At 43.2% G+C, this 127,347-nt stretch overlaps 1 protein-coding gene across 5 annotated transcripts; it reads left to right on the top strand.

Moving 5' to 3' along the window:
* Positions 1 to 16,584: 16,584 nt before the first annotated feature.
* Positions 16,585 to 100,280, top strand: OPA1 (OPA1 mitochondrial dynamin like GTPase). Of its 5 annotated transcripts, XM_074963326.1 has the most exons (30): positions 16,585 to 16,896; positions 17,245 to 17,341; positions 18,152 to 18,259; positions 19,762 to 19,815; positions 20,466 to 20,533; positions 31,712 to 31,822; positions 38,904 to 38,957; positions 40,966 to 41,070; positions 42,230 to 42,316; positions 43,115 to 43,228; positions 45,397 to 45,477; positions 46,189 to 46,263; positions 46,497 to 46,568; positions 46,670 to 46,769; positions 47,483 to 47,613; positions 48,310 to 48,382; positions 48,475 to 48,547; positions 49,034 to 49,149; positions 56,264 to 56,328; positions 57,051 to 57,127; positions 59,678 to 59,843; positions 60,690 to 60,842; positions 63,588 to 63,696; positions 64,064 to 64,143; positions 65,800 to 65,940; positions 67,530 to 67,646; positions 69,492 to 69,585; positions 70,803 to 70,913; positions 95,424 to 95,501; positions 98,073 to 100,280. In XM_074963326.1, the coding sequence occupies exons 2-29, from the start codon at positions 17,266 to 17,268 to the stop codon at positions 95,486 to 95,488; spliced, it is 2,676 nt and encodes an 891-aa protein (XP_074819427.1). In that variant the 5' UTR covers positions 16,585 to 16,896; positions 17,245 to 17,265; the 3' UTR covers positions 95,489 to 95,501; positions 98,073 to 100,280. The 5 variants fall into 5 exon arrangements, with proteins under 5 accessions (XP_074819427.1, XP_074819429.1, XP_074819428.1 ...); XM_074963328.1 differs by lacking the exons at positions 95,424 to 95,501; positions 98,073 to 100,280 and adding an exon at positions 85,873 to 85,895; XM_074963327.1 differs by lacking the exon at positions 19,762 to 19,815 and having other exon boundaries at positions 16,586 to 16,896.
* The last annotated feature ends 27,067 nt before the right edge of the window (positions 100,281 to 127,347 follow it).

The raw sequence follows: 127,347 nt of genomic DNA, 5'->3' as shown, positions 1-127,347 counted from the left end.
TCCTGCCACTGGGGACCCTGGAGTCCAGAGGGGCCCCACTGACTTCAGTGCTGCTCATGGGTGGATCTGACTGCAGCACTGGGGCCAAGCCGACAAAGCAGGCACGGGGGCAACACAGCAATTTGCCCCCTCCTTTCCCTTTGTCTCTTGGATGGTTTTAATTGCCAGACTTGCCTCTTCTTGCCCTTCCTTTGCCTTTTGACTTGTCCAACATTTCTTCTCAGTCATCGCAGTAACTCTCGCTCATTTTAATTATTTGTCCTGCCCAGTGGTTTTTGGGTTTTTTTATTCTTTCCCTCTTCCTTGTTTTTATGTTTGTTTTAACAAGCAAAGGATCAGACACTGTGGTGATGACTACAGCATGGAAATAGAAGGAAATAGAGATAGGAACTGAGCCACAGAAAAACAAGCAAACACAACTCCTCTATTTATTGTAATACGGCTGAAACACTATGTAAGAATCAAGAGTTTCCCAAGATATTTTATACTCACTAGTGTTTTATTCTCATTTGAGATGGGCCCAAGAGAACCCCAAATCCAAATATCCCCACCACTGGGCAAGTTCTGGTCCAATGTCACGCTTCCTGAAGTGACCATGACCAGAAGATTCAGAGGAAGAAAAAGAGGAGAGGTGAAGAGACGGAGGCCAGTCCACACGGAAAATTATCTGATGCTACCTGTGACAGATGGCAATTTCCTGCAATATGCTTGAAAAAAAACTTACTGAATTAAGTTTGTGTCTCTAGTGTCTTTTTGTATTAAATGCAAAGGTTATTTATTATTGGGAGCCAGGATTGTATGCAACTGCTCTAAGGGAGAGATGGGATGTGAACCCTGGGAAGTGTTATGATGTTCAAAGGACTGCATTGACCAATGAGTCAGAAGAGTGGACTTTTGGGACAAACACTATCAAGTGGTTTTCTTGGAAATCTCTAGAGGGAGGCGAATGCAAATTTCCATCTCCAGTTATGCAAAAACTCAGCTTTTTGAAGTTATGCCCTGAGGAGCGAACCACTGTGTGCTGATTACCTGTTCCTGGCATCTGAAGATCAAAGGCGCAACTGTATAAAGGAAAGATGGAACTATTCATGGATGTGCTGTTCTGAGCATAGGATGTTATGAACTTGTAAAGATAGAAAAATCCCCTGTGTGGGTTTGAAGGACTGACACCTACTGAGCCTTTGTTGGATGATCTCTGGTAAGCTTATCAGCATGCATCTAGGTTCTTGTATGGTTTCTAACGTTTTCTCTGTAATGCTTTTGTCTTGAGAACAAATGTACTTCCTTAAAAATTGCTGCATGGTAACATATGAGTGCAGCTTGTTAAGCTGTTCATAGCCTCTGGTGGGAATGCAATGCACGGATGCTAGCGTTTTAGGCAGTATGTCTTGTCATGGATATCCCAGTGTAGACTGTTCAGCCTGGAAATACCCCAGTCAGGAGGGAGAGAGAGATCCATGTCTCTGCCCAAGAAAGGTGATGTTTGGGGAGCTGGAAGCCTGAGAGTGGGTACCCTTGGCAGCTCACAGAATGGGAATACAGATGCAGTCCCCCTGAACTGTGACACTGCCACCAATGTCTGTCAGGGTCAGATGCAGCGAACGGGCACAGGATGCAATGTAAATGCAAATGGAGGCTCTGGCAAAGCTGCATAGTATTCAAACCCTTGTCAGAAACAATGGTTAAAATCTGCGTGTAGTGGGGCCATGCTACCAGGGCTTCACCGGGCAAGGCTACCCGAGAGGGAATGGGACTTTGGAAAAGATTTTACAGCTCCAAACTGTTATCTTTTCTGACTGATTTCCATGGGCTGGAGAGGGAACCACAGGCACCTCCAACACACCACATTCCATCCCACCTATGGTGTTGCCAGCTGTCATGATATGTGGTGTTTCTCTTTACCCCAGAAGTCAAGTTATTACCTGAGAATCTCAACTTTCATTTTCTATTCCTCATGTCTGCAGAGGAAATTGAACAGGTGTCTTCTAATGACTCTAAAACCAGGAGACAAATATATGAACCTCCAGTGCATCATTTTAAAGTCTCAAGATTTTTAAAGACAATCTCGTGACTTGTGAGACCTGACTTGTGATTTTTTTTAAAGGTTGGGATTGGCAAAATGATCACCCATCCTTCCCCTGCCTGCCCAGTCTCTGCTGCTATTCCCAGCACAGACCCTGGACTCCAGGGTCAGGGGAAAGGGCAAGGGTGAAGCAGAGGTGGCTGAGTCACCCTTCTGTGTGGCAAGGGGAGTGTAATGCATGCAGAGGGTCCTCACCATGCAGGGCTTTAAGGGACAATTATGGGTCCATGTAGCTATTCCACTTTCTCGGCCCAATTCAACTCTGATTAAAGTCAATGGAAAGACTCTTGTTCCAGTGAACGGTTCCAGAGTAGCAGCCGTGTTAGTCTGTATCCGCAAAAAGAACAGGAGGACCTGTGGCACCTTAGAGACTGACCAATTTATTTGAGCATAAGCTTTCGTGAGCTACAGCTCACTTCATAAGAGTCTGTGGTATGGAGGGTTCTTTCTCTGCACTGAAAATAATGGAAAAGCAGTTTAAAAGAAACTAAACATTTATGCTTTATTATATTTTTGGCAACTTGATATCCTTGTATTAATAGCCCACCCAACATGTAACTCAAAAGGCCCCTGAAGTTGATGGAATTTTTCCATTGACTTCAGTGGGCTTCAGATCAGGTTCATCAGGAGCAAACTTTTTTCTGGGTTTGCTGGATTGTCTTTTAGTTTGACGCCCTCTACTGTTAAATGTCACTATTACATCTGATGAAGTGAGCTGTAGCTCACGAAAGCTTATGCTCAAATAAATTGGTTAGTCTCTAAGGTGCCACAAGTCCTCCTGTTCTTTTTGCGGATACAGACTAACACGGCTGCTACTCTGATACCTATTACATGTTGGTGGTCAATCTGCACATTTAAAAGTCCCTCCATGATAATGTTTCCACAGTATGCATCTGATGAAGTTACTGTTACTCTGAAACTTGTCATGATAATGTTGTGTTTTCTCATCCATTTCTTTATTGAAAAGAGCATACAAAACCAACATGCACAAATATCAAAAGGTAAGGGTTAAATCAAAACATCTATAAAGCAAAGGTAAAACTAAACAATTACAAGGCCAGATTTAATAGAAACAAATCTAAAACAGAAGACAGCAAGGGTGAAATAAAAAAGAAACCATTATGCTCTGTCACAGTTCAGGACTACCGCACTTGTATTTCTCCTCCGTGGTCCAGCAAGGGAATGCACTCTAGACATTTCAGGCCTGAGTTCTTTTGAGTGGAGTTATGTGTGTCTCTCTCTTCTGACCAGGGTATTTCCAGGCTGAACAGTTCCCTGCCTACACAGTGTTAGTCCACAGTAAGGTATAAAGCAGTATAGAGAAAACATATTAAAACCAATAAAAGAACCTACATGCATGCTAGTAAGCTTACCAGAGATCATCCCCCAGCCCCCAAGGGCTCTGGTTGGTGATTAATCCTTCAAACACCACACAGGGACTTTTGCTCTGGTGACAAGTTCATAACACCTTCCGCTCAGAACTAGCACACAATCCGATGGGCTCCAGTACTTCCAGCTCTTCTCTGCTAAGCATTGTTGGGACCCTCCATGAAACAGTGATCCTGTCCATTTGGTGGATCAGAAAGACTGCCCTGAATTCATTTTAATGCAGTCTTTTTTCTATCAAGTCCTTTCTTTGTCTGTTGGTCCCTGGAGAATCCAGTTTGAACCAGTATATGTGAGCCTCCCTCCAGCTGATGGTAACTCTTTGGAGGTGTTACAGCCTGTGTGAATTTGCCCACCTGCTCCCCATTGTTCTTAGTTCAGTGGTTTCCCTCTCCCATGGAATTACATACAATCCCTGGCCTACAGTGATACATAAACTTAATTCAATAAGGTTTGTCCAAGATTTTGTCATGTGTTCTTCCAATCACTCTGGTAACTTAAGCTCTGATCCTTCAAAGATTTTACACATCTATTCAACTTTATACACTATATGTCATCCCACTGACTTCAATAGTATGTCTCATAGTGTGTAGAGTTAATGTGTGTTAATACTGCAAAGCTTTATAATCTTGTTGGTCTTTGCTTGTATCTAGTCCTCCTTTCCTCTACCTAAACTTTTTGGGGCTTTAAATGTGTTTCAATTAAGCATGTGCATAATTCAATATGGTCATTAAAGATTCCAGAGGACTTTTTGCAAGGTATGGCATAGTACTGGTTGAAAACTTTCAAAGAAAAGTTGATTTTTGTGAAAAAATGGGACTTAATTGGAAAAAAGGGGTTTTTTTTCAGCAAAACTTATCTGAAAAAGTTTGAAACAAAATATTTAACCCCCCCGATATGTCTAAAATTTACATACCCACTATTTCCAAATGAAAATGTATTTTCCCCACTTTCTCTCATTTCTTTACTTTACTTTTTAACACTGAAAACACAGGGGAAAAGAAAGTTAGGGAACAGAAGGAAAACACATCTTTTCTCTTATTTAATATTTTCCAAAGGAAAAGTAAGAAAGAAGAAAAAAAGGAGGGGAATATAATCTTATACTTTTAAACTTTTTCCTCCTGAAAAAGTGTGAAAATAGTTTCAAAAACGAGAGAGAGCTTTACTTTTCCCCACTTTTTTAAAAAAAAATTCCCTGCCCCCTACTCCACGCTTCCAGTAGAAAAAAGGAGGGGAAAGTAAAAAATGTGAGGGAATTGGAAAAAAAAATCCCACATTCAAAATGTAATTTTTCAAAATGAATTTTTTTTTCATTAAATGATTTCCCCCCCCTGTTTTTTGACAAAAACAGGAAAAAATGAAAACCATTTTTTTTGCAAAAAGCCTCTAAAAATCACAACCAAGCTAAGTGGCGTTGTAGACACATTCTCAATTCTGCAGACAACGTAGATGGGGTAACATCTTTTACTGGATCAGTTTCTGTTGGTGAAGTTAGTCCAATAAAAGCTATTGCATCACCCACTTTGTCTCGCTAATACTCTGGGACTGACCTGGCTACACGTACACTGCTTGCAAAATTCTCCATTAGGTAATTACATTGTTCGGCCTTCCATTCTCCAGCTGATGCAGTAACCATGCAATTTTCAGCTTCACTTCTTGTCCTAAGCCCTGATCCACTAAAAAGTTGTGCACAAGCTTTTGAAGCATGGTGTGACTAAACTCACTGACTGATAGGCTTTGGCACTTGGCATCTCAGTGTGAGGGCTGCCACTTCACTTCACGTTTGTGGGCCAGACAAGCCAGCTTCCCCCTGTCACCCCCTCGGGAGGCTGATGGGTTCCAAAACCTGCTTAGGGGCCTGTGGAATGTTGGCACGTGATAACGCAGCTGCTGTGCATTGCCACGGAGCAAGCCTGTTGCATCAGCCTGTCACAACCCAATGGCCTCAGCACAGCATCATGTCACCGCAGCATGATGCAAAAACTACCCACCCCAAGTGTTCAAGAATCAGGCATTTACGAGCCTGGCTTCAAAATCAGGAGCTCTTTTTATTTGCTGTTTATTTATTGTGAGACGTCAGAGTGTGCGAGAGACCCACTGTCCTGCTTTTCTCCTCCCCCACAGGGCTGAAAACGGCCCCCTCTGTACACAGCGAGAGCCACCTGTGGCACACTGTACCTCAAAGCAGCACCTTGGAACCCCCATATTTGCCAATGTCCCGTAATTATGATATATTTCGTACAAAGCATGCCATGTGAGATAGCATATGAAAGGTCATGATCTGATGAAACCCATTGTTCTGTCAAAATATGTGTATCAATAGTGTGTATCAAGTTTTGACATTTTCCTGTATGGTTGTTTCTGAAATATGCTGTAAATTTACTAGTGACATACACAGCAGGGGGATCGCTCAACCCTGTGACTCAGCAAAGCCCACCAGGCCATGTCTGACCTTGTATTTTCCAGACACGTGGACTGAGGGTATAAAATAGGGGACAGTGGCATCCTCCCTGGGCCTTTCTCCTCCCCTTACCTATGCTGCAAACAACAAGCACTCTGGGAAGCCAAGGAGGTGAAGTGAGCAGATCAGTCCCAGGCTCAAGGGGAAAGGCCTTTTGGCTAACATCAAACCCACTGAACATTAAATCCCACCAAATCAGGGTAGACCCATCCCCACCATCGTATCCACTCACTATACTCCGCACCTGAACATAGCCGTTGTGTGGATAACTTACCCCATATCTCAATGTCTGTACTCTGACCGGTTAAACTTTTACCCCCAGTCGGGGAGATTGCAGATTATTATGTAATCCTTACTCCACCAGCTCCTAAATCGAATTTCGCACCCCTTGATAATCTGTACCTTATCCCCTGACAACCAGAAACTTCTATGCTTGAACTCTGTACCGTTTTTTATTTCAACATTATCTTAATAAAATTATTAAATCTGTTCTTATCAGTTTAATCTCTTTTTATGAACACTTGCAACACCTGCGCTGAAGATGGATTCTCCGGCTGCTATTTTTGAAAAAATCGATGCTGCTTTGAAGGTGTATTCTGCCGCTGCTACCTTGGCAGGAAATCCTCTCTCTGCTCCTGAGACATCCCCAGCTGCACCATGTACCACCACCACCACCGCTGCTGCTGCTCCACAGAAGGTCTCTCGGACAATGACTACTAAGAAGGTCCTAGGTGCCTCCAGGACATTACAGACCAGCAGCACGAAGGGGAAGATAGGTGGCTGCTCGAAGGACCCCCTCCGAGATGCTGTTCCAGTAAGATCCTGCATCCTGAGGCCAGCCTGTCGGGACATCACAACCAGAAGGAACATCCCCCCCCGCTCCCCAGCAGCACCAGCCGCCGAGGTATGCCCCCCCGCCTTACAGCAGCTGCCGACCGAGAGCCCTCCCGCTCTCCAGCAACACCAGCCGCCACCGGAGAGCCCCTCCGCTCTGCAGCTGCAAGATGCTCTCAGGCGACCACCTCCCACCCCCACAGCTGCGCAGTCCCTGACGCTGGTGGTGCCCTCGCTGCTCTACACACCATCAAGAGAGGAATCTCCATAGACGGGACCCGCATCTCTCCAGAGGCCACCCAGAGGGTCACCTGCGCCTCGCCAGATGCCTGCCCAGCCTCTGAAACCAACCAGAGGGACCCCAGGTCCCTGCCGGATGCCCGCCCAGCCGGACCTCTCGACCCCACCCGCCCACACCAGGATGAACCAGCCAGCGATACCGCTGGTGCTGCTGGAACCCTCCACCCCGCTGCAAGGTAATGAGGACACCATCTACCTGCCGTACCCCCTCGCTGCGGATGTGCTCATCTGCCCCATCTGCTCTCCGCCCCGAAGCTTCCACCTCCTGGGTGGCGTCACCCGGCACCTGAAGAGATGCCACAGCAAGCGGGTCGCCTTCAGCTGTGTCCTCTGCAGCCTGCCCTTCGAGACGCAGAAGCAACGCAAGACGCACCGAGTCGCCTGCAGGAAACGCCTCAAGGGAACCACATAGTCTCCTGCCCCGGCTCCCAGCCCTCCTGCTGCGCGCCGGCCCACCGCTCCTGAGCCTCAACAAAGAACAGCGACTGTGCAAGCTGCTGCCAAGAAGCCTGTCCCCATCGCCAGACCAGCGCAACGGGGTGCTGCGATCAAGAACGTACCTGCTGCCTCGGGGAACGTCACCCAGGTCCTCGCCAGCAGGAGGCCCGTCTCACCCTCTCATGTCGCCAAGCAAATCATAGAATCATAGAATATCAGGGTTGGAAGGGACCTCAGGAGGCCATCTAGTCCAACCCCCTGCTCAAAGCAGGACCAATCTCCAGCTAAATCGTCCCAGCCAGGGCTTTGTCAAGCCGGACCTTAAAAACTTCTAAGGAAGGAGATTCTACCACCTCCCTAGGTAACCCATTCCAGTGCTTCACCACCCTCCTAGTGACAAAGTTTTTCCTAATATCCAACCTAAACCTCCCCCACTGCAAATTGAGACCATTACTCCTTGTCCTGTCATCTGCTACCACTGGGAACAGTCTAGATCCATCCTCTTTAGAACACCCTTTCAGGTAGTTGAAGGCAGCTATCAAATCCCCCCTCATTCTTCTCTTCTGCAGACTAAACAATCCCAGTTCCCTCAGCCTCTCCTCCTAAGTCATGTGTTCCAGTCCCCTAATCATTTTTGATGCCCTCTGCTGGACGCTTTCCAATTTTTTCACATCCTTCTTGTAGTGTGGGGCCCAAAACTGGACACAGTACTCCAGATGAGGCCTCACCAATGTCAAATAGAGGGGAGTGATCACGTCCCTCGATCTGCTGGCAATGCCCCTACATATACATCCCAAAATGCCATTGGCCTTCTTGGCAACAAGGGCACACTGTTGACTCATATCCAGCTTCTCGTCCAAATCTCCATATTGAGACGACTCGGTACTACCTTGCCACCTGCCCAGCATGTCCCCATCCCCAGAAGGATCAGCGCCCCACCGCGCATAGCTGCTCGAGATCCTGTTGCCGGAAGAGCCAGCGCTGCCCCTCAGACCGCCCCGTGAACTCCAACTGCCGGAGGAGCCAGAGCCACACCTCAGACCACCCTATGAGCTCCAGCCACCAGAGGAGCCAGCACCATGCCCCAGACCGCCCTGCGAGCTCCAGCCACCAGAGGAGCCAGCACCATGCCCCGACCGCCCTGCGAGCTCCAGATGTTACTGGAGGAACCAGCCCCGCAGCTACAGCAAAGCACCGGGCCCTCATCGCCAGACAGCCCAGCACGGCCCCCGAGTCCATTCTGCGAGACGCTGCCTACGGGAGATCTCATGCTCCAGCAGCAACCACCCAGGCAGCAGCCACTCCTAGAAGGACCGGCGGTGTCCCAGCAACCACCGAGCCAGACCGTGTCTCTCCGACCACGAGCAACGCCAGCATCCCACCAGAGATCCCGCCCCAGCACCCAACCGAAGGGAATCCTGACCCACAAGATAGACGGCAGGCCGACCATGCAGGCTTTGAGCCTGCACCAGACAAGGTCAAGGACCATGAGGGCCAGCAGCCGGTGGTGAGGGCTGCCACTCTGTGGCAGCCTGGACTGAGACGCTACAAGCAACAGCTTTCTTTGACGACTTCGACCTCCTTGTAGACAGGCTTACCCAAGAACTGTCTGCAGAAACTGCTCCCAGGAGAAGGTCCAACCAGGAGAACGTCCCGCCTGCCCACAGAACGCCTGCTCCAAACCACAGCACCATCACCAGGGAAGCCAGAAGTAGAGACGCCAGCCGCCGCTACGATCCAGCAGCGGCTTCAAGGATCCGAAAGCTGTACCAGGCAAACCACTCCAAAGCCATGAGGGAGATCCTCGATGGGCCCTCGCCCTATTGCACGATCCCATCTGAGCATCTCTACAGCTACTTCAAGGATGTATTTGACCACACAGCCCAGAATGACGCGCAGCGCCCAGAGTGCCTCCGCCCCCTGCCCCGTGTCGACGAAGTAGGTGTCCTGGAAACTGAGTTTACGCCCAAGGAAGTGATGGCCAGACTCTCAAAAACAAAAAACACAGCTCCTGGGAAAGACGGCATCCCCAACAGCCTCCTGAAAAAGCGAGATCCCGGCTGCCTGGTCCTCGCCACGCTCTTCAACCAGTGCAAGCGATTCTGCCGGACTCCCAGCTCCTGGAAGAAGGCCATGACGGTACTGGTGTACAAGAAGGGTGAGCGGGATGACCCCAGCAACTGGAGGCCCATCTCCCTCTGCTCCACGATGTACAAGCTCTATGCCAGCTGCCTGACGTCAAGGATCACGGAGTGGTCGACAAGTGATCAGCTCCACCCAGAACGGCTTCATGTCCTGCGAGGGCTGCTATGAACACAACTTTGTCCTCCAAACCACCATTGAAACGGCTGGAAGGGCGCGGAGGCAGTGCATGGTAGCATGGCTCGACTTGGCTAACGCCTTTGGGTCCATGCCCCACCACCACACCTTTGCCACGCTCCAGGAGTTTGGGATGCCAGAGAACTTCCTCCGTGTGATCCGAGAGGTGTACGAGGGATGCAGCACCACCATTCGCTCGGTTGAAGGGGAGACCGCCAAGATCCCGATCCGGAGCGGAGTTAAGCAGGGCTGTCCCCTCAGCCCCATCATCTTTAACCTCGCCATGGAGCCGTTGCTGCGAGCGATCTCCAAGGGCGCAGATGGCTTCAACCTCCACGGTGAGAGGGTGAGCGTCCTGGCTTACGCGGATGACCTGGTCCTGACCGCGGACGACCCAGAGAACCTCCAGCGTATGCTACATGCCACCAGTCGAGCTGTCGATTGGATGGGGCTCCGCTTCAATGCAAAGAAGTGCGCATCTCTCCACATCAACGGCAGCAAAAGGGACTCGGTGCAGACGACAGGGTTCCAGATCCAGGGCGAGCCCGTCATCCACCTGGCAGAGGGGCAGGCGTACCGGCACCTTGGCATGCCGACGGGTTTCCGTGTCTGTCAGACACCCGAGGACACCATCCAGGAGATCTTGCAGGATGCCGCCACGATTGACGCCTCCCTGCTAGCACCGTGGCAGAAGATAAACGCCCTGAACACCTTCCTGATCCCCCGCATCTTGTTCGTCCTAAGGGGATCCGCCGTGGCGAAGGTACCCCTCAACAAGGCAGACAAGATCGTCCAGCAGCTGGTGAAGAAGTGGCTGTTCCTTCCCCAGAGAGCCAGCAACGAGCTGGTCTATATTGCCCACAGGCATGGCGGTACCAATGTCCCCCGCATGGGTGACCTGTGTGACATCGCGGTGATCACCCATGCCTTCCGCCTGCTGACGTGTTCCGACGCCATGGTAAGGAGCATCGCAGCAAAAGCTCTCCATGACGCAACACAAAAACGGATCGGCAGAGCCCCCTCCAACCAAGACACCGCCAGCCTCCTGAGCGGATCCCTGGATGGCGAATTTGGATGGCACGGTGGCGACATCGCTTCACTGTGGTCCCGTGCTCGCAATGCCACGCGTCGCCTGGGGAAGCACATTGGCTGCCGCTGGGAGTGGTGCGAGGAGCGCCAGGAGCTGGGAGTCCTGGTGCCGCAGATCAGGTCCGACAACAACACCATCGTCACCCCGAGCGCCAGGGGCATGCTGGAGAGCACCCTGAAGGTGGCCATCCACTCGCTGTACATGGAAACCCTGAAGCGTAAACCGGACCAGGGTAAAGCCTTCGAACTGACCAGCAGATGGGACGCCAGCAACCACTTCCTCGCCGGGGGCGGCCTCACCCTTTTCGCCGACTGGCGGTTCATCCACCGCACCCGGCTCAACTGCGTCCCGCTCAACGGAGCCGTCCGCCACGGGAACCGAGACAAGCGTTGCAGGAAGTGCGGCTACTCCAACGAGACCCTGCCCCATGTCCTGTGCAGCTGCAGGCCCCACTCCAGAGCCTGGCAGCTGCGCCACAATGCCATCCTGAACCGTCTGGTGAAAGCCATCGCACCACGCCTGGGGGAGGTCGACGTGAACTGTGCCATCCCCAGTACTGACAGCCAGTTGCGACCCGACGTGGTAGTCACCGACGAGGCCCAGAAAAAGATCATCCTCGTCGACATCACGGTCTCCTTTGAGAACAGGACCCCAGCCTTCCGCGAAGCCCAAGCTCGTAAGCTGGAAAAATACGCCCCCCTGGCCGACACCCTGAGAGCGAAGGGCTACGAGGTGCAGATGAATGCCTTGATCATCGGAGCCCTGGGCGCTTGGGACCCCTGCAACGAGCGTGTGCTGTGGACGTGTGGGATTGGTCGACGCTACGCACGGCTCATGCGGCGCCTCATGGTCTCGGACACCATCCGATGGTCCAGAGACATGTACATCGAACACATCACCGGCCATTGACAGTACCAGGAGGTGTGAGCCGGTATGACATCGTGCATCCACTGTGGGAAAGGGACTGAGAGACTTTTTCCATTGGACCATATGAGCTGGAACCATAAACTCACTGAACATTAAATGGTTTCAGAGTAACAGCCGTGTTAGTCTGTATTCGCAAAAAGAAAAGGAGGACTTGTGGCACCTTAGAGACTAACCAATTTATTTGAGCATAAGCTGTTGTGAGCTACAGCTCACTTCATCGGGCTGTAGCTCACGAAAGCTTATGGTCAAATAAATTGGTTAGTCTCTAAGGTGCCACAAATACTCCTGAACATTAAATCCCACCAAATGAGGGTAGATCCATCCCCATCATCGTATCCGCTCATTCTACTCCACACCTGAACATAGCCATTGTATGGACAGCATACCCCCATAGCTCAATGTCTGTACTTTGACCGGTTAAACTTTTACCCCCAGTCGGGGAGATTGCAGATTATGTATTCCTTATGCCACCCGCTCCTAAACCGAATTTCGCACCCCTTGATAATCTCTCCCTTATTCCCTGATAACCAGAAACTTCTACGCTTAAACTCTGAACTGTTTTCTTTTTACTGCCACATGATCTGAATGAAATGATTAAATCTGTTCCTATCAGTTTAATCTCTTTTGAGGAACACTTGCAACACCGGCTACTTCAACATCATCTTAATTCGCCTATTCGAACTGAGACACGGCAGTGGGGCGCGAACAGTGCTCGGTCCAAATCCTGCCGCGCCGCATGAGGTTTAAGCTCTGGACTGGGCGCTTGGCCTTTTATTTTCTTTGGCACCCAGCCCCCGACCTTTTGTGCCCACCACTTAGCCTCCCTGGCGATCTCCCTCGGTCGCTAGTAGCCCTGTTTTCTGTCCGACCCCAGCCCCTGTGTTTGGTGGCGGGCTGGGCTGGGGCCCCTCTGCACTGGGGGCGGGCAGTGAACGTGCCCTGAGCAGGCCGGTGACTAGGGCAGGACGCCCAGCTCGCGGGTGCAAGGCGCGGGAGCTGGGGGCACGGGCCGCTGCCTTTCGCTGGCTGGGCCAGGAGCGGCTCAGGGAGATTTCCGGCCCGGAACCGTTCTCGCCGGCCCGCGTTTCCCGCCGGGAACCGTTCCCGCGGGGCCGCGTTTCCGGCCGGGCCGGGCTTGGAGACGGACCGCCCCTCCCCCCCGGAAGCGGCCCGACGGCGCCGGTCGCGCGGGTTCCGGGCTGACCCTGCGCGAGGCCGCGACTCCCCCGGGCGGCGAGGGGCTGAGGCGGGGCCCGGGCGCACCGGAGCCGGCCCCAGGATGTGGCGAGCCGCGGCCGTGTGGTGAGTGCGGGGCGCGCCCGGGGCCCGGGCTGGGGGGGCCCTCGGAGACCGGCCCGCGCGCAGGCCTGGGGCGGGACGGGGCCTGCCGGGGCTCCCGCAGGCGCGCTCCCCGCGGCGGCCCCGCTCTGAGGCGGCTCGGGTCCCCGCGTCGCGTCGCGTCGCTGAGGCGGGGCGGCCCGCGCTGCGCCGGGGGTCGCGCCGGGGCCAGACCGCGGAGCTCTCTGGCGGCGTGAGCCTCCCCCGCCGCCCGGCCGCCCGCCGGCCGGAGTTCGCTCCGTTCCCCTGGCGCGTGTCGGGGCAGCGGCTTGAGCCGCCCGCGCGGGCGTCCGGGGGGCTCGCGGGGGGGCTCTGCGATGCGCGGGGGTCGCCCGTGCTGAGTTGCGTCTGTCGCGGGGTAGCCCGTTCCCCGCCTCCGAGGCGCCTCCCGGGCTTTTCCGGGCTTGGCTGGCGGAGAGAAGCGCGGGATCGTCACATCTGGCTCCTGCCCTCTTCACCTCCCTTTCCCAGATTGGTAATCTTGAGCCCCACCGGGCGTCGTGCAGAGCCTCGAGGCCCCCTGCTGTGTGCCATGATGGAAACTGACCGTTTATTCCTACTCCTTGTCGCCTGTCTTTTAGCTGGGTTTTGATCCAGCACGATGCTTTGTCTTTCACCCTGTAACTACTTAGGTTCTTTAGTAGTCTCTTCTGAAGGACCTTCTCAGAGCCCTGGGAAAGTCTAAATAAATGTCAACCGATTCTCTGGTTCCATTGCCCAGTTAGACACAATCTCCCTTAGGCACAAAGATCACACAGAGACAGATGCAAAGGGCAGCCAGTCTCCCCTACCCAGCTTATTTTCACATATGGCTTACTTTCCACCATTGTGTTTTCTTTGTGCTTTGCCTAGGAGTTCTCTTTCACCTCAACTGCTGCTTGGCAGGTATTTTAAAAATTTGAAATTGATTGGTCATGTCCTGACCCTAGATGCTGGGTATATTATTTTTCAAACCTTGCTCATAGCTGAAAACAGTATGTTAATGACTGATGGTTTACAGTTATATTAACTTTCATCCCAGCTGCTTAGATATGAGAGCACGGGGTACTATATAAGATCAGAAAAAGTGCTTTACAGGTATCCATACAACACAACTGCAATACAGCAGTTACTGAAGTGGCAAGCAGGCAGACACGAGCAGTGGAACTGGAAAGCCAAAATTTCTCATGAAATGAATATTCAGAAGAAAACTTGAATCAGGGCCATTGAAATGTTTAGTTTCTATATAACTTGTATATTTTATAATAGATATAAGATACACTATATATCTGGAAATATAATCTATAAATATAACACTGTTAAAATTAATGTTGTAATGATATAAATGTTGAAATAAAATTAAACAAAACAGCATTATTGAAACTAAACATTTCAACTTCTTTCCATTAAAAACCTGTGTCAATCAACAGGTTCTCACAAAACATCTTGGTTTTGAGAAAACTGCAGTTTTTTTATGGACTTTTACAGTTGAGAACATTTTGACCAGTTCTAACCAAGAGTATGTGACAGCTAAGAGGATAATAAAGATCTTGGCATGGCACTGGAATATACCCTTACTTTTATGAGAAGTGGCATGAAATCTTTACTGTACACTTTAAAGCAGAAGGGAGTTGATATTTTTGGTATTATTCAAATGACAATATGATCGTTAACTAAGTTCTAGCTGCTGTGATATCTAAGGGAATGCAACTTGGGCAAAAAATAAATGTGCAGGATTAAAAAAATTTCATTGTCTGATTTTTATTTCAAATCCAGGTGTTTTTTTTTTTCAAAAATATGATTTTGTCATATATCCCTTTAAGCTGGGTTCAAACGAACAACTAGAGGTGGCCATCAGATCACTATTTACTATCTTTTCATCTCTGCTGAAAAGATTAAATATTTCTGTACACTGAGTGTAGGCCCAGAAAATGAAAGAGCTAAGTGCAGCCATAAGCTTCCTTATGGATTGACCATATTCAGTCTCAGTCATTGGCTCCTAAAGCAGAAAGAATTAAAATATTTCTGGTTCTGTGGTCATCTTCCATGCTAGAAGCACTTTCACATCAACTATTCCGAAGCCAAAGTTTCTATTAAAGTCCTAAGTGATGAGTTTTAACCCTGTTGTGTTTTCATTTCAAGGTGGTGATAGTTGGGAAGGAAGGGATTATGGGATTCCTATTGATCATGTCCCTTGCTGGTTGCTAGATGATTAACTTAATTATTGAGGCACAGCTTCATAATTTATCAAAATAAGAAATAATTGCAGGATATTGTTTCAGAGTAGCAGCCGTGTTAGTCTGTATTCACAAAAAGGAAAGGAGTACTTGTGGCACCTTAGAGACTAACAAATTTATTTGAGCATAAGCTTTCGTGAGCTACAGAAATCATAGAAATCATTTTCTATGATTAGGATACTTGTGAGCTGTAGCTCACGAAAGCTTATGCTCAAATAAATTTGTTAGTCTCTATTTTGTTGAAAAGCTGTAGCACGTAAAACAGTATGCGACTGTGTAATTAAAACTATCATAATGCTTATTCACAAGGGGGCCGAATTAGGGATGCACAGACTGGCATTTCCTAATGTTCCTAAGGACTTTGTGACCTTAATAATGATCTTTTAATGTAGGGGGTTTGAATACAGTTCTGGGTAAGGTAGTTAGGTAAACTCTCTATTATATATGTCTTCTCGTGTGAAAAGATTTTTCTTCCTTCCCTAAGATGGGAGTGGAACATTGTAGCCATGTTCCTGTATAGACTTTCCACTCCGGTTGAACGTGCACAAAACCAAGTTCTTGTGTTCTTATGCACTTATTCACCAATTTCAGCTGCAGAAGTTAAGTTTATAAGACGCAGATGTCCTAACCCAAGCATTGATACTTATTTCTGTCCTTCAAATCCTTGTTAACAAGTGAGAGGTTGCTTATCCAGTAAGTATCCTTTAAACCAAAGTATTTTATCCAATTCAGCATTTTTCTATGATTAGGATACAGATATTGATGAAGATATGTCATTTTAATATGTCAAGCTAATATATGGGGGGTTAGCCAATGTAGTGTTTAAAGGAACAAAACATTACTATATATCTACTAAATGAAAACATTATGGAATATTTAAGAATGGATTAGATAGTCATTGCACATTTTTTGAAATAATTGCAAATGTTATTCTATTCAAAAGGCTGTGAGAGCCCACAGGATCTATGTTGGCTAGTAGCAGGGAAGGAATTTCCTGTATGGTAAAGCACTGAACCTTTGGAATGATGCTCTACTTTATTTTTCATCCTCTGTAAATCAGTCTCTCTCTCTCTCATATGCTTTGTGTGCTGGAGGTAGGATACAGGACTAGTTGGACTGAAAGTGTTTTGAGTAGAGCTGTCACGTAATCTTAATTTGTTTCTTTATTTTTATTTTTTCTTCCAGTGTTGTCTGCCAAAGCTTAGCAAATAGCAGCTATGGAGTAAAAGGAAAATCACCACTGCAAAAATTGCACCTTGTTTCCCGAAGTATTCATCATCCCCATTATACAAGTTCAAAGTTTCAGAGACCTTCATTAAGGACATCAATTCAACAGTTCTCCTCTCTTAATCGTCTTCCCTTACGGAAAACTAAACTTTTATTAGTAAAATATGGATACCTGCCCCATAGAAATTTCTGGGTAGCTAGACTGGCTTCAAGGCTTCTAAAACTTCGCTATCTTGTACTAGGATCTGCAGTAGGTGGTGGTTATACAGCAAAAAAGGTATTTATTTGCAGAGGCCATTTTATATGTTTCATATTGTCTGCCAGGCATTTCTGAGTAGTAGTTATTGCTGTAGTCAGTAAAATGGGGAGTGCCATCATTTGATCAAATAAAGACAGTGGAGAATATGAGGGTAGAGAGGGACAAGTTATTTAAATTACTAGAATAGATCGTATTGGACGGAAATGGGATTGGGTTTTGATGACTGTTTTGTAGATGTTCTGTGACTAAGCCAAAAAGCCAGTGTGTAAGATTGCAAGCTAGCGCAATAGATTAGTAGGTAAATTCTTTCAAGTAGAACATTTATATGCTTCTCTTATGACTTTTTTTTTTCTTTTTGTGTTTTAGACATATGATCAATGGAAGGAGATGCTGCCTGATCTCAGTGACTATAAGTGGATTGTTCCTGACTTCATTTGGGAGCTTGATGAACACATTGACTTTGGTATCACAAAAGCTAAAATATGCTTTGATTGCTAAAGATCAGCGTATGCAACTCTTAGATTTAAGAACATAGGTGTTCAGAAGTTGGTTGCTTCTATATAAATGTTCTTACAACATGATTTTAATGAAATAAGTGCTCAGGGGTGTGTCTTGGGAAGGCACACATCTTATATATGCATTCTAAGAGGAAAAGACCACATAACATTTGGTGATGGTTATTCCAGCATCTATCCCTCACATGGGTGCATTGCTTGAGACTAGACGAAAAAATCTAATTATTCCATAATTCAATCATACACTCTCAGTGATGGTATTTAAAGTATGCTGTCAGCCTGAAATCTTTTTGTTTTTGTTTTTTTAAAGGAAAGAATTAAAAGTAGCAGCAGGTGCTATACTTGGCTTGTTTTTGTTATATTCAAATTCTTGTTTTTGTGAATATTTCTCTTTCTGGTTGCTATGTGAAAGACCCATACAAATAAAAGGGATATCTGACTAAGTATGCAGAAGGAACTGTGAAACAGCCTAGCCACAAAATGCTGTTGAATGCACCAAATAAACAAATTGAAAAATAGGAAAATATTGTCTTTGAAACGTTTATTACAGTAATTGTGTTGTACAAATGCTCTCTCGCATACATAGAAACCTAAACAAACAAACATTAAAATATAAAAGAGAAGCATTTTGATTCCTGACAAAGAAAAATGGAATGAGCATGTGAATGTGTGTGTTAATTTTTAGGTAGTTGCTAGATTTTACAGTGTAAATTATTCTCACTTATAAAAAAACTCACCTTTTTATACTTTTTCCCTAGAAAAACTTAGCAAAGCCCTTCCTGATGCAGAAGACCTCGCTAAACTTCTACCTGACTTTGACAAGATTGGAGAGAGCCTCAGTTCCCTGAAGGGCTTTTTCTCGCCTGGTGAGAACAATTTTTCAGCTTTGTTTTACTTATGAGAATGTGTATTGTTACAAAGTGAGATCACAAACACGTCTTTAAGCAACAACAAGAAAAAGGTTTGTGGAAATCGTGTGCTGTTCTACGAGTATGTCAATTTTTTGTTTAGAAATAAATTGTGGTAACAAATACTCAGTGAGAACTGAGAGATGTGAAACTGAACAGTGAATTCTAGACTCCCAGTCAAACTAAAAACAAATAGATTTAAAATGTTAATGTTTCGGTGAGGTGAAGATGCTGGACCTATGTTGTCAGTGAAGGTGAGAGGAGAGAAAGAGCCAGTACTCTTTAACAATATATCACTGTGCTCATGGTAGGAGAAAAGAATTATTTTGTTAAAGAAATGTGCTTCAGGCAGTGGGTGATTATTTTTTTAAAAACCTACCAAAATATCTCCGTTTGTGTTGGGTGTAGCATCAAGTAGATGCAGAAGATTTGTGACTAACCTAGTAGTCTCGCAGGGGCTCAGCTGGCAACTTTCTACTTGAGCAAAACTCTGATTTGAAGTTAGTGGGAGTTTTGGATGTGGAAAGGACTACAAGACAGGCTGAATGGAACAAAGGATGATGAATGAGCTCTAAAACCCAGATGCTAGCTGGCAAATGGATGACCGTATTGTCAAATTCGCACACTCGATTGATTGTCCATACCCTATTGAATTTAATCTTTAACTATTTCTCATTTTAACAAATTCTAAAAATGTATTCTGGCAGTGGAAATGAATAGATTTTAAGTCCAGAAAGGATCACAGTGGTCATCGATAGTGATTCCTTCTGGTCTTTAGAATCTGTGAATCTAGTCTAATGTACTGCATAGCACATGCCGTAGACATTCACCCAGCCATTCCTGCAGTGGAGGGAAGTCCCCTTCCCTACTGCACAAGTGAAACATTATCAGGCCCCCTAAACGTTTGTGGCTGAACTCAAGGTTATCTTTTAGAAACACATCTAATCTTGATTTAAATATAGTATATTGTAAATTTAGACAGAGATACAAAAATGTGGATGTACATATAAAGCTTCTTAGCAATCGCATTTTTTTCATTTAAGTGTGCTTGAAAATATTGTAACTGTTCTAGTTCTATTTGCATATTCATAACGGGCTTACGTGCATTGTCTGACACACAACTTTTAACATTATTAGCAAGCATAATATGTATAAAAAACAAATGTACAGAGAGCAGAATCTAAATGGGATTCAAGTGTGAGGGTAATGAGAAGGGCAATATCAGAAACCAGAGACAAGTAGATGAGACCTCCTATGTGTTGGGGTTTTCTTAATTGGAATGTAATTTTGACTTTGGTACGAGTGACTTGTTATCCATTTTAGCTGCATTTGTTAGGATACCAAGATTGGTTATGACTGCTCGGTCCCTGAACTCTGAGACTGAAATCCCTCACATCTTTGTTTTGCCATTTGTTTGTATTTATAATTTTTATTTCCCCTTTTTTGCTGGTTTTTCACAGGTTACAATTTGGTTAGTGAAGTCATAGGAGCTTCTGATCTGCTTCTCTTGTTAGGTGTGTAAAAAGCCATTTTTACTGCCCTTAACATGCCTCTTTAAAATTAATTAATTAAACAGTGATACACTAAAAAAGGGAGTGAATAACAATGCAAATGCAATTTATTGCAACAAGTTAATCTTGAACTGGAAACATTTTATAACTACTTCAAGAAAACTCAATTCCCACAGTGCTAATGAAAAGCCTGTGGCTCACTGTCAAAACACTAAACAGATGCCTATAATTCAGGCATTTTTCAGAAGTTTGCTCAGAAAAAAATTATTTACAATATGCAGGAATATTTTGTGTTTCTCAACACAAATGATGATTTAAATTATGTCCGATCATGTGATGTTTAACACGCGCAGTCATTTCATCAGCAAAAATGTCTTCAGAACTTAAGTGGTCTAGTTGAAGTTTCCTGTTACCTTTTATAGTAGCCCATTCAGTTTGAGTTGGATGCTAGATTGGTTCAGTTGTTCACATATCAGTTGTAAGCTGTTTCTGTGGTTATTTACAATAATCCGTAGAACGATTGCAACTTTAGAGAGGTTATTTGTATACTGGGTACTGAGTTGTACTAAAAATTGGACCTCCTATTAGACATAGTTTGGGGTTTTGAACAGGGTACTAAGGCATTTTGGTAAGTTTCTGTAATTATTTCCTAGGTTCCCAAGGAGACACAGCATTCAGAGCTACAGACCAGGGATATGAAAATGACAAACAATACAAAAAGGTATATTTACAGAAAATATTTAGTCATTCAGTCACAAAGCTTAAAAAATGAACTGTAGATGTAGATTTAAAGACGCTTGAGAGAGCTGAAATGGTTTAGTATATTGCAATTTATAACAGCTAGACTAAAAGTTAAAATGTTTTGTGGGGAAGAAGAGAATAATGTAAAGTCATTGAACCTTCTGTTAAAATGATGTTCTCTAAAGACTTAGGTTGTAATGGCAATGCTACTTTAGTCATTCTGTATTCATTTTAAATTTGTATGCAGCCTGAGGGACTGATCCTGCCAACACTTACTGCTTGTAACTGTGACAGTGTTGGCTGGTTCAGGCCTTAATATAAAACCCAAAGTGCTGCATCATGCACTAGCTTCAGTTATGTGTCTTAAAGTAGTGCATCTTATGATCCTTTTCTATTTAGATATGTATCAAGTTTTGGCTTTAATTTTTTTTCTGCTGAAAACTTAGTGTAGCAATTGTTTTTGTGGCCTGCTCATTTTCTAGAAAAGGAGGTTTTTTGTTTTGATCCTAGAAGATATCTTTGCTGTGTGAAATGTTATATCCGCTGATTAATGAAGTTTATTAGCATGCATGTTCAACTTTTGCCTTGCAAGTGAGGAAAGTAAAGTTTAGCATTGCACACTTCTTATTTTTATTAGTGCTGTTAACCATCAAATAGCATATCTGATTGTTTAATATCATTTTATAGTAGTTTTCATTTTTGCTATTGTACATTTTGAAAATTTCTGAGCAAATCAGAATGAAATCTAATACATGCTGAGAACTTCTTTAAAAAATAGTTGTCTCATGTGTGAATCTATCCATCAATACTGTGAAAACCTCACAACTAGGAACGTTTATGATCCCAGTCTTAGCAAAACTGTAAATAACGCTCTTATTTTAAACACATTTCTGTGCATGCAGGCATGTATGCATGTGTGCTGCATTTTATTGCATGTGCACACTTACTGCACATGCCTACAGTGAAACCGGTACAAGAGATCACCTTTTATTAGGCAACCTCCAGTCCTGGACCACCTCAAAGTCTCCACATTTGAAATGAATACTGTTCTGTTTCCCCTTTATTAGAAGCCTACCTTTGTTTAGCAACAGATTTTTGTCTGCCTTGAAAGGTTGCTTAAGACAGGTGTTCACTGTTCACAGTCCAAGAGTAAAACACTTCAACTTTTGAAGTAAAGGTCTTCTTACCTATTGTCTTAACAAATCATTTTTGGAGCTATGCCAAATTACTTGCTTTCATATATATTTTGTTGAGTACCACACATGTAATGAATGCTCATTAAGCTTGGTTTCTAAATGCAAATATCAAGTCATAAAACAAAACAAAAGGCAATAAGTGGTTGTATAATAAATCAGTCTTAAGAGGAACTTGTTTCTTTCATACCTTTGGTGGAAAACCCACTTAGATTTGAATGAAACAATTGATTAACTGCCCCCCCAATCAGACGAAATGCTATGGCTACTCATCTGAATTCCCAGTAATAATTCATGCAAGGATCCTCTCTTCATATGCAGAGTTTCTTTACCCATGCCTGTGACTGGCTAAGCTCAATGCTATATTGCTGGGGACTTGAGAACAGAGGAAGAAGAGTCTACAAATGTTTATTTGACTTTTTCTGTGGCATTCATTGCCATAGTATTTGGGTGGTAAACAATGTTAAGGTCACAAGAAAGCATTTTTAAACTTGAATTTGCTGCTTATGGGCCTGGTTCAACTGCCGCAGAAGTCAATGGGGATCTTTTTATTGACTTCAGTGGAGGTTTTATGGAAGGCATTAGAATTTGAATTCAGGTCTCCAGTAAAAGGCTGTGTTACTGTGCTACTGACCCTCCTTAGTGAGTTAGCAATGATTTGTTTTGAATGTTTTAATTTTTTTTCCTAATTGTTTCCACTTGCTCTTTCCTTTTATTTGTACCCTGTGAGCAGTGGAATAATTCTCATTCTGTTTTCTTGTTCACCTTGTCCTGCTTTTCTGGGCACATTCCTCCTGTGTGTCTCTGCTCACCTGTCTCATTCTGCTTCTGAGGACTAAATTGGCTGTGAGGAAGAGGTGCTGGCTCTGGTGAACATTAAAATTAGGGCCCTGTCCATACGCTTGTGGAAATGGGAGAACACTGTACTAGACCTGGTATAAAATAGTACCTCTGTTTTGTTCAGGAACGTGAGATCTGTTTATGCCGTCAGGCAGAGCAGGAGGAGCGTGCTGATAGGCAATCAGCTGTAGTGCAGGGGCAATAATCCATAACACAGTGAGTAGCTACTTTAAAGGTTTGGAATATCAGAAGAGAGAGGGAAAACACTCTAATTTTTAATGCCTTTGCATTTACTTCTGACCACAGAACTTTCAGTTTGCCACAAAACTTATGGTTGTGCTGCAGAAAACATGGGCCCTGATTAAATCTATGGGCCTCCGAAAGTTATTCTTGGTTTTGTTATGCTAATTGTATCCAGTAGCTCTGCTAATGGAATAGCTTTCTTACTGCGGGGGAATGACTCCTCAAAACTGAGGGTTAAAAGGTATCATGGCTATTTAGAACTGTATACTATTGTTATGGTTGTGATTGAAATAAGACGTTCGCTGATGGATAATGAAGATAGCATAGCCACTTGGTTTACTGACAACCAAAATGTTTTCTAGACAATGGGTTAGATGACCTTTCTTCATACTGTGCATTCCATTTCTGATCAGCATTAAGTTGCATTCCATTTCTAGTCAATATTAGGCTATGTTAAAGATTAAGAGGTAGTATGCATACCTTAATACAGAAGTCCCTGACCTTGGTTACTTCCCTGATTCTACATTTACATGTTTTTGTTCTCATAAGTCCGCCTGCCTGGAGAGCGCAGATCTGAAATGATTGTTGCTGAGGTCTCTATAAATTTCTGTTTTCAAGGGTTTAAAATTTTCAAATTGTATAGGTCTGACAGGTTGTCAGTCTTTAGGTGATTTTGATTTTATTTTTGTATTAATTATTTTAATAAGTCCAGTGACTTCTGATTTACTTGTCTTCATGAAACAATTCTGACTATTTTTGCACAACGCCTTTTTTTTTGGTCAGAGATCTCAACTTAATGTATTGGTCTTCTCTCATTAGGCACTGTGGGTACGATTTTCAAAGGTACTTAATGCGATTCTGGCTCCTTTGTCACTTAACTGTCATTGGTACTTACGCCCTGATCCTGCAAAGATTTATACATATGCTTAACTTCACCATTGTGAATAGCCCCATTGAAATAATGGATCTACTGTAGAACCTCAAGAGTTACGAACACCTTGGGAATGGAGGTTGTCTGTTTCTCTGAAATGTTTGTAACTCTAAACAAAATGTTATGGTTGTTCTTTCAAAAGTTTACAACTGAACATTGACTTAATACAGCTTTGAAACTTTACTATGCAGAAGAAAAAGGTTGCTTTTAACCATCTCAATTTAAATGAAACAAACACAGAAACAGTTCCCTTACCTTTTTAAACTTTCCCTTGGTTTTTTTAGTAGTTTATGTTTAACACAGTACTGTACTGTATTTGTTTTTTGTGGGGTGGGGGGGTTGATCTCTGCTGCTGCCTGATTGTGTACTTCTAATTTCTAATGAGGTGTGTGGTTAACTGGTCAGTTTGTAACTCTTAGGTTCTGTTGTACTCAGGGGAGCAAAGTTAAGCACGTGTACATTTATGCAGGATCGAGGCCGTAGATGCTTATGAAAGGGAGCCAAGGCTCCTAAGCCATTATGATTCTTTTGAAAATTTGGCCCTATATAACTAAAGCCTGATAGATAAAGTTGAGAAATTTTTCTGTTAATGTAAACTACTTACTTTTGTGTTATGAAGGGGAAAAAAAAAGAAAACATCATTTGTAAAAGTTGGAACCTATGCCATGGTTCTTCATCATTCCATGTGTCTGTGCATCCTCATTCCCTCTGTGCAGTTTGTACCACCCACTGTGTCAGCAAATGTGTAAAACTGTCTTGATCTTTATAACAGAAGTAGCATTTTAATGATTAATTCAGAGTTTTTCTCACGCAAGATCCCATGAATAGATTTTAGTGATGGTTAACTTTGTTAGGAGAAAACAATGGCAAGTTCAATGGAAGGGAGAGGTGGTTCTTTGAGCATGTGTCCGTGTAGATGCTCCTGTAGGTGTGCATTTAGTATTCGTCTTTTACCTCTCAGTGTCTGTCTGGGTCACGCATGTACCTTGGGCCTTGGGCATGCTCCTGTGTGAGGACATAAGGGGTGGAACAGCCATGACCCTCCCTCCATTCCCTCCTACCACCGAGATGAAACCCAGCACTCTCTGACCCGTTTCTGCGTTGGTGCTCTCTATATCTTATTTAAAAATACATTTCATTGAAGAACTCATTCTTCTGGTCAAATTAGCTGCACTTGGACTTCCCCCAAACAAAAAAGAAAAAGGACATCCCCCCTGTATAGCAGGATTTGAGGGTCAGTTCTGACTGACACCCCCCAAACTGGAGCCAAAAAAGTCATCTTCAGCTAGTGCCCTTTCTAGCAGACACCCCATGCCAGGATTCAACAGCAAGGAGCAGAGAGAGACGCTGGTACCAGCTGTCCCAACATCAAAGCCCGGCACCAAAAAGCAGGCCAGACAGAGCATAAGTATAGCTCCAGGCACTATACCAGGCCATCTCACAAGGAAGGACCTAAACACCAGTCCTCCAGAAACAAATCCCCTACAGTGTCAAGGGCTGAAGCTGTGAGCTCAACCACCTGCACAGCACAAGGAAGGAGTGGCCCAGTACCAGCCTTGGCACCAGTGCCAGCGTTGGTGCTGAGGCCCATCACGGTCCTGAGACACACACTGATTGAGGATTCCGTATCTCCACTGTGGACATCCTTCACACCGATACCACTGCCAGCACTGAGGCCACTCCCACCTAACTGTGCTGCCATTTGAGAGGATGTTTTTGCTGATAGTAAGCCAGGATCTGTCTCCCATACAATCAGAGGGGATCCTGCTGAAAGCACTAGAAGCTTCCAGTTCAGAGACTCATCCCAGGCGAACCACAAGTGGCAGTGGGCTAGTGGTTCTCAGTCCTCATTGTAAAATGCCATCTTAGAATCATAGAATATCAGGCTTGGAAGGGACCTCAGGAGGTCATCTAGTCCAACCCCCTGCTCAAAGCAGGACCAATCCCCAATCAAATCATCCCAGCCAGGGCTTTGTCAAGCCTGACCTTAAAAACTTCCAAGGAAGGAGATTCTACCACCTCCCTAGGTAACGCATTCCAGTGTTTCACCACCCTCCCAGTGAAAAAGGTTTTCCTAATATCCAACCTAAACCTCCCCCACTGCAACTTGAGACCATTACTCCTTGTCCTGTCCTCTTTTACCACTGAGAATAGTCTAGAACCATCCTCTCTGGAACCACCTCTCAGGTAGTTGAAAGCAGCTATCAAATCCCCCCTCATTCTTCTCTTCTGCAGACTAAACAATCCCAGTTCCCTCAGCTTCTCCTCATAAGTCATGTGTTCCAGACCCCTAATCATTTTTGTTGCCCTTCGCTGGACTCTCTCCAATTTATCCACGTCCTTCTTGTAGTGTGGGGCCCAAAACTGGACACAGTATTCCAGATGAGGCCTCGCCAATGTTGAATAGAGGGGAATGATCACGTCCCTCGATCTGCTCGCTATGCCCCTACTTATACATCCCAAAATGCCATTGGCCTTCTTGGCAACAAGGGCACACCGCTGACTCATATCCAGCTTCTCATCCACTGTAACCCCTAGGTCCTTTTCCGCAGAACTGCTGCCTAGCCATTCGGTCTCTAGTCTGTAGCTGTGCATTGGGTTCTTCTGTCCTAAGTGCAGGACCCTGCACTTATCCTTATTGAACCTCATCAGATTTCTTTTGGCCCAATCTTCCAATTTGTCTAGGTCCCTCTGTATCCTATCTCTGCCCTCCAACGTATCTACCACTCCTCCCAGTTTAGTATCATCCGCAAATTTGCTGAGAGTGCAATCCACACCATCCTCCAGATCATTTATGAAGATATTGAACAAAACCGGCCCCAGGACTGACCCCTGGGGCACTCCACTTGACACCGGCTGCCAACTAGACATGGAGCCATTGATCACTACCCGTTGAGCCCGACAATCTAGCCAACTTTCTACCCACCTTATAGTGCATTCATCCAGCCCATACTTCTTTAACTTGCTGGCAAGAATACTGTGGGAGACCATGTCAAAAGCTTTGCTGAAGTCAAGAAACAATACATCCACTGCTTTCCCTTCATCCACAGAACCAGTAATCTCATCATAGAAGGCGATTAGATTAGTCAGGTATGACCTACCCTTGGTGAATCCATGCTGACTGTTCCTGATCACTTTACTCTCGTGTAAGTGCTTCAGGATTGATTCCTTGAGGACCTGCTCCATGATTTTTCCGGGGACTGAGGTGAGGCTGACTGGCCTGTAGTTCCCAGGATCCTCCTTTTTCTCTTTTTTAAAGATTGGCACTACATTAGCCTTTTTCCAGTCATCCGGGACTTCCCCCGTTTGCCACGAGTTTTCAAAGATAATGGCCAATGGCTCTGCAATCACATCCGCCAATTCCTTTAGCACTCTCGGATGCAACTCGTCCGGCCCCATGGACTTGTGCACGTCCAGCTTTTCTAAATAGTCCCTAACCACCTCTTTCTCCACAGAGGGCTGGCCATCTACTCCCCATGTTGTGATGCCCAGCGCAGCAGTCTGGGAGCTGTCCTTGTTAGTGAAGACAGGGGCAAAAAAAGCATTGAGCACATTAGCTTTTTCCACATCCTCTGTCACTAGGTTGCCTCCCTCATTCAGTAAGGGGCCCACACTTTCCTTGGCTTTCTTCTTGTTGCCAACATACCTGAAGAAACCCTTCTTGTTACTCTTGACATCTCTTGCTAGCTGCAGCTCCAGGTGCGATTTGGCCCTCCTGATTTCATTCCTACATGCCCGAGCAATATTTTTATACTCTTCCCTGGTCATATGTCCAAGCTTCCACTTCTTGTAAGCTTCTTTTTTATGTTTAAGATCCGCTAGGATGTCACTGTTAAGCCAAGCTGGTCGCCTGCCATATTTACTATTCTTTCGACTCATCGGGATGGTTTGTCCCTGTAACCTCAACAGGGATTCCTCGAAATACAGCCAGCTCTCCTGGACTCCTTTCCCCTTCATGTTAGCCCCCCAGGGGATCCTACCCATCCGCTCCCTGAGGGAGTCGAAGTCTGCTTTCCTGAAGTCCAGGGTCCGTATCCTGCTGCTTACCTTTCTTCCCTGTGTCAGGATCCTGAACTCAACCAACTCATGGTCACTGCCTCCCAGATTTCCGTCCACTTTTGCTTCCCCCACTAATTCTTCTCTGTTTGTGAGCAGCAGGTCAAGAAAAGCTCCCCCCCAGTTGGCTCGTCTAGCACTTGCACCAGGAAATTGTCCCCTACGCTTTCCAAAAACTTCCTGGATTGTCTATGCACCGCTGTATTGCTCTCCCAGCAAATATCAGGAAAATTAAAGTCACCCATGAGAACCAGGGCGTTACAGGCCATAGTGGGGGCTATCCTCACATGTCCTGTAGCAGAGCTCTTTCCCACATGGCACAGAAGAGGGGGAGATCTTGCTCTCCAGTGTCACCATTAACCAGGTCTCCCATGCCTGAACCATACGTAGCTCTCCATGAAGAGGTGATACCAAAGGAATTCGAGCGACCTCCTTCTCCACCAAAAGAGCTTCCTTCAGGCTAGCATGTGATAACTTCAATGTGTTCCAGTACCCTACAGGCTCTTCAACTCCAGCCAGGCTTGCCCTCCCCATCAATAAGGATATCCTCGAGCCACTCTTTCTCTGATCAGAGAATCAAAAAGAGGCACCAGGTACCATAAAAAGGCCCTGAACATTTCTGTACCCATCCTAATTCAAGGTACGGAAAAAAATCCAAGTCTGGAAAGGGCACCTCTAAAGAGGAGAACTCTAAGAAATAGAACCTTTTCGCGCAAAGGCATGTTCCTCCATCTCATTGCAGCTCTGTATCATGAACTATCAGGCCCTAGTCACAAAATACAGTTTTTTTACATGGGGGAGAGAGGCCTTTTCCTGACACAACTCCCACAGGCTTGTAAGGAAGATTGCAGCAGTCTTTGCCTGTTCTTCTGGTTAGTCGTACTTGATCTTCTCTTGCCCAATGGTGTTGAGGTTTCGTAAAGTCTTGTTACATGCTTACCCACTGGTCAGAGACCCCAGTCCGACATGGTCCTCAGTATTCTCCTTCTAAATCTCAGGAAGCCCCCATCTCCACCTTTGAGCCTCTTTTAGAATGCTCTTTGCACCCTAAGATCATCTTAACTTCATCCCTCAGTTGATCTCAGAGTTCCACCTGAATCAATCAATTAGCTGACTTGTCTTTGTCCCAAAGCCCCACTGTGCACCGGCAGAAGAAATGCTACATGCTCTGGATGTCTTCAGAGCCTTACTTTATTACACTGGCAGAACCCGGCTGCTACTTTAGACTATCTCCTCATTTATTTGTAGTCATAGACAGCCTGTCAGACGGTCAGAGAATTTAATCTCAGAGACTATCCAAGCAGATAACACAGTGTATCTCAACATGTTACCAGATGGCTTGTGTATCTCTCCCCCGAGTGTTAAGACTCCATCACAGCTCAGTGCCAATATCCTAAATCTGTAAGGCAGAGACGTGGGTTACCCACTGACCTCTGTTAAACACTGTGCGTGGAGTTAGCTGACAGGTCAGATGCCAAGGCTGGGAGAGCACTCTGCAATCACTGTTCGACTGATGTAGCCGAAACTCCTAATTTTCACCATCCAGAGGTAGTTGCCACCCAACTACAGTGGGATTTACACTGACACACATTTGAAGCAGAAAGAACGGTTACTTATCCTACAATAACTGTTTCTTTGAAATGTTGTCATGAGTGTGGATCCCACAGCTGCCATCTGTCCCCACTTCCGGAGTTTTCAGCAGACATGGGTTTTGGATTCTTAGGGAGCCTGAGGGAGGGTTGTTACTGCTCCACCGTTTATGCCCTCACAAGGGAGGGTGTGTGTGTGTGTGTGTGTGTGTGTGTGGCTCCGACGGATACTGCTGTTCAGAAGACTCCGAACTTGCGCTCATGAAGAGCATGCACACTTACAGTGGGACTTTCACAGACAACAGCATCTCGAAGAACCTCCGTTCCTGTGGGGTAAGTAACCATTCTTTCCTTTTGTTGCCTATGCCAACACAGTTGTTTGTTATGTGTGCATTATGGTATTCAAAGATTTTTCTTTCAATTGTAATGCAATAATTAAAGACAAGAGAAAGCCAGAGGAAATGTATATAAAATAATGCTATGGGTCCAATTATAAACAAAGGAAAGGAAGTTATATTTAAAACAGACTCATTCCTTACACTACCACCGTTTCTGCTTTGATATTGTACTGAAGACAATAACTTAGCCTCAGAAGCTTTTTTCCTTAGATCTCCGGGGAACAGCAGGCCCAGAGAACAGGTATTGTCGCAAGTAATCACAAATTAAACCAAAACTGTGTTTTATAACATGGAACAGCATTACACACTGTGCAATGCCTGCTTAAAAACTAAAGGGCAAGCTAAGGCTTCCAGAGCAGCTTTATCTCCATATGTTCCTCCTGTTGTAGGTTCTGACCCTTAACATAATTTTTAAAGGGAGACTGTCAAGTCATTTTGAGAAATTCTTTACTTGGTAGCAATAACAACTTTACTCATCAGAATTCTAAAAACGTACATTATTTTTCACTCGTTAGCTTTTTTGTTCTTGTTGGGCAGTGAAACTCGATGGATCGGTTTCATTTCTGGTTCTCATGCATTAGCATGATGCATTTGTGTTTGGTTTTCCAGCAGTGCAGAGATTTAAAAAAACAAACACAAAATATAAATATGAAGCTGTTTCTCTTCCTACAAAGATGGATAAAGCTTTTTTTTTTTCCAAACCCTCTAATTTGGGCTTTATCCTATTTGACAGTGTCTGTTTATTTTTTTGTATCCATCCATATAGTGTGTGTCTGTACTTATGTGTACATGCTTATGTATGTGGATTTTTTGTGTGGTATATGTATAGTTTGATGATACATGAGCTCTGAAGAACTAATTTGTTTTTCTTAAAAAAATTCAAACTTCTGATATTTTGAGGCTTGTTTTTAAACAATGTACTGCCTATTTTGAAACTGGTAGTTCTATTAAATGTTTTCTTTAATGAAAATGTAATGTTACATTTGAGCAGAATATTGTTCAAAGGCTTTTTAGTGTTTTTTAAATAGGTTAATACATTTAATATTAATCTCCAACTTTTAAAACTAGTTGTATGAGAAATTCCAATGGAACTTAATTCACACACTATTTCTGAACAAATGTGAATTTTTAAGACACATTGCTATTAATAGAATAATTGGGCAAAAGAAAATTAGGCACTTTGTTCATGGAGAAACTTGGAAATAAGGTGAAGGTATTAAGCATGACAATTCTGGATAGGTGAGAGGAACTATGCAGTTTAACTAGACACTGCCAAGGTGCTGTAGAGGGAGATCTCTCTCTGTCTCCCTATATACCCATCCAAAAGTCTTTCATTCCTTCAAGTCTGGAGGTTGAGCACCAGGGCAAATCCTCTTTTGACAAACTGTCCAAGCAGCTGAGGTATTTAAGAACAAAAAAAACTTGTTTATTCTCAGCAAAGTTGAACATGTTATCTTGTACATACAGCTGTATGTGTAACAACTTTGTGAAGAGCATCCAAACGTCAGGTCTCTCTTATTGCATTTCCTTCTACTTCTTGTTTAAAAAAAAATATGCTGATATCTGAAAATACTTCTGAAGTGAATAATTGAGGATGTGGTGCCAAAAATCTCCACAAAGTCTCTTCAAACAAGGCTAGTTTAAACCTTTTTAGCATTTGGACACTTTTTTTTTCAATTGACTTTAATTCTAAAATGTAGCTATTTGTTGTTCTGTATGACCTACAGGCTGGCCAGCTGTTTCCAGTCGGCTAGTAATAGCTGTTGCAAATAGGTTTCCTTTTTTGTTTGAACTGACCCATTCATTCCTGTCTTTCATCTGTTTTTATGTAACACTCTTTGGTTTAACATTGTTTTCCTCCCACCCCCAATTTTTCCCTTCCTTCTCCTTGTTGTAAACTCGTGGCAGGGCCTGCTTGGTGAACTCATTCTATTACAACAGCAAATCCAACAGCATGAAGAGGAAGCACGCAGAGCTGCTGGCCAATATAACACGGGCTCTTCCCAGCAGAAGCGAAAGGTGATGGTTCAAAGGGCACTATGTACTATATTCATATTAACCAAACACTTCAGCCTCCTTCATTTGATGTAGAAGAAGCTAATTTTAATCTGATCACAGGCCCAAATAATTATTACAAAAATCTTTTTGCAAGAGCATTTGGTGTTAAACTGGTTCTGCTTCCTGTCACTCTAACTGGGGGCCATTAAATGACTGGATATGCTGGGGACAGTCTTATAAGTAATTTAACTTCAGTTTCTGAAACCTTTGTTTACTTCTAAATTGACCTGTATTTCAGATTAATATACAGTATTTCTAGAAATTGGATTTAGGGAAGACAAAGAATCCTAGTCAGCCTTAAACTGAGGAAATGCTGATTTAGCTTCCCAATTCTGACATCAGATGCAGTATTTAGAAAGTATATCTCAGACATATCCTAGTTCAGTTTATTCTCAGTGGAGTGATAATTCTATCTAAAACAACCTGTAATATCGTATTAGGATAAAACCATAAACATTAAACTCCCCGATATAATTGCAATGATAAAGATAGCCCGTGACAAAATTAGTAATAACACAATAGTGAGCATTAGCGGGTTACCAGTGTCTGATGGCTAATGCCCGGGCAAAATCTGATATTCATAAATATAAACAATATATAGCCAAACACCTGTCAGGAATGGTCGAGATAATATAGTCCTGCTTTGAGTGCAGAGGACTGGACTAGAGGACCTCTCGAGGTCCCTTCTAGTTCTATGATTCTATGAAACCTAGTAAATGTATCTCAGTAGCTTTCTCTTGCCTAGCTTCCATCGTAAATCACAGTCCAAGCTGATTTGGTGTAGCTATTCTGTTGGTCATCTATCCATTACTTTACTTGGTGCTAGAGTTGGATTTTTAGCATTAGCACGTTGCTGACACATTGCTTTCTAGATTGGGATAATTTTAGTAGTCTAGGGTACTTCAGGGCTAATTTTTGTAGCCAGTATAATTCTGTACCACTTCTGTGACTGTGAAAACACAGTTATCTGTAGTTCCCATGTCCACAGAACCTACAGTTCATTCTGACTTTTCACAATTCCATAGCTTTGGAATTAACCACTGGATACACACCTTTAACACTCTCTGCGTCTGAGGTTGTATGAGAGAGAGAGATGGAGAAGACTTGAAATAAAGTTCTGTAGATAATGTTGTATGTAGCCATGCGTTGGTTTTCACCAAAGGGCTTGAAGGCGTTAAAAATCTTAAAAGAGGTTGCATTTTAAATGTAAGTATTCCAGTCTGTCTCCAGCATCCTTTGTCAAGTTACCGTTAAATGTTAAGTGAACATTCCTTGCCACGTTGCAGCTCAAGAACTACCCTTCCTCCTCCTCCTCCTCGTACAACTATGGGAAAGATGAGTAGTGAGGGGGAGAGGTACGTTTCTTCATGTTTCATTTTTTAGCTCATTTAGGTAGTATACCTTGGGGGTTTAGAGAAAACTGACCAGTCCTGCCTTCAACAAAACAACATGATACATAATAAAGATGCTGGAAGTGTAATGCACTGGAGTCTGACTACTCCGAGAAGAATTTGTCCAATAATAGGTTACACAGTCCTTCCCACTTCCCAACCAGAGCAATGTTGCTGGTAAAAGACCAGGGATACCTTTAGCCGACTAAATCTGCCTGTTTGTTTACTGATTCCTTTGCATAATAAGAGTGACTCCTTCAATTCCTTTGTCAGGTAGCATGCAAAGTCTGTGTTTAAGGCAGAGCTAGGTAGTTTTTTTGTCTTAAGCGCAATGTGTTAATTTGACTGTGCTGAAGGGACTACATTCTGAAACAGAAAGCAAGAACATTAGGGAGTAATCCCCACTTTTTTCTAAAGCCTTTTTAAGAAGAGTGCCTATTTGTGTAGTGTGGGATATATGAAAACTTAAAACAGTTGCTGGAAAGGGAATACAGTACTTGATATTTAAACTTTGGCTTCATTTTTTGAGGAACTAGCAAAGAGTTTATTTTTTCAGGATTAATCTATTTCTACAGAGAATTCCCCATCATTATTGCTCTTTTGCAACTAATTCCATGGCCTTGGAATTGCAGAAAAGATTTGATGTCTATCTCAGTAAATAACTTACAATCCTGTAAGGGAAAGTCCTAAATTTATGTCCAGAATGCTTGAGCATCACGTTCCTTGTAGAAATATCAAAGCCGATTGTAACATTTAGATGTGCAGTTGTGTGCTTTGATGCATGCCAGTGGCGAGGAATGATGATGAATTTTATTTTGCTGCAACGAACCCATTCGTTGTGAAAAAATTGAATGGCCGGGTAAACAGAGCACTTGCTGTACACACCTTAAAATGAGGATGTAATGTAAAGATTCAGTCATTGGGCCAAGCTCTGTCTTGGCAGAAACAGGTGCAACTCCCGTTGAAATCAACCAAGTTGCTGCCACTTATGCTATGGCTAAATTTACCTCACTTTTCTTTTGCAAGCTGATATGTTACCTGTCTACTTGAAAATATGATTTTCATTTCCATTCCTCTAAGCCTGAGTATTCCTGTTCCTTTCCTTTAGTATCTCATTGACGTTGTCAGAATATGTAATGAACAAACCAAGCAGCAGAAGGACTTGCATGCACCATGTGATACGGATTCTCCTCACAGTCATAAAAATAATTAAACTGCAGAATCTAAATTTCCCAGATTTTCATCTTAATTTGGGATTTAATCTACAGTCTAAAATGTTTGTATAATGTAGATTGTGTATTTTAGATGGAAATTTATGAAAATATTACTAAAAGGGCACCTGATAACTCATTTTTTTAATACCCTTATACACTTGTAATTCTTTCCCTGTAGACTTTTATTGCCCACTTGGCAAATACTGTATTATATTTAGCTGAAGGGTTTGTTGTATAGCAAGAACTCGTATGGCTGCATCTCTCTGTGCATTGACGTTTTCAGTGATGCCACTGGGAATTGTTATAGCTCTTAATGTTTAACTATGAGATGTTCATGATTTGGGACAGTTTTGTGATATCACGTCAAACTTGTGACAATCACACAGATTTTTAAGGTATGTAGGTACCTAAAGATGCCAATAGGTGCCTCCTGGGATTTTCAGAAGTGCCAGGACTTGGTCCCTGTCTGGCCCTATGGTTTTTTTTTTTTTTTGTCATTTATGGTTTTTTGGATGAATTGGATTGACAAAAAAATGTATCCACACAGCATTTGAAATAAGATCTAAAACAAGTAATAAATGGATTTGTATGTTTTGTAAAAAAGTTGACAGTTTCTTTCATCATGTCAATTATTATCAGGCACGGGTGACCATGTTGTTACTCTGTAATTTGCTGAAAAATACTGCAGTTATGACTAAGGCTACATTTTAGTCATGGGTATTTTTAGTAAAAGTCATGGATAGGTCATGGGCAGTAAAAAAAAAAAAAAAAATTAACAGCCTGTGATCTGTCTGTGACTTTTACTAAAAATACTGGTGACTAAAACTTGGGGGTGGGGGGAGCTGCCTGGCGGCCCTGCTGCGGGGAGGGGAAGGGGGCGTGTTGGCAGAGCTGACAGGCTCCCTACCTGGCTCCCGACCCCCCCCCCCCCCAGCCCCAGCAGCAGAGTTTGGGTGTGGGAGGGGGCAGGGGATTGGGGCATGGGCTGGGGTGAGGTGGGCTCTGGGCGACGCTTACCTAGGGAGCTCCCCAGAAGTGGCGACATCCCCCTCACTCAGCTGCTAGGCGGAGGCGTGGCCAGACAGCTCTGCATGCTGTCTCTGCCTGCTGGCACCGCCCCCGTACCTTCCATTGGCTGCCTCCCAGCCAATGGGAGCTGCGAAGACAGCGCTCTGGGCAGAGGCAACAGACAGAGCTGCCTGGCCACGCCTCCACCTAGGAGCTGAGCGAGGGGGATGTTGCTGCTTCTGGGGAGCCTCTGAGATAGCGCCACCCAGAGCCCGTCTCACCCTATCCCATGCCCCAATTCTCTGCCCCCTCCGACACTGAAACTCTGCTACTGGGAGGTTGAGCGGGCGCGGGGGCCCGAGACTGCCGCAAGGGCTGCCTGAGTTGCCCCTTTGCCAGGCGCATCGGCCACTGCAAGTCATGGAGAGGTCACAGAAAGTCATGGAATCTGTTACCTCCGTGACAAACTCACAGCCTTAATTATGACCAATGTAGAAATGCTTGGGAATATTGTTGTGAATGAAATATTCTAAGCGAAAAATATGAAGGTGCTAACTACAGCCAGGCATAGAAACGCAAAATAAATGAAACATTTAGCTTAAAGCACATGAATAGTTTCATTGAAATCAATGGGACACACAGATTCAGTGGGAAATCAATGGGACTGCAGATTTCACTATAGTGTTCTGCTGGTGCACATTAGGCTTTGTCTACACTACACAGTTAGGTCCACCTAAGGCGGCTTATTTTGACCTAATTATATCAATGTACACACTGCAGCCTTGTCCCATCAGTGTAAGTGTCCTGCTACACCAACATAATGACTCCACCTCCACAAGACACACAGAGCTTATGTCGGTGTAGTTAGGGTGATGCAGTGTTTGTGTAGACGCTGTGTTACTTACATTGGCTGTTGACTGCCTTGTTGTCAAGAAAGCCAGGTAGCTAGAGCCCGGCTGCAGGGAGGTGAGAAGCCCGGGGCAGGGGTGGGGCAGAGAGGAGCAGCTGTGTGCCCAGCTGGGAGCTGAGAGCCTTGACTCTCAGCCTCCCCTACTGCCCCTTTTCAGTTGGTTGGACTCACTCCTTGTGAGGACACGCACCACTGACAGAAGGAGGGTAGTGTGGACATCCGCCCCTGCAGTAATTACTGTGGTGGCTGTAAGTCGACCTAATGCGGGTTGATTTAGGGCTGTAGTGTACACATGTCCTTAGTTCTGACATAGTCTGTACGTTACTGCTAGAAGTGTCTCAGTGCTGCATATTTCCCTGCCGTATATTGTGGCACATCGTTAGAGGGCTGCTTTCTAGGAACTAGAATAAGGTTACCACAATCCCCTCCTTTGTGACTGACAGCAAATTTCATCCCGTGTCTACTGAGAAGAGAGATTAGTGCATTATCTGCCCATCTACTCCTGAAGTGTAAAATGGCTTAGGTGGAGAAAGGAGAGTTGTGACCCACTTTGAGAGCATTCTTAGGATTCCAAAAAAGCATTGTTTGTTTTTCCTAAAATTCCTCAGGCATTTTCAGTAACCATTTCGGGGGGAGAATATTGAATATTTGTCTAGATATCAGCGGTATATTTATAGTGAACAAAATGAAAGGCGGCCATAACAATGACTAGTATAATCCCCTTCACTATTTCATTAAAGATTTATCAAACCTCCAGGAAAAGCTTTCTTAAATGCTTTTGAGAAGAGGGACATAGCTGTTTTTTGGATGTCTGCATTGCCCAGAAACATTTTCTGTATTCCTTTTTTTGTGTTTTCCTCTTTTCTTCCTTCACTGTTTTCTTTCCTTCCTATCCTGGTCTCTCCCATTATATCCCTGCTGTGCTTTCTATTTGGGTGTGTGGGTGGGTAGATATATCTCTGTTTGTTTAGACATACTGTGTATTGCTAAAGACATCAAGCCACCTTCTCTGTGCTGAACTCTTCTTAGTGTCTGTTGCCTTCATGTTTCCTGTGCTGTTGGTCCACTGGTGGAAACAGAAGGTGGCCTGCTTCCAGCACTTTATCTTCAAGGATCAGCTAATGAATAAGAAAATAATTGGATATGGAGAGGATTGTAATTTGGCATTGCCTATTGCAAAGTAAATACATGGGCATGTGTATCTTATAGATTAAGAAACTCCAATAAGCCAGTTGCCATGAAGAACTGGGAACTGTCAAGCTGCCAACAGTTACTATGAAATTAAAGAGTGACTGCATTGGTTTGTGTCCTATAAATGACATGTTATCCATGTATTAAGTTGATATTCTCCTTTCACTTCAAGCTAATTTGTTTGAATTGCAAATATTTAAAGTGACTTCATTTTAAAGTTGAGTTGAATTTCTTTATATTGGTATTATTACTTCATCTTTTCATTAATCATTCCTTCTTAATTGTCCTTTACGCTTCATCTTAGTTTTAAAATACTTGCATGATTCCTATTTTTGGTATTTCATATTGAACTTGTGACCTTAATTACATTTCTGAAGAAACAGATTGAAAGTTCCATCTGTTTTCACTTTCTTTTTTAGATCTACTTTACTTTACAAATTCATTTTTGAAAGGATTTGACTAAAAATCCCTTCATGTTTGCACAACTATAGTGAGATCACACTTGAATTCACCGGTCACTGAAAAATTTTACATTATGATCACTCTTCTACATTGTTTCCCACATTTTAATATTGTCTGAGTGACTGTGTATGCTAATGTAAAGCATCCCATCAAGATTGCTGGACAAATTAAAATAATGGAACAGTAAAATATACTTAATATTTTTGCAGAGTACAGTTTTCCTTTTAGAATTTGGCTACATAAATAAATTAATACGGTGCTCAGTTGTGTACAAGACACAAAGAATGTGATCCCTAACCTCTGGCATTTATAAATTTTAAATATAAACACCTGACAAGAATGCACTGCACAATCTAGAGGATGCTGATAGTTTAGAAAGATTTTATGTATTGGCATACCTAGCAGGGAGTGGTATTGAACCAAATCGATACGAGTTTGTGTTTGCATCTTAAAAGTGGCGTACTAATTAAACAAATAAATATTTAGGCCCAGACAATTCGGCCACCTGACTTTATCAGTCCCTTGGTGGGGGAGAAATTCTCTGAGGAAGCTACTGAATTTTATTGATCATTAAGCCTGATTTCTCAGTATCTGGTCCTGAAGGTGTTAATTTTTCTACTGGCTTGCACAAAGATTTAGACTTCATTTTATAGAATCTTTCTGCTTTTGGCGGAACCTTTAGCCACTTTAAATGCCAAATGATGATTTGATTTAAGAACTTGATTTGACTGGAAATGCATGCTTAATCAGTTCTTTTATGTTTAATAAAGCTTCTGGTTTGGGATTCAGTTGCACACTGAGGATAAACTAAACATATGTGCTGTATAACCAAGCAATGGCCATGATTATGTTTCTTAATGTTGTAGGTCTCTGACAAAGAGAAGATTGATCAGCTTCAAGAAGAACTTCTGCACACTCAGGTACGTAGTCCAGGTAACAAGGAACCAAAATTCGGAGGACCATATGTGCAAAACTCAAATTTACTGAACAAAAATGCACCTCAAAATATGACATCTTGCAGAAATTGAAGGAATTTTTTAAAGATTATGCCTGGATCAGATGCTTCTACACTACAATTGATACTCCATCCTGAATTGGACAATGTGTTAGATTTACCTTTTTTTATTTTAGAGCTTTGTTGATTTGTCTTGATTTTTTAGTGTTTGCTTAGCTGGCATACTTTTGTCATAGAAAGGAAATGGGATTATACATAAAAAGATGACATTTTAATCTCTTAATCCATGAAATCACATTTCTAGGAGAGACACAAAGCTCTTAAAATGCATTAGACAGTCAAGCACCGGGGATCTGAGTGTGGAACAAGAGAAAGTTCTGTAATATTAAAAACCACAGAAGGTGGTATGCTAGTCTGTTTATAGTCACAGTAGAATTCACAAGAACCGGTGTTTCCATTTCTTCCAGAAGAAGAGTTGCATTGTTGGCATAGGCACAATTAGAATATGTGGTTCTCTTATCAGACAGGTTTACACCAATCAGTAACCATTTCCCTCCCATTTAAAGCCATTTTTATAAGAGGTGTTGTGATATCCTTGCAGTGTGAACAGCTGCTAATGGCAAAGTTACAGAATTTTTTCCTTGGGATATTTTTGTCCATTTATCAATGGACTTTAGCAATCTGAAGCCAATAGAAGTGCTCAGGAAACTATCTTACAACCTTGAGCCATGCTGACAACTACTGGCAGAGCTCTTCAATTTTCCACCTTTTTCAGATGCCCAGCCCTTTTTAATTTTTTTTTAAACTATAAAGGCTTGAAAAAGGCTCAAACACCTGACACTTTACAACTTCTAAAACTTTTTCCCCCTTGAGCTGTAACAATTTAAAATAGTCTGCCTTTCATGTCAGCCCGGAGTGAATTGGAACAGTTGTTCTAGAAACTGTGACGGGCAGTGGGGCCACAATATTCAATTATGGACCTAAAACAGGCTTCTAAATCCACATGTAGACACTGAATATAAGGATCTTTTTCTTGGTAATGGTGAGCACCCACAGCTTCCACTGATACATTAGTGACATCTGTGGGAATTGTGGGTGCCCAGCACCTATGAAATTCAGGCTGCTCATTTTAGGTGTTTAAATATGAATTTAGATGTTCCAAGTTTGAGCATTTTGGCTTAGTCCCATAGTTCTAAAATAGTCTGATGCTGGAGGTACCCTTTGCTTCTGATAGCTGAAAAATATGCTGTCCAAAGCATTGGTTTTCAACCTGTGGTCTGCAGATGCAGTGGTCCATTGACTGTGTCTAAGGGGTCTGTTAAAGGTTGTCGTTACCATAGAACAGTGATTTTCAACCTGTGGTCCACGGACCCTAGGGCTCTGCAGACTGTGTCTGATATTTGCAAAGGGATCTGCACCTCTATTTGAAATTTTTTAGGAGTCTGCAAATGAAAAAGGGTTGAAAACCACTGGTCTAAAGCATTTTTGTAAAGTGTACACAATTTGTAGAAGAAATATCAGTGAATGATATTCCTGTCCCTGCTTCCCTCACCATGAAATCCTTCATGGACCATAGTTTGATAACTTCTGGTTTAGGCTCTTACTACGTCCTCTATATCTAGATTAACTAAGAATGGAATATCAAATGAAAGGACATTTTTAATAAGGTCTCTTTTTGTTCTCTCCTTTCCCTGATTTTTGATGTATTTCAGGTGTTTTTCTGGTTGTTTAAAAATTTTCATTTCAATCACGATAAAGGTATAGTCAAGTTGGTTCTTCAATCTGTCATTTTTGAATAGTTTTCACTTGGTTATGTAGGATTTTAACAAGCTTTCAGTGGTTAAATATTTTCTGTCGTTAGGAAGGACTTGTTCGGAGAGTGATTTTTTTTTTCCCATATAATAAAATTCTTAGATAGGGAAAAGTTTGCTAATCTGTGCACACTGTTTTCTGTTTGTGCTACTGTTTTGTAGCTGAAATATCAACGAATTCTTGAGCGCTTAGAGAAGGAAAACAAAGAACTAAGAAAGCTGGTGTTGCAGAAAGATGACAAGGGCATTCATCAAAGGAATCTAAAGGTACTGTATCATATAGTTACATGGTAGTCCCTCAGAAGTGTGAGATCAGAATTAGTGCATGAGCGCTACAGTGCTTCATTAATACTTATTTAGCAATTGGTCTTTTAGCATCATAAATGCATCTTAACGTTTTTAGCTATTGATGAGTGGACTTTACACTTAAGGATACTGGGTAAGCAATTTCAATGAACCTCATTTCTAACTGTGCTTTAACTGTATGTAATTACATGTGTATAACAAGAACTGAAGTTACTAAGTCTCTCTTGAAGATTACATAAATTAAAAAGTTGGATTTGTGGTTTGTGCAGCATTATGTAACTAAAATCTACATTATTTTAATTTAATTATAAAAATATTCTTCTAGCTGTTTGTATACAGTTCTTTAGCACCTCCATGGTTTGAAATGGGACTTTGAAACTTGGCAGAGAGGTAGTTCTGAGATCAAGGAAGTATCTTTTGATGGCCCCATATAAATCCATGCAGATTTAACGAAATAAAGAGTTGTTGAAAAAAAATCACTATTTTCAAGTGTTTTGCAAAGTATAGTTTGTTCTTCACTTGCTGTCTCAAGCTCTGAGCATTCTATCAAAACTGTGCGTACACCGCCTCTTTTCAGTCTCCCTCATGTAGAGTACTTCCAAATGAGGCACAGACAAAACGGATCTTCCTCCTGGGAACCAGGAGATAATGAGTTTGTCACACTTGTACTGACTGAGGTTATTAGTTATTGGATTCGCAACTCTGGTGATCGAGCAAACCCTCTATACAAGCTAGAAATTGAACCTAGATCTCTTATATGGGAAATCCATCATTCAGCCACTTTACTACACTATTTCAGAATCTGCCAAGCGTAAGTACTCGGCTGTGCTGTCTGTAAAATTGGGCATGACATGTATATGCACCCCATTGTTTCAATAAGCTAGAAATCCTTCTGCACAGGATAACAGACTACTTCTGCTGCCAGTTATTGTAGTTAATACTTTAGCTAAAATGGAAGTGGTCTGTGCTGCGGCACTGAAGGTTTAAGGCTCAAACGTTGATGAGAGTGTAAGCACACAATAATCTTCTCTTATAGGACCTCAAGATGAAAACTGTTGGCATTTGGTCTTAGCTCTTTTAACCCGTTTAGTTTTCACTCCTGTATTTCAATTCTTTTTAGAAATCTTTGATTGATATGTACTCTGAAGTTCTAGACATTCTGTCTGACTATGATGCCAGCTATAATACCCAAGATCATCTACCTCGGGTAAGTCAGTGAAGTCTTAAAGGATTATGTAACTTTAAGCGAAAATGTTACTTCCTGGAGTGAGTAATATAGTATACCATGCATGAAAAAGTTGTAAGTGTTGGTTTGCAGACCCCAGATTAAGAGTTAGGGGTGATGTTAATCTTACACGCAGAAAAAACAGCCTAGATATTTAATCTAAAGACCTTCATATATCCCAGAATGATAAAAATTAGAGTTAGTCCATTTGCCTGATAATGCAGGACTTTTCCCTATAGTGTAGTTCTGAATGTTTTGTTCATTTCACTTTTAAATGATTTGTCAAACCTGCAGCCTTGAATATGAACTCTTTTGAATGCTGGGTGCTAGTGTCATTTTTGGTTTTGAATTTCTGCATCCATACATCCCACTGCAGTTTGGTACTAATTCAGATCCAGATTGAAAAAGGCTAACTTTCCAATTCATATGTGACCAAAATCTTGTGAGAACAGATCATGTGGCTTCATCACCGTTGAACCAAACCCCGAACTGGCCTTGAACCATAGACAAAGCCTGATCCAGATCCAGACACTGTTACTTTGCCCTATCTCTAGTTTTAAATGGCCTAAGTGGAAAAACTTTTGCATGAATAAAATCAGTTGTTTATCTATTAAGGAATTCATTATTTGTTGTCAAAACTAATAAAATGTAACCAGTTCTAATATATGTTCTCAATTGGTTGCTACAGTGTATTGTTTAACTAAGCTGTCCTACTGAAGAAGCTGCCTTAATTATGAAAAGCCAGTGACTTTCATTTAATACATAATACTTTCATTTAAGGTTGTAGTGGTTGGAGATCAGAGTGCAGGAAAGACCAGTGTGCTAGAAATGATTGCACAAGCCCGGATATTCCCTCGAGGGTCTGGGGAAATGATGACACGTTCTCCTGTTAAGGTAAGAAACAGTATCCTAACGGTATTCAAAATATTGTAAAGTATCCAAGTATATACATTCACTTAGTCTAAGCTAAGTTATCTTTGTTTGAATATCTGATTATTTTAAAAGCATTCATCATAAATGTGCTGTTGCATTGTTTCTACTAATGGGCTAAATCCTACAAGTACTTACTATCAGGGTGTAGCAGTTACTAATGTGAATGGTCCCATTGATTTCAATTGGGGTTACTCACACTAAGTAAACACTATGCCTAGACGTATTTGAAGAATGTAGGCTTCAATTTTTAAGTGAGGAATAATACATAAATATGTGCTGCTTATGTCTGTTCACATTAATTCTGCCTCATCCTCCGTTTTGATTAATAATATTTCCCTAACTCGCGGGGTGTTGTGAGGAGAAATACATTGAAAAGATTGTGAAGCGCTGTGCGATATACTGATGAAAAGTGCTATATCAGAGCTAGGTGTTGTTATTAGTTGTATTATTATTGTGTAGAGAGCTGACATTAGTGAAGGTGAAAATCAGTTGTGTGCCTGTGCATTTTAGGTAGGCAAGGTCCTTTTTTGCTTATGGAATATTTTAAATGCATAGCTATCTTCTTACCAAACTTGCTGAAGATAAAAAGTTATTAGAAACTGATTGTGCAGATGGAAAAAATAAATAAATAAATACTTTTAACTATCTGCTTTTGGGTGAAATGCCACTAATATGAAAATAACTCCCATCTGACTGTTAGGAACTGGCCCAGAGACCAACAGACGGGTGTTAACACTTATCAACACTCACACCAGAGACACCCGCCGGTTGAATGAGCACAGAGACTGAACTAGCCTCTTAGTCCTAGAGGTAGTCAGTGCAATCATGGCTGAGACACAGAACTGAAAGCTTGTACAGTCATTGTCCATTCCCAGGCCTACAATTTTGGCACAGAAATTTTTAGTGAATGGCGCAGTAGAGATGCAGGAAGAAAACTAAAAGGCACAGAAAGGTCACCAAATAATGTATTTTTACCTGCTGTCTTTAACAAGGAAAAGCAATAATTTTTCCCCTTTTTCAAACAAACTGAATCAGATTTATCAAAAATGATGTTTTAATCCTTGTTGCTACTAAGAAATATTATATTAATGCTTTCCTCCTCCCCAAAAATAATTTAAACAGTAACTTTTGTTGTTGGTAGTATGGTTGGTTACAAAAGAAAAGAACTGACACCAAAAACGTGTACTGTTTAGGGTGGGTGGAAATGACTGTGGATTATATAGTGGGGGTGCTGAAAGATGAGGCCCGGGAGAGGCAGGGAGGTTGGAGAGAGAACTCACCCCTCACTGACCCTGCAGCCGCGGTTCCTGTCCCGCAGAGCTGGGCCCATCTCCCCGGTCCAGGCATTGTGAGCTGACATACACAGTCACAGCACCCCTCTGTCTCCATCTGGGGGCTCCAGAATGACCTCACCAGCCTGACGCTCTGCCCCCAGCGCCTGCTGTCCCCCCTCACACAGGTGCAACCTTCCTGAAGCTCCTGATTCCCCTTCCCCCTCACCATCCCTCTCTCCCCCGCTCTCTTTACCTTACCATCCCTGCTGGCTAGCCCGAGGCCCTTGGATGATGGATTTGTCCAGCTTCCTGGACCCGACTGGTCCCCGGTGCCAAGAGTTGCTGCCGCCTTGGTTTTGGCAGGTAAAGGCTTGGCCACCATCATGCGGCACGATGCAGAGTGCGTCCCAGCTGGCACATTGCACATGACATAAAGCAGAGAGGGTGCCAGCCTGTAGGGCTGGACCATGGCATGCTCCCTCCCAGCCACGTTTTAAAAAGTCAGGGAAGAGGGATGGCTCTTTGGTTCCCCCATTGCTGGTGCCTATACCAGGCCCAGCCCCACAAGACAGGAGCTGCTGCCGTGGGATGGGCTTGTCATGGACTTTATTCAGATTCATGATTGTCATGAACTCCGTGCCAAAATCATAGCTTTAGCAAATTCGAAGAATGTCTAAAGGATTTCCATTTAGAAAGCTGTCAACCAAGCACCTTTCTTAGGTAGTACATTCCTTTGAATAATGATGGTAAATGTTAAAAACCCTTATTTTGTTTGTTTTGGGGGAGGGTTTCTGTCTTGTAAATCTTGGCTATTAAGATTTTATTAGTTACACATCTCCTCATCCTAAATATTAGGTAACACTTAGTGAAGGTCCCCACCATGTGGCTTTGTTCAAAGACAGCTCTCGGGAGTTTGATCTGACCAAGGAAGAGGATGTAAGTACAAGAAATGTCTTGAGATGAATGTAATCTTGATCACATTTTTGTTTGAAAAAATAGATGTCTATACTGGCTGTTGCCCACTGAGTATAGGGATTAGAAGACTGTTGAGCAAAGAGGGGTACTTTGTTAAATGAAAAGGAGTACTTGTGGCACCTTAGAGACTAACCAATTTATTTGAGCATAACGAAAGCTTGTGCTCAAATAAATTGGTTAGTCTCTAAGGTGCCACAAGTACTCCTTTTCTTTTTGTGAATACAGACTAACATGGCTGCTACTCTGGAACTTTGTTAAATGTTACACTATGTTGCAGTGTCATTGCTATCTAGAGCTGAATGGCAATGAAGTGGGCATAATAGTTAGAGCAGGAGACTGAGTGTAACAACTCCTGCTCCCGGGTACGCTACTGAGTTTTGAGAGTCCTTGGGCAAATCAGTAAACCTTTCTGTGCTTCAGTTTACCAAATTATAAAATTGATATTCTGCTTACCTGCTTCTCCCGTGTGTATTGAGGCCTAGTCAATGATTGTAACAATGACCTTTGGATAAAAGGTGTTACATAGCTGCTAAGTCATCTTGTTTGCCAATGTTGGTGTCTGTTATTGAGTATTCAAGTAATATTTGCCCATAGAATCATAGAATATGAGGGTTGGAAGGGACCTCAGGGACCCCATGATTGATATCATCTGATATCTTTGTGTCAAAACAGCTTGCAGCCTTGAGAAATGAGATAGAGATCCGAATGAGGAAGAGTGTGAAAGAAGGATGCACTGTCAGTGCTGAGGTAAGGCTCCCCATTCATTTCATGCAGAGTCTCATTTGTACTTGTCCCATCAATTATGAGGCTATGTCCAATCAGTTTGTAGCTATTTCAAGATCTTGTACTGTATAAAGAAATGTATTTATACCATAAAAATGGTTCTGCTGTCAGGCATCTTGGTCATCTGACCTCTTATTTAAAAAAAAAAAAAAGTCATACCCCATGGTGAAAAGTTTCATTCCAGCTTTGTTTTACAGACCATCTCCTTAAATGTGAAAGGTCCTGGTCTGCAGAGAATGGTGTTGGTAGATTTGCCTGGTGTCATTAGTGTAAGTACAGAGCAGTCAGTTAATACACTCTTACTAAAGGAAACAATCTTTCATTCCATCTCTCTCTTTTTAAAATATATTCTATTTTTTTTTTTTTAAAGACTGTGACGTCAGGTATGGCTCCAGATACTAAGGATACTATCTTTAGCATCAGCAAGGCCTATATGCAGAACCCTAATGCCATCATCCTTTGTATTCAAGGTAAATTAGGACGCTAGACAATAATCAAAATGCATTTGCTTGTGCTAATTAAAACCTTGCAGTGTATTCTTTAGATCTTTCGTCTAGATTTCTAGAAAAATGACCCTGAACAGAAGTCAGTTCTTAATTTCTTGGTGCAGTTTTAGGAAATGTTCTCTAGGTAGGTCATCTGAAGTATTGTGGGAATTTGCACTGTGGGCCCCACAGTACACTCTGTGATGTCTTTCTTTTTTTCTTAAATTCATGGCATTGTTTGGCCCTTTTGCCACTAATACAAAGAGAGCTTACAATTTTATTACTTTTTAAAATATAACCAAGACCGTGGTAGTACTATTTAAAGGCAAGATTTCCCCAAAACAGTGTTCCTAAGCTAAGAGACCACGGTAGAGAGATCTTTATACTGAGAATTGTGTCATGTACTTTTTTCAAACAAAATTTTGGTGAATAGTTTAAATTCTAGGTGTATTTTAGTTTTAGTGGAAACTTATTTTTATCATTAGTCACCAGGGGACAATAATTTTCTGATGCAAAGAACATACGCAAATTCGCACTGCTTGTGCCGAAAGCTAAATACTGAGGGGCATGCTATCATTAATATTTTTAACTTAAACAGTTTGCTAAAAATTAACTGTAGTGCCCACTGAATAGTCAGAGTTCGAGTGCTGTCTATCCTACCATAGGTCTTGAAATGGCATCTTTAAAAATCTTTTCAGATGGGTCGGTGGATGCAGAACGCAGCATTGTCACTGATTTAGTCAGCCAAATGGATCCTCACGGGAAAAGGACAATCTTTGTTTTGACTAAGGTGGACCTTGCTGAGAAAAACGTGTCCAGCCCAAACAGGGTGACTATATAAACCTTCTGTTCTTAGGCCACAGCATGTAGAGGGACAGTTGTGCAGAAAATTGTGGTGCAAATACAAACATGAAAGTGCATCTAACTTTTTGGGAAGGTTTTGAAAAGAAAAGAAGAGGGAAAAGATGTCTGTTAGGGCATCCAATATGAGGGTTTTATTATTTTTAATCTGTGCAAGTTTTTGCTTTTACTGATTTCTGCTATATGACCTTGGTTAAGTAATTTCAACTCTGTGCCTTATTTTCCCCATCTGTAAAATAGGTATAATGATATTTACCTTCCTTTGTAAAGTGCTTTTTGATATATGGGAGTAAAGTGCTAACTAACTTGCAATTATAATTATGATTATTTTAAGTAATATCCAAGACAGTCAAAACATTTATTAGTAATAGGTTTATGTAAGTCTAATTGTTGTAAAAACCTGCAGTCCAGTCAACATTAAATTTCAAGTGGCTTTCCATCTTCTAGCTATGTACTGTGCATTTTGGTATTAAGTTTTTCCTGTATTTGTGTCTTTCCTTTAACTACAATTTTCAGAGAGCAGTAAAACCTCTGTGTAATCTCCTGAGAAAGAGTTAGTCCTGCATAATCTATCTTTATATGTTGTTTGAGACATTTTAATATTGCATTAATGAAATGAGAGAATGGATACAAGATCAACATATTTTTGTACTTATTTGCATAGATACAACAAATCATTGAAGGTAAACTCTTCCCAATGAAGGCTTTGGGTTACTTTGCAGTCGTTACAGGAAAAGGTAATCAGAGTTCTATGTCTGGTTCTTTTCTGTTTGTTGATACAGAATCAATGTCTAAATGGAATTGTTGTGGCACTCTCTCCTTTCTCTAGGAAACAGCAGTGAAAGTATCGAATCTATTAAAGAGTATGAAGAGGAATTTTTTCAAAATTCAAAACTGTTGAAGTATGTTGTTATTTATACTTTATATTAAAGTGAATCTCATCAATAAATGCTAGCATACATTCCCAGAGCTTAAAGTTGTTTACAGACTTTTAGTGTGAAAGCACTGTGTATATGTTGCAATGTCTGCTAATCCTCAAAGCTTTGGGCGGCCCACCTTCAGTGAAGTGAAGAGATTCTGCTAACTTAGCAAACTTACACTTTATCTGAGGAAAGAAATATGATTCATGCTGCTTAGACATTGAAATCCCAAACTTTCCCTCCGGGGTTACAGGGTACATATTTTTTTTCCTCATAATTCAAGGAGAACTCCAAATACAATTCTGTACACTGGATATTTTGTGGAGAGAGTCAATGTTTTAGGATGCTGCATGTTCTCATGTTAAATTGTTCTTCAGCATAGGAAGCAAAGATTTATTCCGGGAGTAACAGCCCTGAAAAGACAATTTAAAAATACTGCTATTTACATATGTATCCCTTTCTTTACAGGACATGTATGCTGAAGGCACACCAGGTGACAACGAGGAACCTAAGTCTTGCTGTGTCAGATTGCTTTTGGAAGATGGTGAGAGAGTCGGTGGAGCAGCAAGCAGATGCTTTTAAAGGTAATATTGTTTAAATTAATACCCTTGAAGGCAAAGCCTCATAGAATTGGCTAGTTAGCCATAATGTGTCCAGGAACTTCGCAAGTTTCCATTGCACGGCTCTGTGAATGATCTGTAATTCCAGTGTTTGTCATCCTCTGGCCAGCACATCTTTCCATAACTCCTTGTATGTAATCATTAATAAGAAATTGCCATGTCATGTTGCCTGGGGGATCTCAAGTGAAGGATAGTTCGTGGCACAAAGGTCCCAACTTTATTAAATAAACAACAAGAATGTAAATATGTGAAGGAGAGAAATGAACATAGCTGCTTGGCCAGAACATGAGCCTCCCCTCATTCTGATTGGCAGATCTAAAGCTCAAAATAGCTTCCTGGCAAAAGACCCCATCAAACCCACCCACGACTGGACATGTCTTGCACCAAGCCACGCTGTTACATGGGACAGAGTCCAAGTGTTCTCTGCCAGTGAGCCTTTTGATGAATCCCACAGTGCTGGGAGACGTCCTATTTCTGCACTGACTGTCCCAGCCCAAACAGCCGAAAAAACGTATCTGCTTCCAAACCCTGCATCTGCTTCAAAGACGTGACATGAGGTAGTGGAACCGGTGGAAACCTGACCACAGTTCCGGCTTGACCTGAACAGAAAAGAGAGCACAATGGAGTGTTAACATCTCGACATCATACCTTCAGCAATGAAATGCCAAAACAATTTCCCTGAGAAGAGAACCACTGGGCATATGCCCTGCCCTTGTTAATGGAGGGATAGGAGGGAAAACCTTGGCGCAGTAGGAGGAGAGATTGAATGGCCCAGCTCAGCTAAGAACAGGAACTCTGTCCTTCCCGGCCAATAGCGGTCTGTCTGCACTACAGCTGGCAGCGAGCCTCCCAACCCAGGTAGACAGACTTGAGCTAGCCTGCTAAAAATAGCAGTGGGGTCATTGCAACTTGGCCTGGAGCTGTGTATCTCAAGCTCACCCAACTCCTTCAGCTTAAGAGGCTGAACTCCAGCCCAAGTTGCAACATCCATACTGCTTTTTTAGTATGCTCGCTTGAGCCCCTCTAGCGCAAACCGGTCTGCTCAAGCTTGGGAGTCTCACTGTCAGCTGCAGTGTAGACATACCCTAAGAGGGCTCCTTAGAGCCAGAGGAGCAACCTTTGGCACAGCCTGACACCACGCTGGGCTGTGATAAGTCAGGTGTGGTGAGAAACCCCTGGCCTCCACACAAGAAACCTTCAGGAAACCCAGCTCAGTCTCCACTGCCCTAGGAATCTGAGGAAGGTGGAGATCTAAAGGGGTAATGGCTGAGCCAAATTCATACTGTGTTAGCTAGGAGTCTAAATGTTTGTTGCGAAACAAATGTCATCACTCTAACAGATGTACGGAGCCCTTAAATGATCTTTCCCCTTCTCGAAATTCTGGTGGTCATGTGTTCCACAAAGCTCCACCCACAGTTAACTGTAAAATCCTAACTAAACCTCATCCTCTAATTGAAACAGTTTTACTGGCGTTTCTAAACATGGTGCATGTGCTAAAGCTGGATCTCCCTTTTTCTTGGCCCTGTCATCTTCGCAGTGCCATCTAGGGTTTTTACATTTGTTACCATGGCTTTTGGAGAGGCCTTACTGTTCGATTCTGAATGTTCCAAAGTAGAAGTTGATTCTTTTTCTGAACAGTCCAAATTTTCCTCCTGTACAGTTATAACGGTCAGGTCTTGTGTTCCTTTTTATTTAAAAGAACTGGCATCTCTCAAGTTTGGACAACCTCTACAGTGGACAATTTGATAAGTAGCAACTTTAGCCACAAGGATAACTGAAAAGAAAGATGCAACCTTTGTGTCCTTAAAATGACTGAATTCACTCAGTTGCCAATTTGATAAATGTAACAGAACAGGGATATGCATAAATTGTACTTGATTGATTAATACCCTTGGTAGAGGCATAGCAGTGAGACCACTAGCAGGGCCTTCATGTAAAACGGGACTTTCTCCATGGTCCTGCAAATTATAATCCTTTTCCACTACTATTGCCTGTGTTTCTACTTAATTTGGATACAGCTTCATATTCCCCTTCATTTTCATAATCTAGGTTATATATGGTCAATGCTCCATCTTTTACTGAGCTTTGACATTTGTTTTTGTTTTTCCATAATCCATATGGGATTCTATCACTTATTGTTGAAGATTTACCTCCAGTTGTAACATATGTGTTACATCTTCTTCCCCTGCTCCTTATTACCTAATCAAGGGAGAGATTATTTTCCAATCTACAAAAGGCATTTGCTCATTTTTTTCTATGTTATGTGCAAGAAAAAGTCTCTCACCTATTGCTCCTTTAACTTTTCGATAAAACTTGTTTGAGTGGCTGGAAGAAGTGTTTGACTACGTTTTTTGGAAAATAATGAACGTACCTTCCAAGTTTTTAGACCTCAAATGGAAAATCTTCCCACAATACAAACTTTCACTTATCCTTTAATCCTAGCCGTAACCCTAATCTGTGCAGACCTGACATGAATCTGTACCTTATGTGTTTTCAAAGTTGTGCTGTTAGTCCATGCAGTAAATAGTGTTTTATCCCAAGACTCAGTTATAAATTGTTGCTGTGCTGGTTGACAGTCCCATTCAAAGAAAACTTTATTTGAAATACGTGGTGTTCTTCCCTTCAGTCCTTGATATTGGCTTATTCATTGTCGTGTCCAGGTCACCGTTATCATTGCATCCGGAGCCTCTATAGGCAAGTCTGAGTCTTGCCTATAGAGCCTGATTTGCCTCCACTATTCTTATTTCTTGCTGTGCTGGAACGGTCTGTTGCTCTGTCAGCAGTGCAGTGTAAAGGCATGAACACAGAATCAGTGTTACGACATACAGTTTCTTTTCCCTGTTACTGGGATGGCTCTCTCTGGTCCTGCACTTCCTCTTTTGTGCTCAGCATCTCTGGTTCCTCTGCCTATGGAGAAATCTCTCTTTTCAGGTACAACTTTAATTGACGGACATGATAGAATTTATCTACTTTTCTTTTTTCCTGTTTGATCCTAATTCTGTATATAGAGGAACTGAGTCTATCCATGATATAGGGTGGCCTAGTCCATCAGTTACATAAATTGTGTTTCAGTACAGCACACGGTAGGAGCGTAACCTGATCTCCAGTTTCCCAAGCGTTCTCTCTTTGGTCTTTATCAAAATAGGCTTTTGCCTTCCGTTTATACTTTCCCAATTTAACAGCTACCTGCAAGTGAATCTGATTAAGATGATTCTGTAATGCTTGCATATAGGTTTCCCGTTTAACCTCTTCTAACTGTGTGCTACTGGTATTCCACAAAATTCTTCAGGCATTCACGTAGTTCGCCCACTCACCACCTCAAAGGGTGTATGATCTGTGGAGGCAGCTGGAGTTGCCCTGAGTGCCAGTAAAATGAGTGGAATCAGGGTATCCCAATTGCATCCATTAGCATCTACCAGCTTCCGCAGCATTAGTTTGATGGTGCAATTTGTTTGCACTGCCATCCCTGACGATTGGGGCCTGTATGGCATGTGCAATTTTTGTCAACACCTTTAGAACACCTGCCCAGTAAAATGTTTTCCTCTGTCTGACTCTGAGTGGGGAGTCCCCAACGAGAGAAGACGTGTTCTACCAAGATTTTTGCCCAGAGTTAAAGCAGTATTTGCTTTTAAAGGAAATTCTTCCACTCATTTAGAGAACTGGACAATAATAACAAGAAAATATTGGTTTTCTCTTTGAGTTTTTGATAAGGGTCCCACAAAATCAATTTGCAAAGTTTGCCAAGGACTCTCATACATTTTGAGATCTTAAGGGAGCATTTCTTTTTGTGAGGGTAGGATTATTCTGTGCACAAACCAAACAGTTCTCACAGTACTGTTGCACATCCATCCTCATGCCTGACCACCAACCTATGGAGGTAAGTCGCTGCATGGTTTTGTCTACCCCTGGGTTTCCTCTCGATTGTGTGTCATGCGCCAGGTAGATTGTTTCCCTCTGCAGCTGAAATGGTACAGCCCACACTGGGAAATGCTCTTCAAGGTACATCAACAGTCCATCTATGTACAATTCTAATTCATGCCTTTTATATGGGGAACTCTGTGTCAGTGAAGTCCAGGTTCCTTGTTTGTCATCTGACTTAGACAGCTGCCTAATTACCTTCACTATTTCTTGATCCTTTCCCTGCAAAGCTTTGAAATCTGGAACGTCTATGCTATTCTTCTGTGCTAAGTTGTTCCTTTGCTGCGCCTACTGGGACCAGATCTGGGCTTGCCATGGGATCTGTTTTCTTGAGTTCTTCCCATAGAATCCCACTACAAGCTCCTTTGTTAGCCAAGAACTCGGCATGATGGTTTTCCTGAGCATATGGTTAAAGTTTGCTATGGGCTCATGGATATAGGCTTGCGGAACTTTCTGGACCACGGATTGCTTTTCTGGAGTGGACACTTGTATAGCTAATTTGCCAGTAAACTGCAAAAGTGAAGCATATTTGAGTGGAGCCAGGTCTGAGGATGTAACTGCATAAGCATCCCATACTGGTAAAAATTCTGTGAGTGAGTTACACACCCAAGCTGAATCTGACAAAATGATAGTAGGTGGCACTCAAGTAAATGGATGATAACGTGAACGAATTGGCTACATGTTACAATTCCATTTTTGAAACGGGTGACATTTGTTTAGAAGATATTAAATCAAGTTGTAACTGAGCGTTAAGTGTTGGTTAATTTCCTTCTGTGATAGCAGTAAGTGGGGTACATTTTAAAGGAAATATTTTTCTGCAGTGAGTCGGAGCAGACAGTGGATTGGTTGAGGAACTTTGAATTTCTTTGATTAGACAGACACTAGATAGTTTAGGCCTAATATTTTACCTACCTTCAAATTGTTCCTGTCTGATGGCAGTCTGCCCCAATGATAAATATTTAGGCATTTATAGAATAGTCCCCTCAAACACTGGTAGATTCAAACCAACAATGCCCGTTAGTAGTTCTGGGCAATATTGTGCTGACTCTGTGCCAGCAGTTCACTGTAAAACTCTCTTCCCGAAGCTGGGCTACCATAAGTGATGCCAATGCACAAACAGCTGCTACTATGATGTTCATTTTAGTTCTGTTGAAAGTCCAATGCTTGCCTAGTTGGGGCAGGGGTGAAAAGGGGGGAATGACTAGATTGGAAAACCTTCATTAAGGACTTTGATGGGGCTTAGGGTCTTGTGCTTGCCCTCTGTTGGAGTGAATTTCACCCCGTGTTAGGATCTGATCCTATTGCCATTGAAGTTGGTGGGAGACTTTTCCTGGACTTTAATGAGAGTTCGATTGACTCTCTAGCTAGGGAATAGAATAGAAGATAAGAAAGCACTAACAACAGCTGAGAGTTAAAAACAGTACTGTTTAATAGCTCCTGTTGAAAATAAGGTCTTACAACATACATTTTGAAATGTTAATAAGCTTCTTTAGATCATCTGAATCATAAATGATGGGTAGAAAGAAAAATTATGAAACTGTACGTTATTGTGAAACTTACGTTTTGATCTTGTGCTTTTTCCTTTTTTTCATGTTCCATAACTGTTGCAATTAGTAACTTTTTTTAAATGGATTGAGTAATTATGAAATGATAGTTAAAGCCACAGAGAAATCATTTGCTAAATGTAAAGTTTCAGAGAAATGCGTTTGCTTAACATTAAAGCATGGAAGTGAAGGACAAATCTTATCACAGCTTTGGATAATGGAATTGTGAGTTGTCATCATGTAACCATTGGTCACTAAAGAGCTTTATGGTCAAAAATGCCAAAATTTATTCCCTTTCTGTTATGGCTGTTAGGGGGCTTATTCCTTCACCCACTTACTTCCCTGGTTCTTCTCGCATGAACAGAGAGCAACAATACCCGAAGTCCAAAGGTGCAAACAATTCGATGTTTATTGGGGTGAACTTCCAGCAAGCATGATTCCAGTTTCCTTCCTTAGTATCCTCCTTCCCAGCTCTGACACCACAGAGCCTTACACCTGTGTCCCTGTTCCCATTTCTCCCTTTAACCAAACAGGATTCCAGTTTCCTTACTCCCATTCCCTGTTCCCATTTCCCCCTTTAGCAAAACATGGTTCCAATTTCCTTACCCTCATTCCCTGTTCCCATTTCCCCCTTTAGCAAAACATGGTTCCAATTTCTCCACCCCCATACCGTGTTCCCATCCCTCACTCACTCCCTCACTCCCTCACCCCCTCCCACCAAGGCCCCCTCACTTCCTCATTGACTACAGATTATATAGTAAAACCTCAGTTCTGCTTAGCTATACCTTAACCAATCATTTTCCTGAAATTTAACTAACCAATCCTAACATATTGTAACATGATTATGTAACCAATAATATCCCACCACCTTAATTAGTTTACACCCAGCAAAATTAATTATACAGCAGACAGGAACAATCACAGAACCAGACAGAGATTATACAGACAAACAATAGCAAAGTAGGAACTATAATGACAAAACAATACAGAAGTGAGGATTTCACATCCCAGTATTGATAAGTGAGTTCTTGCCAGACAGGATGCTGTTTCCTTTTTACATTTTCTAGGCACTTCCCTTTCTCTGGAGGTGATAGGCATTATCAGGACAGGATTGTATTCCTAACAGCCCAATAGCACCTTCTTTCAATGTGACTAGTTTGGAATGTGAGGATGTGACCTGTCGCTTCCTAGCTTATGGCTGCCTCTGCTGCTTAGCCAAAGGCCTTAGCCTAAGCACAGGGCCTCAGACTGTCACAGTAAGAGAAGGCCCTTACACCAGCAGACAGTGATTTTGATTCTCTCTTTTATACTTCTAGAACTAGCCAAGTGATAAGAATACCCCTAAATTCTTAAAGTACAGACCTTTACAGACAGGCCTGAATATCTATATCCTAACAATGGCCTTTCAAATTTGCCTATGCCTGAAGAATAAAATATATGATTTTTCTCAATCACTTGGTTTACTTGAAATGTCAAATGCAAGATTGATTTGTCACAAATAAGTTTCATGGGAATTTAAAGAACAGGGGAGTCCTTAGAATAGCCAGGCATTCTGAACAGATTATAAGGGAGTCTTAATAAATGTATGTCTCTGATTCTTCTTTTTCTTTCTATAGCAACACGTTTTAATCTTGAGACTGAGTGGAAGAACAACTACCCCCGGTTGCGAGAGCTTGACCGGGTAAATTCCATTACACGTTTACTTGATATGTTAGAAAATGTTTATTAAGATTATGGGTTAGAAATTATGAGTCTTACTCTCATTTGTACTGTGGCTCCTTTGCTGCACTCTGGCATTGTAAAGGGACCTTAAAGATGGCATAATTGACATTTACATCACTTTTAAGGCCTCTTTCAGCTACCAGAACTGTGTAAATGAGAATCAGGCCTTATGTGATATGAAATCAGTCACTTCAAAAATTCAGTCATTTGAGTTTCACAAAACATAAGTCTCAGTTTTCAAATAACTGCAGTGCTGTTAAAATCCTATAATCGCTACAGAGTTGCTCTACTCGTCAAAATAACAAGGAATGATGTTTCTTTGTAATCATGTAGATTATTGTTCTGTCAACTCTTCCTGTCTTCCCTGTCCTTGTAGGAAGACAGGATATTGATATAATGATCTTTTTCTTTGAGTTCTTTGTAAAAGTTCTTGGATATTTTAATAACCAGCTTGCTCACAGGAATGGAGCAGCTGTGCAGAAGAGCATAGCATGATACACTAGGATAGCATGGTACAAGCATAAATGCTGGCCAGAACACAACTGGAAGGTTTTGTTTTAGGTTTACAAGCCATGAAAAAGTATTCCCTTGCCTTGCATAGAAAATTACAGTCCAGGCATATTCAAGGTAAAGTCATCATCACAGAGTCTTCACTGACTTTCATGCTTATCTTTTGCATAGAATGAACTGTTCGAAAAAGCGAAGAATGAAATCCTTGATGAGGTTATAAGTTTGAGCCAGGTCACACCAAAGCACTGGTACAGTAACTATTTAGTTTCAAATTTATGCTATATGTTCCTCTTCCAAAAACAGATGAGGGTTTTTTTGTTTATATTACAGATTTTTGTTTAGATTTAAAATAAAAAATGATAATTATTGCCTAACCTTCTGATTGAGTGATTTCCTTTGTCCACCTTTCCACCATAACATGTTTCTTATTCTAGATCACCAAACTTGTTTGTAGTCCCTGGTCAATATAGTACATTTTTCTGCCACCTAAGGAAGAATTGATATAACACACACTCGACAGTTCCAGGAGTGAACATGAACATGCAAAGCAAGGATGCTTTTAAACTTTGATAATGACTCAACAATTGGTCATGTTCTCATTAAAGATGAATTTTTGTAATCCCTTAATCTTCCTGGTTTGGGTTACTACCATATATGCTGAGATAACACGTGTGTGTGTGTGTGTGTGTGCATATACGCAACCTTGAAAATATTAAGTTCTGTATCTTCTTTGAGAATCAGAGATTTGAGCGTTGAAAGACGAGATTCTAAGCCCTAAAGTTGGCTTAACGGTCCCTGTGACAGAGTGCTAGATATGAAACCCTGAGTCAGCACTCTGTTCACAGCAGCTCCAATCAGGCATAGCAGATTGGAGCTGCTGTGAACAGAGTGCTGACTCAGGATTTCATACCTAGCACTCTGTTCACAGTCCCTTTGAGGATTCTTTCTACACAGAGGACTCCTTGGCTAGCATAGAGTCACTGTGCTACATCCTATCCATGTCCTGTCCCAGTAAGACTGGTGTAGCCAGGTGAAAAAGAGCATATCCCAAACATTCGTACATTCTAGCTTCAGCCACTTTTGCACCTTTACCTCTTGAACTGCAGCTTGGTCACAGTTTAGAATCTGGGCCAATGCTAAGATTCCAGTTCATTAAAGAAAACAATTCCCTTAAATCACATCTAGGCCCATGAATGTTTTCTGTGCAGAAGATTTTTCTGAGTTCATATTCTGGCCTACGGTTTCAGAGTTCAGTGCATTCCTTGGGTAATCTAACCCATCACTTAGCTCCTCTGTTTGACCCAGTGTATCACGTGTGTGTGCACTATAGATGATAGGGAAACTTGAAACCTGGGCCATAAAAATATCCTTGTGTGAGCCATTGAGTTCAGAATGATATGCATCAAGCGATCAGTGCATCTGACGTGATAGTGACAAGTTGCTGAGGACTCCACGTTTTTCTGTCATACATTAAAAATTTCCATTATGTCCTGGTTGGGTTGATTTGTTGATCTGATGAAACTGGCATGACAATAAGGAAGATCTTGAGATTGCATTTGCTCATAGTCACATGATCCTGCTCCACTCTGTGGCTTATCATAAGGAACAAACGCCAGACCTGGTGGTTCCAGCACGGGCCTAAGCAAAAGTATCATGCAATATCATCACTCTCAGTAGTGGTAGTGGTGTTGCTCAAATAAATGAGGTTGTGTGAATGATGAAGCAATTACCTTGTTTTGAACAAAAGCTTTTAAGGAAACCAACATTTTTGCTAGAGGCAATAGTAATTTTTATTTACTGATGGTAAATTTTCCAGAATTCTTTCCTGGTTCTTAAATACTTGTTCTTTTTAGGTTCCTATGAATAGTTTTATAAGCTTTGAAAACCTATTTAAAAGCCTTTTCCAGCTTTAAAGAACTGAGTGACTTCAGCCCCATCTATATTGACTTGGCAGGCAGACAGTTTTGAAGTTACCACAGCTTGGGGAGAATAGGGATATTTAATAACAGTGAAGCAAAGATTTGACTTATCATTATGCTAGTGAGATGGAAGGAGCTGAAGTGACACTTCTGAGAAGTTCCTCAGTCATTCCTCCTGAGTCGGCATGTCAGCTGGCCATGAGACTGCTGTGTCCTGAATATTTTAATGACAGCTCTGCCCTCTTTAGCCCATATAATGTTAAATCTTCCAAAACATTTTAATACAGTATCATTGTAGCCGTGTTGGTCCGAAGATATTAGAGAGAAAAGGTGGGTGAGGAGCTGAATATGAGCTCTGAGTACACTTGAAAGTTTGTCTTTCTCATCAGCAGAAGTTGATCCAATAAAAGATATTACCTCACCCACCTTGTCTCTCTGAAATGTTTTAAAACCATATTTTAAAAAAATTAATTTGGGGGTTGAATCATCACTAATAAAGCCTATATTTTATTTGATTGTATATTAACGTCTGTACTGCAACATAAATAGGAGAAATGGTTGTTAGCTCCATAGCGACATGAGAAGCTAATTTGACAGGTGAACTTTGACATATACTCATGATGAGATGGAATTGTAGGTTGGAATTCTCAGCTAGTTTCATCATTCAACAAGCCTATGAATTATGCGTAAAAATTCCAGATACCATCTTTGTTCATTCAGCAGAATGAAAGTAGGGAGAAGTTCATGTTTTGGGGTTGGTGTTAGGAATAATGAAAGTACAAGAAGGCATCTGTTTTGTCAGTCTTTTAAAGTACTGGCCATATGGATTAGAACTCTACGGACTGGAAGTTATCACATATGTTATACTTTTCAATTTAGGGAGGAGATTCTTCAGAAAACATTGTGGGAAAGAGTATCTACTCATGTGATTGAGAACATCTACCTGCCAGCAGCACAAGCTACGAATTCAGGGACATTTAACACCACTGTGGACATCAAGCTGAAGCAGTGGACTGACAAACAACTGCCTAATAAAGCAGTAGAGGTTAGAACTTAATTAGCTGAATGCATTTTAGTTTTATAAATAAAAATATCTCCTTGCTTTCATATTTACAGCTCTTTATTTTTCTGTTGGAAGCCTGTTAAAAGGAAGGTTAGGAGTTATAAGTAAATGACAGTAGAGGAGCAGTTCTTCCGATTCCAGATGTCCATGCTCCTGACCATTGCAGCCAGTCACTAGAGATTGGCGAGCTATTGTCTTCCAGGGGTGTGCACCACAAAAACCACTGGCAATGTTATTTGGCTGTCTCACTAAATGTTTTCCAATAAAAATCCCTCTTAAGTGGCAAAAAGCTGGAAGCTAACTATGTCCATATTTCCCCTCCTCCCAGCAGAAGAATTCCCCTTTGTGTTCATCTGTTGTTGCTGCTCAGTGAGCAAAGTTTAGTGTTAATTTCTTTTATATGTGAGCCACAAAAGCAAATCACTGAATTCTAATATCTTCCGTTTCTTGGTGAGTGAGTATTGCTGTCTGCATATTTGTAAGATTATGTTAGTGACTGTAATACATACAGCTGTTCAAAGTAATGGACTGCTTCAGAAGATAACTTTCTCTTGCTAAAAGAAAAGGAGTACTTGTGGCACCTTAGAGACTAACCAATTTATTTGAGCATAAGCTTTCGTGAGCTACAGCTCACTTCATCGGATACATTCAGTGGAAAGACTATGTATTTTCCGCTGAATGCATCTGATGAAGTGAGCTGTAGCTCACGAAAGCTTATGCTCAAATAAATTGGTTAGTCTCTAAGGTGCCACAAGTACTCCTTTTCTTTTTGTGAATACAGACTAACACGGCTGTTACTCTGAAACCTTTCTCTTGTTAATTTTCTAGGTAGCATGGGAGACTCTGCAGGAAGAATTTTCTCACTTCATGACAGAAAAGAAAGGAAAAGAGCATGATGACATCTTTGATAAACTGAAACAAGCTGTCAAAGAAGAAAGTATTAAACGACACAAGTGGAATGAGAGAGCAGAAGATAGCCTGGTACAGAGTGGTATTTGTTCTTGTGGCTGCCAAACAAGTTGCCTTTGAAATCATTTGATTTAAGATGAATGTTCATTTTGCTTGCATTTTTTTTGTTAAATCCCTCATAGTGTTGGAAGAAGTCCTAGGAAATGTATCAATCTCTGCTTTTGAATGTCATGATCTGAATCAGTGGTTCTTTGGTTTATTATTTTATTTAATTTAATTTTATTTTATTCTTTATTACCTTTCGTGGACCAGCTTACCTTCCCAGTACCCAATAATCTCACTGTTTGGTTCTCAGAGGTTTTTTCTTTGCCCATAGACCACAGCCTGAAAATCACATCCACAAATAAAATGAATTGATAATATAAAGCCTAGAAATGTAGTAAAGTCATTGCATTTACCTGTGCCTCTGGTAGGCTGGTTCCATGCTCCAGTGGGATTCCTTGTTGACATTCTTGACATTGTATGCAGTGTTGTAGCCATGTTGGTCCCAGGATACTAGAGAGACAAGGTGGCTCAGGTAATATCTTTTATTGGACCAACTTCTGTTGGTGAGAGAGACAAGCTGATCCGTGGGTTTCTTGTATATAGTTGTCTGATCAGCCTCAATAATGCAACCCTACAGACAACTAATAAGAAACCCACAGATCTCCCCACCTACCTTCACAAAAAACAACAAGCAGTCCTTGTGGCACCACCACAGGGACTAACAAATTTATATGGGCATAAGCTTTTGTGGGCTAAAACCCACTTCATCAGATGCCACCTTGATTGCATTGGCCTTGTTAGCACTACAAAAGTAATTTTCCCTCTCTTGATATTCACCCCTTCTTGTCAACTCTTGAAAATAGGCCACTTTCACCTTAATTGAATTGGCCTCATTAGCACTGACCCCCCCCCCAACCCCCTTGGTAAGGCAACTCCCATCTTTTCATGTGCTGTGTATATATATACTGCTTACTGTATTTTTCACTCCAGGCATCTGATGAAGTGGGTTTTAGCCCACGAAAGCTTATGCCCATATAAATTTTAGTCCCTATGGTGCCACAAGGACTCCTCATTGTTTTTGCTGATACAGACTATCACGGCTACCACTCTGAAACCTGGCACCTACTTTCATAGATACAGTAACCACTTCAAACACAGCAAGAAATTGGTTATCTATAGCCAGGCACCCAGATATCACAGAAGATGCTCAGAGGAGAAAGTCTGGCATATACACCTTAACTCACTCAAAACTACCTTCACCAAACAAGGACACTTCACCAGAGAAGTAGATCACATCATGGAATGGTCCACTCAAATACCCTGAGAGAACCTGCTTCAATACAGAAATAAAACACCCTCTAACCTCACACCTCTAGTTGTCCCCAACCACCCCTCACTGGAACCCATACAGGGTATCATCAAACAGCTACAACCCATACTCGATGGGGATCCCATACTGAAAGAAATCTTTCTTGAACCTCCTTTTCTGGCCTTCAAACAACTCCCCGGCCTCTCCAAGCTCATCATCAGAAGCAAGCTCCCCACAGGCTAGGACACACCAATTCAAAGTGGCAGCAAACCCTGCCAGAACAACAGATGCAAAACCTACAGACATGTCTCCACTGCTACAATGATCAACACCCCACTCAACACACCTTTCAAGATCCATGGATCCTACACATGCCTATTACAGCATGTGGGGTACCTCATCCAGTGCACTCAATGCCCCAATAAACTCTGTGGGCAAAATCAGACAATCACTGTGTTATCGAATGAACTCACACAGAAAAATGATAAAATACAAAAATGCCCCATCACCTGTGGTTGAACACTTTTCACAAAGCGATCACTCTATCAGTCCTCATCCTCAAAGGAAACCTGCACGACGTTTTCAAACGACAAGCCTGGAAGCTTAAATTAATTACTGTGCTAGATGCCAGAAATCATGGACTGAATAGAGGCACTGGAGTTATGGCCTATTACAACAATTTATATTTATAACCCCTCCTCACCCAGTTCCTTTCCCCCCATGACTGGGCGGGTGTTAACAGTCCACTTCACCTTAAATGGTCCCTTGAAATAGGTCTTAACTACTTATGCGAAACAATCTATTCCACTTTGTATTTCTTAGAATCATAGAATATCAGGGTTGGAAGGGACCTCAGGAGGTCATCTAGTCCAACCCCCTGCTCAAAGCAGGACCAATCCCCAACTAAATCATCCCAGCCAGGGCTTTGTCAAGCCTGACCTTAAAAATATGTAAGGAAGGAGATTCTACCACCTCCCTAGATAACGCATTCCAGTGTTTACCTGTGACGCTCCGAGTATGTTTCCCAGACCTGAAGGAGAGCTCTGGGTGGCGTGAAAGCTTGTCTCTCTCTCCAACAGAAGTTGGTCCTCACCCATCTTGTCTTTCTACTACTTGATATTCCACATATTTGCCTCCTGTCAGCAAGACACAGCAACATAAAGGGCTGAATTTCATGGCAAAACATTATTAGGTGATGTGCAGAAAGTTTCCCTTACTGGAGTAACACACAGAGTAAGTGCTGTGTCCATAGAGATAGTCTAAATAGCATATACTGCTAAAACTGAGCTATTTTCAGAAAATCACTTTGAGTGGGGCATATTTTCATTATATGAAACAGTGTTCTAAGTTTGACTTTTTTTGTTTGCTATTTTCTGTCCTAAAGGTAGGTTCTAAATCATTAATTTATTTGGCAACTAAAAAGATGGGCTGTAAAACCTAATATTTGTTTTCTGCGTTGCCAGCGAGTGATACAGCACAATACTTTAGAAGATCGGTCAATATCTGATAAACAGCAATGGGATGCAGCTATTCACTTCATGGAGGATACTCTCCAGAGTCGCCTCAAGGACAGTGAGTGCTCACACTTCATATTCTATGATAGGGAAAAGTTTTCTGTGCAGTGATGTATGTGTATGTAATCTCAATTACATTCTGTGTGTAGTACATTTCAGACTCCTCACTGCTGCTACAGTCCTAGCCCAGTTAGTTAAAAAGTTGATGAAAGGTATGTCTAAATTCCCTTGACTGCTTTGAAAATTTCAATAATTTAAAAAGTGAATGTGAAAACTTCCTTATTATTAAATTGTTTTGAGGGTTCCATAAAAGAGGAGTTAGAAGTCTACTCTTTGATCATACTTAAGGTTTTGGTTCAATAGACCTCTTTCCTAGTAGCATGTATTTTACTGAGTTATATCTAATATCTTGTTTCCTTTTCTAGCTGAATCGGTTATTGAAGACATGGTAGGCCCAGACTGGAAAAAAAGATGGCTGTACTGGGTAGGCCGCACTAAAGAACAGGTAAAAGCAAACAGAAATATTGGATGTCTTGCAGCTGCATAGTCTTGTGGTGAGCATGGTGATTATTAATGACTAGATTTTAAAATTATGGACCTGTGCACTCTATTGCTATTGCACATGCCAAGCGGGTAATTGTGTATACAGTTTGCAGTTTCCCAGGGATCATTTCTAAGCTTTGTAACGGTTAGCCCAAAGGAAATTATATCTTTTGGAGACCTGGCAAGTGCATAATATAAGAGATTGTAAACTTGTTTCCTTTCTACTTCATTGGAATGATGTCTTTTACTGTTCAGTCATTAAACTGAATGTTTGTAGTAATGAGGAAAGTTCTTCTCTTGGTAGATAAACCAATATGTAAGCAGGATGTTAATTAATTTAGCCTTTTGAATCACACAGTGCAGTATCCCACCATGGCTAAATGGCGTCATTTCAGTAATGAACTACAGTATTATAGCTGGCATGTTATGGATAGCTTTAGTTAATGTCACCTGAGCATTTCTATTCTAGCCCACTCTTCCAAGTTATGAGCAAGTGAGAAAGTTTCTCCCAATGAATTTAATGTGTCTGTTGGGTCTCTGCCCAAAAGGGAGTTATTTTTAGAATATCTGTATACAGTTGAACCTCAAAGTTACGAACACCAGAGTTCTGACTGGTGAACCACACACCTCGTTTAGAACTGGAAGTACGCAATCAGGCAGCAGCAGAGACCAAAAAAAAAAAAAAAAAAAAAAAAAAGCAAATACAGTACAGTACTGTGTTAAATGTAAACTACCAAAAAAATAAAGGGAAAGCATCCTTTTTCTTCTGCGTAGTAAAGTTTCAAAACTGTAGTAAGTCAATGTTCAGTTGTAAACTTTTGAAAGAACAACCATAATGTTTTGTTCAGCGTTATGAGCATTTCATTGTTGTGAATAGCCTCCATTCCCTGGAGCGTTCGTAACTCGGAGGTTCTACTATAGAAAGACCTAGGAGGAAGGACCATGCTATAACATAGTACAGGTAGGAGACTAAATCATGCATAATATTTAACAGCAGCAAAATCGAGATAAAGATTGAATTCTGAAGATTTCCCAAAAGGGGTAACAGAGTTAATTGATGCATTTTCTTTCCATTTCTTTCTTTCTCTGGCATTCAAGATCCAGCATGATTCAAAGATAGCTGGTTCTGTGAAAAAAGTTAAGGCTGAATAAAGAGAGACATGGTACTTTGTCTAAGAAGGAGATACCAGGCTATAAAGTTACAATGCAGCTAAGAGTTGATTTGAGATTAGACAGCCAAGGGTGAACAGAGAAAAAGTTGAGGGACTTGTTGAGTTGGGTGGCAGCCATGTAGAAGTTCTGGTCAAGTGATTGTGTCAGCTACGTGAAGTTTTAAATGCAGACCTTAATTAAAACCACTATTGTCAAGCAGTCTACACTTCAGCCTTTTTGTCCATATTGAGTATGTGATATATTTATTATTACTACCTATACTACTACAAGGGTTTTTGTAATCTGGGCTGATGGCATAGACATGGTATGCTATGCACGTTGAGTGACATCAAGCTGGGATTCTTACCTTTGTGGCTCTTCACACGAATGGTGGTGCTGGGAAACTACTGACTCTAAATAATGTGGGACTGTCTGTGTTTGAATCTGAACCTCTTTTTTATTTGAGAATATTCGCAATGAAACAAAAAATGAACTTGAGAAGATGATCAAATGCAACGAAGACCACGCAGCTTACCTTGCAAATGATGAGGTGACAACTGTCCGAAAGAATCTTGAAGCCAAAGGGGTAGCAGTGGACCCATGTTTGGTAAGATGTAACTTTGTAGCAGCACATATGGAAGCGTTTGTATGCTCTTTCTAGCGATCATAAAAACAACTATCTAAACTGAACTTGTAATCCAGATGTTTCAGAATAAATTATTAAACGAATGCTTGCATGCAATGCACACATTTTTGTAGGGCCTTATTTGTCGGCTGTCAGACAACTGTAGTACAGCACTTTTGGATTTGACAGTGGAATCAGAATCTGCTAACCAGATACATTGCCTGTGATAGAGGCCCATATTGTGGCATGTCTACCCCTAAAGTAGTAGTATCCATACAGTGTGTAGTGGAGGCAAATCTTCCACAGGGGACAGAGGAATGATTAAACCTCTTCTCTGTTATTTACGAAGACTTTGTGAATTGTATTTAATTGTATGTGCAGTTGACTTTGACTGAAGTTCATCTCTTTATATCCATGAGATGAATCAGCCAAAGAGGTTGAAGTTAACTCTATCGAAAGGGAGCATCTTTCTTCAGGGGACTGTGTCACCAGGGTGAAAATCTTTTGGAAAGTGGTTTACAGTTGTAACCGTGTAAGGTCCTTAAAGTAACCAGGCCCTTCATTTCATTAAACATGCAGTTTAAAAAACTAGTTATGTAAGAAAATTCAAATATTGTCAATGTTAGGTACATGGAGATTTTCTTTAGTGCTGTGTTGTTTTTGTAGTAACTTTGGCCCCAATCCTACACAGACTTATGCACCTACTTAACTTTACTACCATGAATACTCAAGCTAAGTACATAATAATAATAATTAATAATTAGCTTTTATACAGCATTTCTCATCAGAGAATTTCAAAGCACTTTACAAAAGGAGGTAGTAGCATTATCCCCTGTTTAAAGATGGGAGAAACGGAGGCAGAGAGGTGAAGTGACATGACTTGCCCAAGGTCACTCAGCAAGCTAGTGGCAGTCAGGAACAGAATCCATTTCTTCTGAGTCTCGGAACAGTGCTTGATCTACTAGAACGCGCTGCTCTGATAAGAAAGCAGAGTACGTGGATAAGAGTTTGCAGGATTGGGGTCTAAATAAACCTAATTAAGAAAAGTTCTAAAGGCGTGTAGTTTCTTCATAAATCTGAGACCCACTAATATACTTCCCTGTGCCCTTTTCTGTCTAGACAGCAAGTTAACTAATGTATGGCATTCAAAGTGCTTGATCTGTTGTGCTAAAATGACAGTCTTTGCAGAGTGTGACCTGTAACTTGCATGTAACTCAGAATAACAGTATGTCATTTACAAATGTCTGCACACAATAATTTAAACTTCTGAGAGGATGCTGCAAACATTGAAGAATAGAAATGTAAACATGCTATTTGACAGAATCCTTTTTAATGTTTGCCTTGGATTCAGTTAAGATGTTGATTATATGTTGTATAGCTTTCATTAATTCACCAGCTGATAACCGCATAATGGCTAATGTATACAAGGAATACAGGGAAAGGGATTGTGCAAATCAATTCTGCACTTTTTTCATGTGCTTAAGGTGAAATGTGATTATTAAAATACATAAAATATTAACTGGAGAATGCTTATATAGTTTATCCATGAATTTTAACCACTTTCTTTTTAGATTAAAGACACGTGGCACCAAGTTTATAGAAGACATTTCTTGAGGACAGCTTTGAGCCACTGTAATCTGTGTCGAAGAGGCTTTTATTACTACCAAAGGCATTTTGTAGACTCTGAGGTAAATTGAGGAACACATGGATACTGCAGTTTGGGGAATGCAAACAGCCTCAATGTCTATAGAGATCTAGCCAAAAAGAAAGCAACCATTTTTAAATTAATCTGTTTCTTTATATGCTTTTAAATATTCAATATGGTATTTTTAATCCCAGCTGGCTATGTCTGCTTTCAATGGACAAAATTCCATTAAGTGGTAATTACATAAAATGTCCACTAGATGTCAGTCATCAACTAAGCATCTCTTTACCTGACTCTAACTTTTCAGCTTTCAGAGTAGCAGCCGAGTTAGTCTGTATTCGCAAAAAGAAAAGGAGTGCTTGTGGCACCTTAGAGACTAACAAATGCTCAAATAAATTTGTTAGTCTCTAAGGTGCCACAAGTACTCCTTTTCTTCTAACTCTTCAGTGTGTTATGACAATTTAATGTTACGACAGCCCTCACGGACTGTTGGCGTCTTGCTGGTATCCATTATTTGCCCCCACTTCTCCCATTAATGTCTGCTTTCCTTGTTGACTTTTAGATTTCAAAGCTGTAGTAGAGGAAGAGCCTTGGTACTAAGGAGAGTGGCTTTTCTGCGAAGAGGGTGGAGCAGTAGTGTTAGAAACAAAAATAAGGGTTAATATTTGGCACAATAAAATGTGGGCCATATGTAAGTAATTTTCATTTTTAATAGTCAACCACAGAGCTAGCAATCAGACCTCCTCTACTGAACCTTTTAGTATATCAGTGGAGCCTCCAGTATTTGTAAATGGAAGGTTTAGAGAGAAATAGCAGTTTTGTTCTGATGCAAACAGTGTTTTGGAAATCTGTTTTTGATCATGATAATGGACGTCATCCCTTGAGATATGGAAATGGCTCAACGTGTATCACAGATTTATACTTAAAGATGATAAAGATGAAGAAAATGTCTGAGATGTTTAGAGAGCCACCTTTTGTAACTTCATGTATGATTTGTATTTTAAACTGTTGGAAGTTTGATGATTGCAATGTTGCCTGCAGCAGCACAAAAGGAAGGGGTTGCTCTTTAATCAGTGTGTTGAAATAAAGGAGAAACTGCCAAAAAAAGCTAAAATAAAAGAATCTCCCTATGATTAAAGGGAAAGAATCAATGAACATAGTCCGAAATCCTCCTCGTCCCTACCACAGAAGCCTCTCTACAGGACTGCTGTTGTCAGGGCTCTGTGGCACAGGATGGGGTCTCAGAGAGGAGCTTGGGAGCTGCCATCCTGTGGCACCAGGCATGCAGTCAGGAATACAGGCAGCAACCCAGCAGGAGTTCATATATCAACTCCTCCTCTGTCTTATACCCTCTTTGGTAACCCCTCTATGAAGCTGGAGCGTCCCATGGGCCTTGGGTGTCTCCTGCAAGCACTTGTGCAAGCCCCTGACTCCCACATGTTCTTCATAAGCTTTCGTCAGGCAGCAAGACAAAGTTTGGAGTTTACCTGTCTCCTTCAAGCTGGTATAATACAGCCTTGAGAGCGCCATGTGCCCAGTACCAGTTTGTATGTAGTGCCTGCAGGTCACTTTCCTGTGCTGACCCTTCATGGCCCTTTCCACTGGAGAAAGGTGAACAACTGGATGCAGGGGGAGTGGGAGAAATATTTAACAAGACTGAGAGTGGCCTTTGGCATAGGCATTGTGGGTATGTTTCTTCATCATGCACAGCACATCTTTTCTATATGTCTTTGCATAAGTTAATGTGTATATGCTATAGTCAGTGTGTTCAAGAATTATGTCAGAGCAACCTCAGTTTTCTATTCAAGGGACTACACAGTTTGTTGAGTCCCCCTTGGGGAAGGAAGGAAGGAAAAGAAGCGCTAACGCCTTCCTCTACCTGTTTCAGCTCGAATGCAATGATGTGGTTCTGTTCTGGCGCATACAGCGAATGCTGGCGATTACAGCAAACACACTGAGGCAGCAGCTTACTAACACCGAAGGTGAGGCTTATAGCGACTGTCCTGTTTGCAACACAGTGTTAAGGTTAATAAGCTTCTGTTACTTTCTAGTATGTTAGAATAGAAGGCTGGGCTTTGGTTTCATGTTTTGGTGGGCAACAAGAGGCCTAAGGCTACTTGTTTAACGTGTTTATTATTTCTGATGTTGGTGATGTATATATGAGGCTCTTAAAGCTGCACTGCCATCATCCTGCTGATATCACTCAACTCTTGAGCTCTCATGTTTCCTACTCCGGAAGTTCTCTCGGCTTCCCAAGCATCTGGTCTAGATGAGAACTAATCGGCTAAGACTGTGCCCATGTAAAACAAGAGAGCCTGAGGAAATGGTGCAGGGAACATCAGACCCCTACACTTCAGGAACTTTTCTCAAACAGTTTGCAATCTAGTGGTTCTTTTGGCTTTTAGGCTCCTGTTGGATCCCCAGATAACAGTGGTACCCAAGAGTACTTTTGCCCACCTTCACTGATTAAAAGAGATTGAGGCTTTTTCTTCTGGGCATTTCACACACTCAGCACAATATCCTTAGGCTCCACAGGATTCTAACAGCCTTCCTTGGGGGATCCAAGTTAGAGTCCCTTATGGTTAGGTCCTGTGTATTTTAGAAACACCCTCTCTTTATGCTCCAAGCCAGCACTGGAGATCAGCTGAGCTATTGAAAATGACAGTCACTAGATTTGTCCATCTAGGGGTAAAGTCTGCTATGTTTAGGGTTTGTTGATTTTTCAGGGCAAATGGCAGGGTTTATTTCTTTGCTCAGGCTTTCCCTGAAAGGCTGTTTGAGGGGAGCCTGTGACTCATGGCCGGAAGTTCATTATTAGTAGTTGTCATGGTATTAATTTATTAATGCACAAATGTGAGTTTCTAGGGAAGACCAGGGTTTGTAACTGTGTCTAGATATCACGTTTCATACACTAGAAATTAAGTGCAATTAATATTTTAATACCAAATACGTAGGTTTTATGAAACTTCTGGCAAGATCGGCTTAGGAAGCTGAATGCATTATTTAAATTGTCATGTGTGAACTCAGCTTGCCCATATCTCCCCACAAACTGCACAAGTCCAAAAAAACAGGAATTTTTCTTTTCTTTTTTGGAGGGGATGAAAAAAGTAGTGTTAGCAAAGAAGAAAGCACATTCCTTTGATTTTAAACATTTCCCTATCCAAGAATTCACTAGTCTTTTAACATGTATTTTTCACAGTCAGACGTTTGGAGAAGAATGTAAAGGAAGTGCTGGAAGACTTTGCTGAGGACAGTGACAAGAAGGTTAAGTTACTAACGGGCAAAAGGGTCCAGCTGGCGGAGGATCTCAGTGAGTAGCTGTTCTACTCATATTTCACATAGGACTTAAAAGGAAATAGATCATGCAGCTGAGCCCTTTACCACATGAAATTGTGATGCCTATTTGCTGACAATACTAAATGTTAATACAGATCCTTACCTGTAGGCCAGAAGGTCTGGGTTTTATCCAAAGTGCTGACAACGCCATGCAGTGCTGGAGGACTGGTGTGTTGCTTAAGTTGGCATCCTTCTGATGAAACTGTAAACCTAGATCCCATATACATGTGCCATGGGGCTGTCAGGATGGAAGTTTTAAGATCTGGCTTTTCTTATCAGGGAACAAAAGCTGCCTCTGCTTTTAGGCTGCTTAATGCTTCAGATAATAATAGATTCTTGGAACCCTTTCTGAAGCACTCTACGCTCTATTATTGCAGCAGACCTTTCAGATATGGTATGGGGATGGTCCTGGTGTCAGGGAAGTGTGTTTTGCTGGCCTCATGAAAATCTGCTCAGAATTGGCCTAGTTATAAACTTATGAAAATTGCCGTTGCCCATCTGTTTTTCACACAGCACAGCTTGGCTTTTTGGCACAATACCAAAATCCTTCAACATTTCATGAGCACTGCGCTCACCGTGCCCCCGTGCCTCGCTCCAGCAGCCTACAAGCAGAGCAAAACCTCCAGAAGAGAGCAAAATGTACTGTGCAAAAAAAGTCTGATCACATAATTGAAGACTGTGCCATAGTGCACATGCACAAGGGGGCCAAATTCAGGTCACAGGAAACGTTAATTCTGGCATTTCCTAACTTCACATGCTGGACTTGGCAACTACATAACTTTCTTTTAACATAGCTTTTGTGTAAGTAGGATATCAAGCGTGGCCTAGCGTGCTGGTCAGCGTTCCCTTAGTCATAGAATATCAGGGTTGGAAGGGACCTCAGGAGGTCATCTAGTCCAACCCACTGCTCAAAGCAGGACCAATCCCCAATTAAATCATCCCAGCCAGGGCTTTGTCAAGCCTGACCTTAAAAACTTCTAAGGAAGGAGATTCTACCACCTCCCTAGGTAACGCATTCCAGTGTTTCACCACCCTCCTAGTGAAAAAGTTTTTTCCTAATATCCAACCTAAACCTCCCCCACTGCAACTTGAGACAATTACTCCTTGTCCTGTCATCTTCTACCACTGAGAATAGTCTAGAACCATCCTCTTTGGAACCACCTCTCAGGTAGTTGAAAGCAGCTATCAAATCCCCCCTCATTCTTCTCTTCCGCAGACTAAACAATCCCAGTTCCCTCAGCCTCTCCTCATAAGTCATGTGTTCCAGACCCCTAATCATTTTTGTTGCCCTTCGCTGGACTCTCCAATTTTTCCACATCCTTCTTGTAGTGTGGGGCCCAAAACTGGACACAGTACTCCAGATGAGGCCTCACCAATGTCGAATAGAGAGGAACGATCACGTCCCTCGATCTGCTGGCTATGCCCCTACTTATACATCCCAAAATGCCATTGGCCTTCTTGGCAACAAGGGCACACTGTTGACTCATATCCAGCTTCTTGTCCACTGTCACCCCTAGGTCCTTTTCTGCAGAACTGCTGCCTAGCCATTCGGTCCCTAGTCTGTAGCGGTGCATTGGATTCTTCCGTCCTAAGTGCAGGACCCTGCACTTATCCTTGTTGAACCTCATCAGATTTCTCTTGGCCCAATCCTCCAATTTGTCTAGGTCCCTCTGTATCCTATCCCTAACTGCCACCGTATCTACCACTCCTCCTAGTTTAGTATCATCCGCAAATTTGCTGAGAGTGCAATCCACACCATCCTCCAGATCATTTATGAAGATATTGAACAAAACCGGCCCAGGACAGACCCTTGGGGCACTCCACTTGATACCGGCTGCCATCTAAACATGGAGCCATTGATCACTACCCGTTGAGCCTGACAATCTAGCCAACTTTCTACCCACCTTATAGTTTATTCATCCAGCCCATACTTCTTTAACTTGCTGACAAGAATACTGTGGGAGACCGTGTCAAAAGCTTTCCTGAAGTCAAGAAACAATACATCCACGCTTTCCCTTCATCCACAGAACCAGTAATCTCATCATAGAAGGCGATTAGATTAGTCAGGCATGACCTTCCCTTTGTGAATCCATGCTGACTGTTCCTGATCACTTTCCTCTCATGTAAGTGCTTCAGAATTGATTCCTTGAGGACCTGCTCCATGATTTTTCCGGGGACTGAGGTGAGGCTGACTGGCCTGTAGTTCCCAGGATCCTCCTCCTTCCCTTTTTTAAAGATGGGCACTACATTAGCCTTTTTCCAGTCGTCCGGGACTTCCCCCGATCGCCATGAGTTTTCAAAGATAATGGCCAACGGCTCTGCAATCACAGCCGCCAACTCCTTTAGCACTCTCGGATGCAACGCATCCGGCCCCATGGACTTGTGCACGTCCAGCTTTTCTAAATAGTCCCTAACCACTTCTTTCTCCACAGAGGGCTGGCCACCTACTCCCCATGCTGTGTTGCCCAGCGCAGCAGTCTGGGAGCTGACCTTGTTTGTGAAGACAGAGGCAAAAAAAGCATTGAGTACATTAGCTTTTTCCACATCCTCTGTCACTAGGTTGCCTCCCTCATTCAGTAAGGGGCCCACACTTTCCTTGGCTTTCTTCTTGTTGCCAACATACCTGAAGAAACCCTTCTTGTTGCTCTTAACATCTCTTGCGAGCTGCAGCTCCTGGTGCGATTGGGCCCTCCTGATTTCATTCCTACATGCCTGAGCAATATTTTTATACTCTTCCCTGGTCATTTGTCCAATCTTCCACTTCTTGTAAGCTTCTTTTTTATGTTGAAGATCCGCAAGGATGTCACTGTTAAGCCAAGCTGGTCGCCTGCCATATTTACTATTCTTTTACTATTCTTTTACTGTCGGGATGGTTTGTCCCTGTAACCTCAATAGGGATTCTTTTGAAATACAGCCAGCTCTCCTGGACTCCTTTCCCCCTCATGTTATTCCCCCAGGGGTCCTACCCATCAGTTCCCTCAGGGAGTCGAAGTCTGCTTTCCTGAAGTCCAGGGTCCGTATTCTGCTGCTTACCTTTCTTCCCTGTGTCAGGATCCTGAACTCGACCAACTCATGGTCACTGCCTCCCAGATTCCCATCCACTTTTGCTTCCTCTACTAATTCTTCCCGGTTTGTGAGCAGCAGGTCAAGAAAAGCTCTCCCCCTAGTTGGCTCCTCCAGCACTTGCACCAGGAAATTGTCCCCTATATTTTCCAAAAACTTCCTGGATTGTCTGTGCACCGCTGTAGTGCTCTCCCAGCAGATATCGGGATGATTAAAGTCGCCCATGAGAACCAGTCAAGCAGTTGTAATCTCATAGATAGCTGAGCATGTAATTGCTGCTGTATTTTCCTAGTATATGTACGTTGTTTTTCTTTAGCAAAAGGTTATGATAGCTGACAATGCTATATAAAAACAAATTCTTTATGCTTATTGTAAACTGTAGGCTAATAGAAGGACCTGCTGTTGACACCACCAGTCTGTATGATTACATTGAGAACCTACAGTGTTGTCTTTAAATTAAAAGTGTAGATAATTGGGAGGGAGGGGGATTCTGTAGGTGGTGCTGTAGTATTTTAGGATTACAGAGAATGAGAACTTTTATTGGACGTTGAAGTGGCCTAGTCAAGGTCTTTTTAGTCTATTTCTTTTTCTTAGCATCTATGTGAAATAGCAGTGATCTGAAGATGCATTCTAGTTGTTGGCACCTGGCTATCAACACAAAGTATCAGTATTACTTCAGAAGTCCCCTGTCAGTCCTGCTGTAATGTAACTCTTAAAGTGAAATGGGCTTTACCCAAGGCTTGCCCAGGTTTCAACATTTTGCCATCAAGCCGTGTAAAGAAAAACTAGAAGCTATTTGGTGTTTAAACAAAGAGTAGAGTATGAGTATAAGAAATTATCTCCTTTTTTAGTGAGGAGTCCTATTCATTTTCTGTTGTTAAATGTTGTCCTTTTAATACTCATTTTGCTACTTTAATACCTATATGTTATTTTTCTTTGCAAAAGCTTCAGATCATTGCATGATTCTTTGTTAGTACTGATTTATCCTTCAGTATTCAGTGCTGTAAAGCTGATATTATTTTTTAGAAAATAAACTGTATTTATATAAAACTATAATGCTTAGGTAGTTTGGTAAATTAATGCTGCAACAAGAAGAAAACTGAAGTCTTGAAGGTGTGATGCTGGCAAAAACTCTTGTGTATCTCATGGAATGAAGAGAAGATGACTGTTAATGTTAAAAATATTACTGGGGGGGAAGCAGATCCTGCTGTTAAAAATCCGTAGGCACAAACTTATGTACTTTGGCCATGTGAGGTGCAGAGATGGAAATAACCTCAAGAAAGTGACCAAGGAAGTAATAGTTGCAGGTCATCGTAGTAGGGAACAACCAGCAAGGAGATTGATAGATAGTGTGTGAGATCACTGGAGGCCAGCTGCTGAGTGCTCCAAGCTAGCGAGAAGGCTTCTGAAAATTCTGCCCTGATTCACCAGTATTCAGAGATGAATCAGTGGATTTTTGCTGACTTACATAATGCTTAGAAGTGAAAGCAAGATATTATGAAAGCTAAAAACTTGGTACTTAAGACAGCTATGGAAGTGTTTAGTACTTTAAAATATCTCAGACCATCCTGGTTTCCAGTTCCATTCACTGAAGGACACAGCCTTATTAGACTGATGTTTCTTGCTACAACATATCTGTAGCAGAAAGCAAGACTTCCAGTGAGAGAAGGATGAATTGTGGACATAGCAATCTTCTGTATAGGGCCCTCCCAAATTCATGGTCCATTTTGGTCAATTTCATGGCCAGAGGGTTTTAAAATTAGCCAATTCACAATTTTGGATATTTACATCTGAAATTTCACGGGGTTATAACCATGGTGGTCCTGATCCAAAATAGGATTCGGGCGGGGGAGGGTTGCAAAGTTGTTGTGGGAGGGGGAGGTCACAGGATTGCTACCCTCCCTTCAGAACTGGGCTCTGAAGGCAGCAACCACTGAGCTTCCTGTAGCTAGAGGAGGTTCCCGGAGGTGGGTCCAATCCCTCCGGAGCTGCTGGGAGCGCCTCAGCTGGAGACGCCTAGCTGCTAGTCCTGGCCAGTGGCGGATTAACGTGGGGGTCCTGGCCAATTTGGGGGGCCCCTGGAAAAATGGAGGCCTGAGCCCTGGCTGGAGATACGGGGGGCAGAAGCCCTGGTGGGTGCCGCGGGGGGCCGGAAGCCCCGAGCCCAGTTCCGGGTCTGTTGCAGTGCAGAAATGAAGGTGTACTACCCTCACTTCTGTGCTGCCTCTGGAGGTGGTTCTGATCTCCCCACCGAGAGCAGGGGAAGGGCAACTCCTGTCCCTCCCAGCCCGGCCCAGACTAACAGCTAGGATCCCCAAGCTCGGGTACTCCCAGCAGCATGGGGAGATGGGATTTCAGGGGCAGGGCTTATTTCACAGTTCGTGACATGTTTTTCACGGCCTTGAAATTGGTAGGGCCTTACTTATATATTATTAATTCAGTCATGAATATCAGTGGGTATCTAGCATTTTATATTCAATAAAATGTAGCAACAAAAAATGCCCGTGTTTCTTGCAGGTCACAGACACTAACCACAGGTGGGTTTTTTATTAACTAATCCTCATCCAGTGCACAGTTACAGTGAAAGATGATGTATGCTGACATGTTCTGTTTTATTGTACCTTTGGGAAGATTTTAAAACCATCAGTGCTTGGCTCTGCAGTCAATTCAGAAACATTCTCCTCACTCTCTTGTGCATGCTTTTATTGCTAAGTGGTACTAATTTAATGAGCAGATGATTGAGAGAAGATTTCTTGGCTTTCTCCTTAGTGTACAGAGAATGTTTTTCTTTGTTACAATTTTCATACACCTGAGAGATCCTTTCTAATAACACCAGGCATTGAAGTCTCAGTAGGACCTACAAGTAATCTCCTCCGTAAGCATGAAGTGGCAATTAGAACTCCACTACTTCAGGAAAGGAAATCCTCACTCTCGCAGTTCACACTCATTAAATGTTTGGATTTTAATTCACCAGTTGAGATTTAGCTTCCTAGTTTGAAGCTCTACTTGTAAAGGAAGTCTAGATTATTTAAATACCCTTGACATGTCAGGACTTGTCTCCTGATAACAAAAGTCAAGCAGTGTTGCTATGCTACCTCAAATTTTTAACACCAAAGCATTGAAAGTGTTTTATTGTTTGGTTTGCCCTGAGATGCCAGTTGATGGCATGTTTAGTATTCTAGCTTGGATGACACAGCCTCACAATGAGACTACATATAAATCACAAAATTCTCATTTGATGCATGTTTTTATTGCATGTATTCTAAATCCTGGAATGGAATTTTTAACTCTGCGTGTGTTTCATTAATATCACTCAGGCCCTGAATCTAACACTTTCACTGCATGTTACTTTCCACATTTTATTTATAGACATTCCAAAGCCTGCTCATAAATTGATTCCTTACACAGCTTAGCACAAACTGTATAAAATATAGATGGTTCCGAAGGTTGTACTGAAGATCTTTTTAGGGGGGGAAGTGTGTGTGCATTCATTTCAGAGAAATGCCAAATAGTCGTATTATTATTTCGACTTCAAATAGTGTTAAATTAATAACGTGAAGTCCTAGGACCAGAAACACCTGGAAGAAGGGGACAAAGAGGGAGAAAAGTAATTGACTGGGGGAAATGTGATTTAATATAATGTCTTTAAAAAGTGCCTTGCATATAGATGGACGTAGAAGTTTGACATGTATTACTTTGAACAAAACACTAAAATTATTTGCCACCGGAAAGCCACAGATGTTTACCTGTAAGAACAGGTTTAGACATGCTCATTATTTTGTGTAACATCTGCAAACAGGGCGGTGCAGGGATCATCTAGGTCTGTCTTGTTCCCTGTCTAATTGGGCACTTACAACGCTTCTGGATTACAAATTCAGCCGTTGGTGGGACCTGTTGTCAATTCACTTGTCCCCTAGCTCCTTAGCAACATGATTTCAGTTTGTAGTATAGATAGGACCTTACTTGTGTTTTGTAGCTTGACTAAAAACAGTTCCAAATCTTTAGCCTATCTGTGGGATACTGTTGAAGTCCCATGTGTGTTACCAAAAATGCAACTGTCTTGTAATTGAGTCCTCTGACTTGTTTGTATTTGTAGTTCAGATGGAGCCCAAGTGGCACAACAGTAAGTTGCACTTACAAAACACGGATTCCATGGCGACCCTTAGAATCTCACCTGACAGCTCCATATATCTGTACTTTATATGCAGGATCTACTAGCATTGGTATGGAGGAGTAGGAATGAAAGCAGTAATGTTTAAAAATGTTATTTAAAGTAAATTTTGCACTCATAAAAGTGCACCTTGTCAGTCTCTTCCTCCCTCCCATTGTCGCCTTCATTTTTAAGTCTCTGCTTTGGGCACGAAAGGAGTCCTGTAGCATCTACTGATAGCAAAGTAAAATCCATACTAATGCCGAAGGCCACAGCTGCATAGAGAACTTTTGTGTATACTGTTAAAGTTCTAGCCTGGTTTCTGCTGTTTAAATGAAGGAGAGCTGATATACTGTTATCTGTATGGTTACAGCATGGAAAAGGGCTAGTCTATGAATCTCCTTGAATGGAATATATAATCTTTTATTATGTTTTACCTATACATAGTGATTTCTACTGCATTTCTGCCTTATTTTACTTTCATCAAAGTAGTTAATGCTGTACACTTCAGTATGTTGATTCTCCATTGGTCTTATTGAACATTGTTAAATTTAAAAAACGAGCAAATAACTACTCAAAATGTTAAAATTTGCAGGTCTGCAAGTGTATTTTTGTCGTCAGGGAGTTGTTAGTTGTTGGTTACTGGGTCTTGTTGCCATCAAAAAGCTTGGTGCAGGCTTTCAGACCTTTTCTGCTGGTGTAGTTAGAAGAACTTGTTTCTGTGCAGTGCTGTTGTCCAGAATCAGACCACAGATTTTTATCCTATATGGTAAAGAAAATAATGCAGGTGAATGACTTTGATCTTGCTCTGAAATGCAGAATTCCCTTGATTTTGTAATTTGTTTCCTAAAACAAAATAAATGACAATTACTTTAGCAGCAAACTGGACACCATTAAATTAGGCTTGAATAAAGACTGGGAGTGGATGGGTCATTACACAAAGTAAAAACTATTTCCCCGTGCTAATTTTCCCCCCTACTGTTACTCACACCTTCTTGTCAACTGTTTGAAATGGGCCATCCTGATTATCACCACAAAAGGTTTTTTTTCTCCTGCTGATAATAGCCCACCTTAATTAATTGGTCTCATTACAGTTGGTATGGCAACACCCATTTTTTCACGTTCTCTGTGTGTGTATATATATCTTACTACTGTATTTTCCACTGCATGCAGCTGATGAAGTGGGTTTTAGACCATGAAAGCTTATGCCCAAATAAATGTGTTCGTCTCTAAGGTGCCACAAGGACTCCTCTTTTTTTTTGCTGATACAGACTAACACGGCTGCCACTCTGAAACCTGTACAGAATATTAATGCTGTGAGGGTGGCTTTCATCTTCCAACAAAACTCTTCCTGACATAGATGCTCTTTGTTGTTGAGCTTCCCAATGAAGTGGGCCCCAGAAATATTTAACTGTTTTGAGAGTTCCACTCTGTCTGACTGATTTCTTTTAGAATTTCAGTCAAAATAATTCAAAATATAAAGGGCCAAAGTAAATTTCCTGAATAACATGAACTTCATGCTGCAGTTAAGTTGCTGTACAGCTTTCTAACACAAGATGGCAACATCTGGCCTTTGTGGCAGCACTGAGAAGGATCGACAAGCAGGAGTCGTGCCATGCCAGGCGTCCAGTCTCTGTTTACTATTCTTCACTGTTTGATGCCTGCACATTGTCCATGCAGCAAGCATTTGTTTCTTGGCTGCCCAGGCAGCGAGCATGTGTTTCTCGGATGTTAAGTTTGTTTCCTTTGGGAGGATACAGCACTTGTCTGGGCTTGCCTCTTATTTTCTACTCTCTTACTCTTTCTTACTCAGCAGTTTGCATTGCTTAGAAATGATGGTGAAGCTTTTTCTCTATCTTAGCTACATGGCTATATTCTTAACCACAGCTGTATTGCAAGGTTTGGCTTTACAAAGCAATGTCAATAAGTAACTATTATTATAAATCGAAAGGAAAAAAATCTTGCAAATCATTTGGAAAATAACCACACAGAGCAGTTCATAAGGTCTTTTCCACTTCTGAAGCTTCATAAGCGACTATGGACGTATATTGTAGTAGCACCCACAACAGGCTAAGTGCTGTCAATGCAAACAGGAAGATACGGAGTGAAGCCCTGGCCCCATTGAAGTCGGTGGGACTCTTGCTATTGACTTCGGTAGTGTAAAGATTTCAGTCCGGTCTCTGCTCCAAGAAACTTAATATAGATCTCAGGGTGTCCTTTCTTTTAAAGAGCTTAACTATGAATGCTGCTTAAAAAACCTCAGACCACTTTTCTTCAAAATCCAGTTTCTGCACAGAATATGCGCATGTAAGAATTATTTAACATGCAAAGCCTCTTCCCACAGTTCTGTGTGTGCTATTCATCCAATATTCTGCTCCCTCATAATTCAGGTATTGTAACGAACAAACCCAAAAACAGAAACAAAACCCCATGCAGATCCTATTTGTGGAATGGGAGTAGTTGGCAGGGAGCACAGTAGGAGGGCGAGGGATCAGCAGAATACTGAGGGAAACGTGACTCTCAAATGACTAAGTGGTCAGCCCCCAAGTCAGTTTGTCAGCACATAAAGTATTGACACCTGTGCAGGTGTCAGACTAGTTAGGACTTCTTTCTACACAAAGGCCTGTTGAAACGGAGGAGGGCAGTTGAATGTGTACAAAAAGAAATTCCTACCTTAGGGTGATTTTCTTAAATTCTGTCATAGTTCTAAAATGTAATCTTGGTGCACAGAATTAGCTGTAATTATTTTCTTCTAAAGCTCAAAGTGTATCAAGACTAACTAAACTAGTGTTCCAAAAAACTCTTCTGCTTTTTATATCTAAGGCTAACACTGGGTTTTGTTACCTGTTGAAGTCACTGTATTAAATTTTTAGTGTGTTATGAATTCATTAGAATTGGATTTAAGCCTCTGTTGCATTTTATTTTGGAAGTGTCCTTTTAGTGTGCCTGATTGATGTTGGTTGAATATTGGGCATCCTTAGCGCGCCATCGTAGTTCAGTTGCACATCTGTGTACAGTTTCTCCCCAGATTAGACTGGTAATTGAAATACAGAGAGTGTTGTGGAACCAGTATTTGGAGTTTCTTGGTAATATGTGGCCATTTGTTAGATTCCACTTAAACAAGGGAGTTCCTGGTGTCTGTGGAATGTCTGCGTAGAACAAAGGGTGGTTAAAGACACACCAGTTTTTAATGTCATGCATTTAAGTGGATCTTGGTGCCAGAGTCCATTAGCAGTAATTTGGGGGCAGCTGTAGCATAGTACTGCATGGTGACATTATTTTCTTCATTGTTATGAGCTGCAGAATGAAAATGCTGCATGAAACTAATTTTATGGTTTGGAGCTGACTATCCCATATTTGTATTTCACTCCACTGAGATGACTACAAGGTTACTAATGACCTCTTCCTGGTCAGATCTCATGACCTGTTGATCACATATGTTCCTTAAAATCCTGTCCTCCCTTGGCTTTCCTGACTCCATTTCCTCCAGATTCTTTTCCTTCTAAATCGGATCTTTTAAAGACAAGGACTGATAAAACTCTAGCAGCTCTACTGGTCACAACCATGGGGGAGGAGTAGTTTCTCAGGGTGGAAGGTTCCAGATCACTAGGGTAAAACCAACACCTTAAATTCCACCTGGAAACCGATAGATAACCAATGCCGATTACAGAGAGTTGGCCACAATTTTCATTTTATATTGGTGCTTAAAACATTTATTTATTGCCAACAATATGTTTGGATTCTGCAAGACTGAGGTAAAGGGTCTAATTCTGTAAGCACTTACTGTGGGGTCCCAAAGTCCCCAGAAAGGACTCTAAAAGATGGACATGGAGAAGACGTGGACTTGGAAATCCAGAGGAAGGAAGCACATACAGGGATCTTTAGAACTAATTATTATCATGGAAGAAGTGAGCTTTCAGAAGAGAAGTGAATGAAGACAGGATGGTAACTTTGCAACCAGTTAGCTACACCACTTAACAAGGGTCAGCTGCATTGTGTACAGGTTTCCTAATGGCCCTAAGATATCCTCATAAGGAGCACATTGCTGTAGTCGAATCTTGAAGTGACAAAGGCAAGGATAATAGTAGTGAGATCTGCATCTGAAAGCGTTGTAACCTTCTGAACAGGTGCAGATCCAACAGCAGTCCTGGCTATCCCTGCTATCTGATCATCTAAGGCAGCTGAGGAACTAAAAAGACCTGCAAAAAGAAAAGGAATACTTGTGGCATCTTAGAGACTAACAAATTTATTTGAGCATCCAATGAAGTGAGCTGTAGCTCGTGAAAGCTTATACTGAAATAAATTTGTTAGTCTCTAAGGTGCCACAAGTCCTCCTTTTCTTTTTGCGGATACAGACTAACACGGCTGCTACTCTAAAAAGACCTGCAAATGCAAGTCAGTATATGCCCTCAGTTACGGTGGCTGTTATCTTCCACTCGTTCCCCCCTCTATCTTTTCTGGATTTGTTCCTTATTTATGCACCCTCATCTATGCCCCAGTCTCAGCCAGAAACTGAATGCTCACCTCACCATCTGTATCTGATAAGGTGGAAATGTTAGAGGCAACATGACCTGCTTCCTCTCAACCCTCCCCAGATGCATGCTGAATTGTGGGGAGGGTGTGGGTGTGTGTGTGTGTGAGTGTGAGAGAGAGAGAGAGAGAGAGAGACAGACAGACAGACAGCGTATGTATAGTTTGTACATGCACACTGAATATGATTGTTATCATTAGGATTAAAATGTATTCAGCTATTTTTGTTTAGTGTTCCTACTCTGTTCTATTCAGTTATAGAGCAAATAGCTGTTGTTTGTACCTAGTCACCTTTGCCTTATTTTTAATTCAGTGTAGCCCAGTGCATGAGCCCAGCTAAAGCAAATGTACTTTGTGGTAGTGGAGGCAACTTGAATTTAACAGTTCTTTGTTTTGGACAGCTGTGTGAAACTGACAAATTAAAGCAGTTGCTAGAGGAATGTGTAGGATTGTTTGTGTCAAAGTGCAGATAAGGTAGCTCCTGCTTTGTGTCATGGCAGAAAGGGCTTTAAAGAGCCGCGTCTTCTCAAAGAGGGAAGTAATCCTCAAGGGAGAGCATACATCAATTGTAAACCTCCTCTGATGGAGCGATGGTTTTCTTAACTTCAAAATCCCAGATGGCAAAGATCGGAGTGCTGTGGTTTCTTAATGTTATTGATGAAGAGCCAGGCACTAATATCCAGGTTCAAAAACAGATCCTCACAAAGTTTAGCACATTCTTCGCAGACCAAAACCATCATTTAAAGTCAACATAGAAAGATAATGATAAATCGGTGTAGGACTGAAGGCATGCTTGCTGCCTATTAATCTTGTCCGAGTCCAGTGATCTACCCTTTGATGCATGTTGTTCTGGTGTTATGTTTACTAAATTTAATCTCTTCCTGAAATGTACTGCACGTTACAAGGATGGAAACAGAATGCTGGGTGCTAGTTTAAAAAAAACTGATCAGTTATATGTACAGATACCATATACATCATTAATTGGATTTTCATGTAGAAGTAGTAGTGTTTGTAGAAATGCAAAATTATTGCAGGTGGATGAATCAAAAGAAGATGAATCAGCCACTACCAAGCTGTGAAATATATTAATCAGACCCTAAAAGACCTAAGAAATTAGGGTCATCAGTGTTTCTTTACCAGCTTAGTTAGTATGGTGACGGTGATTTTTCACCTAGCTTCCAAGATGGAAGGCAATATAAAATAAAAGAGAGAAGTATAGTAATTAATATGACAATACAAACAAAAATGAAAATGAAGAATAAAGTAACATCTTCTCTTTCAGAGCAGGAAGACTTGAGCAATTAATCTGTATTCCTGACAAGCAGAGATGAATCATGGTATCAGTCCTATCTCTAAACATTTCTCTTGTTAAATTTCATCATTAAAAGAGAAGATGTCTGTCTGAAATTATAACATAAATGTTGTTGTAGATAGGCTTTACTGGTTTGTGGTCCAAGTAACTATTGAGTACAATCCTCCTTTGGTTTGAGGACCAAAATGTATCAATTTCTAGCACTTTGGTTTTTATAAAGATCAATATTCATATTTCTGCTCTGGGATTTACACAAGTAATTGCCTTTCGTAATATGACAGGTTTCAGAGCAGCAGCCGTGTTAGTCTGTATTCTCAAAAAGAAAAGGAGTACTAGTGGCACCTTAGAGACTGACCAGTTTATTTGAGCATAAGCTTTCGTGAGCTACGATGAAGTGAGCTGTAGCTCACGAAAGCTTATGCTCAAATAAATTTGTCAGTCTCTAAGGTGCCACTAGTACTCCTTTCCTTCTTTCGTAATATGGTTAGTCACAGAAGTTGTCTGTGCGTCAGCTGGAGGAATTTAAACCGTTTATGTATTTGGATGAGTCATCACATAGCGTTCATGGTCTGCTTTCAGTTTGTTTTTCACCTACTCCCTCCAGTTAACGGGCATGTTGCTCTGATACAGTGAATGAAAATGACAGGTTTCCTTCCACAATTAAATCTTTGCCTGATTGTAGAGCTGATTCAAGACATTTCTATTCTGTGTTGGTTCCTCATCACTGTACATCTGGGCACCTTCCAGGCATGCATTAAGCAATGTGACTAACATCTATTGTGTGCTCCATTCTGTCTCTCGTTTTGACAGTTTTAATTGGAAATCCGATACATAATGAAAATTTTGAAACCTGTGGTAGGCTCTGAGCGCTGTTTATGGTAGTGCTGTGGCATTAATTACCTTCCCTTTTACAGGGATGTGGGACCTGACAAGTTCTCAAACATAACTAGTGTCAGGTCAAAAGTCTCAGTAGTTGTCATTTTCACCTCCGCCTAGCTATCTCAGCTTTGATACTATGCTCCTGCGTTGTCAGATATGGGGTGATAACTTCATGTTTGCCAGTCTGTAGAGCCCTGGGGACTACTCTGAGAAACACAGTCGGCTTCTGTTCTGTTTGATTGGGGAGGGGAAAATGTGTTGCTGGAAACAGTTTCATTAGTTGAGACGGGCTCATGTGCAGACCTCGGGCCAGTGTGGGTCAAGACATTGATTAATTAGTAGCCTACACTTTCATCAGTACAATGCACAATTCATGTTTTATGGGGGTCTTTTTTTTCCGAAGAGCATTTTTAGCAACGTTAAAATAAAATGGCAATGCTAAGTACTTGTGAAAGTATCTTTAATGTCTTCAGACAAGCTGGCTTTCTGACTGCTGGTTTTGCTCCATCCCCTAGCATGAAGTAAAGGTGGGGCTCTTAAGTGGCGGTTGATAACTTTGCTCAAATATGATTTGAGGATAAAGTCTCATTAGCGCTGATAGCTAGATTGATTTGAGCAATGATGATTAACATCTTCTATCCAGACTCTGTTCCTAGCATCAGTTTCTTGCAGTGTTTGACCTGGTGTCATGGTTCTGGCTTATAGCACGTTAACCATACACGCTGGGGTTTCTAAATTTCCTTTGGCTGAATCCTCCCCTGAAACAGGAAGGAAAAGAGAGAAAGACCAACAGATTCTCTCTCTGTGGTGGGGAAGCAGGCTCCCCTGATGTTTCCTGTTATGGTCTAGTTAAACAAAGTACTTGGTCAGTTCACTATCAGGAGGTCATAGAAGAGCTCATGTCCATAAAACTAGGATGTGTTAAACCAACTCCTGGAGATCTGGCTATATTTGGAGATATATAAAATGGATGTGCTAAATATTTTGCTTTTGTTTTAGGGTTCTAAGAAGATGCTAACCATTGAAAGTAAGATCAATATCCATCGTTATAATAGCATCTCACTTGTGCCATCAGCCATGCAGAGTACCTCCTCGCACCACTCCCCATACCACCAAGAATACCAGGATTCTAGCAGCACCCAAAATGAACTGCTTGTTTTCAAGGGCTGGAAAAGTGATTTAGTGCAAACATGCTTAAGTTTTGCCAGTAGCTCTGGGCTCCAGCTAGTAAAACATCACAGTGCTGTTTTTATCTTCCTAGCTCTGTAAAGCAAGTCTTATACACAGATGTGATTAACGCTTTTGTGTCATGATTATCCAATCCCAATAAATATACTTTGAAGTTCAAAATTTACAGAAAGTATTCATTTAATCTTGCCATATATTCGCATCTATTGCATGGTACAGTAGATTTAAGAAACATATTTGATAACCGTAAATGTTAGTTTTACTATGGTGTTACCTTGGTTAGCAGCTTTGTTCATTCTATGTTGGCTACCAGTAACGAAGTGGTACACTAGCTTTTCTGCAAGCTTGCATTTTAAGTCTGTATATTTTTAATGATTCATGGATTTACTATATGAACTATTATAAATTCCATTTAAACTTCTCCAGTACTGCAGTGCTTTTATTACACTAATGAGCTAATTGTTTAAGAATCATTCACATGATTCATCCTGCTGTTCTGCCTTTTTTAAAAAACTTCAGCCACTGAAGGGCTTTTGACAAACCAATATTTATAACAGTTTGACAGCAGGATGAGGAACAGCGTTTGTCTTTGTAACAGCTTGAAGAAAGGGCCTTTCCAGCACCCAGCCATGCAGTTACAATCTTGACCTCTTTCTTATGCTGGGAACATACATACAGCAGACAAGCAGCACCTCCCATGTGTTTTCTTGACCCTCTGACTGTCCATTCACTTCCCATCTGTTTTCCAGTCTTAAAGGAACAGAGGGGGCCCTCTTCTTATAAATCTGTCTTTGCAGGTGATAAACGATGTTCTGTCTCTTTAAGGGCTGCCTGGGTGGTTTTTCCTTTTTTCTTAGTTTTAGCTTTCCCGTCGGACACATCCAGAGCAAAATATGGTATGTGAGCAAGAGGAAACTGGCAAAAAAATGTGATGAGCCAATGTCAAAGAATTTTTTAACATTCAGCAGGACATGACCCTGCAGTGATCAGTAAATTATAGTAGCTCTTCTTAGCCTTTCGAGATTTGTGAGGTGGGAGAAGGCATGTTGATGCAAGTTTTGTAACTTGTGGGTGTAGGGGTTGTTTTGGGAGTTGACTTTTTTGGACAATCTTTAGAACACTTCCCCCACATTGTTTTAGCAAGAACTGGAGTTTTCTGTGGTCCTATAGAATATGGAAGAACGTGGCACAAAGGGCTGAATCAAGAAGAGATTGTTTCACTTAGCCCCCTTTATATTTGCTCAGTGTGGTTTTGTATATGTAACTGGGATAATGTGCTAGTTAGTATGATGCTGGGCGTGCTAATCAGTCTGACTATAGACTGGATTTTTTGCTTACTGAAGGAAAGATGATGTGTTCATAACAGTGAATCAGAGATTTTCGTAAAGGAGTTGTAGCAAACTAACTTCTTGTGTAGAAGGAATTCAGGGAACAGAATGGAGCAAATTGACTTGGGGAAAGATTTAAAAGAACTAAAATATAAGCGCCAGATAAAAGGAAGGACAGATCAAAACCTACGAATATCAGAAGGGTGTAAACACTCAAAAAGGAGAGGAATTATTTAACAAAGTACAAGAAGCCAGAACTTATAGGGATTATAAGTGTCGTTTTATAGTGCCCCCAGTCTACTAGGTGCTTGGTCGAAGTTTATAATAGAGGATAGGTCCCTATCGTCAAGGAGTTTATAATCTCAGGCCGCGATCCTGCAATTCGATGTCTATAAATGGGCGCCATTGACTTCGGTGGGGCTCCATGCCAATCAGACTGTAGACTCAAACCCTGAATGATAGACTGACGGACACGTGAGGATGCAACATACACCAAAAACGGGAGGGAGGAGGGCAATGAAGCGCAAGGGTCAGAGGCCTGCCTTTTGTGATCACTCAGTTAAGGCATGCATATGTCATGGCTGTGCAAATATTTCCTCTTCTTTTTAAAGAATAAACTTTTTTTGTAGGTGATGGTTTGATACTGAGCAAAAGTTTCAGGCTGAAGGACAGGAGAAACTTTTGACCGAGAGATGTGTTGGTCTGCAGAATAGATTCCTATAGCGTGTTCGATGCCCCAGTTTCTTGGGTTGTTTAAAAGTAGCCCGAACAAAGAACCAGAGATCATCCTGCTGGGAGCAATCCTGTATAGGCAAGGAAATGGACTAATGACCATCTCCCATTGTCTAACTTGTAAGACTGGGAGGCAGCATATCTTAGTTGCAGAGAAGACATTAGAACTCAAAAGGTTTTCTGCCAGCCTTGTGCTCGTTCCTCTAAGGCCCTGAATGAGAAAAGTCTTTTACGTAGGAAAGCACTTAAATGTACTTAAATGCTTATCTAAACAGGGATCTAAATGTGTGATTTCTGAGCAGATGACTTTACCTCTCTACCTGAGTTTTCCTATCTGCAAAATGGGAATACTAACTGCTTCCTACAAGACAGAGATGTTTGTGTGGATTCCTTCTTAATGTTTGTAAAGTCCTAAGTATTATGATTTAGTTCACTAAGTACAGACAGCTCTGGCCCCTTTCCTACAATGTAACTGTCCATCTGTAGACTAAAAGAAACATTAGTTTTTGAGGGGTTTTTTCCCTTCATATTCATCTCAGAATCAGGGAGCAAAGGCATACAATAAAGAGTAAGGGCTTGTCTACACAGGAGAGTTTTACTAGTATAGTTACAGCAGTATAACTATGTCACTTTAACTCGTTGTGTGGACACTGTCTTATTCTGGAATAAGAGTGACTTTTTTCAGTTTTGCTTAAACCCCTTCCAGAGCAACTAAGCTTTGGAAAATGAGAAAAAATGACTCTGTGTGTGAAAGTGACACGCACGCATGCTCCCAGCCAGGAGCTGAGAATGGGTGATGGGATGGATCACTTGATGATTACCTGTTTTGTTCATTCCCTCTGGGGCACCTGGCATTAGCCACTCTTGGAAGGTGGGATACTGGGCTGGATGGACCTTTGGTCTGACCCAGCCTGGCTGTTCTTATGTTATGTTCTTATAACACTGTTGTATTTAATGTCCACATGAGGAGCTAAAGTGCTGTAACTATAGCAGTTTAAATTCACACTTTATCAGAGAACAGTATAACTTTCCCAAGCAGACAAGCTCTAGGAGGTTTCTTGAGTCCTAAATATTATTCCAAGGCCAGGATGACAACCTTCTTCAGAAACTCATGCTACTGCTGCCGTATGGATAGTCTAGTAGTAAAAGATTTAAACTGATCCTTTGAGTTAGTTGAAGGGGAAAGGTTACCTGCAAGTCCTCTTGCTGCTGCACTACTTGTTATACATACATTCATATGTGTGTGTGTAAGAGATAGATAGATAGATATAGATATATATATATATTGTGTGTGTGTGTGTGTGTTGTGACAGACCCAAACCAGTGGGGTACAGTAGTCTGGTCGAAGGCAAATATACTGGCCACTGGATGAATAGTTTTCTGTTCCCTGAGTGACCAGAGCAGGGGCTGCCCTAGAGCAATCAGAAACCTGTTAGAACCAATTAAGACAGGCACGCTAATTAAGACACCTGGAGCCAATTAAGAACTTACTAGAATCAATTATGGCAGGCAGGCTAATCAGGACACCTGGTTTAAAAAGGACCTCCCATCAGTTAGTGAGGGGGCGCGCAAGGAGCAGGGAGTGAGAAGGCGTGCTGCTGGAGGACTGAGGAGTACAAGCATGATCAGGCTTGAGGAGGAAGATCCTGCAGTGAGGATAAAAAAGGTGCTGGGGGAAGGCCAGGGGGAAGTAGCCCAGGGCGTTGTAGCTGTCGCACAGCTGATACAGGGGACATTGTAGACAGCTGCTATCCACAGGGCCCTGGGCTGGAACCCGGTGTAGAGGGTGGGCCTGGGTTCCCCCCATCTCCCCAACTCCTGATCGGACACAGGAGAAGTTGACCTGGTCTGTGAGCAACACCAGAAGGGAAGGTCTAATTTGGAAAGGGATCTGGCCTGTCCCCGACCCACTAGGTGGGACACAGAGACTGCGGGGATTGTTCTCCATTTCCCCCATGCTGGCCAGTGATGAGGTTAGCTGAATGAACAGCAGGTTTGAGCCTCTAGCAAAAGCGGCCAAACTGAGAGCTGCCGTGAACCTCTGGGGTGAGCAAATCCACCAAAAAGCGCAGGACCCACCAAGGCAGAGGAGGAACTCTGTGTGTGTGTGTGTGTGTGTGTGTGTGTGTAGAATATCCTGTGCATGCGTATGTTTTTTGGATATAATTCGTAGATCTGTCTTCAAGTTGCATTTCTCCATCTAGGAGTTTGTGGCACACAGCATCTAAGCACCTATTATTCTGAGAAGGCAATCTCATTGCCAGTGATGTTTTGCTATGTTGCTTTTAATGTTAGATTAAGGCAAAAGTGATCCTATATTTAGTCAAATGTATGTATTTTGAAAAATATAGATTTATATCATCAAAGAGAAGAATTAGTGAACAGGACAACTTTGTCTACAGGGATACCTCTGTGGAAAATTTCTAGCTTCTGAGGAAACTTTTCCACTATTTGTTTTCAGTCATGACAGACATGTCTTACACTGGAAAGCTAAATTCCTCTTTTAAAGAAAGTCATTTGATTATAAAGCTGATTATTTTTCTTACTCTTACAGCATTATATGAAAAGTTTCTTTCAGTTTTATTGCTTTAAGTTATTCACCCCTACCTCATCAGCTTTGCTTGGAAGGTAACTGGCTTCAATTTTAACAGCACTGCTATTGCACTCCGTGCAATGCTTTTACTGGTGAGGCACGTTAATAATGTAGCTATAAAGTTGGGACCAGTAAGTAGACAGTCTGTCTTTATGAGACTGAATATTTTTTTTTTGGGGGGGGGGGGGGGGTTCTCCTTCCTAAATCGATGTTAACAGCGAAAGTAAACCTTATCCTTGGCTGTGTCTTTCTGTATTCACTGTGTATTCAAATCCTAATTACGGATCAATTAGTCTGGTTTTGAGCCTTTTAGAGTCAGTATCAGAGGATTAATGAAAAGAAAATGAGTGGGCAGCGGTATCATTTCATGTGGAGATAAAAAGGGAACAAGCATGAATGGGTCTCTCAAGCCGCCTGAATAAAGAATTTCTTCAGTCTGTGTCAGTGGAGGTTTATGGGATATTGGGAAAAGATTATGGGAATATTCATGACCAGATCAGGAGACATAATGAATTGATGGAACAGCTCATCTTTTAAGTAAACATTGGGTAAATGGAAAGTAGAATGGGTATTCATTGCCTGTAGGCCTGTGTGTTTCATTGTTCCAAAGCTAGAAACAAGGGGTTTGTTATAGTTTTCCTACGCTGGTTTCACTTAAGTTTTGATCACTGTTTAACAGGTGGTGTAAGAATCATGCATTCATAACTCCACATCTGTATTAACACTATCAGAGTTATGAGAAACAGTCTAAATATAAACTTCAGAAGTAAATTATAACAGAACTGTAGCACTTGGAAGCCTGATGTGATACTGGAGCATTGGACAGTAACTCTGGAGAAAGTTCAGTATGTTAGAGAAGTGCATACTTGTTAGCAGGTTAAAAGTTTATCTCGTAGTCTGTGGGTTATTTTTTAGAATAATACAATATTGCAACATAAATACCCTCAATATGTCATAGCCATCTCCTTAATGTGGACTCATGTGAAGAAGTGTTCTGGTTTGAAATCCAAAAACCTATTGGATTTTGAGGAAGTATTCATTTGCAATATAAAATGTATTGCAATTGGGCTGTTTAATTGGAAATGGGCTCAAGCCAAGAAGCTTGGACCCAGATTTGGAGCAGAACCCCTGGAAAGTGTGTGTGTGTGTGTGTGTGTGTGTGTTTTGGGAGAAGGGGCAAGTGTTAATCTATCTCACAGCAAAGTGTGTTGGATCCAGAAGCAAACATCCCCAAACGTTGAGGCAGTTAACATCTATTGTTTCTGTTTGGGGTCAATTATAGTTATCGTCCCGTTGTTTGAATGTAAATGATAGGAGGTACTGACATACTTACCGTGAAGTATTCAGTCACTGCACTCTGTTGCTCATCAAAATAAGTATCTCCAAGAATTTCAAATTATCATCGTACTAACCACAGTTGTATCAATATGCTTTCTGCCGTTATGCTAAACGAAAAGCAAACTAAATAGCAGGGCACGATTACCGTGTGCTGCATTGTGGGTTTTAGAAAAAAAATATATTTTACCTGTTGATTAGTATCTGTTTCAGTGCAATAAGCTGTATTCCTACCGCGAATACAAAGCTTAGTATGAATATATTATAACTTCTTGACAGACTTTTTAACTGTTTTATTTAAGAAATTTTTTTTTCAAAGAGTTAAGTTACTTAAAGACCTCATAATTATTACAGTTAAGGAGTCACTTCAATTCTATCCAGGTGTAAAAACTGATAAAGTGCTTATGATAACTATGGAGGCAACTTTAGTATGTCTGTTCTCTAAACAAACACAACTGCTGAACTGCATTCTGGTGGAATAAACATTGGCTATCCTGGTACTTTAACATGCCTTGATCGAAAAATTAAAGTAGATCTTGTTGGCACAAACCGACCCCCCACACACACACATTTTTTTTTAAGGGTGAACTCATAAATTATGGATTTTGTTGATGTTGTGAATTTCCAGCACTGGACTATTTCACTAACCAAGGGTTGAACAGGAAAAATATTTGCATTTAATGTTGTTAAATCTGTCTGCTTTCAATGAGACTAATAACTTGATCAATATAAAAATCATATTTGAGGAAAGAATGTTGGACTGAATAAAGCAACCCAAACTAAAAATAAGTAGTTCAGAATTACATTACTCCCCAAGCAAGAAGTATACATCATAATTACAAAAATAATTGTGATGCGTTTGTCAAATATAATACAAAATTAGCCTTTGAAAGATATCTGGGTTGTGCGCCGCGCCCCCCCGCCCGCAGAAACAAAAAAACAATCTTTAAGCAGTTTTGAATCCAGCAGTAGCACGTTGTCTTTAGAAACATGGCTTTACTGAGGGCTCATCTCCAGTCATATTTTAAGTCTTTGGGGTACAATCCTTATCCTACTGGAATTTACCCTCTGTCCGTATCTGCAAGACTAGAAATTAGCTGGACCCAGGATAGCTAAAAGACTGTCTCAAGCTCCAAGACTTTGGTTGCCCTGAATAGCACTACTTCTGAGGAATGCATATGAATGCACTCAGATTAACAAAACAAACATACATGTCATTTCCCAGGCAGGGGGCGGAGGGGATTGGAGAGAAAGCTGCACTTGAAAACCATACATCTCATTATTTTAATTTTTAGCTCTGGAGAACATTCAGACACCCATGTTCATCACTGTGTATAGGACGAGTATAGACTAAGATTGCCTGAAGTCTTTAATGAAATGCCTTTTGGTAGTTTTAGCCCAGTGTAGGGTAGCCAGGAACACAGGTCAGCACACACTATCACTAAGTTCACTCTGGTGTACAGATCCTTTCTTTGCTCATTAGAATGCCCCATGACAAAGTTGGTTAGGAGACTAAACTATGTCTGGTCTTCAAGAGGGTGGTCCAGCCAACTTGAGGTTGAGGTCATAGAGAGACCGAAGCAAGAGCTTACCAGGCCAGGCTGTTAACATGAAATAAAGCTGACTGCCTTGTTTGACTGTATCTATTTCAAATGCTAGCCAAATAATGTTAACAGCTTTGTTTCAGTTGCAGAATTTTTCTTTATTATTGGAGTATATTTTATATCACTCTTAAAAATCTGGTCCGCTGAGATGTCCTTTTTATCCTACAATGATTAATTTGTTTTTGTTTCTGAAACACACTTTGGTGTAAAGTATGAGGATTAGGTCATTTCATTGCTAGATGAAACTATTATTTTTCCTAGCTACCTCCTACAAACACTCCCTTGGGTGATCACACTTGGTGCTTGCTCCCAGCTGCACACGTACCCTGTTCAGTCATGTACTTCGGTTTTTTAAAATGTAATAAGTAGCTGGGAAAATGAAGAAAACTACTAATGGAAGAAGATAACCAGAAGCATCCCTTGTAACCTCACAAAGGGAATTTGGGGCTTTATCCCAGATGATATTCTTAGTTTGTTAAAACTAGATTTGAACATTTGCACACATTTGCTGAACGCTTGATTTCCGGATTATTCTAAGTGCAGTGATCCACTTCTTCCCTTTCCTTCACACACTTAAAAAGGAGTAACTGGCTCTACGTAGGTTTACAACAGAGGGTTCTCAAACTGGGGGTTGTGACCCCTCAGGGAGTTGGAGCTGTCAGCCTCTACCCCAAACCCCGCTTTGTCTCCAGTATTTATTATAATGTTAAATATAAAAAAAGTGTTTTTTAATTTATATGGGGGGGTTGCACTCAGAGGCTTGCTGTGTGAAAGGGGTCACCAGTGCAAAAGTTTGAGAACCACTGGTTTACAAGAAGCAGCTTCAAGCAGGGGGAGAAAAGCATGCAGGCTTTTCAATCCCATTAAGTTTTAAAGTCTGTTCTGTAAGTCACTGCAGTTTACATATAACATGTAGACACTACAGTGAAGGGTGTTGTACAAGATCTTGAGGGGGAGAGAGGGACACAGTGATGGTAAAAAAAAAAAAAAAAATCAAGGGTTTGGGTTTTTTAAAATTTCCTACTGACATTTTGTTTTCAGTAACTGCATGTAGTTTTGTCCTGCTAGTGGTTTTGCTGATGGGGAAAATGATTCCAGATTTAGAGGTTTTGCAGAATATAATTCTGACTGCATCATTTTGGTCAGTGCTGAGATGCAAGGGACCAAGCGTAGATATGTAATTGAATATTCAGCTCGGATAGGATTCTTCACTTCAAGCACTGTGTCTTTTGTACCAGGTGTATTGCACGTTGAGGTCTGATTGTTTGAAATTCTACCTGTTAGGTCACTAGCTTTTAACTGTTTCTTGAATGATTAATGGTGTTTGTGCTACTAATGTGGAGAATAATGATATTGGGCTAAAAGAGAGAGGGATTAGTGCACTTTACTTAATGGATAACAACTCCCGCTGTATAACAACAGATGCACAGTTGACTTGACATGTGTGAACCAGTGGAAATCTGAGCTTTTCAAAACATAGCTATTTCAGTATCAGATTGCTTTGCTGCATTTTGGAATTATTAAATTAGCATTTATGGAGAAAGGTATATACTTGGAAAAGTTCTTTAAAGAAAAAAACAGCCTGAAGAGATAGTGTATGTATTTTTGTCTGATGCAGACACTGTTCACAAAGGCATTCAGTGCATCAAACATTTAGGATAATGATTGCTTACAGAATCGGATTTTGTTCTGCTGTATAGTTGAGGTTTTTTGTATCTATCCTCAATAAAATAGCAAGAAATTTGAATGGCAATCTTTTTAATCTTCTAGAAAAAGTTCGGGAAATCCAGGAAAAACTTGAAGCCTTCATTGAAGCCCTCCATCAGGAGAAGTAGATTGTTCAAGCAGGTACAATGTTCTTACTGTTCTCTGCACACAGAACAACCCATCACACACAATGCTGAAGGAAATTGTTTCCTGAAAATCCATTTCATTTTACAGCTTTCCCTTGCTTCTTTCCTTTTTGATTTCAATTTTCAGTGCTATGATTCTAGTCTTTATAACAGCAAAAGAATGTGAGATATAGTGTAAGTGCTTTTAGGTTAAAGAGACAAGGGAGGTGAGGTAATATGTCTTTTACTGAACCAACTTCTGTTGGTGAGAGCGACACGCTTTCGAGCCACACAGAGCTCTTCTTCAGGTCTGGGAAACATACTCTGAATGTCACAGCAAAATGCAAGGTGAAACAGATTGTTTAGCATAAAGAGTTAACACGTATTGTAACGGACCATTCAAGGTAGAGTGGCCTGTAAACACCTCTGTAGTCATAGGACAAAAAGAGAGGGTTAGAGGGTTACAGATTGCTGTAATAAGCCATAAATCCAGTATCTCTGTTCAGCCCATGATTTTTGACGTCTAGCAGAGTAATTAATTTAAGCTTCTGGGCTTGTCATTTCAAAGTGTTGTGCAGGTTTCCTTTGAGAATGAGGACTGAGAGGTCAGATATAGAGTGATAGGGTGTTTTTGTCTTTTATCATATTCCTGTTTGAGTTCATTCGAGGGCATAGTGATTGTCTGGTTTCACCCACATCCTTGTTGCTGGGACATTGAGTGCACTGGATGAGGTATGCTGCGTGTTGATAGGCATGTGTAGGATCTATGAATCTTGAAAGTTGTGTTGTGGGGGGTGTTGATCATTGTAGCAGTAGAGATATGACTAGAGGTCTTGTATCTGTTGTTCTGGCAGGGTCTGATGCCACTTGGAGTTGGTGTGTCCTGGTCTGAGGAAAGCTTGCTTCTGATGATGAGCATGGAGAGGTTGGGGGGTTGTTTGAAGGCCAGAAGTGGAGGTTCAAGAAAATAGAGTATCCGTTGTAGTTGTTGACACCTTGTATGGGTTCCAGTGTGGGGTGGTAGGTGACAACTAGGGGTGTGAGGTTGGAGAAGGTTTTTATTTCTGTATTGAAGCAGGTTCTCTTGGGGTATTTGGGTGGCCCATTCCATGATACAATCTACTTCTCTTGTGGTATATCCTTGCTTGGCGAAGGCAGTTTTAAGTGTGTTAAGAGTATATCCCAGACTTTCTCCTCTGAGCATCTTCCGTGTTATCTGAGTGTTTGGCTGTAGATAACCTATTTCTTGGTGTGTTTGAGGTGGTTACTGGGTCTATGAAGGTAGGTGTGCTGATCCATGGGTTTCTTGTATATAGTTGTCTCTAGGGTTCCATTGTTGAAGCTGATTGTGGTGTCCAGGAAGTTGATGCTCATGTGGAAGTGCTCCAGAGAAAGGTTAATGGGTGTGTGGTGGTAGTTGAAGTTGTGGTGGAAATCTGTGACGGAGTTTAAGCTGTCTGTGCAGAAGATGAAAATATCGATATATCTCAGGTATATCATTTGGTGTCATGGTACATTTATTTGTCCAGAAATTCTTCAAGGTGGCTCATGAAGAGGTTGGCATATTGGGAGCCATCCTAGTACCCATGGTTTGGACAAAATATTTGGTTTTGAATGTAAAATTGTTATGGGTGAGGATGAAATGAATGAATTTGGTGATGTGTTTGGAGTGGATATGTGAGGCTTGTCCATTGTCTTGTAAATATTGGAGGCAGGCAGTCGTGCCGTCATTGAGGGATATCGATGTGTAGGGAAATGACATCCATGGAGGTGAGGATGGTGTTCTGAGGGAGCCTGTTAATATTGTGACATTTGTGAGGGAAGTTGGTTGTACCCTGGAGGAAGCTGGCCGTTTGTGTGGTGAGTGGTTTGAGGTTGGTTTGTATGAGTCCCAGTATTCCTCCAGTAAGAGTGCCATGGCCAGATATGATGGGTCTTCCCTTGTATGTAGAAGGGGTGGGTATGTGGGGAATGAGTTTGTCTTGGAGGTGTTTGAGGAAGGATTTGATGATATCCTTAAGTTTCTGGGTAAACTGTGGTATGGGGTCATCTTTGAGTTCTTTGTAGTAGGTGTAGTCGGAGAGCTTTTGCTCTGACACTGTGAGTTCCTTTCCCAGACCTGAAGAAGAGCTCTGTATGGCTTGAAAGCTTGTCTCTCTCATGAATAGAAGTTGGTCTAATGAAAGATATTACCTCACCCACCTGGTCTCTCTCATATACTGGGACTGACACAGCTACAATTCTAGGTTAGTTATTCAGGTCTCATGAAACAGCTCTAAGATACACTTTGAGTGCACAGTTTGTATCAACATTAAAATGTGAGATCGGTTATAGCTCATTGTAATCAAAATGTGACGATACCTCTGTTTTTGTAAAGGATTTTGAGATCCTTATATGAAAAGTGCTAGATAGTGCACGCGAAAATTATTATTGTCAGCACTCAGATCTGAGTGTCATTTTCAGATTTCATTCATGTCCATCACCTAATTCTTGTGTTAATTCTCAGAGTATATAAGGCATCATGACTGAACTGTATAGTATAATTGCACCTGTTTTTAATTACATTAATTGCCTTTTTATATTTCAGCTGCACTTTTACCATAAGAATGCAGGCCTTTACCAAAATGCATTGCACAAAGAAGACTGAATGAAATGGCTGTTCTGTCCCATTCTTCTTCCTATCGTACCTTTTTGAAGCATCCTGCGATGTCAAAGGGGATGAGGGAAGTAATTTCTCCCATTGGACTGAGAAATATTGAACAAAACCTCCCATTTGAATTTTTGAAGCAAGACAAACGTGGCCGCAGAATCCATTTTTTGTTGTGTTGAAATGACGAGAGGAGGGAACGCCAAAGTTGCCCAATTAAGTTCTGTTCCTGAGAGGAAGAAGAGGCTTTTATTTCTTGGCTGCGGTCTAGTGTGGCCGTACTGGAGCAGATTCGTACCGTGCTTTTATCCAGTGTCAGTTTCTTGCCTGCAAATAATCCTGGGAGTTTGAAATAAAGTTATCATTTGTACATACATGAATGAATGCCCTTCTAACTAATATTGTTTGTATCTGTATACGGTATGTGAAGCATCCTCAATCACTAGGGTACACCTCTAAATACATTGTGGTGAGAAGGGAGATCTGAGAGAGAGAGACTTTACTTAAGCACTTGCGCTTGAGCATTATCATCCAAGGAATTCTGCCAGTTCCTGTATTTTGAAAAGTACAGGCTGTCATTCATTGACTCCTTAAAAAGTTTGGCTCAGGAAATGATGTCAACAGCTGCTCGTTTTATGGCTGCTTTCCTAGTAGATGATGATATGCTGAATCATAGCCAATCACATTTCATTTTGGGGGTTGCCTGGACACTAACTGGGTTTCCTGTTAACTTTTCCCATATCCTGTTGGAAAGTAAGCTAATTATGTGTGTGGGTAATACAGTAAAATAATTTAACAGTGTAACTGACTTGGTTTGACCCTCTCAAATAAACATTTCAGAAAAAAAAGATCAAAACCAGATTTTTTTTAATATATTTTCTTTTTACTGGGGACTTTAAGGCCAAAATTGCTTTAAAGTCGTGTAATACACAAGATCCCTTCATAGCCACTTGCTTTGTGTAGTTTAGACGGGTATAAACGTTCAGTGGTGGTCATTTCTTCAGTCTGTCAGATTGCCCCCAACGCAGTCTGCAAGTGACATACAAGAGCTTGGTGGATTAAACAAATATTCACCAATTCTTTGAGGTGTCACATAGAATTTTGCTCACTTGATTTTACTTGTTTCTTCTGTTATCTCGTCTGCCAGTTATACATTTTGTATAATATAAGCCCCACATAAATGAACATCTTCTTTTTTTACATATCTCAACTTAGCTTCTATTGCTGTTATAATTGTCAATGAGACAGATTTAAGAAAATGATCTAAATACAATTTCACAGATGTCCGATGACTTTTTAAAGCCCTTTTTTATTTTTCTCCAGACACTCTTAATACAAGTGTAGTAATCCAGCTAGAATTGACAAACGGTGCTGAATACTGCCCTGGAAGAGGAGGTTCAAAACAGTTCATTGTGCAATTACCCCAAAATGTAGGTTAGGAAATTGACATAGCCTTGTATTCTTCCCTCTGAAAGAGGCAAATGGTTTGAATTACTAGTAATTGAGAATAAGAAGGAATAAGTATGTAAGAACATTTATCGTTTTGATTCTCAGACACAGAGAGCAACTGGAACAGGAAACCCCTAACATTTGATAATCAAAAATAAAACTTTAAGCACCACTGTGTAAAAAAACTAACATGTAGTGTTTCATACAATGGTGCTTAAAATTAAACATGGCAAAATACTCTAACAGATTGAGCATTAGGGCTTCTTTTTACTTAAAACCACTTGATTACAGGAAAATGAGTGCATTTTAGAAAAAAGGTAAATTGGTTTATATGATCTTTTGGCACAGACTGTGGGTAACTTCAGAAGTTTAAGTTGTTTCCACAACTGTGAAGGAAAGCAGATTCCCTAGATTGTCTGTCACATGAATGAGTCTGTACTTGTATGAAATCCCTCTCTGTACAAAAACCCTTTTTCGTTTACTTGACAAGATCACTGTTTGAAATCTCTGTGTAGTGTGAATGTTGCAAAATGTCACATCCAGTGGTCAGTACGCACCTTTTCTCCAGCATGATATCAGTACACTTTTTGGTTGTAATTTATTGCTGATCTGAGACTTAGCATCATGTGTTCCTCGAAAGCTGGGTATTTATTGAATGCAGATGTAATTGAAAGGAAAATAATAAAATTCAGGCTTTGAACACAAAATGTTCATGTCGTATGCACAGTTGAAAAGTTACTCAACCTCCTTGTGGCTGTTTCCCCATCTGTAAAACAATGATAAAGGTACCCCACCTTTGTAATGTGCTTTGAGATCTAGGAACATGGAGCGTTATGCAGTTGCTGAATATGGCTACTCTTTTAATGTATAAATAACACCCTTTGGTTCTGTTTTTTGTCAGGTTTTCCTGAAAAATCCCCGGGTTTTGATAAAGTCAGGATTTGGGTTTTACCAGTTTTAACCCACATTCTGCCCCCTCAAAGCCCCCACGGAATGGCGCGGCCCAGCTGCAGAGAGGAGGGTAAAGGCCGTTTGGTGGCTGCTGCTGTGCAGAGGAGGCGTGAGAGGCAGGGAGCTGGGACCCGACAGCTGAGAGGGGCTTCCTGCCTAACTTGCTCCCCTATCACCAGCTCCCTGCCGGTCTCGCTCCCCCGGAGATGGGCAGGGAGCCCGGTGACCACCCCAGTCTGCTCTACCTGCCAGACAGAGCCCGCTCCTGACTCAGCATGGCCCCATGCAGAGTGGCAGGGAGTCGGGTCCTGGCAGCCAAGAATGCTTGGCAGCTGCAGAGCCAGACCCACAGGAAGTGGAACAATCCCTTCACCTCTCCTGCCTTCTGGCCCCTCCTTTTAGTTTTTTTTTTACCGATTTTCACCTGTTTTTAATTTTTTTACGCAGACTGATAAATTCCCAGGAAATTGTAAATAAAATAAAAACCAAACCCAATGGGCCTTATATATAAACTACAGTATTTCGCCAGTAGTGTTAATATAGCACTATATATAGGCATAGTGCTTTACAGATAAACCAGACATGGTCCCTGCTTGAGAAGCTTATCAGCTTTCTCATGGTTTGGTTGTGCATAGATCTTTTTCTCAGTGTAAGTGAAATTCTCACAGGCTTTTACACTGGGTATCAGGCTTTAATGTTGGTTAGATTCTCTTATACCACACAGATGTTTAGTAAGACAATGGAATTGAGAATTATGATGAAATGGAAGTCAGCTTATCAACAGGTGCATTCTGGAGTGCTAAACCATGCCGTGAAGATTCAGGAAAATGTTACGAAAACAATAAAAAAAAAACCCTGACAAGTAACACAGATATTAAAGATGTTGCTTACCTGTTTTGCAAAGCCTAAATCATAGACACAGGAGTACCTGTACCAATAAAAGGTTACATCTTTTACTATTTTGATTTAATGTCAGGCTTCTACTAACAAAACTCTTCAAGTCCTTGCTCATGTCGATTCTATTCTAAGTGTGCGCAGGCCCACACACACACAGTCGTCGGAGTTTTTTGCCTTAGTGGTATCCGAAGGGTCAGCAGTGGCGTCACCTTGAGTGCCACGCTCATGTGTTGCTATATCAGACCCCGCCAGCCCTACGCCCTCTCAGTTCCTTCTTACCGTAACGGTCAGCAGGCAGACTCAGGTGTCAACAGCCCCACCATGGTCACTGGAAGGGGATTCCTCTGGCATGGAAGGGCAGTTCAGCCCCTCGCTCAGATCCCATCGTCACAATTGGGCACCCGAGGCTGCGTCGACAACAGCGGCGCTGCCTTGGCAGCATGGCCAGTGGCCAGCGCAGTGTCCTTATTGGAGTGTCTGGGGTGTGCTTGTCATGACGATGCCCCCTTCGCACCGTGTACCTGCCGCCGCCTCAGAGCAACATTTGACGGTACCAACGGCACCTGGCTCAGAGGATACTGCACCCACCCCAAACCTCCCTCCCCCACGGTGGATGATGCCCTGGGCCTCCCCCGGTGGTACAGTCATCATCTTCGTCCCTGGACGAGGTGGTCACAGGACCCTTGAGGGCCAGCCCGCCAGACGGTTTTAAAGAACACCAGGCCCTTCTTTGACGGGTGGCCAAGAACTTGGGCCTAGAGGTGGAGGAGATGGCCGAGCAGGTGGACACCGTGTTCAACGTCCTTTCAGCATCTACCCCACTCGTATCACGCTACCAGTTTCAGGGAGTTCCCTTCGTGGCCCTGGCCCCGTCACTGACCTGGTCTGTTATGCTTCAGACCTGGCAGGCTCAGCACACAAGGCCGCTGGCTGTGAGACGATCTGGCCCTCCATATCAAAGTCAGGGAGCTCAGAGCAGTCCGCCTGGTCTGCCAGGCTGTCTTGCCCCACCTGAGGGGCAGGGTGGAGCTAGGTCTTCGGACCTTTGCCAAGAAGCTTTCCGCCTTTGGGACTTTTGTGTGTGGCATGCCATTCATCTGGTGGCCTCGCATCTGCCCGGGGCCAGGAACGTTTGCAGATCGCCTCAGCAGGACCTTTTCATCTCGCCACGAGTCGTCGCTCCATCCGGAGGCAGTCAGTATTATCTTTCGGAAGTGGGGGACTCCCCAGGTGGACTTGTTCATGTCCCGTGAACAGGAAATGCCACGTGTTCTGTTTGTTCCGGGAGATGGACAGGGGCTCCCTGTCAGAGGCTTTCCTGCTCCCATGGTGGGGGGCCCTGATATACGCCTTCCCACCGCTGCCGTTGATCCACAGAGTCCTCCTGAAGGTCAAACAGGACAAAGCAAAAGTTATCCTGATAGCCCGAGTGGCCTCACCAGCACTAGTTCAGCACGCTGCTGGACCTTTTGGTAGCCGCCCCACTGCGGCTGTCTCTCTGTCCGGACCTGCTGTCCCAGGACCATGGCAGTCTCCTGAACTTGATAGCATGGCTACTCAAGGGGGCGCCACAGCTGACCCTATGGATACCGCTAAGGCAAAAATCTCCGACGACCGTACACGTGGGTGTGCTCACACCTGGAATGCAATGGGCATAAGAGCAACGCATCTTGAAGACCAACAGTTACGAAAAGGTAGGTCACCATTTTTTACCTCTCCTCACTGAAGTAGTTTAACGCACTGTGGTATGTACGAGGCCCTTCACTGTCCGTTTGTGCTGATTTTTACTGAAAAATTCCTGGGTTTTATAAAAACTTATTTTTTTTACTCATTTTTTTTCACCCAAATTTCGGGCGCACTCAAGTACATGAAAGTACTGATTACGTTGGGAAAATCCAGTCCCGTACGTTAGGTAGATGTGTTTACAGTAATGAGTTAGTCTAAGTGTAAATGTGAGGCTGTCTGTTAAAGTAAGGCAGTGTAGTGGAAGATACACACGTGTGTTATGTGCACAGACTGTTAACGTATAGTTTATTAAATAAAACCACAGCATAAAACTGCTTTTATTTTCAATACTCTGACTTTTCTCCATTTGTTGCTTTTTTTCTGTCCTCCTGTCCCAAAATATTAACATCAATATTTCATAAAATCACAGAATATCAGGGATGGAAGGGACCTCAGGAGGTCGTCTAGTCCCACCCCCTGCTCAAAGCAGGACCGATCCCCAACTAAATCATCCCAGCCAGGGCTTTGTCAAGCCTGACCTTAAAAACCTCTAAGGAAGGAGATTCCACCACCTCCCTAGGTAACGCATTCCAGTGTTTCACCACCCTCCTAGTGAAAAAGTTTTTCCTAATATCCAACCTAAACCTCCCCCACTGCAACTTGAGACCATTACTTCTTGTTCTGTCATCTGCCCCCACTGAGAACAGTCTAGAACCATCCTCTTTGGAACCCCCTTTCAGGTAGTTGAAAGCAGCTATCAAATCCCCCCTCATTCTTCTCTTCCGTAGACTAAACATCCCCAGTTCTCTCAGCCTCTCCTCATAAGTCATGTGTTCCAGTCCCCTAATCATTTTTGTTGCCCTCCGCTGGACTCTTTCCAATTTTTCCACATCCTCCTTGTAGTGTGGGGCCCAAAACTGGACACAGTACTCCAGATGAGGCCTCACCAATGCCGAATAGAGGGGAACGATCAAGTCCCTCGATCTGCTGGCAATGCCCCTACTTATACATCCCAAAACGCCATTGGCCTTCTTGGCAAAATGCCATTGGCCTTCTTTACCCAGAAACCTGTGAAGTTCGTTTTTTGTGCTGATTTTCATCCACTTTTTATTTTTTGTAATAAACACTTATAAATTCCTGGTAAATTTTAAACAAAATAAAAACAGCAAATGAAGGGCCTTGAGTATACAGTACAGATTAACAGCTCCCTCTGATAATTGAGAGGGCATGTCAATTATATTAAACAGATTGTACCTTGCTAACAATCTCACTGTAAAATTAAATGACCAGTTGAAATACTGAAACGTTCAGAAAGCAAAACAGAAGTGAAGCATGTACTTCCTGATCTGTGCACGTTCACCAGTTGGTTTTACGTGTTCCTGCCTCTTTAAAGTTCTTCTTGCATTAAGGAAGGTGGTGGTTTGTCTTTTTTCAGGAAATTAATGTCATTCAGAGGAATTCTCACGCAAGACAGTAGAAATTTGAAAGGGGCAGAATTGTGCCAGTTATTACATTAATATGCAATTTTAAACAAATGAGAGAATGACCTAGATCTGAATTCACTGAAAAGATGCTATCTGGTTGGTCGTGCCAGTGTATTTTGTGTCTTAGCCAATCCGAAACCAGCCTACCTGTTCACCAGAGCTGATTTTATGTTGATATTTTGTTAGTGGTTTTTGCCTGGGGAAGGAGTTGCTATTTAGGAGGAGGTTGTGCTTAACTCTTCAGTAATTAAAGATTAGCCATTCAGCAATATAACCAGACGAGACAGATTACAGTTGGTAAAATACCAGAAGTTAGACATTTATGAAGATGTCTGAGTGCAAAGAAAATGCTTAATGGATTTTTCCTTTTAATTATCTAAAACCAGCATAATGAGAGAGATTTGCTGCCTACATTTTATCTTGAAACTATATTAAAATAAAATTACTTTAATTACCATTATGATTTGTACAAGGGAAAGAGCAAATTATCCAAGAACTCATTATGTACTTTAAAAAGTCAAGCTACCCAACACAGTATATTTTGTGACAAGTAAAACCAGTATGGCAAAGACTTTAGCAGATAGATGGGAAATGACCTTAAACTGTGACCTTTTACATTCCCAGCACTTTATATTTATGATTGCACTAGACTTGTAAAAGCATGTAATGTTTTTACATTAAACATGACACCTCTCAGAGGCTGTGTAATGTAACTGTAATTTCTGTATACTTCAAGCAGTAAAGATTAAGCCATAACATTAGTGCAGCTTTGTGAGAGATGATATCGTTTCATTCTTGACCCCTCAGCTGTCTACAGTAGGGGTGATTTCCTTTCCAATGCACAGCGATTGTTATCCTGTAAACATATTACCTGGCATTGACGTTTCCCATTCATGTAATGGTGAACGAATGTATCCAGGCTTTCTCGGGAATTTCTTCAATGAAAAAGTAACAAAAGCATTTCAGAAATGTTGCTTATTTTTCAAGTACACTGACTTCTTTCTTCTAGAGATTGTTATCTAGAGGTTCAGATACAGGACAGTTAAAAGACCTAGAAATGTGCTGAAAGCAAAGCATTCTGATCTAGAGTGTAGTCAGACTTGAAATAGAAGAAACAAGTTGATCTCTTAGCCGGCGAGAGGTGCGGTGTTACATATTTGATCACTTGGGCATTTTTATTCGCTATTACTAGTTGCAATTCATCTGATAGTTTAGGTGAACACAGCTATGACTGAAAAATAAATAAAGTTCATGTAATATATTTCTAGAGGGTGAGATATGCAGAGTTTGGGACGCCGCATAAATCTTATAAGGATATTCCTCATATGTTCAAGTGTATAATAAAGCTCACTAATAGGTTTTCATTGGTCTCTTGTTGAGAAATGGAAACACTTCTGGAATGCCAGGCCTCTGGACTTCATTCAAAGCCCTTTGAAATCAGTTCAGAATTACGGACCTCATTGTGCTTTGAGTCAGGCCCTTTTGGTGATTGTTATGGAATCTTTTTCTGTAACAGAATTCGTTACACTAAACATCTCAGTTGTGATGGTCCCTCTGTTTTTGTGAATGTGAAGTGTAGAATGGAGTTTAGCAGCAGGAATGTGCTTTGTGAATGATCCAATCTGTCCTGTTTACAGCTGGCCCCACATCCTCACCCAACTAGTCTGTGGGGTCTTGGGATCACTGTCAGGGAACCTTATAATCCCGGTACTAATTTGTCACTGACCAACAAGCTGGTATGCTGCCTCCCCGGGCATACTTTTATTTTTCTCAGGAAGCAACTGGCTGCAATACTTCATTTATCAAGGTCTAAAAACCAGTGCGTTTCCAGAAGGGCAGGAAGCGTAGACCAAGATTTGGCTACGATCCTTGGAGTGTCTGCTCTGCCTTCCAGCCAACCTGAACCACAGTTAGCGCACCTACTGCTGCCTCCACCATACAGGAACTGTCCCAGCCAAGATGTTCCTAGATTTTAAGGCTGGAAGAGATTATTATGAACACTTAGTCTGGCCTCTGCGTAGCCCAGGCCAGAGACTTTCACCCAGCGAGTCCTGCATCCAGCCCAATAACTAACAGTTGATTTTAATGCCATTCTCCGTCATTAATCTTTCTAAATATGAGGAAAGTTCTGCAAGACCAGTCTACTCCAGGTATTTCAGAATTCTTAAAACAGCATTTTGCCAGATCTCCAGTGTGATTGCCTGCAGCGCTTGGTGTTTAGATATGGCACATTCACTGCAGCTCTCTACAATGGGTCTGTTCTGGTTCATGTGAAAATCAACATCCTTTTTTGTGTAACTGCCTGACAGGATGCTACAATACTATTCGCATTTGCAAAGGGTTTGCTCTGCCTAATAGTGCAGCCCCCAGATCTCGGGCTGCTCAGTTTGTGTTTCTCTATTATGCGAAAGACACAAAGAAGCTGAAGGCTGGCAAAGGCCTGTCAAATCTTGTAATGTAGCAACCGACCCCAAAGCTTCATTCTGCTTTATAGCATCCCTTGTTCCCGTCCCACCCCTTTCCCTGAATGGGCTCTGAGGTAGGTAAATGAATTCAGCAGTATGGTGGGCGGACGATTCCTTTCTGACCTCATTCCTGTACCATTTGTTTCCAGGCTTGTCGGAGGAAAAGGGACATCTCGGAATCTTTTGTTTCCAATAATTTTCCTGCAGGTTGGGGAGTTAATGCAGCCCTTGTCTGAAACCGTCCGAGCTGAAACCATTCTGGGTATGAGCTGGGACAAGCTCAGCCCTTTCAGAAGGGCCAGATTAAAGGGGAAAACTGCTCCCAGGAGTCCTTTCACATGTGGGCACATTAGACACCTGGACACCTTTTTTCAGTGCATGGGTGTGTTTACATCCTCAAAAAGAAAAGGAGGACTTGTGGCACCTTAGAGACTAACCAATTTATTTGAGCATAAGCTTTCGTGAGCTACAGCTCACTTCGTCGGACAGCTCATGAAAGCTTGTGCTCAAATAAATTTGTGAGTCTCTAAGGTGCCACAAGTCCTCCTGTTCTTTTTGCGAATACAGACTAACACGGCTGCTACTCTGAAACTTTACATCCTCATACTCTCTTGCCTGCAAATGTTTTATCTTCAGAACATGTGAGCGATTGAGTTCCTCCTCCAGTAAAGCGGAGATGGGAGCTAATAAACCACTGTCTGGGGCGGGATGTTTGAGACTCTTGTTATAGCTGAAGACACCTCAAGGGCCTCCTTCCTGTGGGTCCAGATGATGAAGATGTCATCAATGTAGCGCAAGTAGAGGAGGGACACGAGGGGACGAGAGCTGAGGAAGCGTTGTTCTAAGTCAGCCATAAAAATGTTGGCATACTGTGGGGCCACGCGGGTACCCATAGCAGTGCCGCTGATTTGAAGGTATAAGTCGTCCCCAAATCTGAAATGGTTGTGGGTGAAGACAAAGTCACAAATCTCAGCCACCAGGTTTGCCGTGGCCTCATCAGGGATACTGTTTCTGACAGCTTGTAGTCCATCCTTATGTGGAATATTGGTGTAAAGAGCTTCTACATCCATGGCGGCCAGGATGGTGTTTTCCTTTTTATGGCTGACGTAGAACAAATCTACATTGATGACATCTTCATCATATGGCCTCACAGGAAGGAGGCCGTTGAAGAATTCCACCTGGATTTCAACAATTTCCGCCCCACCATCAACCTTAGCCAGGACCAGTTCACATAAGAGATCCACTTCCTGGACACTATAGTGCAAATAAGTGATGGTCACTTAAACACCACCCTATACCGGAAACCTACTGACCGCTATGCTTAGCTACATGCCTCCAGCTTCCATCCAGGACACATCACATGATCCATTGTCTGCAGCCAAGCCCTAAGATACAACCGCATTTGCTCCAACCCCTCAGACAAACACCTACAAGATCTTTATCAAGCATTCTTAAAACTACAGTACCCACCTGGGGAAGTGAGGAAACAGACTGACAGAGCGAGACAGGTATCCAGAAGTCACCTACTACAGGCCCAACAAGGAAAATAACAGAACACCACTGGCCATCACATACAGCCCCCAGCTAAAACCTCTCCAGCACATTATCAACGATCTACAACCTGTCTTGGAAAAAGATCCCTCACTCTGACAGACCTTGGCAGACAGGCCAGTCCTCGCTTGCAGACAGCCCCCCAACCTGAAGCAAATACTCACCAGCAACTACATACCACACCACAGAAACACTAACCCAGGAACCAATCCCTGTAGCTAACCTCGTTGCCTAATCTGTCCCCATATCTACTCTAGCGACCTCATCGAAGGGCCCAACCACATCAGCCACACCATCAGGGGCTCGTTCACCTGCATGTTTACCAATGTGTTATATGCCATCATGTGCCAGCAATGCCCCTCTGCCATGTACATTGGCCAAACCGGACAGTCCCTACATAAAAGAATAAATGGACCCAAATCGGACAACAGGAATGGTAACATACAAAAGCCAGTACAGTCTTCCTGTACATTGTATAGCAGATTTAAAAGTAGCTATACTTGAACAAAAAAGCTTCAGAAATAGACTTCAAAGAGAAACAGCAGAACTAAAATTCATTTGCAAATTTAACACCATTAATCTGGGCTTGAATAGGGACTGGGAGTGGCTGGCTCATTACAGAAGCAGCCTTGCCTCTCCTGGGATTGACACCTCCTCATCTACTATTGGGAGTGGACCACATCCACCCGGATCGCATTGGCCCTGTCATCACCGGTTCTCCACTTGTGAGGTAACTCCCTTCCCTTCTTGTGTCATTATATAATGCCTGCATCTGTAATTTTCACTCCATGCATCTGAAGAGGTGTTTTACCCATGAAAGTTTATGCCCAAATAAATCTGTTAGTCTTTAAGGTGCCACCAGACTCCTTGTTTTTGTGGATACAGACTAAGACGGCTACCCCCTGATACATAGAATCATAGAATATCAGGGTTGGAAGGGACCTCAGGAGGTCATCTAGTCCAACCCCCTGCTCAAAGCAGGACCTAATCCCCAACTATGGGTTGATTTCCCATCTCCTGAGCAGGGCATTGGGACCTATACTCAGAATGTTTCCAGGACGGGGCGCTCACTCCCCGAGCAGGAGAGATTCGTCGTCTCAGAGACATGCCACAGGAGAGGCAGAGAAAAGTGGCCTGTTGCAGGGGGTGGGGGGTGGCTGCCACCACACCTGCTGAGCTGCAGTATCCTGCCATAGGTGGTTAACTTTGCCATAGATCTTATATATTTACCCTCTGTACAATCAGGAAAATGAAATGTGTTGTCTTACTCATGGCCTAAGCCTCCGACATGGTAACAACACCCAAGTGTTATCTGCTCAAGGCAGGAGAGGCCTGTCACACAGGGTGTTAATCGGAAGTACCTCTACAGTCATGGAATCTGGTCATAGAAGCACAAACTCTCACACTCACACACCCCTTGCAGGAGGGCACTGTCGGGCTGAATGAATTGGCCCTGGGAGCAGATCCTCAGCTGCTTTATTAGCCCCTGCAGGCAGTGGAGCTGGGACAATTTACACCTGCTGAAGCTCTGCCCAGGGTATTTTTTTAGACACACAAACTTCCTTCCACGATGTTTGCAACACAAACATTGCAGCGGTGCGTTAACACAGGAGAACCAGAAAGTGAAACCACCGGTAAACCAGCGGGAAATTGGCCAGTCTCTTTTCAATGTCCGTATGAGAGAGAGGCATGAATAGTGAAAAGTAAATCTGATTGTAAAAGCTTTTTCAGTCTGAATGATCTCAGAGGGTGCTACTGACCTGGCTCAGGCTATCTTGTGTTTTACCCTGAAGATTCAGTGTGCCAGGTTATGTCTAGACTCCAGCTGGGAATGAGCCTCCGAGCCTGGGGAGACAGACTCGCGCTCGACCTAGTGCACTAAACATAGCAATGTAGATGTCCCGGCTTGCCTCAGGGGCTTTGAAAGGGGATGCTGCTTCTCCACAACGGTGATGTCTTGAAATAACCTGGACACAGAAAATTTTCTTTGGGGCGGGTCCACTTCTAAAGTGCAACAATCATGAGACAAATAGCATGAAATCCTTAGAACAAATTTCCACCCCGTGAAGGTGCACAGCATGTCTCCTTAGATAAACTTCCGCAGACCTCACTTCCTTTGTGGTACTATTCTGTATCTGAGGGGGAAGACCAGCTCACCTGGAGCTTGTAAATCTCAAACACACCACGCCTGAAAGCTCCTTGTTTGTGGAAACAGTTATGGTAGTTCTAGGGCAGACTAAAGAGGGCGTATTTGTAAGAAGCCCCAGGATGCTGCTCGTGAAAGGCTGGGTTCTTGGACAGTGATTTAAGGCTGGTGATAGCTACTCGCTTGACATCGCTCTGCGTGACACATTCCCTATGTTTCCACAGGTAAGTTCAGTGTGAGCAGTTAGTGCAATCTCCCTCCACGCTGGCCCCTGCCATCCCTCATCCGCTAGCTTAGGACCCGAGAAGGCAATGCCGTCTCTGCTCCCATCAGTATTTGGTGCCTTTGCTGAGACCTGCCAGGAGAGGGGCTAATTGAGCTGTTGGCTTTTGGAAGGTGACCACCTGGCAACCGGACGTAGACAACCAGCTCCTCTCCTAGACACCACGAGACAGCCGAGCAAGGGTTTTTAACTGTTCCGTCTGTTTGCTCTGCTGCCATTACAATGACATTGGTAGCCCACGTGTGATGCTGTTGCAATGAGAAGCACAACCTTTCTTGGCCAGTCGCCTCCTGTTTAGGACTATTATGTGCCCACAAGGTTATCCACGGGTTATGTTTGAAACCACACTTTGCTTGGGGAAAATGCCCCCTCCCCTCCCCCCGCCACCCAATCACTGCCCAGGGGGCTGTGGCCACACGAAAAGCCCCTGGTGGCCGCATTTAGCATGATATCTGGCAACGAATCACTGCCAGTGACTGGAAATGCAGCTGGTGGGAGGGTGACGTGAAATATTCTCCCTGCACCCTGCTTTGTTGCATCTCCTCTCACACTCCGGGTGCCTTTTCTTTTCCTGCTCCAGCGCTCTCCTGCCCCACTGGCATGTCAATTACACCAGCTCCAGGTAACGGCCTCTGGCCTGTTATGCAGGAGACCAGGATGGTCCCAGCTGGCCTGAAAAATCGATGAAAGTATCATTTACTCTGCCATTTACATCACTTCTGATGGTAGCTCCTGGTGTCTGATGTGCTGGGGGTGGGGGGTGTCCGTCTGTCCATCCCCGCACGTGTATCCAGTGGAAAGCTGTTTTAGTTTGTGTCTGATGCTGCCGAGATCCCAACTTGCTGTCTGTCCTCTGCACTGCAAGAATAGAATTTACTTGGGCGCCTAATATAGTCTGAAGAGTAAACAATATTAGTAGATGAGCAGTAGAGAAGAAACACGGAGGCCTGGCCGGTGGCAGATGCTTACTTTCATGTGGAGATGAGGGGATGCTCTGGCATACACTGGGGCACAGAACAACCTCTGGATGAAACCTAGTTTTGGGATGAAAAGGCTTCTGGGCTTTGGGGCTGAGGAGGGTGGGGGGGATTATGAGAATATTCATGACTCTTAAGGATCAGCAGGTGAGACCTAGAGGCCCCACGGCTCATCCCTTTGGCAAACAGTGCACAAAGGCCTGGTTCCCAGGATGACAGGATAGCAACAGGGTTCCTGATCTCTCTCTTTTTCTTATTCTTCTCTAAAAAGGGCTGCAACGGTTTTGCCACTTGTCCTGAGCAGAAGCACGGACTGTCTCTTTCATTTCTAAAGAGCAACTGTGTGGCCAAGCCAGGAGTCTTGTGACATTACTTGAGAAACAGAATGGTATCTTAGCATCCGAGACCCCTTTTATCACCCAAAGAAAAGCCTTTCTTACAGCCTAGATAAGCTGGAGAGGAATCTCCATGACATATGTTCATTGTCTTAGGACAGCAAGGGAGGAAGCCAACCTGTGTGACTCAGTTCCAAACCATCCCGGGGGCTTTCATGCATATTCTGGTGTATTTACTAGGCGGTGGCCCTCAGCACATCTGGGTGTCTCCTCGTTTTGGGAGTAGCAGCGGGAGTCTAGAAGAGGCAGGACGCTGGATAGGGGAATGGAGGGATGAGTAGAGGGTTCACGTACACGAGGACGGCCTGAATGGGGGACCCTAATCCAGCATTTCACAGTGAAATGTGAAGCGGTTTATTGCCAATACAATTATAACTGCGGCCTAGGGCTGATTTCCTCTCTCAAGGGCTCCAGTAAGGAAAAGTGCCCAGGAAAGGGGGTTTACACAATTGACAGGCCCTGCTCAAGACACACACTGGCTGTGGCTTCCAATCCTGCCAAATCGGATTCACTCTCATTTTTTATATCTAAGAGAGGAAAGGCTTTGCAGGATGCTGAGTGACGTCTCCCCGTCCTGCCAGTTGTCCCAGCGCCAGGAGCACCAGGGGGAGCTGGGTGCCGCAGGCTGGGACAGAGGAGGCCAGATCCTACACAGAGTTTCTCACGTGCTGAACTTTTTGCGCTGTGAGAAGCGCTGGGCTGATTCTCAGCCCCTACAGTTCAGCATGTGCCTATGTCTGCACGGGGTCGGGGCCCTGGAGGAAGGGGAGCACTTTTGATTTTTATTGTAACCCAGCTCGGTAGTGGTTGGTGCTTTCCCCTTGCCAGGCGAGAAATCCCCTGGAGGACGCAGCAACGGAAACTGCAAGTCCGGGGCAAGGAGTGAGCTCTCCTGTAACCGAGCACAAGCCAGAGCTCAGTTTAGCGCCACTTTCTCACGTGCACTAATGATAACAGCAGTTAGGCAGTAGAAATGATTTAACTATGACCTGAGTCCTGGTCTACGCTACAGAGCTCGACCGACGTAAGGCAGCTCACATTGACCTAACTCAATAAGCGTCTACGCTAGAATTCTGCTCCGACTGATGTTACTCGCCCATTGCACTGACTTAATAACTCCACCTCTGCGAGAGGCATAGCACTTAGGTGGATGTAGCTGGGTTGACGCCGCGTCAGGGTAGACGCTGCATTGCTTCCGTTGACTGTTGCTGCTTTTAAAGAGCCATCCCTCAATGCCCCAAACTGGCAGTTAAATGGGTGCGAGCGCGTCTCGTGAGGCTATGCACCGCTGACACGCGAAGCGTAGAGTGGGTGTGTAAAACTGATTCGATTCCTGCGTGGCTGTGCATCAACACGACTTAGGTTGACTTAATTCTGTAGCGTAGACTTGCCCTGACGATCAAATTGGTGTAAGCGCTCCGGGTGACGACGCGGGCCCAAGGAGCAGAGCGTGGACGTGCAAAAGCGATTCAATTACTGCAGTGGCTGTCCGTAGACGTAACTTAGGTCATTCGTTTTGCAGTGGAGACTGGCCCTGACTTACATCGAGGTGCAGCCACCACAGTAAGGACATCGGTTTTGCACAGCCACACGATGCTGCTTGTTTTGGCAGCCCACGCCTTTACTGGGAGCCTTTGCACCGATTTAGCTGCCAGTGTGGGGCACTGGGGGGCGGCTTCTGAAAGGCAGCAGTGCAGCGTCTACACGGACACTGTCTTGACCCAACTGCTCCGCCTCTCGTGTGGGGGAGGTATTAGGTCAGCGCAGCGGGCGAGTTACATTGGTGGGAGCCGTGTTGTAGGGCAGACGGCTACAGAGTTAGGTCTGCATAAGCTGCCTTACGTCGACCCAGGTCTGCAGTATAGACCAGTCCTTGGTCTTTAAAGAGACATAACTAGCTAATTAAATCTGTTCTCCCCTCTCCCCCTTATTTCTTAGGGCCAGGCTACAGGGCTAACCCTGCACAGGGCTCCAATGTGATGAGAGGGTGCCAGAAGCTTTCCTCCTCGTGTGCTCTTGCATGAATTGGGTGTAAGAAGTTTGCTCGTCTCCCCTCTCCAGCAGTGCTCGTCTCCCCGAACGGTATGAGGTTAAGGCAGGGCCATGCGCTGCCCAGGCACAGAGAGCAGCACATGCTTCCCCTTCTCCTGGGGTGGGTCGGGGTTTCTGCCGCTACAGCCCACGCTGCCCGGGAGCCCCCAGCCACGATTCGTGCTGCGTCGGCCCCTCCCTGCACAGGCTGAGACTCTCTCATCTGACCCTGAACTGGATCAGGAGGGCGACTTTTACTTGCACAGCCTAATGGACGATCAGCCACGGCTTCTCGGCTGCACCAGTGCGGTGCTGTCTGCAGGCACAAGGTATCATGAGGTACGAAGTGTTAATGAGCTTTAGCAACTGCTCGCTTTTCCGCTTCCTCCAGGCCCCAGGGCAGAGCAGCCACTAGGCCCCCTAGAAAGGGAAGGCTGAGCTTTACCAGGCTGCTGGAGCCGGGCCCCACGCTGCCGCTGGCCCGGTGTCGCGTCACCACATGGCGCGGAGCTGGCCCACGTGCGGCAGCTGGTGCACGCACGCACAAGTCGCGCCCGCACGGCCCTGGGTCCGCCTGACATTTGGGGGGTGCTGCACCTGCGCTGGCTGGTGCCCAGTAAGCTGCTGCCGGGCGCGCTCTTCTGACACGGCCAGGGCTTCCACATGCCCCCGGCTACCTTCGCCGCGGCCGGTACCAGCCCTCGCGCGCCTAGGAGCCCTGCGGCCCGCCTGGGCGATTGCCCCCTTTGCCCCCCTCCCCCCCCCCCCCATCGGCGGGTCTGGCTTCATCCATGTTTGCTGAAGCCCCTAATTCCCACCGGAGAAGCGGCGTCGGACCGTTCTGAAAGGCCGTTCGTGGAATTCTCAGGAGCATCTCACCCTTGCCACGAAGGGGGTTTGCAGCGTGTTCGAACGAGTCATTTGAACCACCACTTGTCATGGCAAGCTGCCCCCGGGGAACTGTCCAGCTTTGGCAGCGCGGCTGCACGTGACGTAACGGTGCTTCCCAGTATGAGCACTTGTTTGTTATAGCCCAAGGACAGGGCAACAACTAGAGGTAGACTATTTTCCCGTTACTCTGAATGTAAGGCCACAGGATCTAATGCTGGGGCTGGAATTTGGTCACCAGCCATTGAAAGGGAATTCCCATCTGGTCAATCTAGTTTTTCTAATAATTGATGCATCTAAGTCAACAGACTGAGCAGACACTACTCACTTTGCCTCTTGGCAAATATTGAACTAAAGTCTTCAGCACTGTAACACTGTTGACAGTCGCCAGATCATGGCATTGTCCTCTTTGTCACCGTGAAGTGCGACTTGGCGTCAGATCCTGGTATAATGCCCTCTGTCAACAGCAGGGATGTTGTGATCTGGAGTCCCAAGTGTTTACTCTGCCAATATAAACCCAGTGCCTGATCTCTGGAGCTAAGCATCACTCCTCGGCCATGGTTACTTCAAACTGCCCTGCAAACAAGCCCCCCTTCTTGCAGGCACTGGAGAGCATTCACTAAGCTGCTGTTGAAGGGGATATTTACTGGGCTGTTTATCATCCTCTCTTATTCTGTTGCAGGGCTTGGCTGGGAAATGTCAGCCCTGGGCTCACCGTGGATGATTGGCAGGTAGGATATTGCTCTGGGGTAGTACCTAACAAGGGTAATACCACATTGTAACTGGGGAAGCAGCTACGGTTCCTCAGAAGAGCCTGAATTGGTACGTGCCCCGTCCAGCAAAAATGCAGCTGCTAAAACGATCTCCATCGCTCTGACCATGTCTCCCCCACTCTGAGGGGTCCCTTGGCTCTCCGCTGTCTACCACATCAGACTTTAACCTCATGCCCCTGACTTCCAAATCCCAGTATAACTTCCCCTCTGCCTACATAGCTGACCTCGTCTTATCAAACTGCCCCATCCCCTCTACTCCACCCGCTGTGATGGCCCACTTCTCCTCCTCAAGCAGAGCCTGTGTTTTCCCCACTGCTGCTCTGCATGCAATGCCCTTTGTGCTTGGGTCGTTAACCCCTCATCCTTCCTTGTGCAAATTCCTCCAAAGGATGCAGGGCCAAATTGACCACAGAATGGAGGCACCAGGAGATGCAGATAGGCACCTTGTGCAGTTTCCAAAAGTCCCTAGGCAGGTTTGGTGTCTTTGGACAATGCTCTGGGCACCTGTCTGTCTGTCTCTGTGCTGAGCCCTCTTTGCAGACCTGGCCTGTAGGTTCTGTTGTGCCCTCATGCAGTGATTCAGATACAGCAAACCTACGTCAAAAGAAAAGGAGTACTTGTGGCATCTTAGAGACTAACCAATTTATTTGAGCATAAGCTTTCGTGCAGCTCTTCCCTCCTCTGAGCCTCTCGACGCTCCCTGCCACCTCCTTGTCTGCCTCGCTTACATTTTCCTTGCCCTGGGGATGGAAAGAGCTCAGTATTCATGTTCTTCATCCCAGCAGGGTGCCAGCACAGGGTTGTCTGGTGTTGGCTGTCAGTTTTTCTGCTCTCAACGCATGGCCATTGGGCACTGAGTGAGACACCCTCCCACCCCGGCTCATTTCACACAGGCCATTAAACAGCCCCCTGGCCAGAGCCATTGTTCAGGGACAACCACTCTTGGTCTGAGCTAGTAACCTGAGGGAGAGCAGCGCTGGGTCACGTTAGCAGTCAGGTTTTGGACAAAGGTTAATGGAAGGTAAATTTAACCCAAACCCCAGGAAATGCTGCTTCGCCCAGTGGCTTTGGGGCATTCACAGTTACAATCAACTGTAGCTGGATTTAAATGGGAGCTGCATGATCATGTGCCCTGAAGTATTTGTAGCTAGATGGGGTCAGATTAACGGGGAGGAATAGCATCTTTTCCTGCAGGACATCAAGTGACTGACTTGAATGGAGTCACTCCAGATTTAGGGCCAAGTGATGAGTTCCTACAAATCAATAAGTGGAGGGTGTCAGCAGCTTGCGGGATCTGGCCCTTCCATGGATGCAGGCTAAAATCAAAATACAGCTCTTGATATCCCCCCTGGGCATCCAGAGGGCAGGACTTGCAGGGGTTCCTACATGGTTTGGCTGCCAACCTTGGCTAATGAGGGTTCCATTTCCTGTCCCCCTTTCTCTGTGCATCAGAAAAATTGTGGCCTCTTCTTTGTATGTCCTATAGACACAGCTTGTAAAGAAGTCCTGTGCCTGAATCCGAAGAATAAGGCAGAAGTCAGCCCTCCACCCAGAGCCGGGTGTTGGGATGAGCCGCGGCTTACGCGGTGCCATCTGGAGGTTGCAGTGTTGTCTTGGGCAATCTCAGAGCAAGGGGTTCACGACTGTACTCTCCGCAGAGAGGAGATGGGCGCTACTCACTCAGAAAGGCCACTGTAATTCTTCCTGTATTAATACACCCCAAGATGCTCATTGATCACGGGGCTGGCAGCCTTTGTGGCTGATGTCAAATTACCACTTTTGGGGATGATTCACCAATTGTCTGGAATGTTTCTTTGGCCACAAAAGCAGCTGCTGAAGCCTGTATATCCTGGGAACAAAACCCGCGTCTCGAGCTTTCAGGGGAGAACAAGGCCTTTACTGTGCTCAACTTACAGCAACCAGGGAGAGCAGAGCCCTGTTGCTTTCGTCTTCCTAAAACAATTATTCCCTTTTTTATTTCACTTTTTTCACACTTCCCAGCGTCTTAGAACAAAAGCTGGGGACGCGGCCAGGGGAAATCAGTAGGTTTCAAATTCATGAAAGAAAAGGATCTCTGTGTCTCGGAAAGATTTGGTGGGACAGTCTCCCTCCGCTTGTGCATTGTAACTCCTGGCTTGGAAGGGCCAGGCAGTCAGCCCAGAAATGAGCTCCTGGCTTTCCTGACTCTGCCAATCCCGCTTGGCTGAGCTGTAGCTCAGCACGTGGTATCCTTGTCTCTGCCCCACTGGGATCCTGTATGCAGCCGAAATGCAGTGGGGAATCCCCCGTGGGTGCGCACAGAGCAGGGGATGTGAGCTCGCGTGAGAGAACACGCTATAAAGCAGGTCTCTGAAGCCAATGTTGTCATCCCTGGGCGAAAATAAAATGCCGTGGAAGGCCCAGATAGTGTTGAATTTAAAGAGCTTGCCCAGGCGTCTGAGATGCTTCAAGTGCCAGTGATGCAAAGCCCCACCATAAGCTTTCTTGGATTCTGGCATTGCCCAGCGGCTGCATAGAGCTCTTTTCGGATGAGTCGTTCATTAACAAAAAAACACACTTTGGGGTCAACAAAAACTAGACGTCAATCTGTAGAAGTCGCTAAGTAACCCTTGGACCAGGGTCATGGATCGAGGCTCCACCAGCCCAGGTGAGGGCCCAAACCACCAGGCTAATGAGTTCTCATTCTCGCTGCCTGGCCCAAGAACTGTGCAAGTATTTTATAGCCGTGAACCAGTTTCCACAGGAGAGGTTGAGAGCCCTGCCTAGACTAGCTGCCAGCTGACTGGCTAGGGCACCTGCCGGGAGGAGAGAGGCCTGGGTTCAGGTCCCTGAGCAAGAGCGGCGATTTCAACCTCATCCCGGGGGAATGCCCTAGCTGTTGGGTAGCAGGAGGCTGACGACCTCCTCCTGCTGATTTGTGAATGGAGCTCTTTGTTTCGTTGCTTTTTATCGAACAAGGTTAAAATACTCACAACCAAAAAGCTTAATTTAACTCAGAACAATTTTTACTTTTTTGATTTGCCAAAACTTTCAAAAAGTCTCAGAAATTCAGAACTGCCACAAACTGAAAAATCAGTTATTGGCCCAGCTCTACTTCTGGGCGCTTGGCTTGGCAACCTTGATTGTTTTTAGCACGGTTTTGTGTGTTTGTGTGTAATTACCTACATTTAAAAAAAAGAAAACTGGAAAAAAAAAAAAGAGAGAAATTCCATCATGTACACCCACATGGGTCATCAGGCAAGGTTGGACCCCTTAGAGATGCAGCACAGACCTCTGATATCTGAGCTAACAGATTTCAGAGTAGCAGCCGTGTTAGTCTGTATTCGCAAAAAGAAAAGGAGTACTTGTGGCACCTTAGAGACTAACCAATTTATTTGAGCATAAGCTTTCGTGAGCTACAGCTCACTTCATCAGATGCAACAGAGTGACCGATAGCACTAGTAGGTTGTCATCATCTATAGGTATGTCTATGCAGCATTTTGGAGCAAGCCTCCCAGCCCAGGTCAACAGACTCGGCTAGCCGGGCTCACGCTAAGGCTCTGGAAATAGCTGTGTAGACAGTGTTCTCAAGTTGCAGCTCAGGCTCTGAAGCCCACAGCCCAAGCTCCAGCCCGAACCACAACTTCAAAGCAGCTTCATCGCCCTCTACTGGCTGGTCCACTGTCACCTTTCTGTGCATGTTGTCGGTGGGATGTCCAAATGTGCACAATTGACTTTAGGACCATGTCCCATAAAAGTCACTGGGACTTGTGCTCATAAGTCTCTTGGGTGCTTTTGTAAAATCCCACCATATATCCATAGATATTACTGTTGACTGTGCATGTCTGTTACAATCAAAAATAGGTGAATATCTGAATTAACGCGGCAAAACTTTGAGATTTGGTTGCCATGAAACATGTTTTTTTTGTTTTAGAACAATTTTTGGCATTCGTTTTCTGGTGCGCCTGCTTCATCAACATCCTACAGCTATAACTGTAGAAGCGCTCATGTGACAGCTCTGCTTTAAGAAGGCTTCCATTGACCAACCCACCATATTACCTGTGCTAAACAGCCCCCACGTTGCCCAATGCCTGACCCTGGACTTTCTTGCTAAGAGACGCTGTTCACGTGCAGCCAAGCAAAACCACGAGTCCCATGCAAGTGCCAGGGAGAGGAAGCCTTTTGATGGAGTGGAGAAGCGGCTGTGGTGAGACAGACCTGCAGAGAGGAGAGAATAGGCCCTGGCATGGCACACTGAACACTGACACAGGGGTATTCGGGACCTTGACAAAGACCTGGAAGAAGCTATTGAGTTTTAATTGTGCAAACCCACGTGGCTGATTAGAAGAACAAGGGTGGGGTGTTTTTTTTTTCCTGAATAGATTTTGAAAATACATGCCGTGGTGTGGTGTCAGTCAGAGGCCTCCCTTCCTATTTCTATAGCACTGCCTGAATCACTCTGCTACGCTGGGGCTGAATTCCTCCTTTTGGAGAGTTCCTGGAAACAGCTTTCTGGACTTGAGGCCTCATTTACGGTAAAGTGACAACAGGATTCCCATCAAATTGTATAATATTGAAGTGCTGAGAGATGGTTCACAGGATGTGACTAATGTACCACAGTCACAATGAACTTTGCAAACCCAGTGGAGCTGCAGCACCCTGCGACCCATGTGCTCCTAGAACTCCTGGGTTTTCAGTTAATAAACGGACCTTGGTTCCTCCAGAAATCAGGTCACTCGCTGCCCCTGTGTGCCGTTCACATTCGTTACGTATTGTTCAGTTGTAGCTGTTCTGATACGGTACCACAGCGTTGGCAATTATTCTAATGAAGAGCCGGGGGTGAGACGACGCAGTGAGAGATCGGCGTCCCTGATAAAGGGATAAGTTAAACGTTTTTTTAAATGCTGGTACATAATGATTTTGGGTGGCTGGTGGTGGAACTCTCAAGCAAACACCCACGGCTTAGAGAAAACCGATTCAGTTTATGAATAAGTATCTCCAGTATGGTCTATATGAGATTAATCTGCCATGAGGAGTCTGGCTGGTCAAGCAGGGAGAGATTTTAATTTCTACCATGTAACATGCTAAGATGTGATTGTATTTGCAATATATGGTCAACAGAACTTACTCAATCAAACCCTGTTTTGAGTTAATTGCCTTTGTGCGGTTTGATAGCACTGAGACACACAGGTTTTCAGGGCAGCTTGATGCACGTCTCAAAAACAGGTTCAGCTGAAAGTCAGCTAAGTGATCCCACAGACGCTGGGCATGGACAGCAAAGGAAGTTTGAGAGACCTTGAAACAAGGCAAACCCAGCTTCTTGTAGTGCCGTTTGACAGAGCAGGGTGAATAAATTCGTTGTCAAAAACATATCTGATGAATTTCCCCTTTATTTTCTCTTCACATTTTGTCCTGGGCAACTTGAAGTGATTCAGTGAATAATGGGTTTGCAGCCTGTTCGCAAGCAGTTGGCTTCAAGAATGTGAAATTTCTAGTGTCAGTTATTCAGAGATTTTTTTATTTTTTTTTGAGGCCTGAAAGGAACATTGTAACCATCTGGTCTGACCTCTTTGTATAATGCAGGCCAGAGAATATCACCAGGTGGTTCCTGCAGCCAGCCCATAACTTCTGGCTGAGCTAGAGGAGATCAGTTAGAAAGAGAGACCCCATCTCCAGCCCATTGCCAGGTAAGTTGTTCCAATGGCTAATTACGCTCACTGGTAAACATTGTCACCTTATGTCTAGTCTGAATTTGTCTAGCTTCAGCATCCAGCCATGGGATCACCACCATCTGCCCTTGTTTACTAGATCAAAGAACTGGCTAGTATCAGAAATCTTCTCCCCAGGTAGGCTAGTTTTGATTGGACGCAGAGGTCACAGGTCTTTGTTTCTGTTCCCTCAGTGGATGGGTATCTCTCATACTATCAGGTTTCCAGTGTGAACCCTCGACTTTGCAAGTTCCGAATTTGCTTTTCATGAATATTCTCTGATGTTTGCTTAAAATGTGGCTGTTTCTGTGAATTGTCAGTAAATGCTTTCACTAAGGTAGTCATGGAAAGGGAGCACGCAAGAGTCAGGACTCAGCTAAAGCCAAGTCACTCTTTTATTTGTGTAAATGTTCACAGAGAAATAATTGCTGGCATGTTCACCTCTATAGAATCACAGAAATGTCGGGCTGGAAGGGACCTCGAGAAGTCACCAAGCCCAGCCCCCTGCGCTGAGGCAGGACCAAGTAAACCTGGACCAGCCCTGACAGGGGTTTGTCCAACTTGTTTTTAAACACTTCCAATGATGGTGACTCCACAACCTCCCTTGGGAGCCTGTTCCAGAGCTTAGCTACATTGAGAGTTAGAAAGTTTTCCCTAATATCTAACCTACATCTCCCTGGCTGCAGATTAAGCCCATTGCTTCTTGTCCCACCTTCAGTGACATGGAGAGCAACTGATCACCACCCTTAACATATTGGAAGACTCCTCAGTCTGCTTTTCTAAAGGCTAGAAAGTGCTGGAAAGTGTAACTAGACAGTGTCACTTCATGATCTGAACCCGGCAACGCAGCAAAACGGGGGAGCTCTGAATCCTCATGCAGCATGTTGGCTTTTTGCTGTATCTTCCTGGTGGGCCAAACCTTGCTGCTCAGTCCAATCACTCATGGCAGTTGCATCCTGCCTCCGCAAGGTGCAGCCCAGGGGGACCAGACTGAGCAGGGGTGAGTGAATGTGAACATCGGCAAACCTAGACTGTGACCTGTCAATGCGATGTCGTCATGCCACGAACTTTGTCAGCATCTTGCCGTGCAGTATGATGATACCAGCAAGTACCATGGCTGTGATTGGAGTACAATCGATAGGAGTGACTGGCTGGCTGCATGGAAAATAAGCTAGCCAAAAAATTCCCTGTCCTCTGGATGCCTGATCTAAGTGAGGGGAAGGGGCAAAGATCTGTCTGCTTTCCCATGCACCCAGCCGTCCACAATCGATTATCTTTCAAGGGTGGGCTCCTGAAATAGCGGGATCTGCAGGCGTGGCACTGTCCCAAGACATCACAGTAAGAGACAACTGTCATCCCAATGCAATATTAAAGCTGTCTCTTAGTCTTGTGTCTAATGCACAAGGAGGGGTGAGTGACTGTGAGAGCCTAGGGGAACATATGGAGAAGGAGGGAGGAATCTAGTTAGATGATGATTAGACGTAACACTTTGTCTTGCTGCTTTTTTAATAATCGGCACTTACAGAGACTCTGATCCCCAATTTACTGATGCGGAAACTAAGAAACTGAGACATCAAGTGAATCAGTCAGAAATGGAGCCCAAGCCCCCTGACCTAACCACAAGATCACCATTGCTCGTTGAATATAACTTTATTTCCATCATGACCATGCCAGGTCAGTTCACTCCTCGGGGTCTGGGCATTGCACTGTGAATTCCTGATGGCTGGTGAAGTCTTTGGTGCATTAAATAAACCCTGCATGGGACTAATACTTCCCCTAAGACCTGCTCTTGTTCCCTGTGGGCACTTGGCACTCCCCCTCTCATCTTTGCCTTTTTCAAGCTAACTTTCTGGGAGTTTGGCCATGCTTCAGGTTGTTTTACTTTCCCTTTGGGGCCAGCACATGAAAAGCAGCAAAGTTGGTTTGGAAATGGTCACTCAAGTTGTTGGTTGTTTTTTTACAGTAGAAGCTAAAAAGGCCAGGCAGGGGGAACTTTTAAAAAGCAGGAATTTCATGGGGAAACAGTGTAGGTCCATTAAGTTCCCCCTGCCAGATTTTATGGGGACAATTATTATCACTAATGAAAATTACACTCCCACAACTTGAATTAATGGGAGTCATGCTGGCCGGTGCCAGGGTAACCGCAGCCTTTACAGCTAGTTTCGAAAGACTGAAATATTTGACTGTCTATGGGGTGCGAAGGTTCCCTTGCCACAGGCCCTTCCAGAGTCCTGAGATTGTCTCATCCCAAATGCCCATCGCAACCGAGAGAAAGGAAGGGCTCCCAGTGGCAGAGAGTGGAAACCCAGGGAACTCTCCTAAGCAGGGAGATTCAGCTTTTTTTATTTGGTGAAGTTTCATCAAATGGCAACAATGATTTTTTTAACTCAGCGGCGCGGCAGGTTGGAGGGGGTCTCGATGCTCTGTGACCTTGCCTGTCTCTCTCTGCTGCCGCTGCTCTTCAAAGTGCAGCTTAAGGGATCTGAAGCTTCTGTGTGGCCTTGATGGGATCTGCTTCCCTGGTGGAGGTTTTCATTAACTGGCTCTTTGCTAAGCCTGCTGGGGCTTGCGCGGTTCCTGCTGCGGGATGACCACTGGCCGCTGGGTTTAATAAACCGGGGCTGCCTGTTGCCACGAGCATTATGTTCGTCTCAGACGCTGCTTCCTGGCCCTTTGAATGGCCTCTCTTTATTTCCCCCTTCCCGCCCACCCCTCCAAGCCTGCATCAAAGGCTCCCCAAGAGCAAATATTTTAAAAGTACAGTTGGTTGGAAATAGCAGTGCGACCGAGCGGCAGGTTTCGCCAGCTGCACGACACTTCTGCGTGCCCCTTTAACGTCACCAGTGCAGACCTGCGCCTTCCCCTGGGAACTGGCTTTTTGCTGCAACTCCCACCGTGATGTGTCTTTTCCCTAGGGCTGCAGGGAGAGGCCTCTTCCAGCAGCGATTTTACTTTTCCACTGTTTATATTTCACAAAATGGGAAAATGGACATTATTTGGGACACGCAGGTCACTGAAAGGGTTCCCCAAGTTTGGGGGACGCAAGTTTGGCAGCTGGCCAGGAGCTGATCTGGAGAGAAATGCACAGACGTGTGTAAAACACACTCATGCGACCAATGGGCTTCTCTCCGGGTTGTCCTTGACCAATGAGAAGAGAGCGCTGCTTGTCTGCCCGTGGCCAGGAATAACCTCCAGGTGTCGCCCTGCAGTTATAGGAGGGCGGCCAAGGATTGTGCTGCAGGACCTAGGGCCACGGCTCCCCTTTGGTCCCTGGGCAGCCCTGGATGAAATGACTGGAGCAAACGGGCCCCTGTTGTGTCTCCGTGCTGCAGTCGTCCCTTTGGCATAGCAAGTCCTTGCTGCTGAGGGGATGAGCGTGCTGCACCTGGCCCCGACTGGCCAAGCCACCTCATGGGCCCATCCTGTGATCTCCCTTGTTCAGCTGGCGCTAGGCTGTGAGCCTGCTCGTGTGTAAACAGTCTGGGCAGCACCAATCGATTCTGAGCCAGGGTCCTGTCAGCGGGTTCCCTGGGAAAACCCTTCCGGCTCCTTTGTCCTGCTCAGCTTCCCTTTCAGACTCAGCGGGCTACGGATTCCCCTGGAGGGCTGGACAGCTCACGCCTGTTCCCCATTTACCCTGTGCACTGGAGTGGGGAGATACGGGCCCTCACCAGCTAGAGAGGATCCTTATATTCTCGGCCCCCCAGTTATTTCATTGCCAGCTTTGAATGCCTTCTGTCTTCGGCTCCTTTATTCCCAATGGCACCAGAGAGGTGTGAAACACAGGGATACCTTTGAAATGCCTGGCTTTGCTTAGAGCACTTTGTGCGAGGGGCTGGCCAGAGCAATTACCAGTACTCCCCGAGATGCTGGCTCTGTTCACTGGAGTGTTTTTCTTTACAAGGTGTCAATACAAACCTTGGGCCATTTTTCAGATTTTGCCAATGGCTCTAATTGAAAAGGCATGAATTGCCCTCAAGAGATTCCCCACTGCTCTGCATTATTATCTGCTGGACGGCAGCTCTATAGACTTGCACTGGGCCATGTATCATTTTTTTCAAATAACCAGTTAATTACTAAATAAAACAACCCAGTTTTCAAGCTGATTAGCCCAGATTAATGGCCAGCAGCATGTTTCACTCTCCTCGACAATTTATCATGGAAAAGAACTACATCATTAATGATTTCACTACCTGGCCTATGGAGGCTTGCTCCAATCTCTACAGCCTCCAATTTGATTTAATTGCTCTTCTTAGTTTGTGACCTGGAAAAAACCAAGTGACAGATTCTATTAGCGAAGCCCAGCTTGCAACTGGCTTGCCCTGCTACAAAGGCTCCCTGGGAGTCTTTCTCCGCTGACTTCATTAAGAAGATATATAGAGGTCAAGTGTTACTTTGGCACAGAGCAATAGCACGTCGTTCATCAGCTGAAACAGGTTGAATCAACCTGTGTATTTTATTTTATTTTTCTCTGGCCCTTTTTCCTCCGCTAGTTTTTTAATCATATTTTTAGAAGGTTCTTGGTTTTGTTTAAGTGCAGTCGGCGTTGCAGACCAGTCTTAACGACATTAATGGCAGTTCATTTACTGTTGTTTCCGCATGAAATGGGAATGACGCTGCTTTACCATTGTTCACTAAAAGACCCTTTGTTATATTTTCTGGTATAAGACCCTTCAATTTGCCTCCTAATTAATATTCGATTCCATCACAGTTCTCCTTGTTGTAGTACAAACGCTTCTTTCCCAAAGATGCTGCTGCGTGGGCACACTGAATATGTCTTCAAGTACATCCTGAATTAGTGACTTCGTAGTGGGTGAAACCCCTGAAAACTTCACTCCACTGAAGACAATGGGGCTTTGGGAATTGGCCCCTCATTAGCTGAGCTCCAGCAGATCTGTAAACTAATAAATCATGGTTCCTGCCTCCAGGAGTTTATAATCTACTTTAGAAACAAAGATTACACCAAAGGGAGGAGACAATGAGCATTCTGAACGGGAGGTGGCATCGGGGCCTAGCAGTGGGTCTTCCCGGGGTGCGTGTTGAGAGGAGATGGGAAGTTGTTGGAACACGGTTGGCTATTAACATGGTCCATGTAAAAGAGCTGGTTTCAGTGCGGGACAAGGACATGGCAGCTGGCGCTGGCTGGCACCTTTGTGAGTGTTCTCAGCAGAGAACCCAAAGGTTCAAAGGGGACGGGGACTGTGGTGCTCACTCCCCGTCCTGGGGAGATTTGGTCCCTCCAAGGTGGGGCTGAGGCTCATGGCTGAGCCTGTGTGGAGAGTTCGCATTGCGAGTATCCCTGCCGTGCCTGTTTGACAAGGGCATAGGGCAGCTGGCCTGACGCTCTCATGTATGTTGAAGTCCTGGAAGGTGAAACTCCCACCTGGGCAGAGGGGCAGGCCTGGGTCTGTGCATCCCTCCTGGGGGACTCTTTGGGCCCTCAGCGTAGGGGTGAGTGTCACCCTTTCAGTAAGAAAAAATATACTGGCTTTATAAAGCTGGGTGGATCTTTG

The sequence above is a fragment of the Natator depressus genome, chromosome 9, assembly GCF_965152275.1.
Source record: "Natator depressus isolate rNatDep1 chromosome 9, rNatDep2.hap1, whole genome shotgun sequence".
In the NCBI taxonomy this organism is placed as follows: domain Eukaryota; kingdom Metazoa; phylum Chordata; order Testudines; family Cheloniidae; genus Natator; species Natator depressus.
This window is presented reverse-complemented; position numbering and strand designations above follow the sequence as displayed.

What these genes read in the sequence shown, in the direction of transcription:
- OPA1 (XM_074963326.1), top strand. Translation starts at nt 17,266, where the DNA reads ATGCTGCCTGATCTCAGTGACTATAAGTGGATTGTTCCTGACTTCATT. An exon ending in TGATGAACACATTGACTTTG is followed by an intron (nt 17,342 to 18,151) that starts GTATCACAAAAG and finishes CTTTTTCCCTAG; the next exon opens with AAAAACTTAGCAAAGCCCTT. An exon ending in AAGAACTTCTGCACACTCAG is followed by an intron (nt 38,958 to 40,965) that starts GTACGTAGTCCA and finishes ACTGTTTTGTAG; the next exon opens with CTGAAATATCAACGAATTCT.